We start from the raw sequence: 123,893 nt of genomic DNA on the forward strand, positions 1-123,893 counted from the left end.
TGCACTACACACACTCATCCAACACGAACCGACTGTTCATTTGCACACCTATATGAAGACTGGTCTCGTCAGGATATCTGTGTTTCCCTTTGTCAAGTCTTTTCACATACAAAATACAAAACATGATGAATTTATGTGGTTATGTTTCTAATAGCATTTCTTGGAAGGAGATTTTTTTTAAAAATCCACAGTATAGACTGTTTTACACTTAGATATACTCTGATGTTTGGCATTCCAAATCAGCCTTATTTAGGTGTCTTCCAGAGGAAGACCAGCCTGGTTTGGCTATTTTAGGCCTTTGATGACACATCTTCCAAGGTCAGAAATATTTTTCATTGCCAGAGACCCTCACGCTTGCTGTACATAAGGCCAGTGGTGTGGAAGGAAAAGACAGACAGTGCCCATATTCAGTGAACATACTGTTTCATATATTTGAATGTTTGCTTTGGATCAGCTGCTACACTCCCTCCTTGTTTTCAAACCTACTAGAGCACCATCCTGCTAAAGGTCACCTGGCTACAGTTAGCCTGTGAAAATTACATTCTTTCTTCCAATGTATAAGTAATTCCTCTCCAGATTTTTTCCTATTTTTTTTCCAGAGATAGCCCAAATCTATATATGACTCTAGTTCTGGAGAACACATTCCTCACCGTAAGGATCACTTTATAATTTTGAGAATGTTGAAAATGGAAAATATTGATTACAGTAAAAAAAGCCTGTGAAACTATTGTTTGCAATATTAACCTAACAGCCCAAATTAACAATGAAATTTGGCCACCACGAATATTACAGAGCTACCATAAACCTCTAGTGCTTTAACTGAAGGGCTTCCAGAAGAAGAGATGCACAGTCTGGGGAGAGAAAAAGCACTACAATTCTTTCCACAAAGTTCACAGATCTTCATGCACTGGCTGTTGGCTCTTACTGATTCAATCTGAGTTGCCACAGTTTTTCACTTATTATCAGTGACCTCGGCTTTGTGCTCATACCTTACAGCAACCAGAATTAAAGTTTACTGTGGTAGAAACTTTACAAAAAGAAAGCCTAGAAGGCGGTGAAAGGATGCTGAAATCGAGAAGGTGAACAGAAGGGAGGCTGAGGACAGAGGTGCTGAGAGGGAAAGGGGCATCTACCTCTTACTGCAGAAAATCCTTGGAATGTTTAAAGACTTCTTTGGTAATGCTCACATCTACTTCTACCAGCTGATATTACTCACTGATATGTTTTCACTGTAGATGCCCAATCAGACAAAACCCCAACTAAAAACAAAAAAAGAAAACCACCTACCCCAAAAAACCCCCCAAAAAACAACCCATCCCCCCACCAAAAAAAAACAAAAAAAACCACAAAAAAACCAACAAAACAAAACAAAAAAACCCCAAACCATCAAAAAAACCCCACAAAAATCAACAAAATTTTACCACACTCTGGTAGAAGAGTGTGAATGGGGACAAGAAAGGATTCCCCAAGCCTGAAAACATCTCCCTTGTGTAGTTACTTGTTTGAGGAAGTCTAGAAGTAATTGCATTTTAATTGGACATAATCTTATTGGAACAGGGAATAGTGAATTTACCACATTAAATAAATAAAATCAAACTACTTTCTAATTACCTTCTTACAATCTCAGTAAGGAATTCACAGTTAGATTAGGGTGTTTCAGGCAATTACAGTAAAGACTTCCCAATTCAGAAAAGAATCCAGCTGGCACTTGAAAAGCAATACTGTTCTTGCAGTGCAAAGTGCAGCATTCTCCTGGTTTCCTTTAGCCTTCTTTTTTCTTCTCTTTTTTTTTTTTTTTTAAGAATAATAACCTTTGGAAGGAAGTGTTAGATCCTAGAGCAGTACATTGTAGTGCATGTTTCAACCCACAGAACACGGCGAAAAAGTAACTTAAAGCAGAACCCATTTGTTTCTATACCACTGGCTATCACTGTAGCTGTACATGCTCCATGTCCTGACAAAACCTACAGACAGACTAGGTGTAGTGAAATGCAAGTAATGTTTTCACACATTCGTTTTTCATTCTAAAACTACAGCTTAAAATGGATTGAGTAGAGGGGATGCATGCCTGATAAATGTCAGCTTAAGATACTTAGAACTGGCTAAAGCAGCATCAGAGGAGTGCCTGCCCTATTTGAGAAGTTGTGGAGAATAGAGAAAGGAAGCAAACACAGCGCCTTTCCTTCAAAAAGGGAATCAAGCATTTACAAACTGATCCAATTATTTTACCATAGAAATTCTCCTAAAAATAATTAGCTAAGATCTTAAATGAAGACATACTAACACAAACTTGTTATGAACAAATGCTGTCAAACCAGAATAGCTTTTTCCATCACTGCATGACAGGCAGAAGCCCTTGTTTTGGCAGAAGCCATTGGTGTGCTTGTCAAGTATGGCATAGAATTTCACAGGCAAAACAATGGATTAGGCTTCACTTTTCTAAAACATGATACAACTACTGTAGGCTGGATATAGTATTAGTTAGAAAATCTCATTCAGATAGTAGTTATTTTTTGTTGAACAACAAAATGGAAGGTTGTACTATTCAGTAGGGATGTAGTGGTAGGACAAGGGGTAATGGCTGTAAACAAGGAGAGAGTAGGTTTAGATAATAGGAAGAAATTCTCTACTGTGATGGTGGTGAGGCACTGGCACAGGTTGCCCAGAGAAGCTGTGGATGCCCCATCCCTGAAAGTGTTCAAGGCCAAGTTAAGATGGAGCTTTGAGCAACCTGATTTCATGGAGGGTTTCCCTGCCCATGGCAGGAGGGTTGGAGCTGGATGACCTTTAAGGTCTGTTCCACCCCAAACCATTCTGGGATTCTATGACATGCACTGGATTCAGTACTATTCAATAACCTCCTGTAGCACCTGAAAAACTGAACAGAAAGTATATGCTATTAAATTTGCAGGTAACAAGAGGCTGAGAAAAGACTGCCTTGGAAACAGAACTGCAATACAAAATGAGCTCCTGTGGAGGGTTCTGGGAAAAAAGGACAAAATTCAACAGGAATTAGTAGAAGGTATTTATTTCAGGATATTGAAGTTTACAAGTGTCTAGGGAAACAATTCATTAGAAATATTTTCTTAGAAACTCTAGGAACATCACAAGCTCGAAATCAGTTACGAACATCTTAATTGTTAAAAATGTGTGTGTTTATTAAAATATGGCCTGCAAGACACAAGAAGCAGTCCTTACTCTCTGCACCACACTGGTAAATATTTTGCCCTAATACTGCACTCAGCTTTGGAAACTGCGCTCCAAGGAAAACCACTGAATGCTAGGGATAGTTCAGAGAAGAAATTGATAAATGGTTTATATAAAAGGAATGAAAAAAATTGCTTTTCATGTTCATGCCTATGATTCCAGTAGTAACAGGCTAGAACATTTCTTGCTAGGCTGGAAAGATTTGTGTTAGATAGTAGGAAAACTGCTAATAATATGGCTCTAGATCTCTACACTGCCTGGGAAATTGGGTTGGAATAACTGATTTACGATATGGAGCAGTACCTCTTTACACACTTCCATGAAATATATTGTCAATTTTGAAGAAAATAAAAATATTTAAACTATTTATAATCAGATGGCACTAATACCTGGAGAAATCTGCTTTTTAATGTATTTGCAATTGTAAATAAGTATGTGATAATCTTACCAGTTGCTGCTCTATCATAAAAACCTTTTATGACAGCTCTTTTTAGACTTGTAAAGTACATATTTGGATAACTGTATTTCATAACTACCTAAATTCACTATAACTGACAAATTCAGTTCATTCCCATCTTGGTCATTACTTATAACAAATTGTAACTAAGACTAGTTTACAGACTGAATTACAGGAATTAGCCAAAAGCTGTTCATTTCAGCTGTCTGAAAAGAAGAGCATTGGAAACATACAGATTTGCTATCAAAAACTCAAAGTATAGTGAAGTGACATGACAGATTCATGAGTGGCCCCATTAAATGCAAAAAATCGTGTCATGGTATGGAAGGGTGCTTTAGCTGTAAGAGTAGCAGCAGTGTAGCTTACAATAAATTCTGATGTACCAGAGAGCAATATACAGATTTCACAACAGGAGAATTATTGCCACTATGCCAGACAGTATTGGCAAAAGTCTAATTGGCATTTCGAGAACAAAAGAAAAAGATTTAGATCTGAGCTGCAGTTTTCATAACGAGACAGAACCATAAAGAAAAATATGTTAAAAAAAATTGTAAAAATTATTCTTCCTCCATTAAATTACTTGAATTTAATTTTTCCGTAAGTTCAATCTTCTTACATGAAGATCTGAGTAATTTTCATGACTTAAAATGAAAGCACAGATGTTTTGCTTAGTTTTTGCGTAGTTGTGGACTCATGTCACTGGGTCTTGCTTTTGAAATTAAGAGAATCTTTTTTAAATAAACACAGGCAAGACTGCCAAGAGGCCCAGGTAGCTCAGCTGAAAATGGGACTTCCTGGATTGGAAATATTTATAGTATTTAATACTCAGGGAATCGAGGTCCATGAGATTCTGTTACATCATCTCTACTCCCGGTGCCTTGACTCCTGTGTAGTCACCTGCATCAGCAAGGTGTATGTCTGGGTTCAAAAATATTTTCTGGGTCATGACAGTACTTTTTTTAATTTAGTATTTTTCCCAGACTTTCTCTTTTCCAGGACTTTTATTGATATTGTTTCATATTGTTTCATACTTGCTACATTAAAACAATGCCTAGTAGTTTATCATTTATAATTGAAATTGAATCCATTGTCTGACAAACGAATATTAGCTCTTTAGTAGAAAGATTAGTTTAATTAAGAATGAATGTCATTCTTTCACTGTGCCAAATTCTCTAAGCTGATAATTTGTAACACTTGGATTTTTCCTGAAATATCTACAGGTATTGCTACCCAAGCAATGCAAAACATTTTTACCACACATGAAATTATGTTTTTAATATGTTAAGCTTCACTTGCCTCATTACTTAATCATCCTGATGAAACTGCATTCATCAGCAGAGTGGCATTTAAGTTCTGCTGTGACTTCAGCAAGAGCCCGTTCATGATGCAGGAGAAATCCTTCAGCTGGCATTAATGGGATTTTGTACAATGAGCTGCAGTGTCAGCCCATTCCCTCTGCTGAGGAGGACAGAGCTGTAACATCGGTGAGGGACAGTCGTTCCCTCCATGCCAGCCAGTGTCCACCTGGGCCTCAGGGGAAGCCAGGACAAACCTCTCACTGGGGACACCTCTGCAGGCACCGCTTTCCTCCTCTGCACTGACTCCCTTCTGCCTCACTCCAACAGAGACCAGGTGCTTTGTTAGGGCTTGGGGCAAAGAGAAATGCAGAGGCAGCATGAGGTGAACAGAGGTACGTAACATGTCTTGCATGTTCCTTCACAGACAGGGCTCTGTCCAGCTGGCATGTTTTATGGTATGGCTGCACCAGGAAGCATGAATCTAGATTAATTTTTTAATTTTATTTTTGGGAGAGGGCTATCATTCTTACAAATTTCTTCCCAGCCTGTTTTGCGCCAGTCATCCAGCTTCTGAGATATTAAAGACCCTTGACCAGTTCCATAACACAGTTCTTTATCTAAGGCAAGACTAAAACATGGACTTTCTTCCCAGAATTTTTAAAATGTGCACATGACATTTACATATTCTTTTCAAGATATTAGAGAAAAGTATTAAATGTCTCTGTGCTGTAGCTCTTAAAGAGAATACCAGTATTGGCTGACATACCAAGATCAAATATTTTATTAGGTCATACTGATGACATGATGATTTTTTGCCTTTTCTTTTATACCCTTTTATTCTTTTTTACAACTTCCGTATTCTTAGTGCTTTTTGCCTACATTCTTGGAATTGTTTGTTCAGCTAGGAGACTAAACATATTAGAAGCTTCGTAGGTAGGCATCAAAATGCCCCCAAGATGACACCAAGGTCCTCTCCAGAACACATTCTGTAAACTTAGATAGAGCCATCCAGGGGAAGGTTCCTTGGGGAGGGAGGCTCATTCAAGACTCTCATTGGGGAATTTTTGATAGATATGCTAATTAGTAAGACCTATAATGTGATACCAGGTCTTTGGTGTGGTGTGCATTGCAGTGGGCATTGAGGGGCATTCAACTTGGGCATGGTGCACCTAAGGATCCTTAAAACAAACACCAAGGTAAAATCCCTTTTTGCCTTCTTACCGTGTCTGACTCTTAAGACCAGGAAAAGGCATCAATACTAGGTACCAGAATTTTTCTATGAGGTAGCTAGGGAAACCAGAGCTCACATTTTGCCCCAAGTCCTTTCCCCAACACCGTGATCTAATGCTAGCGGCAGAATTAATTTTCCTCATCATGGATACCTAATACCCTCTGAGGTGCTCTAGTGATATCAAATAAGTTCCACAAAGGACTGGCAAATTGATGCAGCGCCCACTAGAAATCCACACTTCACTGGTACAGCCAAAGGAAGTTCAGCAAAACCAGCCATTGACCTACAATGGCATTAAACATGCACAATTTGGCAAACAGATGCTGCCCAATCTGTGTCTCCTCTGGGTAGTGGAGACATTCCTGTGAAACATGAAACTGGGGAGGGCTAAATACTTACATATCAGCAACCAACTTCAATTTTGAATCTCTGTGGGCTCAGAAGCTTGGACAAACTTCTGCATAAGCAAACATTTACACATTTATAAATTGAGATATTTTATTTGCATCCTGAATCCCATCTTCCATGGCTTGGATTGTTCTAGGGCCGTGGTAGCATTTCTTGAGTTTTGACCTTGGGTTATTGAACTTTTCAGCTTTAGTCTGTACAGGTCTGTATTTTGACTACTGGGCTGTCCTCAGACAGTTTATTGCCTTTCCAGTGGCTCTCCTGTAAATAAAACTGAGAGCTCTACCTTCATCTTACCCACCTTTTTCCTCAGCATTGTTACAGAACAGATTCTTTCCCAGCTGGTATGTACCTGGATAATCACATCCTCTATTGTATAATCACACCCTCTATTGTAAGACCAGTGCTACACAGCCCAGCTTTTAGCTGTTTCACTTCTTTGTTGTACTAATATCATTGTTTCTGGCACAGCTTTTGGCTCTTTACCTTTCTTTATCCAAGCCAAAGTTTGCAAATATTGTGTGTGCTTTTGGGCTGCTATTTTATTTTTTGATGCAGTGTCACCTTTTGTGTCCAGCCCTAATTCTTTTGAATTAGGATCACTGCCTCAATCCTCCAGTCCATGCTGTGCACACTGCTGTCATTTGTAAAGCCCAGACAAATAATATAACTCATTGCTAGTATTACCTTCTCTCCTGTCCAATCTCATCGCCCTACCCAAAAAACACTAAGCTAGTTCTTGAGCTAAATATGGCAAATACATGCTGGCTCTGAGCCATTTTTCACTTTGGATCACTTTTCTTCTATTTCATGTTGCCTCTCTGTCATGGCTGCTGTGTCAGAGCCCTCTCCATTCCTAATCACCTTCAGCCTGAATGGAGACATGGGGGTGTCTTAATTTTCTTGGCAAACCCTAATGACTCTGAAGGGTTAATTCTATTTCCTAGTGTAAGTCTGCACATCTGCCTCTTCTGTTGGCATCCAAAACAAATCTAATTATTTTACCAGTGTAGCTGTCCTGATCACTGAGTGCTGTTAAAAAATAATCATAAAATCCACCACCAGAAGCATAGCTGCCCTCAGACTTCGTGCTTTTGTGCTGCAACCCACCAGTTGCAGAATCAGTGATGTGTGAGTAAATCTCCACATTTCACGAGTGTCAAAGCAAGCAGAGCTTTTATCCTCACCAGTCTCTCTCTCAGGGTGATGTTTTCATCACTGCAAAACTGACTCCATGTTACTTCTTACTGAGCAATTTCAGAGAGGCATTTCACTGCAGGAGCATGATTCATTTCCATCTAAAATAATTTATCCTGTACATATCTCAAGATATTTTGTTGCAAAAAAATTTTGTGCTGTTGATTCCACAAAGTACAGACAGAATTGCTTAGAAATTTTATTGTGGGAGGGTTGCCTACCTTGTGAAGTAAAGCACAAGTATCATCCTGATTACATTTCTTTCAAGCTGATACAATTTTAAGAGATGAACCTCACCTACCAGTGGCTACATATCAGTTAATAGAAGATTTTAACCTATTTATCCATTTAATTCTGTCTTCTGATTAGCTTCTGCAAAGGTGCTTGCCACTCTCCCCTGCCTATACACCAAACTCCTGATTTTGATCCCCTGACAAGGGTATGGTAGAGGAAGTGCCACTCCCTTTTGTCCCCCATTTAGAATGCAAGCTCTGGGGTGCAGCCCTCTCTTTGAAAGAAGCCCCTGCATGGTGAGGCATCATGTTGCCAGTTTGTGCAGGGAGTACAGGAGGTGATAATTCGCCATGAGATGATCCACAGTGAAGTCTCATTAAAATATGTTTCTCATATTTATTACACAATATAGTGACAGGGATTAAAAATCATATTTAGAATGCCTTTGGGTACTTTAATTGGTCTAGGGCAGATGATGCTGGTCTAAGATAACTACATTAGTGTTAGAAAAGCAATTCACCATCATCAAATTCTGTTCTTTTCCTTCTTCCTCTGTTATTTACAGAAAATTTTACATTTTTATAGACATTAATCCAGAGCAAACCAGAAAAATCAGTGAGTATTTTTTAAAAAATATATGTTGTGAAGATCATGTTCTAGGCACAGCTGTGCTGTTTTCTAATAGTTTCTTAGCAATAAATGAGGCTGTGATGAACACCCATTACCCAGCCCTTAGCCCAACATTTTTTCCTTTCTCCTTTACTGCAGGAATTCAGGTTTTTCTTGTCCATACATGAATTTCATTTCCAGCTGACATATATGACATGGTAACAGCTTCCTTGGGGTCGGTATCCATTTGAAAGATTAAAAGACTTTTAGTTCTTCCCTGGGGCTTTTTAGAAGTCAGTTCTTAAGAAAAATTACTGTTTCCTGTGTGAGAGCAGCATCTTAGTGCTTCAGACATCTGCAGGAGGCACTGCTTTGCATCTGTTGCACATGCTTTATGGACCATTCAAAGAATAATTTAGTCAAATATGGGGAAAAAGATTACTACAGTCCTATTCAGCATTCATGTTTGATTTCGGTCCATAACGGGAGCATTTGAAGCATGCCTTTCTGCCCTGAGGTGAGCCATATATACACTTAAATACACACATATACAAACCCACTTCACAACGTTTCCATGTATCTGTGTATAGTTGATGACTTCAGAGCACATGCATGAGCAGTTCTTTGCTCCATTCTTTGAAATATTCAGCACTAAGCACTTTTATTAATTCAAGGACAAGGGCTGTTTTTAATTCCTCTTCTTTTTTCCCCTCAAAACAATCTAAGAAGAAAAAGGTATAGCATCTCTTCAAAACTGAAGTATTTATGGCTAATTTGGAACGGCACATTTTCTGTGACAATTTTTAATTTATTGCTGTATAAATGATGATAGAGATGCTTCACAAATTACATACTGCTCACTGTCAATGAAAATTATGTATGACACACTATGGAGTTGGTCTATAAACAATTTTCAGGGAATACTTTTACTTCAAATCATTTGAAGTAGACTCGAAGAAGACCTCCTGAATCATTTAGGCTACAGAATGTGCTATGTCATATAATCCCCATCATAAATTTATTATTGAATTTCACCTAAAAGTAAGTTCATATTTCATTCCTCACCTCACCGCTCCAGAATGACTCTTGTGGCCATGTTTAAGAAAGGCCTTTGGATTTTTAGCCAAAATTTAGTTATTACCACCTTATTCTTGTCTGGTTTCATATATCTTTTCACCTTACCCCCTCACCTTGCAGCATGTGCCTTGGAGGACACATTTTCCTGGAGGTTTCCTATGTAAGAGAGAATTTTTCCTTTCATACTCACACAACACATCGACAAACATGAAATGATTTTCTACTGATTTCCCCACAAATCTTAGAGCTCCTGTGTAAAAAAATCTCTAAGTATCAAATGTTCCTTTTCTCTACTGACTTTTTCTTTTATAGTTTGTGTGCTTTCTCTTGGTCCATACACCAGCAACAGCCAACACACAACTGGTATTACAAGATCAGCTGTGAGATCAGAATTACTTCATTTGTCCACCTCTTCAGACTTCTTTTCTTCCCTCTAATAAAACCTATTTTTAAGCCAATTTTTAGGCTTTATAAGTGAAGAAAACTAGCTCATTCAGTATGAAAATGTTAGTTTAGTTTTCCTATTTCCCCTTTTGCTGGGAGGCACAAATAAGCATGTTAGCACTGACTCCTTTATATCTAAACTTGTCCCTTTTTGCTTCTAGTCAGGTGCTGACAGAAGCATTGTACAGGGTATAATGAACCGTGGCTTTTGTGATTAAACAGATTTATCTTCAAACATACTCTTCAAGTCAGATTGAACAACAGTCCTCCTGGGAAACTCTCTAGCTTCAAACATACTTATTGGTTGTTCAGCCAGCAGTGATTTTTTTATTAAATATGTTACTGTGTGATAGCCAGGTTTTCCGATTTTTTATTCCAAACTATGTCAAGAAATATTCTGAGACACAAACTAGGGGCATAAATAAAGCTTTAGGAATATTAAGACCACCCTTCATAGCAATATCCAGCATGGATGCCTGTATGGTGTCCCAAAGGAGATTTGGTTGTTAACACTGGAGTCCTTGAAGCACCTCTTCAAAAAGCATGGACAGAGCACCACTGTGCTAGAAATACTAGTCACTGCAATTAAGGCCAATTTCTTTGCAAAGATGTCAAGTAGGAGCTGATTTTTTCATACTGCAGTGGTAGATGATTAATTCTCACCCAATTACTTCTGGTAACAAAAGTTCAGGAAAAAAATCTGATACTGCTTTCAGCACTGTGGTTTCCTAGCCTTTACTGTTACTGGGCGCACAGTAAAGAAAGATGGATAAATTCTCTCATCCATACAAAAGCACCATAATATTGGACCCCTTCAGCTTTTATTTATATGGTTTAATCCCTCCTATGGCTCCTCCATTTCATCCTTGTCTCAGAGTTGTCTGAAAGCACTATCTAGTCTGAAATTGTCTTGGAAAACAGCCTCACAGCCCTGAACAATTTGCACATGGGCATTCTCTCATCTTTTTTCACCACTTCACCAGCAAGTGCATTTTGAATTGCAGCAGCTGGCACAGAGAAGAGTCACCAGAAGCAAAAGATTAACAGCTCATACATTAAATAGTAGCTTAGGCAATAGATGTACTGAGGACGTTACTGTGATTTACTCTCATCAAATACAGCCTCTATCATAGTCCATTTAAACAGATACTTGAAGATCATCCAGTTCAATTCCCCTGCCATGGGCAGGGACGGACACCTTTCACTAGACAAGGCTGCTGGAAGCCCCATCCAACCTTGAACACTTCAAAGATATATTGATTTTGTAAATTTTTGCTTATATGCTCTAGCAGATTTATCTAGGGGAAACTTCTCCTTGTGTGTTTCCACACTGCAACTTACTGTGTTGATGCCTACTTCTAGCTGAGAAGCACAAGAAAGCTGGAGTCCAGCTTGAGAATCTAATTTTCTGACACTACTCCTTCTCCTGAAATGTAATTTATATTCTATGAGAAAACACCGAGGAATTTCAGATGATCTGAAATCTGAAATCAAATCCTATAAGATACAACTGATTCTTTATTTGTTTACCTTTCATGCAAATTAGTTTCAAATTATACATTTTATCATTATGTTTATTTACTGTTCATTATTAGTTATGATAGTTTACTTTTCACTGATTAAAAGCTTCGTTTTTCAAGTGTTTGCTTGGAGTTTAATCAGCAAGTAGCATTTCTAGAAATAGTTTATGATTTTTCTGTCAATGCGAAATAAATTTCACTGCCATTATGGCAGCATTTTCTGTATTCCTTTTTGCCTGGTGCTAAACTTAGCTCTATTACTGAAGAACAGAAATTGCACATTACTTGAGATTTCAGGAATTTCTTTATAGCACCATGAGCAGCTGTTAAAAACTCCTTTAAGAACACACACCTGAGTCACTGACGTTTCCTCTGCAGCTGCATGTGCTGTTATGTGCACAACTGGGCTCATTCAGCCTCTTGTCCCAGGGGCTGGGAATGTCCATCAGCTCTGCTAAATTGGAATCAGGTGAGAAGCAGCACTTTAGCTAAGAACTGATTTTAAACATGTTTATAGAGAAAGAAGATGCTCTAAAATGAGTGTTTATTACATCAAATTGTTGAGCAGAGGCTAACACTCAGTTTCCATCTCCTAAAAATGTAATTTCTTAGCATGTGTCTTTCTATATCCTAATCCAATGGTAAATTTCTTTTTTTTTTTTTTTTTTTTTAATTTTAGCTCCAAAAGAGAGCAGTATTGAGGCCTGCATGGATTACAGAATTCCTCTCCTGTATCCCTCTATCTAGTTTTGTCTTTTGGGGAATCACACTCTGCATGTAAGCATAAAAAATTCAGGCACTTGACATGAAACCTGGCATTTCAAGGATCATCTGTCTAGCAGAGTTACTAACATAACTACAATTTATGTGTAAGCTGCTGTAGCTGCCAGCCAAGTGTCAGGAACTGGACACAGCCTCCTGAATTAGAAGCACCACTTAGAAGTCCTTCACTCTCTTTCACCAAAAAATAAACATGATAGTCATTGGAGTGACATGCCAAAAGCAAAGCTGCATTTTTCAGAGGTAGAGAAGTTTTAGCTAACACATACCCACATGTTTGCAGCTGTTTCACCAATATTGCCCAATGGCTTCAAGACCATTTTAAAGTTTTAAAACTCTCTGGCTGCTGAGGAGTTTCTACCACCCAAGTTCACATGCTTGATTCAGTCAGAAATTTGACTGACCACTCTATTCTTTTTTTCTTTTTTTTTTTCCTTTCTTTGTTTTTCTTTCTGTTCTGTGGGTTTTGGGGTTTGTTTTGTTTTGGGGGGGGGTTTTGTTCTTTTTTTTTTTTAATAAACATGAAAAAATCTTAGAAGGTCTAGATCTATTAATTTATGAAGCTCACAGTTCCAAGAAGTAAATCCATCACTGTTTTTGTATATTACTTATGATCAAAGCCCAGGCTGAAGTAATGATAAGCAGCATCACTGCAGTGCACTCTGAACACTGAGGGGGTGGAATTAGATTTTTGTGGTGGTATTTAAAAACAGCCCTCCTGGAGCCTGACTTTCACAGTGTGTTTGGATCTCAAATTTACAGGACAGTGTCCACTGTAAATTTAATTTATTTTTATAAGATTAGTGGAAAAGAAAAAAAAGAAACAAAAATGACAAACAAGGGCTCGATCCCCTTTGTACAGACTAGTCTCACAAGTGACTCACTGATTCATTGCTTAGTTCATGAGGTTTCTAACTCACAAATTCTCTAATTCATAACTTACAACTTGTACCTTGTGCACCTACGCACAACTTACTGGCCAACAGAGAAGAGAGTTCATTCTCTGTCCTCTGCCACACCACAGTCATGCCCTTTATCACACCAAGCACAAAAGGCTCAGCAGTCCAGCTGCTGTTGGATGTGCTTCCAGAACGTTTTGGGTAAGGTGACATATTCTTGACTTTGAGCTTGGAATTTGGTCTCGCAGGAGACAGCAAGCTGCAGGTGGCAGTGGCTACGTGATGACCTTTAGCCCACTCTGGCCATGGTGTCCTGCCTATGTGTTGTCCTTGCTTTGACCTAATGGCACTGCTCCCAGCACGCATCAAGCTTCAGCATGAGCTGGGTATTAAGCCAAATCTAAGCAGGAATTGAGCAAACAGTCCCACCTAACTAATTTTCCCATTACAAGTACATTACAGCTTTTGGCTGTTAAGTGACTTACTTGGTTAAAAATCCTTCCATTTATATCCCAGATGTGTAGGACATTCTCTTTTCTTTTTCTCAGAGACTCTTGTGTTGCCAAACCGTATACGAAAGTGAGATATTTGATTGCAAGTATGGCCGCCATATCTGTTATTGTCTGAGAAGGGATAGAGATGTTGTTTGCACACAGAAAGTTTTGCAGAATACATTAGAGCTGTTACTCAGTGAGACCTGCAGGATACCAAAAGGACTATTTTCTTTCAGTAAGCTCAGGGGGATTACAGAACTGTCACTCTGGCCTCTACATATTCTATAGTATCTTCTTTTGCTTCAGATATAAATAATGAATTTACAGAATAAATAGGGAAGAGCCCAAATGCTCTCAACAAACTGATATAGCAGAATTGATACTATACAGCTACTAGACCTGATCCTAAAAATCCTCAACAACACATACTAGAAATTCAACTGCATCCACAAGATTAAAAAAATTAAATTTACAGTACTCTATAACCCCTCCCTCAAATGCTTTAAAATTAAGTGGAATTAAGTTCTTTAGCTGCAAATGGAGACAGAGTTTAAAGTCAAGTGCAATGTACTGGTGAGAAAATAAAAAAAGTCAAAACATGCTCTGTCCCAGTTCTGTCTCCCACTGAACAGACACATGCCTTAGGCTTACATGCCTTGCATCTGCTCACATATGCACTTGCTAGAGCTTGGCTTTCATCCTGTACACAAAATAATTCAACATCAGCCTCAGGTTTGTCTTTTGAGCCTGTCCCCATAGCTTTCTGTAAGTGCTCTTAACTTTAACTCCCTTGTTCATGCTACCTTCTGGGCTGCTCCTGTGTCACTCTCCAAATTACTTCTTCCTTGGAATTTCTTTCCTGTACATCTTTTTTATATTTTAGCCCCGTTATTCAAAGTCATATTTTGCCCTGTACATGTTTTGCCTTCTTACTGCCTAAACTTCAGGCAAACAGGAGCTCAATTAGAAGGGATGACAAATGGATGTCTTACTCTTCATATATTATGGAAAAGTAATGGTCTAAGAGACATTATACTGGATTTAAAGATTTACAAATGTGTTGAGCAGCTCTAACATGTATTACCAAAATGTAAACCCTGCCTCCCCGTCCTTTTCTTTCTCCTCCCCCCTTTCCAGTTCAGCTTTCCTGATTTCACATCCCAGCCCATCCCTTGAAACCACTCTGGTTGCCATCAGGGTGAACCAATTCTGCTCACTAAACCAGCAAAGAACAAACCCATCAGAAACAAATGCATCATTTTTGCCAGTTTAAGGAGCTGAATCAGCTCGTCACAGAATCTGTCGAGTGTCAGTGCCAAGCAAGGGAAGTAGGGCCAAGAAAGGGGAAAGTAGTAGGACTGCCTCTTTTGGCAGATCCAGGCTGTAAATTCTCTTCTTGAGCTAAAATTGCTTACTCAAGGTAAGGCTGCATCAGAACAGGTGTAATCTAGGTTTTGTTCGTTCATCATCTCTAGACCAGCTTTACTCTCAACCATAATGTCAGCACCTACTTAAAATGTAAAGACAAGCTCTACTCCAAATACAGTAACTCTCAGTTTTCAACCCTGAAGAAGGTCCTAGTATCAAAACATCATGCAATCATTCCACCAAATTTGGTGCTTAAGAGCTGTTTGGGTTTCCCACTAAAGTCAGTGGGAAGCCTGTTTTTCTTTATATAGCTTGATCATACTGGGACAAGTTACAATATTATGTTATATGGCTTAGCTTTTCTGCTATCTTTGCCAGAAAGTAAATATCTCAACGGAGCATCCACTAACTTTGTATAAGTACAGAAAATCTCTGTCATATGAAGATGAGCAATTACTAGAGCCAGAAAATAATTTTCTGTCACTTAAAGCATTAACATCACTACATAACTAGGAAATTAAGTCAATAGCTGACATTAACTGATTAATTTTTATTTTAAAGATAATTTTATCACCCATTAATCACAGTTACATCCCTTATTAAAAATCCTTCAACGTTAGTAATGGCTGACAAATATTAAGGCAGATTAAACAAATGTCTAAATGAAGGGAAGAATCCAAAATCCACCTTTTATACTTCCAGGGGCCTGGCAATAACTATATGGGAGGCTTGCTGTCCGAGTGCTTTCTCCAGTCCTGATTTAGTAAGGCAAAAAGTTTTACAGTTCTGCAATGATAAGACTGTGATGTAGAAATATAATCCAACCTTAAGAAAACCCTTAAGAAAAGTAAGAGCCATTTTTACTACAAGGCTGGGCAGCATATCCTCACAGGCTAGTGTAAAGTTAGGAATTTTGGCAGTCAGGCTCTCAAGGAGGTTGCATCTGCACCTTTGTGTGACTGTCTACAGCTGTGCTCAGGGTGCAAGTCGCTGAGCCTCCCAGCTCACAGCCTTCTCTGCTGGAAATTGCACAGCTTTATGTTGCTGTTGTTACCAAGCACAGGTGCAAGATGGCACATGGCAGAGGGAATGTAGGAGAAGGGGGAAGCTGGGAAGTGAGAAACAAAACTTCTGATGCCTGTTAGGTTCCAGCCACTCGCTGATTTATTGTGTACCAGCACTCAAAAGACATTTCTTAACAATCAAGGTTCTCCCCAAGTAGTACACTTTTTGTAAAGCCCTTGAGATCATGAAATGTGTATTGCATTCCCATATAATTCTATCAGACATCTTCAAATACCAGTAAGAATCTTCTGAAAGTTCACATGAAATAAAGATTTGGATTTTGGACTCTTCTCAGGAAGTTTTATAAAGTTATGGTGTTCTCTCTCATGAAAGTTATATCGGTATAGCACAGCAGAAAATCGTGAGGAAAAAGTGATTATTTCCTATGGAAAATACGCTAGCTTTTTTTACTGTTGAATAGTTAATAGTTTAATCCAATTGTTTTAGTAGTTGCTAAATGACCTCAGTAACTTACAATATTTAATTGTAGCTGCTTTCTTAGAAAACTACTTTTCAACGAGAAAGTTCTTGACAAACAGGCTTTGGGAGCTATTACAATTTCATACACCAATGCAGGATAACATGGTAACTGTAGGTCTCAGTTATGTCAAATAAGAAGATAACTGATGAGAAGTATCTTTATTCTTTTTAAGAAAAAAATACAAGATTGTGAGGTGGCTTCATGTTTTGAGATTGAGTAAAAGATTATGCAGAGATTGAAAGACGATTTTTCGCAATGAAAAAAAAAACTAGAAAATACAAAATAAACCATAAAATTTATTTCTAGCAGAGTTCTATACCTTAAAAGAAGTTTAGAAGGAAAATTTCAAACATGGCTGAATATTATATCTATATGACATTCATTTTAAGCCAAGACAAAATGCTGCAAGAGCTAGTGTATTACTTCATCTGCTACCTTGCAAAAATTGTAACTCAAAATCTTTTATTTTATTAAGTGTGAGGAAGGTGACAACTGAGCTCAAACAAAAATTAGCTAACTATTAAATGACCAGATTTTAACCCCTAATGATTGCTGTCATCACAGGTGATAGAGCCCTATTTAATCATAAATAGCAGTTTTTCCTAATACCTGTGTCACCCATTCTTTGGATTTTACTGAAAGTTCCATTTGGGCAAAGAAGCTTCCATGGGCAGATCAGTTAGCAGAAAAAAGTTGAGTTTCTAGGTTTTTCCTCAACAGCAGATACCTTGATGGTCTGAGCTCTGCTCAGTTACCTAAACACAAGTTCTGTGCTGTTTGAGACACTACAATTTTCTGAGACAACATTACAGAGCAGGCTGGTATTACACAAGGCCTTTCAGACCACAGACTCCTCACCCATGGTTTCTGCAGGTCAAGTAGAAGGCCATCTCAGATACCTCTGGCCAGGTGTTGCAGTCTACAGTGAGCTATACTTTGCTGAGATTATGCTAGAAAATTTAAGGTTAGGTCAGACATGTCTGCAGAAGGAGCAGTCACAAAGAGAGTGACAGAAACACAGGGAAAGAGGATCAAAATAACCAGAAGAGAAATTGCAGTAGTTTAGGAAACCACTGAATTTCCTGAAATTCCACAATTAGAGGGGCTGAGACTGTGGAGTTCTCACTGATGCAATCCAAAAATGATAAACTGTCTTTCCTGGCACAAAGAATGACCAGAAATAGATCCAGTGATCCATTGTCTCTTTAGTCTTCCTGTAAGTTTGCCCTTTAAAGATGTTATTTATTGACACATATTCACCAGGTTTTGTTCTGAATCAATTTCAATAAGCTTTAATTAAAACTGAGCCGATTCCAAAAGGCTGTGGATATTATTGAAGGTTGAAACACTGATTTAGTGAAGCTTATTGCTTGCCTTTGGTTGCATATTTCATGGATTCAAGGAACTGTGAAGGCAATCCATAAAAATTAATAGGAGTGACCTTGCCTGTAGGCAAGCAATTTGTTATAGAGCCTATAATAGTTTCAGCTCAAAGGTAACTGCTAGGGAGGTTCTCACACCATCCTTGACATGCTCTTTGTTCTCTACCTTTTAAATGGATGACAGTGATTCATCTTCTTATTTAGCCAGTTGTCTGAAAGCCTTGGAGATACATAACAGTGACTGTGGAGAGAGCCACATTTGACATTTCCAATTCTGGCACTAACAGTGCCTAGAGGCTTCAAGAGAGAGTGGATTTTTGTATTTGTTTCCCAAATTGAACACAAGAAAAATATTTAGGGGAGATACTGCAACTCCGGCATCTCTGAGCAGTGCATTATTTCCCTGACAGTGGCCCAGACTTGGCTGTACAACTTGCTGAAGAAAGTAAACCAACTCAAGGCATGCAGCAGGATTTAGCAGAAAAAACCTTTTAATGTTTTTTAAGTAGACCCTATGTGCCCTGATGCAGATGCACTGGGCAGCAGCTTAAAACATAGTTATTTCCTCATTACTTCATCTAAAAACATGCACCAAGACACGCTTTCTACTCACTACCATAAAATTGTCTCCATGTAACAGTAATTAAATCTTCCTATACTTCCCAGAGGACAAATCTTTCAAAGTCTAAACCTCTGCCTTCAAATAATCAAATATCCTTCCGTTCTCATCTCAAAGAGGTGAGCATTGGTCCCTCACTGCTGGAAAAGAAGCAGTGCCAGTGCAGGGAGGATGAACAGGAAGGTGTGTTCAAGTCAAGCTGCCATTCTCAGCAAACACATTAAAGTTTACCCACATGGCCAGGGCTATCAAATATTAATAGACCACAGCCATAGCCTAATTTGCTTAAATGCTTCAATATTTACTCTAAAAAGAGTGGAAAATTACTAATTTTTGAACCAGTTCTGCTGGCAGCAAACTATGTCATGCTATGAGGAGCTTGTGAAATTGCACTTGGGTTTTTAGATATTTCAGTCCTGGGACTTCCTGAAAAATGAGGGCAATGGGCTTGCTAGGGCTGCATGCTATCATGTGCAATAAGAACTTCACTGACACAGTCTATATGTGTGCATTTCATCTGATAGCCAGGAGTTATGGAAACTGGGGAAAGACATGTCCATAAACTGTCAGTACCAACTCCAAAAGTGTGTAAGGACAATAAAAGAAATTATAGCTTGTATTAATCATTACTATTTAATTTTAGTTTATGTTTTACTAAATCACTAAGTTGTTTTAACTGAGCCCATGTTTGACAGAGATGTAATTTGTTACATTTTAAAAATCCATTAGTCCAGAATAGAAATGTAATTATTTCACCAATATCTGGATTTTACTGACCCATCAATTCTGTGCTATTAAGCAAGTGATTCAAGACTTTTGAATCCATTTGGTACCAGTCCTCATTGGGAGCATCAGAGAAACTTTAGAAGGTTCTTACAGTACTTCTATGAACCCTTATGACTCTTTTGAGCTAAATTCTGAAATAAAAATTAAAGTACATCCAGTAGAAAATATAAGAAATATTTTGTGAAAATCGACTTTTGAGTTTTTCTTCAAGTGAAATACTGGATTGAAATTACTTTATTAATTCCAATAAAATTTAATAGTAGTCAATTTAAATTACTAGGAATCAATTTTCAATAACCTTGATTAAGCATACTTAAAGAATTAATTACGCATTAAGATTAAACAAAAGAATCCATAAAGCAATAAAATGAAAGATGTATTTCTATATTTTGTCATCATCTTCCACATTACTGTCAACTTTGTTTGGTTTAGGCTGAGGCTTTGTTTATTGACTGTGACCAACAGAAGGACAAATATAAAAAAAATGAAGATGGAAACTAAACTCTGTCTGCAGATGAAGGTCAAATTCTCAACATCTGATTTCAGGAACACAAATTTCCCATTATGTGTAAAATGAAATACCACAAGCACTTAGGCTGGAATACTTGAAATCTATGAACTTATTTAGGAAATCTTCAAGTAACCTCTTTTGCTTGTGAGAAGAAAATTAATGGCTGTGCAGTGATTAAGAAAGGCCCAGGTCTGGTGCCAGGCCCCACCCTTCCAACCTGGGGAATCCCAGGCTCCCCATCTCCCCCCACCTCACTTAAATGCTCTTTAAACTCTAACAGGTTTTTAGTTTCATTAGCACCCAATGGAAGTGACTGATGAACGGTGTCAGTCACATAAGTTGAAGACAGCATACCACTTTAAAATGAAGATGAGTAACAGCCCAAAAAGAACCTTCACTCCTGATCTTTTCTACAGAATCATATTGATTTCAGAAAGTCATTGCAATTAAGATATCAAGCAAAACAATTCTGTTCCATTCAGCAAAAATCAAAGCAATTGTAACTACCAGATTTGACACAGAGGGAAAACATCCAAATGAAGCATCATACCTGCCTGAGCACCCAAGTGAGAATGTCTGTCTTGTGTCATCATAAGTCAAGGGCATAACTGGGCTATGTGGGATTTGCAGCAGCAGCAGCAGCAGCAATAGTTCAGAAGCAAGACATTCCCAATGGTGGTATTGAGAGAGGCCTGCAGTTTACTATGCCAAAGATTTGTAAAGAAAATTAATCTTAAAAAATAGATTTATAGGAAACTTTGATGTTACATGCTCCTTCATGTCTGGTTATGAGCTGGATTTTTCTAATGATATACATTCTTAGCTTCACAATGTATCATTTATATATATATATTTATATATTTTTATATTTGTATATTCATATATATATTTATATATTTATGTATTTATATATTTATATTACTTGTACTTGGGGGGTGAGAGCTTTTTGTATCTGCAGGGTCTCATTTTTCAGTGACACCCCTATTTGGCCTGGATGTTTTCCCAGTGAAGATTGTGGGGTTTCACAACTGATATTAGCCAGATTTTGTACCTGTGATAGAGCTTCATCAGATTTCAGCATAGGCTAAAATCAAGATACTTTGTAAATCCTATTTATCTACAAACATTAAAGAGAAGGAAACAGTGTGCAATGACCCATGCAGACAGAAGCTAACCCACATATTTTTTTCTGGTGTTCAGATGGAGAATGTAGCATGAAACAGTCCCTGACAACATTTTCAGCTCACTTTAGAGGGAAAGGGTACAAGTCTTGCTGTTCATGCTGGAACATCCTCAGCACTGTCAGATGCTCATGGCTGCAGGGTTTGGGGCTGGGCATGCCTTTAATTCCAGAGGTCTGAAATAATTCCTTCTGTCAACTTGATGAGCATTATTCTTCCAGAGTTCAGTCTTCAAATCCACGAACTTCAGAAGCAAGTACCACACAATTCTTGCACGTAAATTTAGGCAGCAGGTAGGACTTGCTGCTTTTAATTCTCTCTAATCTTTGCTGAGCTGCTTTTCTTTAAATTGCACTACAGGTACTAAATTTCTCTCCCCAGCATTGCAAGTTGTTGGGTTTTGTGTTTGGGGCTTTTTTATTTAATTGTTTCTTCTTGCTTGAATGGTGGAAGATAACAGCTACCCTGTGGCTAGCTGGAACTGCCTCCCCAGAATGGATCAGATCACAGCTTCTGAACAGGTCTCTTTTCTTTAAACTGTTTTGCTGTAGTCTTACAGAGAGCTGAAAGTCTTCCAAGCCAGGATTAATGTGCCATGGCTGTGAAGTGAGCAGAGGGCAGACATTAATAACTCAGCATGAGTGTAGCCAGAGACTGAAGTATTTGGGATTCCTAACTGCAGAGTACTGTCTTAAGCAGGTTTCAGGTACAGGAGAACAAAAAGGAGGCACTGGGGAACAGACAGCAAAGGGCTGTAGCACTCTGGAAAAGCATTTACATGAACTTTGGGATCCAAAGGCCGTAAATGCCTTTGCTTAGTGCCTCACTGATCCTGAAAGCACCAACATATGCTGTGTGCCCCTCACTTAATGTTTAGGATCCTGAATTCTCGTTCTACATCAGCACACTCTCAACTAAGTTTCTGGACTCTGAACTCCTGTCTGCTGTGGATCATTATCCAAACCCTAGGAGAAATAATGCTGCCTCTTCTGGGACTCATAATTGGTTCAGGTCCTCAAAAATCTAGTCATTGCTGCTTTTCTGAAAAAAATGAATTCATAGGATTCATAACCTAATCACAAGTCCTTTCAACGGAGAAAAGGGAACCTTGTGTTTTAGATCCTGTTTGGCCTAAGGATTTCCACAACTTCAGATCTATACTCTTGAAGAGGAGTGCTAGTGTTGGTTACTGGTTGATGCTTTGAGGATTTCTTCCTTTTCTCCATTATTCAAAAATATTTTTTCTTCCCTTTCCGAAAGAAAAGGTCATTCCATCTTGTGCTTTGCTCAGCCAGTGAATTTTTCTGGCTGTTTGGTTTTGGTCTTTCTTCTTCTTTGCTTGTTTGGTTTTGTTCTTATAGAACTGAAGGGAGGATTAAAAAAATGTGGAAGAACAGAAGAATATAACAGAGAATTTGCTACAAAAGGCAGATAATATCAGGCACTACGAGTTACACAGTGACAGTGATTTCTAATTAATGCAAATCTTTACAGTTCAGGAAAGAAATTGGAAAATGTAAGCAAAAGGAAAGTTATCTTGAAGGGGAGATAATCCAATCTTGTTTCTATAAATGCTATCTTAATATTCTTTTTACAGTATTAATTGTAACAGTGACAGAATTGCAAATGGGAGGTGAACTATGAGAAGAAACTGTCTTTAAGCACACCACTACTCATAACATAAACTTTGACTAGCACAGACTTGTGTCCTGCTACAACTCACACAGTTTTGGCACCTCAACTATGGCAAAACCATCATGGCAACACTAAGGCAAGCCTTGGCCAAGAGAAACAGGGAAAAAAAAGTCAGTTCATCTTTAAAGAACTAACGCAAGCATGTTTAAAAATGGAGCCTGAGCTCAATGAAGAATTTCAGATGTCTAAAATGTCATTTCAGTAGAATCAGATTTAGATGTTCAAACCCTTCATACTGGGAGACTGAGTATGCAGGTGTTTTTCACCAGCCTGTTCTAGTGCAGCATCCACCCTGCTTCAAATCTGACACAGAATGGCGAAAGAAATAGAGGATTACGGAAAAAATGCCTTTGGGAACTAAGTCCAGGCTCAGAATATTAGCCTTTCAGGAATGCCTAGAACCAGGCTGGAATCAGACTCCCTGTGTCTGTTCTTCCTTTGGTCCCATGACTTGGACGCCAGACTCAGCTCCATGAGGAGCCGTAGGAAGCATTCCCAGTTCAACATCCCTCAGTGCTGGTGAGGATATTTTCTCAGAGGTGGAAGAGTGAGTGGAAACTCTAGACTGAGAGAAAGTTTAAGGTGGCAGTGAGTGCTTTATCCACTAAATGTTAAGTGCAAAAACATATGTAATACCTCTTCTTCCAGGAGCTGCACAGACCGTAGGTAACTCTCTGCCTAAACCTGGATTATGATTTAAGTATAGCCTCCTCATTCTCCTAAGGAATGTTTTCTCCTCTTTGGAGCATGTTTGAGAGCCAAAGGTGGATTCCTGAAGGTCGTTCAGGCTAGGTAGGTAAGTGCCTACAGGACTAGTCAGTACCCGAAATCTGAAAGTCTAGGTTGTTGTCTAGGTGAAATGCACACAGCTTTGATTTAGGTGTCTATGCCTCAGGTGAGATTTTGGCAGCCTGGCCCCTATCCAGAGGGAATTAAAAATATATTTTTTCCACCTGTTGATGAATTTTATCAATACAAAATTTTCTACAAAGATTAAAGCAAAATTATTTTTTCTATTTATAGCTAAGCCTAAAATGATAAACAAGAATAGACAGGTAAATGATAAGTAAATGCAATGCAGATTCTTAATAATCCTTGGTCTCCTGTGCTCAGGAACAGTTGCAGATATGAGTAAATGAGGAGCCAGGAGACTCACAATTGCATCTCATGACCTGGACTTGTCTCATCATGCCACATAGGTATAATTAACCTTGTAATTTCTTCTGAGAAATCCGTGTCTGTATGTACTTACAGAATTATTCTAGATCTCTCTAACCTAAATTACATTTCTAAGACTTCCCAAAGCACACTACAAATTGTTTCATATTTTAGAATCAAAATTGTACTTCTGGTTAAGTGTAATGTGTTTATCCTTGAATAAAGGTACGGTAGCTCTGAAAACAGCAATTTATAATTAGAGGTAAATACATGCACATAATGAGCAGAGAAGGAAGAAGTAGCTATTAGAACTAAACCTGTCTTTTCTCCAGACATCATCTTTGCAGGAAATAATAAAGCTTTTATTTCCAGTCTTGAAGACTTAGACTCCATCTGACACAAACTTGGAATTTTCATTAATGGTAATCAAACATGCATCAAGTGAAAAATGGTCAGAGAGTAATGAAAGCTGCAGTATAGTAAAAACAGATGGCACCACACAGAGATGACTCTGCAAAGCCAATATTTAAATATTCCCCAAAATTACAATAACCTAATCAATTATAGGAATTCTAGGAACACTAGCTGTAAAGATGCAACTGGACCCAAATAGTTGGACAATTGTTTGGTCTGTCCTTTAACACCTATGTTTCCAGCTGTCACCCTGAAGAAAAAAATCTCCTACTGTGAGTCTACACATTGCCCTGATTTTATAACAAGAAGGCATCTATAAGACCCTATGAAAAAAATTCATTCCTCTGTCTGAGGATTATTTTTTTTACAAATACCCATATATAAATATAAGTTTTCCTGGTCTGTGCCCCTCTGTCTACTTTACAAATATATACAGTGGATTTTTATCTGTCAAACCAAATTTAACATTTTTAGGTATCTGAAAAGCTGAATTGATGAATGCTTAATGCAAGGAAGGTTTTTGGAGCTCGGTGTCTTAAGTACTAAATGAGCCCAGTTTTTGAGGCTGGATAGATTCTTTCTGAGATATTAGCAATTCAAAGGCCTCAAGATTCCTCTGCATACTTCACAGAGAAGCCAATGACAAATTATATGTAAAAGGAACTATTCTGTATTATTGTTACTCTTTGTAGCAGCAAAAGTGTCTACATCTACCAACACAGTATTTTTATTTCTAAGTTAATTTTGCACATTCCCAAATGGGAAGAATGAAACCAAAACCAATCCTCTTTCTGTGAACAAGACATACCTGTTTTCTTTCTGCTTCTTGTTTCAACTTTTCTGAAAAGCTGGGCTGTTCACTAGCATTACCACTTTAGGCTGCAAAGTCATAACACTGAACTGAGTAGCCTGGAAGAAACTGACGTTTTTCAAAGGAAGGTGAATAAGGAACTGTAAAAACTGTGTCTTTATGCCTGAGTCTCACAAGGCTTTAAACTCTAATCCAATTAGCGTTTAAACTGGTAGAATCCTAAATCTGTGTCCTGGGTCTCCTAATCTCATGTTTCAAAACTTACTTCTCCCCAAGGCTTGATAATTATCTGTGTAGTGAAACAAGTGTGGGTAGTTTAATTCAGGTAACTTCATGTTTCCTGATTTCTACGTTAATCTTTCCAGGTTTTTCCAATCCACGCTTAGGCTGTGGATTAAGCCTACAATATGTTTGATAGAGATGATGATAGAAAATAACCCATAACCCTCACCCTCCTGCCTGCTGGTTCCCACCCTGTGCCTGGGAAGGGTTTTCAGGAAAACCTTGAAAAATATTAAGCAAACAAACAAATAAACAAACCACCAAGAACAAATCAACACTAGATTCATGGTCTGAGTGGCAGAGCATGCATACAAATGCTGGTGCTGACACCAGCGGTGACAGCAAGGAGGGAAGGGCAGCAAAAGAGAGTCCAGTAAGGCCAGTTGTGATGAACCATTTGTTCTGTAAACAGGGACATGATTTCCATTTCACAAGTTCTCATCCAGCCTTTCATAAATTGGCAAGCGACTGTGCAAACACTAAACAAAGAAAAAGTATTTGTAGATGTTTAAATGATCTTTTAGTAGGTAACAGGCAGATGGACTCTGCCTACCCATGGCAGTGAGTATGTTGGCAATTGCTGAAAACGGCTGGCTGGAAAGACTTGTACTTCACTCCTTTCCTGCTCTATGCCATCACAGGCTGCTTGATCACCTCTACATTAACTCTGCAATTAGCACAGGAACAGCAGCTGGCTGCCATCAGGTTTTTTTGGAACACAGTTTCATTATTGGAACACAGGTAAATTATTAGCAGCATTCACAATAAACTGGAATTTCTTTTTTTTCTTTTTTTGCATGCAAATGCTGTCTTGGATAATACATGTCTGAATTGCCTATTTTTAGCAAGCTGGTCTAGTGGAAGGTGTTCCTGACCATGGCAGCAGGGCTGGAGCTAGATAATCTTTAAGATCCCTTCCAAGCCAAACCAATCTATGATTCTACGATTTTTCTGCTACCATGATTATTTTTTAACCATATCATTGTTTGAATCAAGAATCTGCTACATAAAAAAATCTGAGGAGCTGGTGTACAGCATAGAAACAAGCATTATGGGAGAGGTATAGATTTTCTCTGATATTTTTCCTATTGAAAAAATATCAGTGCAACTACACCCTAAGGAAAATAAGGGTACACGATTACGGTCTGAATTTTTTATTCAGGGTCCATAGCTCCCATGGAAAAAAATTTATTACTTCACAAACTAGAATACACTGAAAACCCACAAAACTGCTAGAGGACAAGAGAAGACAACTGACTCCAGTGCACTCGTTTTTGAACCATTTTGGTGAAGTCAAGTAGAGAACACACAAAGACAATGTATCTTATGCTTTGCAAGAGGTTTTCATCAGTCAAAACTGAAAAGTGGCATTGAAATAAATCCTAATTTATATTTCCTTTGTGACATGTTTGGGGGGATTTCTATTTCCCTTGTGGGACAAGGGAAAAGAAAGAGTGGTGTATTGCAGGAAGTTAGTATAAGCATTCTCATAACTATGGACCTGCCTCTCCTTTTTGTGAGGCAAAATACTCATATGCATTGGCCAGCAACCTGGGGAACCTCAGGCTCACTCTGAGGAAGAATCATGTAAAATCAATGAGGTAATAGAAATACCATTTCTCCAGCCATAACCAAACCATTTTCTGCCTGAGAAAGGCAGGTTGACAGAGCAAATGGAGAGTATTTTGAGCTATAGTCAGTTCCTCAACTTTTGGGAAGTTTTTGAAACAATTACTACAATCTGCAGTGCAATAGAGTACAGATCATAATGCAATCAGAGATTATTCTTTAATTTACAGTTTTCAGTGCGTATGAGGATGAACAAGTTGAACATCTGGTAATAGAGACATCTACCAATGAATTTAGAGCTATATTTTAACTACTGCAGCTGTCCTAGCCAGTCAGATTAAGCACTTTTGTTACTCTGAATGTCTGCAACATACGTGTCAGAGTCTGTGGGAAAAAATTAAGTCACATCATTTGCAAGCTTTTTTTGTGAAGAAAACTCTTCCTCTCATAAAATATGTATTCATTCAGGCTAAAAATAGAGCTTCGTAAGTCATGTTCACATGACCTATGTACTAAGAATGTGCCTATGACATCAAAATAGTAAATGTACCAGAAGGACTGACAAAACAGTGATACCTGACTCTGGATTGACAAAAGGTTTTCATTCCCTAGTGAGTTTTTTCAGTATTTTTCCCAAGGAATCTAAACATCACATATTTCTTTCTATCCCTTGAAAATTCAATGCATTTCAACTTAATCCAGGCTAAGTGCTTCCTGCTGTCCCACTACAAGTTAATGACCTTGCACAGTCTGTATGTCAGCAAATAACTTGGAGGACAAATATAGTATGATTTATGCACCTTGGACTTTTGCACTGGTTTTGCACAGGAGGACAAGATGATGGAGTAATTATGAGAATGTTTCTTCCCCAGGCAGTGGAGGAATGGGTGACATAGTCCTGCCTACACTGACCTGAGGAAAATGAGTCTTGTCTGCCACCATTATCTGGGACCTCTTGGTAGAATCAAATAGTACAGTATGAGTTTTATCCATTGCCTAAAGCAATGACCTTCTAGGGGTGTGTGGTTGAACATCTGGGAAACCCATTGCTGAGATACTTAAAAACTGCTCTAATTTTGTCTCTTTAAATTTTGAACAAGAGACATGAACAAACCGATATTAGAAGTCTGGCATTCTGAATTTTCTTCACCATACCAATATGGAATTTCTTCTAACTGCAGGATGTTTACTTGAGACTGGCTGTGAGACACTTCATTAAGACACAGACATTTGACTAGACTGTCCTTATTATATTATTTTTATTAGTTATTGAAATGATTTCTGTTTATAAAGTTAGCAGCCTCCAAAAATTGTCTGCTGTGCTGAGCTACCTTATTACCAATATGTTATTTGTGCTGCAGTATGCATCAGTGGCTCCACGTCATTAGTCATAATCATACAGTTGTACGATTTATATAGACCCATAAAGGCAAAAAGGAGTCCTCAAGGCTGTATTCGAGGAAAGATATAAGTAGTAACTTACATAGTGACAGGGACTGTCAGGCAAAAAATGTGTGATTGATAGGATGTTCAAAAATCTTAATAAAGAGTCAGCCAGACACCCTATCAGCACACAAACACTCTACACTTCTCCTGAGACATTCCTTCTTGGTTTGGGCTCTTATGTTACTCAGACACTGCATTGCTTTCCAGGGCAGGATAGGACGACAGTAATCAAGCCTTACACCTGAAATTCAGAGAGACTGGACTTTTACTTGGGACTGGGGTAGTAATTTGTAGGCCTGGTTTAGTAAATGCTTCTTTTGTGTTTATGTCAGTGTAATTTCATATCAAGGAAATGGAAATTTCCTTTTGTAGGCTACCATTGCTGTGTTAAAGATCCTTCAAAATCAGTATGACTTGTGTTCAGTACGTGCTGTTCTGGACTGCCTGAGACTTGTGCTCCTGGGAAGTGGATTTTAATATCAACAAACAGGGAAATTGTCACAAAGGCAAGACTCATGCAGCACGTAGCCTTATTTCTGGAAAATTTGTAACATCTGAGAGTTACTGTATGTAGCTGACTTGCTATTTGGGTACTAAACAGAGGACACTGTGTTTAATTAACAAAGCCAATATTAATTTTCTGTTTCCTATTTATAAAGAGGCAAGCTAAAGCCAAATGCAACTGACAAACACTCATACAATCCTGAAAAAATCATCTGGGAGTCCACCAGGATCATTGGTGCAAACGATGCTGTACATTTTAGCAGTGCCTGTGAAGTGTCAGTCAGACCCATGGGCACTCTGCGGAAGCATTTGGTAACCTGAATTCTCTGTGGGCTCAAGGACGATCATGCCAATATCCAAGGCTACAGCCAGTGCAGGAACCGAGGCAGTTTTCCTTGCGAGGTAGTATCACCTCTTGGAGGGACAGCCAACATTATATTTACAGTGCATCTGAGAGCAGGGTTCTAGGATACCATATTTGAAAACACGCATTACATGACCTTGTACTACGTTTCCTGCCAATTATGCTTCAAGGCACATTAGACACTGCTGTGAAATATGCTCCGAAACAGAAGGAAAGTTAAGTCTTTTGAATCAAGGCTATTTATAACCAGTTACTGTGCTTCCCTTCTTTTTAGGTCTTTCTTGGATTCATGTTATTTGCCTGTTTACCCTGTTTACCATGCATAACTTGATTCCCAGTAATGTTGCACTTTTACAAAGCATCGTCATAAATATTTTTGGATCTTGTTTTCTGTCCTCATTGTAATTCAAATCAGAAATACAGAAGTTCACTTTAATTTGAACCACTTATCTGAAAAGTTTAATTTTTAACTGCTGCTCACTAATAGTGTGTTCATCTTTACAAGGTTCAAAAACATACATAAATTAATATAGAAAATTATGAAAATATAGAGAAAGTTAGATAATTCTGAGGTAACCCAAATAAATTGCTTTATCAAGTTTCTTCTCAAATTATAAAAAAATAACTAATAAAGACAAATCTACAGAATCTGAAAGGTAGAAAAATACTAAGACATGAAATCATGGTAACAAAACTAAAGATTTTTAAACAGTATTTCTGTTCAGTCTGACAGATCCTTTTTCTTGTTTAAAAGTCTCTTGTGTGGTAATAGTATTTGGGACATACTGAACAGGGTAAAAGGTGTGAATGAGGGAGTGAAGATGAAATGAGAGACAGACGTGCGGACAAACTCTTGGATGATGCAGGATCCTTCAAGTGAAATGCAAGACAGAAAGTATTACAAATCAAATAAGAAACTGTGGACAAAGTGGGACTCATAGATGAAACACCTTAAAATGGATGAGAAGATGAGAAGGAAGGATACACCAGTGGCCAGATTTGGGAATGTGAATGACACTGCTTAATAAACGTAACGATGCATAGAAGACTCTTCACGGTCCCATAGTCTCCCCAGGCACAGGGGAACAGAGAATATTTTCAGGAGCATATGATAAAAACTGATGTCTTGAATTAGTCAATTTATTAATTTTAGTTATGATATATAATCAAATATATCAGTGGAAGAGGTTAATGACTGTAAGAGATACCCAGTTAGAAAGGTCTGAAACAGAACACTAACCATTCCTCATGGAGTAAACCAATGGAAACAAACAGTGTAAAACTGCTCCTCCATAAAACCATGTGCATGTGTTCTTGTATGTTAATGTGCATGTGTGGGATGAGGACAAGCAGAGTTTAAGCTTATGTTGGTATCATGCTGGTACAAAGAAGAAAAATGTTTGAAGACTAAAAAAGTGGCTTCAGAACCTTCACCATATGCAAAGTCATACTTCTTTTTGAGTGACATTATTTTAATTCTCTTCATTACTTGACATAATGATCACAATTTTTAAGCATGCTGAATCCTTGAAGTAATACCTGCAGTTATAAACAGTGAATCCCTGGCATAAGTCAAACCTCAGATATTTCAGACATTCCTAGCTAGTTATCTCTTACATTACTTTTGAGTAGAGTATTCATTGGCTTTCAAGCAATGAACACATCACTCAAAGTGTATTGTTAGCTGTTGCCAGCTAAAAATGAGCTATATTTGTTGGATTAGTTATTATGGTTGCCAGTTGTAATTAGGAACATGCTTGGTCCTTTCTTCTATAAAGGAAAGCTAAATACTCAGGCAATTTCTGATGTCTCTGGCTGCCAGGCAGGTCAGGATCACCGTGAGAACAGCTCCTCATATTTCATTTTGACCATTCTCTTTCCTGTTTTTTCTAATAAATAAGAACAGAGGTAAGCAGAACAAGTCACAGAAAAGTACACAAGAGTTTCTTCAAGACTTAAAAAAGTTTCTGTCTCATGTGAAAGTTCATGAGACTTACCAAAACATTTCCACCCTATTAATAGCCTTGGTTTAATATAGGCACAGAGCAAAACCACTGTGAAAGCTTCCTCACATAAATCTGCTAATGCACTTCAAGTTTGAGCTACATAATTGCTTTTTGACTTCTAGAACCTCTTCAGAAGCCAAACTGTACTAAGTAAAATTTAGAGTTTTCTATGTATGGTTCAGGGCAGTGTTGGATCAGATATTTACAAGCAAGCAATGAAAAGGTCTAAGATACCAGCTAGTTCTCCACCAGGTTAGTGCTGTGGAGTTCACCAATTTACATGGGTGCTGTACTAGTGAGTTTTTCCACAACTTTAGGGGAAAGTGTCCAGAGGGAGGTGTTTTTTCAAGCCTGGCCTTACCTTTGGGAGCTGCAGATGGTGCTACTGAGCTATGAACTCATTTGAAAGTCCAGTTCTTAATGGAAGAATCAAATTACTTGAAAAAATTAACAGGCATCACCCATTGTGCAGCTGCTTCAGGACTGATGTCACTCTTGATTTCAGTTTACCAGACACAGTCTCTTAAAGGTCATTTCACTGTCATACTTTGTAGTGAAAGATGCTAGGCTTGGCAGCAGTAATGAAGATGCTTGGTGTCTTTTAGCCCTGCACTATGCCTGTGAGTTATCTTGAGGTTTTGGCATCCTCTTCTGAATGGTGATGGAATGTTTTAAAGTTTGTCAGAGGTTTTAACTCCTGTATTTCCAAATTAGTAATGCTTTACTCTGAAATTTTATGTATTCCAAGGGCTTAATTTTGTAAAAGGGTAAATAACTGCATTAGTTTCCAGATTCTATTAAAATACAGTGAGATTCTCATTTATTTGAACATTGCTTTCCAAAGATAAGTGCAGATTTAGCTGCCCAGGCTTTTGCTTCAGCCCTCCTAGCAATTAAAATAGGATTTCAGTTTGCATTCACAAACGTAGACAGGTGATTTTCCCAGATAGGGACCACAGCATCCATGGGAGAGGGCAACCAGAGCATGAGGAGTTCTCAGGCACAGCCCAAAGCTGTGGGTGAGGAGAGGAGAGACCTGAGGAGCAAAGTTTAGGGATCAGACACAAAATACAAAGGGTGTAGGGTGGAACTATGTAGTGATAATTTTGCTTTGGGCATGAACTGAATCATAGGATGACCTGGTAATGACTTTTCCAGTGATTAACTTTCTGGCTTAACTTCCTGACTACTGTTGGAAATTATAATGGAATACTTTTTTGTGGTGGTTACAAAGAAACAAGTGATTGTGCCAAAAATGAGGGGTGCATAATAAACTTAACATCTGTGAGGCTCTCAGTGACAGATGCTCAAAATGTGTCTCATGGGGAGATATGATTCCAGTGACCTTGACCCACAGTAGTTGTCTCTTAGAGATGTGCCTTAAAAAGTTGTTGTTATTCACAGAAAAGAGGCATGTCTGAAACAGAATGTCATGACATACAAATAAAGCTGTGTTACAAAGAGTCATACGGAGGGGAGGAACCCAGAATTTGTTTTTATTCAGGGTAGGATCACATTTCAATGATCTCAATTGGAAAATAACTGAGTATGCAACTAAGAAGATGAAACAAGCCCCTCATTCCAGCACATGATAGACTATTATTAATCCTGTGATAAGTCCTATGGGATAAATCATTCCCAATTAGTTTTAAATCATATTGTATTTGAATTTTGGTAAGAAAGGCTCTGGTGGGATTTATTTTTCAAGGCTTTAATTTTTTTCTGCAAACAAAAAATACCCTTCTCATTTCATTTTTCCTAATAACAGTATTAATTTTCTATAACAACTTATTTATTATCCCATAAAGAACCTCTTTAGGAAAAACACAGAAAGAAAATTCCCAGTACTAAAAGCTAGCTCCTTCCTACCTTCATACCAATTTTTTTCTGCAGGGTAGGAGGATGCATTTGAAATTACAGCTTCTCAAGGATGGGGCTGTTTATTTTATGGCTGCATTTAAAGCGGTCATATGAGAGGCTTGATGGAGGAAGAACCAAGGAGATGGAACAACCTTCATGTCCACACCTACTTATTGGACTGACAATTCCAAGAGGCAATAATTAGGAAAAGATGAACACATTTCTGAGAAAGTTCTGTGTTTATTTGTGTAGTCCTTCACCCCAGGATTTAAATCCAGATAATAAATGTTATATTCCTCAAATCTAATTTTACTTTCACGGGCCTGTCACACTAAAGCAGGAATAAACACTACTCACAGTGAGTTCTGGGGGGTTTTAATCCTATAATCTTCAAATAGGAAAGTATCTTCAAATGAAAGAGTTTTAATTTCCAAGAAAGAATCTTTTAAAGGAGATGCCTACTGCAAAAACAGATCAAAAATTATTTTATGGAAAACAGAGTACCGAACTGAGCCCTCTGCCTGACTAATCAGTTCTGTCCATATTCTCTGGCTAACATCAACGTGTAGAATGTAATGCCACATGTCTTTGGAACACAGTTCTGTTTGCTCCAAGTTTTTGATTGTTTAATTGTCAAGACCAAGAGAAAATAGATTCATTACAATTAACTATTCTCCAGAAAGGAGAAAACACTAAGTATGTTAAACATAAAAGCATTTAAACTACTGGTTTCTCAATTGCAGCACTCATCCTGCTTTCCAAAGCTATTCAGCCTTTGTAAGAGACTGCAGGGAAGACCTGGACCCTTATAAAGTGGTGCTGCTCAAACTCAGCAAGCATGAAAGAGGCAACCAGAAATGTAAGAGCTATGCAAGCAACTCTGCAAACACAGAGGTTTTGTTCCCACATGAAGCTCATTAGAGCACACACTGAAATCTACTCGCCCTGTACAGATTTTACTACTAAAATGTAACTTGATAAGAGATATGAAATGAATAGGATAGGCAGAAGAGGAAAGAAACACCACAATCTCTATCTCAAAGAATGTTACAGTGCCCAAATTCTGGAATTTCTGTTCTGCATGACTGTTTAGTTCTTCAACCTTTCCTTTTGACAGAAATTGAAATAAAATGTCAAAACTTCCCATGAGGTGAAACTTCTAGAAAAATTCACTTCAGAATTATTGGGTATTATCTGGATTTTCATTTCAATAAATCAAAAAGACTCTTCTCACTAAAGCTTTCCATTATAAATCTTACTATAGAAATCAACACAATAAAAGAAGAATGAAGCACTTCAGCTTTATCACAACACTCCATTAAGAATTTACTTGCAGCAACTATGAGAACTGACAGTCCCTGCAACCACAGGACTTTATCTGATCTCTCCTTTTCAAAGAGGAAAGTGTTCAGAGGCCTTTAGTACAATAATACACTCATATATCAATATTCCCAAACATTCTCAGAAATTTCAAGGACTGATAAGACCTCTAAAAGTATTTTTAGAAGTGTGTATTATTATTCACAGAAGAATAATTTGTCTTCCTCTGTTTGTGGTTAGTTTTCCTTGATGGTCATTTTTTTTTTCTTTTTTTTCCTCAAAAGCATTGCACAAGAGCAGCTGCTTCCCTCCAGTCCCACAGAGCCCCACAGCACAGCACGGCTGGCAGACGCCACAGTCCAGGCAGTGGTTTCTGGCTGTGCTCTGAGATCCTGTCTGTCTTCTGGGAACTTCTCCTGAGCCTGTCAGGGGACTCTTGGGAACCCTTTGAGGAACACCAGGGTGCTGCTGCTGGGAAAGAGGCTGTGACCACCCGGAAACTCGCGCAGCAGGAGGAGGCCAGAAGCCTGCACAGCCTCAGGGTGAAGAGGCACAGGGTGGCTGGGTCCTCTCTGAGACCTGCAGCCCATGACCTTCAGCCCCAACTGCACTGAGGGAGGGATCAGCAGCATCTCTGCTTAGCCAGTCAGGAAAGGGAGACTCACACTGTGAGAGCCTCCAACCAGGGGCCAGCTGGCTGGAAAGCAGCTTTGCACTGCAGGCTTGTGGCTCCTGGCAGGGAACAAGTGGCCCATGAGCCAGCAATGTGCCCTTGAGGCAAAGAAGGCCACCAGCCTCCTGGGCTGTATCAGGCAGGGCATCATCAGCAGGTCAAGGGAGGTGATCCTTCCCCTCCACTCAGCACTGGTGAGGCACACCTGGAGTGCTGTGTCTACAGCTGGGCTCCCTGCTGCAAGAGAGACATGAACATACTGGAGTGAGTGTAGTGAAGGGCCATGAAGGTGACTGAGGGCTCGAAGCATCCATCACACGAGGAGAGACAGAGATGGGTTTGTTCAGCCTGGAGAGCCAAAGGCTCTGGGACATCTTATCAAGGGACATAAATACCTAATGCTGAGAGTAAAGAAAGCAGAGCCAGACTCTTCCCTGTGGTGATCAGTGACAGGACAAGAGGTAATGGACACAACTTGAAATATACGAAATACCATTAAACATAGGAAGAAAGAAATTCACTGTGAGGGTGGTCAGATCCAAAACAGATTGCCTAGAGAGTCTCTGAAGGCTCCCTTCTTGGAGGTGCTCAAAACCCAGTTGCACATGGCCCTGAGCAGCCTTCTCTAGCAGACCCTGTTCTGAGCAAGGTGACTGAACTAGGCAATCGCCTGAGGTTCCTCCCAGCTTCAGCCATTCTCTTTGACTGATAAAACTACTTTCAGGTTACAATCATGGCTTTTTCACAGCAATATTATTGCTTTATAAGCAAGAAACCACATATATAGCGTCAAATCCTTTCTCAGCAAACTTGTTTTACTTAGTGTTCTATCACTCATCTCCATATGAGTGCTGTCTCATTCTCTTTGTTATCTCCACCCTATTCACTGACACACAAAATATGTTTGATTTTTCTGAATTGTTGAATTTTAAATGAGATGAAAATAGGATCCAATTTGAATAAAATAGATCATAGCTTCATAAGAAGATTTAAGGGGGTTTTGTGAATTCAAGATAACTACATATTTCCTTCCTTTCATGAAATTCATCTGATACCAACATGCCTATTTGGCCTGATTTTTATTCAGTTGGTATATTCATGATTTTAAAGGAAGAAGAAATTACTAATATTCACGTAATTTCTGTAGGGTTTTTTACCTGCTTTTTATTTTCTTGTATGTTATATACATTATGGTTAATTATGTTAAAAATTTCTACATTTTAAGCATGGTATTAACATCTGTATTTTTATTTAAGAGACTATTGGACATCCTATTCTATGATGGATATGAGGAAGTAACACCAAGCAGTGATGCAGCTGCCATGGCAGAATGAAAGCCTAAAACAAGGTAAGAAATGACAGAAGACAAAAAGGATCGTCACTGTCAGGAAGAGGGATGAAGTAGAGGGCTTGTGTGACTTTATTCCTCCCCAGCAGTGTACTGTGACTGCAAATTGCAGCTCATACTTTGATTTTTCAGTTTAGACCTCTGCTGCCACTTTTGCAAATACATACCATAAAAGTCACTTCAGGCACAAAAGATGACCTTACTCCAGAACACAGGAATGGCTGTACTGAGTCTAACAAAAAGCCCATCTAGGCAAGGATCCTCATTCTGCTTGCTAGTTATCTTTCACTGTGAGAAAAAGAACAGGATGCTTTGCTCTAATACCCTCCTGATTCAGTTCTAACCTGAATTTAGAGACATACAGCAAAGATGTCAACATCTGAGAAAATCACTTTAGGAACCCCATCATATGGAACATGCTTTTGGTGAAATTTGCCTGACCTACTTTGAGCATCATTTTCAGAACAAGATGAATCATGCTCTTACAGTAGTTACTTCTTTAACTGTCGAGGGAATCAAGCAAGTTTAGCTCAGACATAAGTGGATTTGTAAACAGAGACAGGGATTAGTTTCATACAAAAATACCTCTAGAACTTTGATTCGGGGTTTTTAAATCACGAGGTTTTGGGTAGGACTCAGACCTGTGCTGTAACCCACAGCTGATGCAGCTGTACCTCAAGAGAGAAGAAATTTTGCAGTGCTGAGATGTGTCCAGATAAGTGGGAATAGCAGCAGCAAAATAGTGACAAGAAGCAAAAGCAGAAACAGTGCTCAGAAGCAGTAAAAGGAACAGCAATGGATAGTAGGCAAAACAAGTAGTTTTTAGGATCAGATAGTGAGCTGAGCAGGAGCCAGGCACTGAGCACTGAGTGCAGCATCAGCAGGAAGGAAGGGTTGTGATTTTAGTCACATCAGTACATCTCAGCTGGAGGAGTACCCCTTTGAGGACTGTTGCCACCATTTCTTCCAGAATGCCAGTCTGTCCCTTGTAACTCTATCAGCTGTTTTTCCAAGATGATATCATAACTCTGCTTTCCTTCCCTCAGATAAAAGAGGACCTTTATCCTCCTTAAGGGAAGATGCGAACATTATCTGTATGTGAGTACTGCTTTTCCTGAAGCACCCAGAACGGCAGTTTAGCATCTAGAATGGAGCATGAGCTGCAGTTGCTTTAACTGTTTAAAGTGAAAATCCTTAGAAATTGAACATAACCTTTTTTTGCTATTTAAACACATGTGACAGAAGAGCTGGGTCAGTCTGAGACTGACTGATTCTTCCAGCAAGGATATCATACAAAAGAGGAGCTTCATTCTGTACAGTATCTTTCATACAAAGCAAAACAGTAATACCTTCAAAAGCAAGAGAAAAGGATAGAATTGTTTCTCTTAGTGAATCTCAACAAAACAATAATAAAAAGGAAAACTAAGCAAGGACAAAAAGCTAAGAAAATAATTCTAGGATTCTAATTAAGAACAAGAAGAAACAAGACAACTTTGTTGATTAATTCAAAACAAGCAAAAAGCAAAAAATCCATCCAGACAATCAGAGCACAAATGTTTCAGTTTAATTTACTTAGCAAAATGGGACCACAGCCTCCAGAATATTTTTCACAGTTGATATTTGAAATTCAAGTGGCCTTATGGCAAAATAGGTTGGGTAAGAGAAAACTCCTAAGGATAAAACACAAGTTAGTTATCTCAAGAAAATGTAGTGTTGTCAATCTCCTGTGACACATAAAGCATGTTCTTATTTAAGCTTGTTGAGCATAAACTACATGAGAACATGTAGAAAAATATGTGACTTTAAAGCCATTCTGTCAAGTAAGGTCCTGTCTTTTCAGTGTTCTGTATCTGAGTCTGGAAATATTAGTAGCCACAAGTTACAAAGAGGCTGTAAATCAAATTTTCATCTGTTTTCTGAGGCTTTTCCAGTCATTCTTCCCACTGTTCAGCTTTCCAGGCCTAGACCTTTCCTCCTTCTGGGCTTAGAGAAAAACCACTTTTGCATGTTAAATGCTTTGTTATTTGCCAAAACAATAACTTTATTTTTCCTTCCAGCAGTTCTCATCCCACAATCATGCCTTCTGCTATCAAAATACTTTACTCTTCAATGACTCTTGAGGTTATTTTTCACTCAAGAAGGAAAAAAATCCATGACATTTTTTTCCCGAATTTCATCCTTCTGCAACCCATTACTACCCTCTCTCTACTGATTGTCTGGGCACTGGTGCAAAAGCGGTCCTGCCACCAAAGGACCACCTGGTGTTTCGCTATGATATTGCTTCCACTAAGCCCAGCTGTAATGTTTTTGGGGTTTAATGATGCAGAATCAGGCTCCTGATCTTGTTAGCCTTTCAGAATGAAATTCACCGTGCAAAGTCACACTGAAAGAACTAGCAAAGTGCAGCCTACTGCAGTACTTCTGGAGCAATGAATCTCAGGTGGAAAAAAAAAATAGGGTTTTGTACATATTTTTTGTGCCATAAGTGTACGAGAGTCTTAATTTTGGAAAATAAAATATTGGACATAACCTCTATTACCATTTTTAGAATCAAAACAACTTCAAAGACAATCAAGTTCATCTGCAATGATAATATTTATTGTGGGTTTTCAAGAGAGGCCATGAACAAGTGCTCTGAACTTTAAAAGCAACCATGACAAATTATTTAAAGCAGAGATGTCAAGTGCTTTGACATCCAGGCCACATGGCATTTACAAATAAAGACTGTGAGCCAGAGTGGAATTGCTCCCTTGGGTTGTATGGTCTTTGTTTCCACGACCTACTGTGATCTGCTTATTCAAGTGTACTGTACATTTCCTTTCTGTGTGAAACACTACTATTTCCAGTTCATAGAATGATTTAAAAGGTCACTATCAAAGCATGTTCTAAAATTCACAGGCTTGGTCGGTTTCTCTTGGAATTTTCTGTGGCCTATGGCATAAGGATAATGATCCTGAAATTGAGGCATTTCAACAAATATCTTCCAAAGCATATGCTCTCCACCTGCTCCTACAGAAGGCCAGTTTAAGTTGAACAAGTTCTCCTGACTTTTTTGCCTTTACATGGAGTTTGAAAAATGGCCCCAGTCAACAGTACTCTGTATTTTTCATGGAATAAAATGTAGGAAAACTGTTAACCAGAATCCAACATTTTCTTTACAGAGGCCACATTTTTATTTGGAAGAATTGTACCAAACATGCCTGATACTTGTCTAGTTTCAAACCCAGAATTCCCTCCAGGGGAGTACTTGTGCATTCTGCAGTCTCTTCACTTCCCATCGATATTTTAATTCATGCACTTAAGAGGCCGCTTCACTAAAGAGCACTCTGCCCTAAAGCCATCTACATATCATTTTAGTATGTTAAATACAGGTCAGTACTCAAATAAAGAAAATCCCCTACCCCAGAGCTGCACACAGATTTTTACCCTTTTACCCTAAATGTGGAGGAAGGGCAAGAAGCACTGGCAAAATGCCTCATCTTGAAAGACCCTCACCACCAGCTACCTCTTATCTAAAACCTGGGGCACAGGCAAGATTTCACCAGTTTCATAGACTGCTGCTCATCCATTGAGCCACAGTCATGAATCATGTTTGTATTCTCAGGTTTTGGAAAAAAAAATGGTACATATTGATGGAGGAGGTTGCAGCTATTCCACCTCATCTCACATTTGCAAGGAGGTAAAGAGCATGCATGCATGCAGACAGACATTGCTACTGCATGATGCACAGCGATGTGTAAAATCACAAAACCCATGCAGCACGGCTAAGGCAAACTGCTCCAAGCTACTCTCCCTATTCTCTACAGCCACCTGGGAAATTTCAATGCTGCCACACTACATACAGATTATTCCCAATGACCCCAGTGGCTCCACAACTCAAGTGCTTTGGCAAGTATCTGAACTCTCTACTATTAAAACCACAAAGCTGATTAATAAAGATTTCTGGTTTGCCTTTTGTCTACTTTCAGATAACTTATGAATATTTAACTCTCAAAAAATTACCTGAGTTTTCTGAAAGGGGAAATCTCTAATTATCCACATTATAGGAATCAGTGGACCAATTCTCCCACAAAATTTGTTTTTTTCTGTGTGACTCTTCATTTCTGTTTTTACTCGGGTTATTTTGTGTATGAAACACTAAATGGTCATTCTGTGATCAAATGAAACTTGATCTTTGATCTGAATTTAGCTCTTCAGCTAAAATGTAACAAAGCAGCAGAACCGAGTTTAATTTCAGGGATGTGATCAGGCCTGACAATAGTGCCTAATTATCAAAACCTAAATCCCAGTCACACTGAAAAACCTCCCAAAAAAATTTAGGAATTCCATGAGGCTAAGATTATACCTTTTGAGTTGTCTCTCTCTGTTTCCTATTTATGGAGCATCCAAGATGAATAACCAAGAGAGTACACTGCCTAATTGGAAATAACCACTTAATAAATTAAATAAAAATCATTAAAACAAAAATGTTGACACTAAAGAATATCCAGAAAAATATCCGGTCTGTACTTCACTGGCTCTTGTTTCAGTTTGTAAAGACAAGGCTTGCACTGAACAGAAGCCCTTCTCTGGCCTTTTCCCAAAGTAGTGATGTTTTCACGGAGAGGCACTAGCAGTTATTTTCTTTTACATGGGAATCCATGATATCATACCACAAACTATTATTCTTCCCAGCTGAATCTGGAATGAAATCAGAGGACCACAAATATCATCCACTTAAATGGGACTTGACAGAGTAAAATCCTGAGTTTGATAAAAATAAACATGTATGGAGTGGTAGGAACATCACATCTCTCTTCAGCTTCACATTTAGCTGCAGACTGTGAGCAGAGAAAGATCTGCTGATTCAGCCAGAACTGACATGCAAAATGAGTCAGAGAGAAATGGGTCAGAGAAAGTGCTTATATACAAGAAGTTCTTACAGCCCTTACATCAATACCAAGAACACATTTCATGTTGCCAGGCGACTTGCCCCCAAACACCAAGGATATTTTGTTTAGAGGTATAGACATAGTATGAATTTTTGCTGGGCTACTTCCTTGTCACAGGATTACTGTCAACTACAGGGCTGTGAGTAGATAACCTGAAAATATCAATATGGTTGACTTCAATCTCTATACTCTTTTGCTCACAAATTTTTCATACGTTGAAAACACTGTGGTCTCTATATAACACACAGATTTTAAGACCTACAAGACTTCTGTAGGCTTTTTTCTTTTTTCCCTGAGGAACAGTTAAATGTTTCCACATGCACAAAAAGTATTTTTAATACCAGTGCACAAGTCTTACTCAACAGCTGTGTGGAGTGATTGCTCCACAACTCATGCTGGGTGATTCTGAAGTGACACCAGGACTCAAGGTGGGTAAAATTGCACTAAATGAAAAACTCAAAGACTGACTGGAAAACCGTCTCAAAATATCAAATATTAGAACTTGCACCAAGCCTGTCTGAGTTCAAGAAGTGTTTGGACGATACTCTTAGGCACATGGTGTGATCCTTTGTCCTGTGAAGGGCCAGGAGTTGAGTTGGACTTTGATGATTCTTGTGGGTGCTTTTCAGCTCAGGATATTTTATGACTCCATGTTTTTTTTAAAAACACATACAGTATCCTTGTCCATTGCTTCTGATTGCCTTTAATAGAAGACGAGTCCTTTTTCTCCCCCAACAGCATTGACATTGATATGGTAATTCATAGAGGTCAAACAAGTCTTCAGACAACACGAGTCCTACATGTTCATACTTCAGAAGGGTAGAATCAACAAAATAAAAACACAGAATGTGAAACTTGATTTTGGAAAATAACTGAATTTGTACTTCAAACTGCCTCACCAGATAAACAGTATCCTAAAAGTGGAATGTACGTCCCAGAACTAATCACAAAATTTTCAAAGGCTGCTTTTTGACAAAAAAATACCACTTCATTTTAGCCATGAATTAAAAAAAAAATTTAAAAAAAGAAAATAGAATTATGCTTTGCTTCTGTCACCTAGTAATTTAGTAAGTTTTACAGTGACCAGTTTTCCATATCATAAATTCTGCTTTTAACTCACATAATTTCCATTACAAAATCTAATATACTCTAAGCTAAAAAAGTTAATGATTCAGAAGTGGTGTTATATGCAAAGCAAAAGTGTCTACTGTCCAAAACAGACTACGTTTTTAAACCTCAGTCATGAAAACATTGAGAATTCTAAGGATAGTTTCAGACAGATTACAATTTTTTTCAAAATTTGCTATAAGGCAGAAAAGTGGTTTCTGCCCCATTTTCAGTATGTAATCTGAATTACATTATTCATGCTGCATTTCTGCAATTACTCTACTAACAGCAGGACCTTGATTTTCCTTTCATCCTATTTTGTGTAACAGATGATTTGCAAGTGTGCACCTAATGGATCTGGTTTGTTTTCACTTCCATTTCTGTAAACGTGACCATCAGTTTCTGGGGAGATATTTAATTCACTACTACAAGCAAGGTCAAAATCAGACTTTCGTCCAAGTCATGTTGTAACAAGTTACATCAAACAGTTTTATCAAAACTTTTCTAAATCACAGTAAATAGTTTAAAGGTGCTTTAACAATATTATGGCATTTGAGATTAGAGCAGATGGCTGTAGTCAACACCAGCTTAGGGAAAAACCCAGTATTTTAGGTCTGTTAAGGCTCTTATTAACAAGCACCTTAATTTATTTTACATTATCTGAAGTTTCACATTTGAATTTAATTTCAAGCTAACTTAAGGCTTTACCAGTGTTAGACTGACCAGTAGGGAATGAGTTGAAACTAGTTTAAAAAAAATTCAACCAAAACTTTTTAATTAGTCTCTTTAAACTTTGTATAAATTGCATTGGAATAAATCAGACTTTTTGGTTTGGACAACCTTTACTTCTGCTTCTACACGTGACCTCTAAAAGGCATTGGATTCAGTTTTCATGTCATTGTTTTGTTTTGGTTTTTTTCATATAATGAAATTTCTTATTAAATTTATATGAGAAACTCAGATCTGGCTTTTGTATTTTGTTATAAAACCTATTTGGGGAGGGAGTTTTGCTATTTTTCGGACAAAAAGAGGAGAGAATTATGTTCTACCCACTTTCCAGCTAGAGAAATATAAGATATTTGTAAATGTGTCGTCTTTAATTGTCTGATTTACAAGTTCAGTGTCTGAGAAGAAAACTGGACCATGAGGAGGTCATAGCACACAGGCTTGTTGTTGTTTTAAGATTTTACAGCTTGCACAATGGTTTCTTCTTGCCTTGAAACTTTAAACAGCCCATCCAGTCAAATCCTTCAGAAATTTCAAAAAACCCTGTAAATTGGTTACTGTAGAAAAACCTGCTCTCAGAAAAAATTTATATTTTCATAATGATTGCTCTTCTATTCAAACTTACCAAAATGAACGTGTCCCTAAGTACACATTCAAGCAAGGACATTGCAATGTTAAAGTCCTAAGTTAGTAGTTAGAGTATGGAATGATTTTGTGTAATAATTGAACATGTGGCATTACTAATTTTAATATGTTTAATATTGTGTGATATTTCTACTGCACAATTCAGCAGAGACAAACAAAACATGTGATACAGGCACACCAGAAAGAAAGTGGTCTCTCCATGCAGTTTGAACAGAAGTACACGCAAGACATGTCACTTTGAATTGCAAAACAGAAAACTTCCAATTCCCACCTGAATGACCTTCTGAAAGACAGGCATATTTTCTAAACTTCTAGCTGCTGAAGAAAAAGAGCATCAGCAAAGGTCCATCACCCATTTTTTGTTTTGCTTTCTTTTATGAAGACTGACCCTTTCTCTAGTTTTTTTAAGAAAAATATGTGGGCACTTATTTCCAGAGGAAGTCTTGTCCTGCTGTTCTCAGGCAGTCAGAGGCTCTTGGGCTGAGCAGAGCTGAATACTGCTCCTGCCCTCTCTGTTGCTCCTGCTTTGAGTCCGCTCCCTGGAGGGCATGGGGACTGGGGTCACTGCAGGCACTGGATCCTAAAAAGCAGCACAATGGAAGTGCATTGGATCCAAGGACTCAATGTGCACAATAGATGCAGAGTGGGAGGTTTAACTTTAGACTAGAGCTAGTCTGTCCCTGGGAACTTAACACCCCTTAGAAGGCAGAGGGCATTGGAGGGGATCTTGAAGCATATCTGCCAGATTAAATTTCTCCGGAAAGAATTGAGTCTGTGTGCTGTGAGACAGTATGACCCAACACACAGTCAAGTGTGGTAAGACTGGGATTCACTTCTGAAGTGTACTCCTAACCTACACGAAGGTGCTAGCTTGGGTGGCTTCATAGGTGCCTCACTCCTCTGCACTGGAGAGAGCCCTGGTACTGAGTGTAACATCATTACTAATCTAAAGACAAAGTCCAGCAGCACAGAATTAGCTGCATGTGGGGATCAGAAGGCTGATAACAATCAGCTCACAGAAGCTTACCAAAAACAAGTTGCTTTTGTCTTTTAGATTTGCACTTGTCAAAGTGACCCAGTGTATTTTATCAGTTTGCCACACCAGTAAGCCACGGCAATTACTTGACCTCATATGCCGAGAAACAGGGATGAAGTCTTTATAGGCCAGGCACAGTCCATTTGGCAGAAGAATGATTATATCAACAAAAAAATTCAGCTCAGTGGTTCTCAAAATCTTTTCGTGTTCAACAACACCATGCAGATAATGAGCACTTGAAACAATATGCTGTGTCCTACTTTTTCTCCTTCCTGTGTTACCTTTACTTTGAAAGCCAGTTTCTAAGCAGTGATCACCAGTAAAGTACATCACCTGTTATTAGTATTAAGGAATTAAATCCTTCTCTGATGACTCAGTTGGCTGGAAAAGCAGCTTTTACTTTCCTACTGCACCATCTTAGGAACTAAATTAACTTCCAGAAAGCATACAGGACTCACTCTTCTGCATTTTTCAGCTGCTGGCTGTCAGCTGGGACTTGCAAGTGCTCAGTTCATCAGACAATTTTGGCTTCTCAGGAACCTTAAAATAAAAATCTTTTAAAAAATTATGCAGTGCCTCCTCTCTAAACAGAGATAGAGAGCAGAATACCCCAGCTACAACATCAGAACATAGAGGGTGAAGAAGAAGGACAGAAGCACTGCCAGGAGGACTGAGCAGTCAAGACCCAGCTATAGGTTTGCTGGGCTCAGGGAGCACTTACTAGATAGCAAGATAAAGTGAAGTTCACTTTTGCAACAGACCCTTCTCAATGAACACATGACACTGAGCAATAATGACAGAAGTAGTTTGGTTGATGTTTTACAGAGTACATGACAGCTCTCAGACTTGTCTAACCTTATATGGTTTAAGACTTTATGGAATTTTTAGCACTTCCAACAAAAATTACAGAGATAACAATTTTTTTCCAAAATGCGTCATCATTATTTGCCTACTGATTATACTGAATATATGTATATATCTACAAATTAGAGATTGCTGGGATGGGAGACTGATAAATCAAACTTCAAAACAAAATGCACATTGAAATTCCAGCCACACAGCCCGTGCTGGTGGCTATAGCCTGTAATGGTCTTTGTTACCCAGTGTGGGCAATCAGTGAGAGCTCTTTGACACAGGAAGCTGGACCTGACACAGGCCTTTTCTTTCTCCTCTGCCATCACTCACAAATCTGAGATCTCCTTTCATATGTGTTTTCAGTCACTGGATGGCTCTGAACTCTTTACCTGTGCTCCTGAACTTCAGCTGGGTGATGCTTAAGTGAGATTATTTTCCAGGCTGTAGCAGCTATCTTATTACATCACTTGGCTGTTTTCCTTTCTTGCCTGGCTGCATCTTGTCTCAGACAAGAGTAGCTCTTAGCCAATAGGTGACCATCAGCAAGCTGGTCATAGTCCTGGGATCTCAATTTTCAACGTGCACCCCTACATTCAAGGTTTTCACTGTTATCTCATGCTTCAGCTTCGCATCCTAACAGGGGATAACTGGTACCAAGCCCCAGTTCACACAGCAAGCTCACACAGGAAGTTGGTACAAGCCCTGATGGGGGCTTGTTTAGCTTGCATGAGGCACTTTTAGCAAAAGGTCCATCATGAGGGCTCATGTCCTGCTACTGGCAACAAGAATATTATTTGTACTGGAACACTGTGTACAAAAATGCTTATAGATTTGTTCCAGTTATGCTATATTAGTGTGTTTACATCTGAGTTCAAAGTAAGTTAATATTAATTAAATCCTTCTTACCCTGTTGCTACCTTACAGGTACCAAAGGTCTGTGCTTGGGCTTCTTCACTGTCAAGGCTGAAACATGGATAACCTGCAGGTCCTATCCTGCAGCTTTCTGTGGTCTCCACAGGAGCAGTGGGTGTTTCTGCAGAGAAACAGCTCATTATAAGTTCAAAATTAAACACTTGTGCAGATTAGCTGGAGAAGAAAGGGAGGTGTTTGTGAGGTACAAGCTCTCAGCAGCCTTGCTGACAGTATCCAAAGTAATAAGAAAATGGGCTTTAGGGCAGCAGATGACTCCAGCTGGCCCATGGTCCAGGGAGGAGGGGTCATGTTAGATACCATGTGAAACAGCCATTGTTTATGCTGATGCAATTTTCTTTTTTGCACAAATCCAAATTGTTTTTAAACATACTTGCCTCTTGTTATTATCAAATAAAAACAATTTGCTTTGAAGCATTAGGATTTCCTTCAGAAGAAACAATTAAAACATTTATAGTCTTGCAAAGGTCTTTAAATCCCTGATTAATGATGACAGTGGATGCTACTGTGCTTGCTCATTTGTTTGCTAGCTTAAGGACTATGTGACCATGAGTTTAAAATTTTTCCACTAGGGCTTAACCCCTGTTCCAGGGAAATGGCACTGGTTCACATCTCACTGACTGAAGATGGAGTGATAAATTCTTCTCACCCTTTCTCACCCCAGTGGGACAGGCAAGTTACAAGAGCCATTCTGGTGCGTTTTCTTGCTGTAATGTACTGGGGAGAGCAGGCAGGGATGCAGGATGAAGCTTTTCCATATGCTCCACATGTAGGAAAATGCACACTAAATTAAAGACGGCTTTTGCTCTCTTGGACTGCCTCTGTGGATCTGAAAGGGTATTTAAGGCTGTCTGTGTAATGCAGAAAATGTACAGAATTAATTAAACGAACAAAAAGCAAAACTAAATTAAGTTACTGAATCACTACTTAGGCAAGCAATTCCATCAGTGATGTGAAGTGTGTAAAGCAGCACTTATGTGGTTAAGAGTTACTCTTTTAAAATAAAGATACTGGACTAATGAGGTACAAGGTACCTTTAGTAATTCCACATAGCATTTTAACCTCTTTTCTGTTCACTTCCACATCTTTGATAATTCTTTCCCTCAAACGATGTTCTCAAGTCTGGATACACTTGATGTAAGAGTAGTAAGATGGCAGATACCTAATCTACAAGCCAAACGGGCAAAGTCTAACTTGAATTTGTATCTTAGGTAAGGGGAGAAAAAAATAAGAATCAAAAAGATAGTAAGTAGAAATGGAAACTGTACTTTTTTTTTAATGGCTGTTTTTGAAAGAAACTTATGATTGAAGAATCCAGGGAGAACAGTGGTAAAGAAAGAGAGAAAAGGGAAAAAGGGTTTCCTGAAGAATAACAACAAATAATCTCAGCTTGTTCCCACAATAACTGCTTTACCTGAATGTAGAGTTACAAAGTTGAGCTTGGAGACAAAGCCAGGTTACTCAGGGGCAATGAGAAAAAAATCAAAATTACTGCACCTGAGGCTGAAACAAATTTCAACATTTGCTTGATGGATTTTTAACTGTATAAACAGGGCCATCTTTATCCCAGCATGCTGAAGAGGCATGAAACTACAAGTCTGACAGCAAAGACTGAGCAGAGGTAGTAACAAATTTACTTCTTATCCTCAAGAAAAGTGGCAGGAGGATGTCCAAGCAATGGAGCAACAACAGGCCTCATCAGAGATGTGCAACCTGCACCACTGTGCTGAGTGCTGTGGGAAAGGGCTGCAGAGGAGCAGCACTGGTGTCCCGGTTTGAGACAAATTTGGAGGAACACCCAAAATGAACGTCCTCTGATAGAAGGCAGGTTTCAGCTGCCCCTCCCCCACCAGGTTCGGGAAAAGATTCCGCCAAGGAAAGTGAAAGAAAAAAAAATACTTATTTGACAGACACAGTGCACAATGGGAAAAGAATAATGCTAAATAATAAAACCTCTCGCTGTGGTGAGAACCTGGTAAATTTCTAGAGTCCATTGTGGGTGTGGCTTTCTCCTCTTCGAAGCTGGGGTGCGGCTTGGGCCCCTCCGGCCAAGGGGTAAGGTCTCCTGGCGCGTTCTGGTATTGCTGAACAGTCCAGAAGAGAAGAAGAAGAAGAAACTGAAGTCCCAGCAAAACAAAGGAGTTTAACTCTCCGTCTCCCTCTTCTGAGAAAAGGAGCCAAGAGCTGGGAAAAGCAGGAAGGTGCTTGCGTCTGCTCTGCAGCAGCAGCAGCAGCTATCTCTGTGTCTTTGGAGCATAAACGGCTTTGAAAAGTTCATCTGGCTTTTTTTTTTTCTTTCTCTTGCACCCAGTTTTAAAGACACAGAAAGGCACAGGACTCAGTCTGGGCATAGAGCAGTGATAGGGGATACATATCATAAAGTCACCCCAAGACACCTGGCCACAAAACATGACCTAACACCCATCAGCAACTTTGTACTGGGACTTGGTGTAGTTTGGCTCATCCCAACAGGGTGTATGAAGTTCTGGAATTTTGATCTTGAATGAGATACTGAAGTCTTTCTCCCTACCTCTTCACCAGCTGTGTCAGCAGCAGAGTGGCTCTCTGCTCTTTGCGAATCCTGTTAGCAAGGGCAATATCCTCAGGCTGAGCTGGAACCCAGCAACCACTCCACCACAGGTAAAGCAGCCTTTCTGTACCAAAAGGAAGAGTGATGCAGAACAGAATCTACCCAAGGAAGAGAGATAAAAAACAAAATCTGTTGGGCTCTAATCACTTGCTCAGAGGGTCTGCTCATCATGACTCATGAAGATATTTGTCTCCCAGCTCTTCCCTCCCCCAGCCATAGCATGCAGCCGCATTAGCTGAGCTGAGATCGCTGTTTGGCAGAGCAGTTCTGCAAAAGGGATCATTGAAACAAGCTGACTCACATTGCTACTGAGAGCCACGCAAAAATTCTGAGGACTGAAAACAGCCACATACTAGGGACCCAAACTCAGAACAATATGGGGGTGAAAACTCCCTAGAAGCCATCCCTTCTCTTAAATCTGTTGAGACATTTTCCTTGGAGAGTCAGCAGTAAGAGAAAACATGAAAACCAGGATCCCACCTCTCTCTGGGGAATTCCCATCTGCCAGACCTGGGAGTTAAGCTTCCTCTTCTTCGTTATATCAGACTCTGATCCCTTGAATCTTTGCTTTCTCTCTGAACAGTGGTCCAGCCATTTCAGACCCAGGCATTTTGTCAAAGGAATGAAGGGTAAGCAGCAGCAAGGCCAGATGTTCCTTGGGGTGACCCAGGACTTCATCAGAATATTGTTCTACACATTGACCTTATGAGTAATGTGAATAAATCATAGCAGGAGATAGCACACATCCTCATGATCTTCAGTGTGATCTTTGTTATCTTAACAAATGCGACATTTGTATCATTGGTGCACATGTACACTGAGAGTTTATTTCTAGTTCTATCTGTCTGCAGTGGGCTTCTATATTATGTCAGTATTGTTCAAACATTTACACAAGAGATTTTTCCCACAACATCCAACATTTCCTGTTTGAATTCCAGTGGCCTTAAATGCTGAGAAACTCCTTAAATAGCTTGTAGTGGGTGACACAAGCTCATAGTTTAATTCAATGAGAGAAGATGCATATCTAGTGAAGACCATCTACTCATCTGGTATGAAACACTGGGGCAAAAAAGTTCCAATTTAGCATTAATACAAAATAAAGAGAGTCATGTTGAGAAATTAAATGTCTTTTTCATTGTGATGTAAAATGTGGAGTTTCATATTGTTATTCCAACGTGTCAAAATCTAAGATCAGATTTCTACATCCACTGTCTGTTAGCTATAAGAGTTCAAGATCTGTGGGTAGCATACAGCAAGGTTTTCTTTCTTTTTCTTTTTGATTCCAGTTGATAAGTCATTTATATTTTTTAAGCTTTCTTTCCTTTATGCATAAAATTAATAATTGTTTCTGTGTTAGTGTCTGCCTATAGCATTACCAAACAAATGGAAAGCAGGATCCCAACTTGCTAGTCAACCATACCAACCTTACATCAATGTCTCTTCTTTGAAATCAGTGATGCGACACCACTGTAAAATCAGGATCAGCTTCTCTCAGTTCATATGCTGAAAGTTAATGACAGAAATAGAAAATCACAGAAATGATCAACCACACTCCTATCTCTAGGTCAGTGCTATGGAGGCAAATGGTGCCAACAGCACCTGCCAAAATTGATTAACTCCTACGAACTTGTCTTCTCAGTAGTGAATTCAGCACTGTGATCCCTGGCCTGATTCGCCACTGCTCAGACTATGTTGAAATCACAACAGCAGAGGTTGTTCGAATAAAGATAGTAGTGACCAGGCAAACCAGCCCCCCAATCCACCCCTTGGTATCAGACACTGGGCAAAAGTTTCAGTAGAGCTGAAGAGTGATGGGAAAATGTGACAGGCATGTGTTCAACAATGCTGCAGTTTGCCTGAAGAGGGCCACTGCCCCTGCAAGAGCAAAAGGGAGGAGAAAGTCCTTTAGTCAAACATGAAATGATTGTCCTAAGCTCAGCTGCAGTTAAAGTACACAGGTGTGCCAACAAGGGATAGATGCTGTCACCAGAAAAAAGGACAAATGTACTGTGAGTAGTGAAAACATAGCAAAATTTCTCACAATCCTCAGCAGGTGCCCTGTCCCTCTCTTCTCTTCCTTCCAGGGCCTTTTCCCTACCTTCATATTTGACATATCATCCTCTTAAGGAAAAAATCCTGTCTGTTTGTTTCAGCCTCATAAGTGGTGTCATTTACATGTGGCTCACTCAGCTTTTGTTTTACGCCCTTTTTTCTTCTTCTGGGTAGAGCTGTCCACCCAGGCAGATGTTTGCACTGCTCCAAGGCTACACTGGGAGGGTCTCCTTGCTGGTCTTTACAGCTTTTTTGGCAGGTCAATAGAAAATATTTTTCAAATGATGCAATTCACTCATTCTTCATTCTTTGTTTTACCCAATTTTTCTGTCTTCTGACCAAAGCCTATTAAATGGCAACAGTACATCAGGCACAAAGAGGCTGTGACAGCAGTGAGTATGACTGTCTGTGGTATCTTACATAGGACAGTCCTACTAATGCCACAGACAGTGGCATCATAACAAGGTCTGAGGCTTTACAGTGTTGTCATGCTGTTAACTCATATGTAGACAGCTTTTCTAAACAACACATCCTGTTCCACAGTGTTTGTGTCTCTCTCATCTTTGAACACGCATAATATTTATCTAGCTAGAGCTCTGCCAAGTCTTCTTCCTCTTTCTTCTCTCTCTGTTCTCTGAAAAATTTTAAACCCATTGGTCAACTTCAGTCAAGTTCAACTGCAGTAAGAATCTCCCAGGTATAGCAAATTTAAGGAGACAGAGAAATAAATTCTATTAAAACTCTCATTTCTATAAGAATAAGTTCTAATCTGAACTAATTCTAGTATATTAGGGCTTCATAGAGCTTACTATAACTCCCATTTCCCTCTGTTGAGAGAACGGCTACAAGCTCAGTTCCTCTTAGAAACCTGAGGATTAACACAGGAGCTCAATCCCCAAGCACAATTTAGCATCAGTTCCAGGATTCAGGGAAGGACCTTTTTGTTTAAATCTAAGTGTATAAGTCAAAATCTGAAAGTAAGATGAATAAGGAACCTGGATCCAATGAAATTGTGTGAATCTCCTCTTCTTTGAAGCAAAATTATGTATAAGGATCCTGTGATAAAGTCATGACAGAATATCTGGAAAACAAAACTCCTGTGTTCTTATTGCTACCAAAATAACACCTTATGAGATGGTAGGTATGGACTATAGTCAAACTCTTTATATTCCCCTTGACCAACTTTCTAGTTGTTTGACTCTAGGTGGCTTGATGACCTTCATGGACATTCAGTAGATGATATTCAGATCAGAGATCTTTAAGATTTAAGAAATTTAAGCCTTCTAAATCCATGTGTTTCTGTTTTGTTGTGGTTCAACTTCACAGTTGGTAAACTGTAGACAAAAACACTCCTCTGTTTTACAGGTAAGGAAGGACTTACAAAAACCTGCAAGGCATTCAGATGTTACCTTAGTGAGGAGGGACATACGAATACCTAGAAGACACAGTTCATATTCCCAGTGTCAACACTAACTTAGTTTGATTCACTGTTTAGTTCTTCTGCATTAAAATCTCCCACCCTTCCCCAAAAAAAGAAAAAATCCCAATTCTTAAAAAATAATATTAGAAACCAAGTGCTAATGTGTTTGTTGTCGTAACATCAGTATTTTTCTGGTTTTGATTGAAACCTTGCTATCAACTTCTAGAATCATAGAATCACTAATGTTGGAAAAGACCTCCAAGATCATCAAGACCAACCTTCAACTGAATACCACAGTGCCCACTAAACCATTTTGTGAAGTTCCATGTCTACCTTTTTTTGAAAATTTCTAGGGATGGTGACTCCACTGCTTCCTTTGGCAGCCATTAACAATGCCTAATCACTCTTTCAGTGAGGAAATTTTTCCTAATATCCAGCCTGAACCTCCCCCAGTAAAACTTCAAGCCATTTCCCCTTGTTATACTATATCTGTGTAATATAGCCTGTCTGTATTTGCATATATAAATACATATGTATATATAATATTTCTGTTTTCAAGAGCTGAAAAATATTGCAGAATAGTTCACTCAGTTTAAACTCACTGGTAATACAGCCTTAGGGAATAACAGGATGTGGATATAAATAAAATAAAGACTTCCTTCTGGATCAATTTTTTCCTAAAAATGGAACTACTATCCAACATTTATTCAGGAGGAATCAAAGACATATATTAAGAACTATTTTTGTGTTGTTTCCAGACTTATGTATGCTAGTGTTCTGACTGGAAACAGGAGAAAGCATAAATAAACCATAAAGTAATTAATTGCAAATAAAAGTAGGGATTATTATACAGAGTCAGAAATTACCCAGTTTACTGAGAATCAGTCTTCATAAAATTGCACTACTGCTGCTGTTGTAAGGAAGAAAAAGCAAAGAATAATGCTCTGTAATACTAATTCAGTATATTCAGGAACTACTTAGCAAGAAATAGGGCCTCATTAAGGCACCAACCAAATTTGTAAGTGCAGCTTTTTTCGTAATTATGATGAAATAGGGTAGTGGTCAATCCAATATTGTTGATTGGTTAAACAAAATTTATAGAAGTGTGAGAACACCAGAATTACTCAAGAGAAGTATTTAGAACATGAATCTGATGAAGATGAGTTTGTAAAATCTAAAAGCAAGAAAACAGTTGAGCAAACAAAATGGATATTGATGGAGAGAAAATTAAATTTTATTAGAGCACAAAAAAGTTCTGAAGACATTACTAGTAATCAAATCCTACAGTTTCAGGAGGTCCCGTAAATCTTCTGTAAACCTTTGGCAACTTAGCCAGTAGTATTAAAAGAACACCAGGACTTGATCCTTCCTCTCCATTTTCTTAAGATTTAAAGCCACCTCTTTTTTAACCTCCTTTCAGAGTAAGTAAGCAAAGGATAGGATCCCATAAATATTATTTCTTTTATTATTCACAGGATAGGAAAGCTGTGACAGTAAAACTAAGAACTATGGACTTAAATGTCTGCAAACCCAACAAAGTTCAGTATCATGCCCTGTGTATTTCCATGCTGCATATTACCAAACCATTACAGTAGAAGATCTATCCAGTGTAGTATATCCTCAGATGTCACCTCCACATGGTTCACAGTACAATTTTAAGCAGGGAAAAAGCTGGATATGTAACATTTTTTTACTTAAAGCTGTCTCATTGAACATCTTATTGGTCTAAACATGCTACTGATACATTTACTGGGGCTCAGTACTCTGTCTTTACAAACACTGGCTTAGATTCTTACATAAGGAGTTGGCATTTCATTTTCAGTTGGGCCAATTCAGCTGACCAAATTCAGGTCTAGATGTATGTCTATCACTGGTCTTCCTATAAGAAAGTTGCCAGGCTGAGTTAAATCAATTCCAAGAGATGCAACCAGGAGTTAAATATTGTCTGTCCACACTGAATATCACCTAGTTTGCCCTATTCTGCTGCAATAGAAAAGTAATCAAATTACATAGCAACTTGTTAACAAAACTATTTGATTATCGAGGTCCCCACAGAGTTAATCATTATGGATCTGATGACTATCTGTGCTCCTGTTGCAGCTAGTAATGATGTGAGGCCCTAAGTAACTTGCAGCAATAAGAACCTGGACAGCTACTGTCTCTGGATGTGTCCCACGGTGCTCCAAGTAGTGTCATAAATGTTTAGTGATGCTTACTAGTGACTACAGTAACTTGAGTTGATCTGATGATAAAGTGCCTGACCCGACACTGAGATTGGAAGGGGTAAACATTGGCATTCCTGCATCAATTTAGAGCTAGGAGCAGGATTAAGGACCTGCACAGGTGGATCCTTTTGCACATTCCAGATACAATGAGCTGGACTTTCTTCAACATTATTAAAGCAAGCAGTTAGAAGCATCATTCCTTGACTGAATGAATGTGCATTTGCAGCCCATTTGTGTTACACACTGTTATCATGGGGCTGGAGCAGATTACATAAACTGTTTGTTTAGATTAAGTTAAAGAGCCACCTTCTGCATTCCTTATCAACATCCCTGTTGACAGCTGTATGTTTTGCTGAGATTCTGTCTCTTCTTACAAAGAAGAGCTTATATTGGTGAAATTTTAAATAAAGCCTCTTTCTTCTACAACTACCATGTCCTAGCTTATGTTATGACTGTACTCATTACTGGTACTTGCTTGGAAACTGCAAGGCTGCCATAGCCTCATTTCAAAACTCATCTTAGAGGACTTTGCGTTCCTCTCATCTTCTGCAGAAAACCCCTTGACATTCAACATTTTTATGGCAAGTATTATCTTCAATGAAGCAGGGTCCAGCATGAATAAATAAATAATCTGTCAGAAAATTGTTTGGGATATTTACTATAGTCTTTCCTATTCTTCCTCATTTTACTTTGTTCATTTCTTCCAGATCTTTGAACTTTGTTCATTTCACCCTACTAATCTCTTCCTACTTGTCTAGTCTAGTCTCTATTGTCTGATGCACCATACTTCTGGATATTGTGTGTGGGCATAGCGATCACCTACTTTTCCAGGCACAGAAATCCACAGCAGCCTCATGTGGAGAATCACAATCATTACCACTATACCTGCTATACACAGCACATACTCGAAACAGCGCAATCTCTTGGGTGACCAAGTTCAAGCTAAAACAGAAGCTTTAATGAAATATGAAATGTTGCCTTTGGGTACATCATCAAATTTAATCATGCACTTAGTGAAAATTGTGCACTTGGTCTGTCTCAGGCTGGAGACAGCAGCCTTTATGGAGCTCTCCAATTACTTGTTTCATTCCCTAAAAAGCAGTTCCATTCAGAACACAAAGTATGAGCTAGTCATTTACAGTCCAAAGCACAATTAAAGTACCCAAACCAGGGGTGGGTTTCCAAGCTATGACTATCAGTCACACACAAGAGAATGTGAAATACTCAAGTCCTTACCCTTTTCCCCTGGAGGTTCAACAACCCTTCCTCCTGGCTGGTCTAGATATACTCTAGAGAGGGGACTCCCCTCTAAAGGCACAGGAGGGAGCAGGCACCAAGATTGGGCCAGGAATGCACAGAAGGAGCCCCTCCTTTTTCTAAGAGCTTTACTCAGGCACTATGAGTGCTGAATGAGGAAAAGTAAAGCTGGCGTCACAGATCAGCTCAATGATTGCCCTTGATTTATTCCTGCACTTGCCTCTGAATGACAATCTGATTATGCATAACTAACTTGAAGATTTTCAATAGTTGTAACTAAACTGCATGTTTCTTATTTTCAGGATATCTGACCAGCTGCCCCAGGCTCTTTTTTTCTGAAGCACCAACCATCTCCATCTGTGATATATAATAAAAACTATTTTGAAAAGGCTTAGTCTTTAGTAGACATCTCTGTGTGTCTCAGTCCCCAAGAGGTGCAATGAGGATAAAAACAGTGCTTCTAACAGTATTTGTGTGAAACTAAGTTAGTATGTTAGAAAGCCTTACATTTCATATGATGATTGTGATGGAAACAGCACAAGAGAATTATTAGTTTTATTTTCAGAGTAGTAATAAACTACAAGGCCATAGCTTGATCAATTAATATAAGACAAAACAGTGATCAGTGTAACACAGTCAGCACATCTGGTCCACTGTATGAGATAGTGTACGTCTGCAAAGAGAATATGCTGTCATGAAATATTTAGTCATGCACATGTATTTTCAAGTGACTTGCTCTGCATCTTTCCCACTCTGATCATTTAATGAAAATATCTATGTAGACAGTCATGCAGAACCACACAGAGAATTGTGTACCTATGTATATACACAGTCATCTGTACATATATATAGGAACACTTCACAAAATCTTTGCATTTTTACTTTTAGCATTAAAAGTAACCACCACTTTTCCTGTCCTGTAACACTGGCATTAGTATATCAAAGGCTTCATCTGCTGGAGCTCCTGTACATGCAGTCGCATTTCTTTTTTTTTTCATCAGATCTGCTTCTTTTCAGGGGATTTCTGCAAGTATTTATTTTCTTTTTTTTTTTCCTGTAACATTTTAATACTCAAATTATTGTGAAGTGAAAAATAAACCTCACAATTTTCTTGTTTAATGACACACAACATATTGAGATGATATTTTATTAAATGTGCTATTATAAAAAAAGATATCAGCAGACCTGATTCTAGAATAATCGTGACTATTATAAACTATAGAAGAACCTAGTTTACTGCCATTTAGAATGGGTTTTGAAAGTTTTCTCTCAAAAAAACACCTATTTCTTAATCTATGATTACATGCTTCAGTGCATTGCAAGGCTCTCTACCATGAAGCAGGCCTAAAGCAGATTCATATATCCTTCCTTCATATCCTTGACTTAGAAAATTCCATGCAGGAAGAGTTCGTATTCCAAAGAGTCTTTTCCCTTACCTATAATCAGGAATGGCACATATTCGGCTTAAGGTAGTGATGCATACATGTAAGCTTTCCTTGCTCCTGGGTTCTTCTAAGGACTTCTAAAAGTGTTGAATCTGGAACTTGAGCACTTCTTATGTCATTTGAGAAAACAAGTTTGTAAATAATTGGACTATATCTGCTGTTGATAACATTAACTTCATCTATTCATGAAGCCATACATACAATTACTGTCTTCAGTAACTCTGTAAGTAGTGACATAGAAAAAGACTGACTTTTTCAATGAACAGCATCAACTATTCAATAAAATTATGTTTGATTGATCCAAACCAACTGTGGAATTTTCCTGTCCTTTTAAATCTTGTTTCATTACAGCCCAGAAAATAAATTAAGCCAAGGCTTTCTCCAAGTAACCCTTCATAAAGCTATTGACAAGCCCACCAAATAAAAGCTTATCACATACATTTTTCAAAGTCAACAAAAACATACAGCCTTTTAGGTTAAAATTATTTTACAGCTACTTCTGTGAAGCAGCTTAATCATAGTCAATTCAATTCAATAGAGATTTCACTTTATAACATAGCCAGAGCACACTCTATAAATGCAAGTCAAAGGAACACCTTGCTCCAATATGTCCGATACTAAATTTAAATACATATTTCACCTAAAAATCTCTTACCTTGATAGATTAATCGTGGGTCCCAAACTGAGACTTCATCTTCCAGAAAAATACCTCCTTTGGGTATCCACCTGCTCCAGTGTGGGGTCTCCCACAGACTACAGGTCTCATGGATCTTCAAGCACTGCAGTGCCACAGCTGCCTCACCATGGTGTACACCACAGATTTCAGGGAAATTTCTGCTCTGGTGCCTGAAGTGCTTCCTCTCTCTCCTTCTGCACTGACCTTGGTGTCTGCAGGGCTGTTCCTCTCACACCTTCTCACTCTTCTCTCTGGCTGCAGGTTGTCTGACAGAATTCGATGACAGTTTGTCTGATGTTAAACCCAAGCAAAAAAAATTTGCAAGTTCTACAAGGGGTTTGATTAATACAGAAGAAGCATAGCAGGGGGTTTTTTCCCATCTCAAATACAGTAGCCCAGAGGTGCTACCACTGTCATTGATGGGCTTGGCTGTGGGCGGCAGTGGGTCCATCTTGGAGCCAGCTGCCATTGGCTCTGTTGGATATGGGGGAAGCTTCCAGGACCTTCTCACAGAAGCCACCCCTGCAGACCCCATGCAGACCCCCTGTTACCAAAACCTTGACACACAAACTGAATGCAGTGTTTTAGAATGATAAGCACCAATCAGTCATTCATTTCCATTAGAATGCAGGAGTTACTGCTGCTTATGTCTTGTAATTATTAATTTTAAAGGACTGAAAGAAAGTGGAGACAAATAGATGGAGCATCTAAAAACTTATTAGGAAAAGAATATAAAGCAAAATCTGAAAAGTTACATAGCTGAATTCCTTCAAATATTTCACTAGAAAATAGAGTGTGCTTTTTCTTCTGATTGCAATTTCTGGATAAGAAAGAAGTTATTAAAATTGCAATAGATAAAAGGCTTTGTACAAAATATTCTTTTATATTGCTAGGACCTTCTCAACTTTTTTACTCTGGCCTGCTGAATTCTGTTTATTTCTTGGCGTTTTAGAGGACTGACAACATGATTGGATCAGAATTAAATCAGAATGCTAGAAAAGTTTGAAAAGTATTTAACCTTGCAACAATACAGGACCTTATTGAATATTATGAGGCAGAAATAGCTGCAAATACAAAAATGAATCTGTTGTCATAGGTAGGAGACATACAATATAAAGCCTTATTTTTTAAATACTCAGTTTTGTACTTGTGTGCCTATGTTGAGTTCTGTTTCATAACTCATGTGTTCAGTTTTGCAACGCAAAAAACACAGAAGAAAAAATAATTTTTATTTTACATCTGTTCATTGTAGAAAATTAATTGGATTTTGACATTTTTTGTCTGCAGCTACATACCACAATATAGCTGAGATTGGAAGAATTTACTCAATTTTCCTGTATATCTCATAGTTTCCCCAGCCCTATTTCAGCGGAGGGACACAAACCTATGTTTTTGTACCTGGACCAGGAAAACAGGCACAAGGAGGGAGACATCTTTTCCCTCTCCACTTAGTGCGGGCACATGGTAAACTCAGAAGTCCTGATATGATGAGTGTTCTGACCAGCATTCCTGGTCAAAATGTCCTCTAACGCCCACCTAGGAAATGCCATGCATTACTTCATGAAAAGTCAGGTGCATCAGAGGAATGAGGCTCTGGCAGGCACCCAATCACAAGAGGAGTTAAGCACAGTGACATTAAACCACAGACAAAGCTTATCCATCCCACCTAACTACGAAGTGCTTCCTACATCCAGCTCTATAAATGCAACTTCTGAGCACTTACAGAAGATTACCCACCCCACATATTCCCATTACACAGTCTTCATCCAGAGGTCCGTCTAAGCAAGCCTCACACCTGGTGGGTGCCTAGAGCAGATGCCAGTGGAAGCTATCAAGGTAAACAAGACTTAGTCTCCAGAAACCTCTGCTGTAGGGGCTCCCTGATCTAGTGACAATGTCTGTTACCATAATAGCACTAGGGGGGGTTTAAATTGGATACTGGGAAAAATTTCTTCACTGAAAGAGTAGTCAAGCATTGGAACAGACGGTGGAATCACCATCCCTGAAGGAGTTAAAAACATGTGTAGATGTGGTGCTTAGGGACATGGTTTAGTGGTAGACATGACAGTGTTAGGTTAAGTGGTGGGACTCAATGACCTTAAAGGTTCATATTCCATGAATCCATTCAAGTCCTTTTTGAATGCATGCAAACTTTTGCTACCTTTAGCAAACTTTTCTGTGTAAAGATTCATTGCCATGAGCCCCTCTTCCCTAGAGGTAAATATAAAATCCACCCTAAAGCATTGCATGGGACTGCACACAGTAAATAAAACCAGAGTGCATGGAAACCCTGACGGACAGTGCTCTAAGGGTTTTCTCATGGAAAGCAGACACCAGTGATGGCAGATCTGGGCTGCAAAGAGAACACGGAACAGGCTGTGCCTCCTGCCACCCTGTGCATCCTGGGCTGGTGCAATTCAGGGAAGTAATGTGACATCACTGCTGGAGGGGACTGTAGGCAAAATACACTCGAAAAAAGAGGAGAAAGAGAAAAACAGAAAGAGGGAAGGGGAAAAAGGGGAGGGGAGGAAAGGGAAAGGGAAAGGGAAAGGGAAAGGGAAAGGGAAAGGGAAAGGAAAGGAAAGGAAGCCGCAGGGGGCTCTTTGGCGCCCCCTAGCGAGGACACGCGTTGACGGGCTCGCCCTGCCGAGTTTGGAACCTCGTGGGATTCAGGCTCTTGGCAGCGGACGAAAGAGGGGTACTTGGGAAAACCCTCTCAGTTTTGAATGGTTTTTATAACAAAGCTCTACTGGACTCAAAGCTGAGCCTGTTCTTTGCTTCTGAAGGCTTGTTTTTGTTAGACAGCCTCGCCTGTGAGCCCCCTGCCAAGAACAACCTGCCACAAGCACAAAATCCAGAACTGTCAGACCAGATGAGGCTGGGGAAAAGCTGAGCCAATGGAGGATAACACATGGAAAATATATGGTTGCGAGCCCCTTTGATACTGGTATCAGCAGCCTTCTGTCTCCCTGAGAATTTCACTGGAAATACATACCTGGGTTTGTCTGCTCATGTGTGATTTCTACACATGCACAAATATAAAATTTGAAATGATGGAGCAAAAAACCTTTCTGTAATGAAAGAACCATTCCCTTCTATACTTGTATTATATCTTTGTACATTCCTGAATAGTAAAGTGTCATTTGCACCATTCCATATAAGAAATATTCATTAGAACAGGTTGTAAAGTAACAACTTAACTTCTGGTCAATGAATATAGAACATGTCAGCAAAACCAGTGTCCACTGAAAGCCATGGATGCCTTTCCTCAATTTTAAATCATTTTACAATGAGCTGCTAAATGAAGTGCATCCTGTCTTTATAGATCAGAACACTTGGCAGATCAACAGCCTGGAAATGGTGTGCAGGTTTCCAATACCCTTTCTGTAAATAACTTACCTTCTTTATACAGCCATACCAACAGAAATCCCACGAAGCACTTCTCCCATGCCGATGGATTTTCTCTGCTGGCTTCCGGTTTGGCAATGGGACAATACAGAGCATGCTCCAGAGGGAGACATTAAACAAAATTAAAGTCACCAGAAAGGTTTCTTGTGACCGGAATCGTCAAATAATTAAATAATTTGAGTTCACCGAACTAAAATTTACAAATTAAAGACATACTATTGGAAAAAGAAAACAAAAAAAAGAAATGTAGTTTCATAATGTCAGGGATTACATGTCCTTTAATGACAACGTCTCATAATTTGAAGTATCATTCCTGGAGTAGATACTAACAGTAGTTAAACCAAGATATTCTTTACTTGAAACACTCAATCAGTTTCTCTTGATATGCTATACCCTACATGTTTCCTTATATTATAGTTGAAACAAGACTCTTTGGGAAATAACCAACTGATTACTAGTCCTAAATATACGGCCACACAAATCTTATGTTATCTTATGGCAGTTGGGAACCAGCTGCAAACGTGAAACATAGGCCCCTGGCAACAGTTTAATGTCCTTGAAAATTCTCAGTGTTTAACTAAAAATTTATTTGTTTTCACAGGTTTGGTTTTTTTTGTTGTTACTAGGGAGGAAATGAATGAACCTTTGAAGACAATAGCCATGGAAAATGTTCTCCTGTCATTGCTGTATTCCAGACATGTACCAGGAAGCTGCCAACTAATCTCTAGCACTCTGATTTTCTAGGCATACACTACATTTTGAAACAATGTCTATTTGCAAGAATGATTCTTTAAGCTCTAATTATCTTTTCAGGTCCATCTCCTTTAAGATTTGTTAGTGCCAGCTAATCTAGCCAATGCTGACAATGGGGAGACTAAATGTCATAATTAAATGTGGCCAGCATAATTAAATCTACCAGCACAGGTCTGCAATCTTCATTTGACACTTTCATTTTTAAGCAGGAATTCTAATTAAGCCAAAAGCAGCCTCAGGGTGTCAGTAGAATATCGCTATATACATCCAAAGTACCTACTTAGACTTCTGCTCACAGTCTCAGACCTGGTTGTCAGAACAGAGGCCACACCATCAAAGTTTGAGGCTTTCATTAACTCTATTTAAAGTTTCCATGAAATTTAGCCACTGCATTCTCCAGTAGGATTGTTGTGCCACAGGCTGAGGACTCTTTCTGACATAAGAGCCCTAATACAGTGACAATATCCAGGCTTGCAGCCAGAATTAATCCTCTTTCTAAGCTCCAGTGCTTGTTAATCTTAGTGCAGAAGCTCTTTCATTTTAGTATCTACCTTTATAGGTCTGCTTGGGTCCAGGCTGCCATTCAAAGCCGTTGCATTCTTAATAAGGCTGGTGTGAGGGCGGGCTGAAGAAGGGATACATAAAATCTCTTCGCTGCTAATTTCAGAGACCCCAGTGTCTGGCAAAAAACCCCCACTGTGCTCAGAGAATTCCGTCTCCCCCAAGAGCGGGACCTATCCCATTTCTCTCAATCCTTCTACAAGGCCTGTGATATTTTTCCTCAGGCTACTTGCTACCATGCTTCTCCTGTAAGCCCTCCCATGAGGATAGTCCCCAGTCTCCCTCTAGCAGAGAGGAAACCTTCTGCTTTTAGCAACTTTTTACCTCCAACTGTTAAAGGCTAGTCAAGCATACATGAAAAGAGGAATGTTTTCTCTCCCTTAACCTTGAAACATATCCTATGAAAAGCTTAATTTCCTCCTATAACTACATAAATCTTTGGGAAGAAGTCCTAAACTGCGGTGATTCTGAATTGATGATGGTTTCTGCTCACTGTATTAATGCTTGGTTAAAATAAAAAACAGCAAAGAAGAAATTTGTAGAGTTTTTAACTGTTTTCATTCCACATGCTACTACAGAGCTGGTCTGCTGAAACTGAAGCAAAGATGAGAAATACCATGCCTAGCTGCTACAGATTAGCTGCCAGGTTCCAGAAACACTACTGTACTAACATTCACATTTTTATTGATATCATTTTATTTTTACTGACAGAAATTCAAAGATTTTACAATCCTTAGTTTAAAATTTGTTTATACAACTTAAGTTGGTTTTATACATTACCACATGATCCTTCACAAAGTGAATGCCCCTAAGAATGAAAAACATAAGATCAGGCCTATATATCCAAAAATTAAAATTGCAATTATAAGAAAAGGTGTAAGTTTTCTTTGAAAAAAGTTTTCATTTGTAGTGAATTGTGAAATAGACAATGGTAGAGTCAAAACTGGATTATGGAACACTTTGACTGTGAAAATTAAATATAAAATTGGTTGTAGTTCTTCAATGTCACTATCAACCTTACTTGTATAAAAAAACAGGTCCTGATGGTATACAAAACATTATTTATACATTGAAACAATTGTTATCTTGCCTGATAAGGAATATAGAAAGAAGAGCTGATTCTGGAAAATTAACTTAGGGTGAAGAACAAGTATTTTTCCAAACTATTATGATGAAAATGGCAGGCATATGGTTTTTTCAAATAAAATTTGCTGAAATTTCTTGCCAATTTAGATATGAGGAGAGCATAGAAAAAGCACATTCAAAAGTCAGCATTAGACTTCTTTTTATAATTTTTTCTGCTGGTTCTGAGATTGTCGAAGAGATAGTTGAATAAAAGCTGAAAAATACTCAGCTTAATCCTTTTTCTGAAAACCCAGTTCTTCTTAGGACCTTCTTTCTCAAGCGGGAACACTATAAATACTGACATTTCATAATAAAAATGAGTAACTGTATTATAGAAATATCTAATAAAGTTTTAAGACTGAATGCTCAAGTGAAGATGAAAGGTATTTACGACTGTAATGATACATCATTCCACATAATTGCAAGAAGAAGTATATTTCTATTTTCATATGTTAATGGAAATATGGAAAATTGGTTCTCCGAATTTTCATTGAAACTGATTTAATTTTGACTGGTTTTTTGTTCATTGTCCATGTATCCCAGTGAATCCCAGTTGCAAGAAATCTACCTGTGTAGCGATGAACACCATTAAGATTTGCAAGGCCACATTTGTTGAACCACCATCCAGTGTTATCACTGAAGTTACTGCAGCTCTTTACAGGCTGTCCTTTAATAGTGCACACTGGCCTGCATCCATCATTATCAACATCAGAAGTACTGAAAGGCATGGAATTTTGGTTATCTTCTTTTCTATATCCTCTAAATGCATCACCTAAGTAAAACAGATAGAACAATAAAAAATTATTTACAGGGAAACTTTCTTACTTGATGCACACCTCACAAATTTTTACTCTGAATTTATTAGAAAAGTAGAAGTCTTCAAAAGCAGTTCAAAAGGACCAGATAATGAGCTGCAAAAGTGCTGAAGATGCAGGGGGAAAAAAAAGGAATAAAATACTGAGAAAAATGGAAGAAGTTGAAAATCAATGAAAATCTTTATATTTTTGTTGCTTTTAGCAATGCATGCTGGCTATGAAGGTAAAGGCTTCTGTTCTCAAAGACAGAGGAAGAAAAGACAAAAGTAAACAAAAAGGATTGTAACTTCAGATTTTCCAGTAACATTCCCAAAGCCCTAGAGTGAGTCATGAAACAAGATGGAATTGTTAAAACATAAAGGTCAATTATAACTGGCTCTGCTGTCTTACTAAAGAACTCACTGAAGAAATAGTGTTTTTCAAAAATACCTTTAGAGAGTAACTATTTTGTTGATAATAAGAATTCTTGCATAACACGGAAAAAAGCAGTAAGACATGATGCAATACTTATTGCAAATCCTTGCATGCTTAGTATATTTATGCTATTAAGGCAGGTCTGGAATTAATTTCTGTCTATGTATCACCCAGCAACTGTTCCACACTGTAGGCAAACTTTATTTCACTCAGTTTCTTTCTCTATCCTTTGTACATGACTATCTGGGCACTTCTGAGTTCTCCAAAGCATCATCAGGAAGACTGACACTAACATCAGCACATCTATGATAAGATAATGGGCATCTAAATAATTGTACCATTAGGTAAATAAACATTAACACCCAAAAAGTCCCTTATTTATTTTAAATATTTCCATTCCTTTTTATATTATTATTATTACAGGAGTGTTTATTCAATTATTCCATTAAAGACATTGAAATGATAAAGCAATTTCCTGCTATGTAAAGATTAATGTTGGCATAACTGATCACCATACTATTGAAAATTTATCTGCGTAAGTGTTCATTATATACCAGAGAAAAACACACTAGAAATAAAATTTTGAAGTTAATTTTTGTTCTTTTGAATGCATTTTTTCATATTAAAAAGGGAACAACAACCTTTAAATACATCAAAGATGGAAGTTCTTACCAGCATTTCCTGAATAATGCCCCAAATGGAGTTTAAAAGCACATGTTTCATCCTCTATCCAAAATCCATCATATGATGCATAGGCATGCTTGTCATTTTCTGATTCCAAATCCACATAAAGACTGAAATGAGTGGCTTTTTGATTTACTATGTCAAAAATCTTCCTCAGTCCAAGCCAAAATTCTCCTTAAAGGGAAATATAATATATAGTCTAGAAATGGAAACTGTAACAGAAAAAGTGATTTTCTTGGTTTTTTCCTTTCCTTCCTGAACCAAATGTAATAAAAGTTGCATGATAGGCTTACATTCCTTTGAAAGACTAATGAAGGAACAGAGTAATCCTTCCTACTTCCTTAGGAAATCCATGTAAAGAATTCCCATGTATGCATCATCTTTTTTTTCTCTGTGAAATTTTTTAGAAAATTGTCCAGATGATCGATTTCAAATATTCATCTGCAATGTATCTTAGAAGACCACAAAACCTGGCTGTGCTAAAGATCCACTTGCATGAACAGAATTCAGTAGCACTCTTAAGGGCGATACTGAGAAATGATAAATGGTAGCATTTTATGAAATGCAAAAAAAATGCAAACCCTATTCTTGGAATTTAAGCCCTGTTCTCAAGATTTGCTGCCTCCATAAATCACACTTGTAGCCTCATTTGAGCTGCACTTTTTGTACAGAAAAGCTGTGTGCTTCCATTGCAATACCAGATAAACTCCTGAAAAAGCAAATGGATTTAGACTTGAGGGATTAAAGGTGGCAATAAAGAATTAATATCACAGTTGTGTTGGTATTAGCTACTGAAATATTTCTGTTGTTTATAATTTTGCATGCCCTATGGTGAAATACTATTGATTTTTCTCTGCTCCAACGAAATATTTTGCAAATGTAATTCAAACCAACAAAGGCACTTTTTTTAAAAACTGAAAGGAGAGGAAATATAATCTATAAATTATTTCAGGCAGAAAAGATAGTATTTTAAACACTCTTGTGAGACTGCAATAGCTGAAGACTCTAGTGGGGTAATAGTCATTATTGGGAAGATCACACAACAGACTAGATGAAAAAAAATCCATAAGCAAAAATAAAACTTTTAAGAAACAAGAACTTTATACTACTAAAACTACCGCACAATTTAGTGGAATGTAGCTCACATAAAAGCAGGAGTAATGTTTGTTCCAAAGCACTTTAGAGTATTTAAAATTGATACCATTAAGGTCACCAAATCCATCCAGATATTCAGACCATGTTCTCTGAAACTGAACGATTCCATCAGTTCTTTTCTGAACAACAGTCCATCCACCTCCTCGAAAATCCATGTCACACAAAACCTAAAATAGACATAGATATGATTAAGCATTCTTGAAACAGCTTTTATGAAGAAAACAATTAAATAAAGGTGGACTATTCAGAATTTTGCTAAGTAACATACTTTTCAAGTATTTTTAAAAAGAGCTCTAAGAAAATAAAAAAATGAAGCTGCATTATTTTCTTACATATTCCTGTTGAACTGTTTGATTTGGATATTTCTTCAACCAGTAGAAATGGCTGTGTATTTCTGTTCATAACACATAATAAATAAGCTTTGATAAATGTCACTGTAACATTTATAGCATGAAAGGGAAGCAATTTGCAATGTCATGTATTAATCAGGCAAAATATCATCAATACAGGCAGCAACACTGAATAAACTTTTATTTCAGCAAAGCAAAATAGACACAACTTCTTATATGTTCTCCCTCACCATCATGCCTTCTTCCAGAGAATACTGTGTTTGTGGTGCCTGGGAAATTTAGAGCCTTTAATAAGGGTGAGGAAATGGAAAACAGTGATAGCAATAACCCAGCAATAACAATAATTTGCAGCAGCAAAAACCTCTACATAAGAAGTGGCCCCAGTCCAGGGAAGTCCCAATGTGAATGTATAACTGCCTGCAACTGAGCAGTACCACTGAATACTCTCAGATCAGCTCTCAGATTTATGAGTCTTTATGAGTCTTTGCTAAAATTTGTGCCCAACAGTATGTCAAATGGCAGTGGTCCAGCTGCCATCTGCTCTGCTTTGGAATATCACATTATGTGGCATGTTTTCTCCTCAGCCCACCAAACTTAAGACATGTAATTGACTTTCCTAAGTATGTCCCCAGTGCCAAATCTTGACCAGTTCTAACTGGGATTATAAAGTCTGGGAATCTAATGTAGAAATATTATATTGCACATTTAGACACTGTACTACCTAATCTATTCAAAGTAGTTCTAAGGGATGGCATGCATAATTAGTGTTTAAAAACAGAGGCTCATTTTTGCCTCCAAATGTGTCTAATTTGAGGAGAATTAACCTAGAAAATGCTTACAGCTTCTTGTGGAAACAAAAGTAAGTTCAGAATATAATTTTAGCTGCCATAACATTAAGCGGATGCACAAGTGATGGAGTAAAGTAAGACATTTTTTTTGACGTTACAGGAAATGTACAAAATGAAACATGTTTCAGAAAAGAGATTTGCAGTCTTAGCCAGCTAATAAAAGTGGAAACTAGGTGTAAGTCAGTTTAACCCTCAAAAAATTTTGTTGCAGGCTGAGCATTATATGTTGCATCCCCATTGCCTGTAGTAGCCAGATATTTTTCAGGAAACCAGACTTGCTCCTTGGCAGGAAAACATCAATGTTGTAGTCAGAGCCTCTGTGACTTAACAAAGTCTTCTCGATGAACGACAAGAAAGCAACAGGACAGAGCTGTAATTTGATCTCATACAAGCTGAGGAATCTTGGATCTTCAAGATACTTTGGGCAATCCTTGCAAACAAATACTAAATGAATCATAATAAGGTTCACGTGCATGAAAAACAATTGTGACCCTTATTCCCTGGAGAATCACATGCTTATTTCAGTCACAACAAGGAGGATAGAACTGGAATAAGAAGAAATATAGAAGATTGCAAAATGAGTATTTAGATGAAAATACCTAAACCTCATTCAAAATAATCCCGTTGCCTCATCCACTGTCTTGAGAAGATGACTGCATGCTTGGCTACTCCTCTGACTATGAGTCAGAAATACTACGAAGAGCCCATTTGGTCACAACATCAATCTTCAGTCCAATATAAATCAGTGTGAGTGTTGATAATTCACAGATTGGGTTCTACATGAGAGGTCATCAGCCAGTTAGATACAGCACCAATACATACACCAACTAAATAAAAATATTAAATAGATACAGAAAAATACAGTTATAGCTGTGTAGTTTTCTTAATTCCTTATGGAAATGTTGCAATTGTAAAGACTTATAATCGTTAATCTGCTTTACAGTTTGCTCTATGTCTCATATCATGAAAGGTGTGAAGGGCATGATTGTGCCAAGTACAATTTAAATTAAATGAGAAGGAGGATGGTTCTGCTGAATATTTCTTCCCTTTCCACCTGCAGTGTGTATAAGAGTATATATTCTAAACAACTGTTTAGTTTATCTGATCCAACTTAGAAATATCATTGATCTACATTTACTAATTGAAAAAATGTATCAGAAATTGGTCATGATTTAGTTTTCCAAAAGTGAAATTGGTTTTAATCACCTCATGATTAAATGCTCAAAAGCCTACTTTGGAGTAACTTTCTGAAGTGACAGAAACCTGCCACTACAACTAAAGCTTGATATTCTTATTGCTCCTGGAATTGGGAGTTCAATTACCTCCAGTTAAGCATCAAAATCTATACTCATTTGCAGAAACATGAGGTATCAAACATGAGAAATAAGAATAGGATCACGTTGTCTAAATAGTTTTCATTTAACTGATACCTTTATGCAAATTATTCTAAACACATTTTGATTTAGGTTCTATTGCATAAAAAGACATCTTATTGCTGAAAAGATCTTCATTGAAATAAATTACTTTGTGCTGGCTTTGTTTCCTGTTTTTTAGTTTCTTATTATGGTTTTCTGCCTCTGTATTTTTTCTTATTTTGCTGGTCTGCAGAATATTTAGAACTCTTGGCTATTAGCCTCTAGAAGATGCTTTATAATTTCTTCTTTATATTTTAGTATCTTGATATTTTTGTCCATCTATCATTTCTCTTGTACTCTTTTTATACTTCCACAGATGGAAGAATTCACATTAAATAGTATTCCTTAAAATAACATTCTTTATGGAACACATATTTTAGATATTTTTCTCTGAGACTTTTTTGGCTCTGTCTTTTAAGTTCTGTGCAACATCTACCAGACAAGAAATGACTGCATACATTCTTCTCATTATTTATTGTTACCTTGTTCTTTTAATCAAACTACTATGATTTTTCTTTTGTGTTTCTAGAATCCCCCTCAATCCAGAAGAAATTCTGAAACAGATGCATTTTTTGCTATGGTAGCCTTTTGTTCATACTATAAATATGGTTGTTCTGTGAACACTGTGACATGTCTTTTTCTTTCTTTTACATGGAAGGAACTTGCCGAGGAGTTACAGATCTTTTTCTTGAGCTCACTGAATTGTATAGAGACAATGACAGGTTTTTCTATTGGGGGTTGCAGAATCAAGTTCATTTTTTCTTTTGTGATCCCAGCATAATTCTGAAACCTTTTCTTAACCAGTTGGAGCTCCTTTTTTGTAGCATTTTGAAGGGCTCCACTTGGCTAGAGATAAAGGGATTCATCCTTCCTTTGTTATAAAGGAACACTATAAAGTTAGATATTAAACTTTGCTAGTTATTAGTTGGCCTAAATTCCTTGTTTTTCTTAAAAAAAATAATGACCTCAACAAGTATTGCCAAGTTGAAAGTTTGAAAGTGCCATATCTGCCTTTCCACTATGCATAAGGCCACCTCTAAATAGAACAATCTGAAATGGAAATAAACACAAAAAACAAAATATTCCTTATGTTTGCATGGATCTGAATATTTGAGTCTGAGAAAATTAACCCAAAATTCTCCTCTTCTAGATGAGCACTATTACTCTGAGCAATTACATAAAGTTCAGGCAGTGATAGGAAACATGATTGTTGCAGGTTTTTTTAGGAATATATATCCTCGTTTTAGGAATATAAATATTGCAAACTGGATAGGAAAACTAAAATTTTAGATGCCTCTGTGCCTCAAGACTGGGTTATAATGATACTCAGACAAGAGCTAAGCACCTGCTCCTCAAACCAAGACACATCTGCACCTCCACTTGGATGACACTGCATCAGCAGAGTCCCATCACAAGAGAAGGCAACATTATACAGCAGAATAATTCAAAATCTGAAAGTCCCATATTAAAAGCCAAATGGATCAGTCAATTGCTCTTCTGTTTTCCATCCCTGTAACAGAAAACAGCACTTCTCCATATCCAAAAGAGAAACACCTTGGGTTTTCCTCCTTGGTATTTTTCACTGCATATGAAAACCGACAGTAAGGGCTCTTATGACAGATATTAAATTTCCTTGTAGAAAACAGGAAACTTTTCAAAATTACAGTAATAGTAGACACATGCACATGATTTAATACATTTTTTTATTCATCTGTTGAGAAATTGTCATGGAAAACACTTTAAATCTATTAAAAATATTCTAAATGCATATTCTCAAGCAAGTTGTGACTATAACAATAAATACCTCAATAATAATATATATAATAATAAATTACCTCAAAAGGATAATTTGATCCTTCTGGGTGGATAATGTACAGACCACTTGGAGTTTTTGAAACTGAACCAACAGTATCTTTAATATGAGTGCAGTCCAAACCTAGAGACAAAAGGTATTCAAGGAAGTTCTTTAGCAAAATATGTTTTAAAAAATACAGATTAAGCACAGGAATATTACTTTTCTTGGTGACATATGAATTATGTAAAATATCATTTTCTTCTCATGCAAACTTTAAAATCATGCTTTGTCATGAATTTATCTCGTAAAATAAAATTCTCTAAACACCATTAAGCTCCTAAGTATAAATGACACTGTACAGACAAAGTTATTCCTAATCTTAATAGATATGATACATATCTATAGGAAATTAAAGATTATGTATCTGGTCACTTTACAGATTTTTTTTTTATTATTTTATTTATAACACCAGTATTGTGAAAAAGAAATATTATCTGGGAAATGAAGTCTTTTTCCTACAAATATTTGTATTTATACTTGTAAAAGCCTTGCCATCATAATGTATACATGAAAAACCATTTACCTCTAAGTGTTAAGCCAGGTACATGTTCAACATACTCAGAGAAGCAGTTTCCACAGCCAGCATGACTGCTTAGAGGTCATATTTCCTTTTGTTTGGATGGACACTTAAAAGACTACTAACTGTCCAGTGTGTAAGTGACTTCCAGCCCATTTGAATAAGGATGCTGCCGATGCAGAGCACACTTTATTTCATTGTGAAAGAACGTGCCATTTAGCAGCCTCAGATCACTTACTGATAATCACAGCTGGCATTTTACATAAAAATCAGCGTGCTAAATAGAATGCCTGGAGCTGTCAGTTGCAAATGATTTAAAGCAGTATTTATGAGAACATTTTTAAACAGTTCGTTAAGTTTCCACAGTTTACATGTTACTAACACAGGATAAATGTCAATGTTACAATTGCTTACCTTTGCCTTAATTAGCTCCTTTTCAAGATACAAAGATAAAAAGGGAAGGTGCCAAGACTGTATCTGAAAAGTACTTACCATGAGATTGAACTGCTTTATAAGGAAGTGGATCCAGATGTTTTCTCAAAATTACTGTGTTCAAAAGAACAAGTTTGTTCATGAGTTCATTTACCTGCCAATTCAAATAAAAGATTTTTAATTAGATTGCAGTGAGGAATTTTGCATTCTAAAGATTTTTTTTTGACTCCTAGTAAACATAATCTGAAGTTCATTTTTGTGATGTGTAGTAATTTGTACCAATGTGAAAGAATAGTCCTCCACTGTCCCTACTGCCATGTATGACACTAAGTTGTGAAACAGGGGGTGCTTATATCTCCTCATAGAAATGGGACTCACACCCTACCAGAGGTACAAGGACTGGTGATAGACACTCTAATCCTACTGGTTTAATCACTACTTAATGGTTTAATGAGCCCTATTTCTCCTCAGAAAGACAACACCTGCAGTGAGAAATAACAAGTACAAGTCTTTATAATAAAGAAAAAAAGTACCTGATTAGAAAGGTAATCCAAAGAAGACTGTTGATCATCCATCATGTCTCTTACCAGTTTTTTTGTACTTCTGGCATATTCAGCAAGAGAATTCTGCAAATTTCCTTCAAAAGAAATATGTTCATCTACTTGTTTTTAATAACTCTAGAAATATTCTTGACTGAATGACAACATACTGATTTATGATATCTAAGTGAATACCGAAGATGTTTTACCTTACAGCACCTAAAAGTGAAATGAAAATAATACAGAGACCACAGATTAAAGCCAAAGGTGCTAAAAACTTCAGACTTTCTGATTGCAGTAAAGACATCTTAAGAAGTGATGGCTCTTCTCACGTTTTGAAGAAGATAATCTTATCCTTGGGCGAAGTGGACAACCACTTAAGGGATATCACAGTGATATAAATTCATATGATAAAAGACAGATATATATGGTTTCTTGTCACCTTACATTTGCTCATTCACTGTACTACTCCTGGTTTTTGCCCTGATGCTCAAAAATCATGAACATCGTCATCATCATAATGACATATAATTAAAAATATATATTTTAAAATCATATGTGAAAACCAAGAATTTACACAATTATTTTCTGAGGCTGATTGCATAATTTGCTGTGTAGTTTATCAAGGTAGTGAATAGAGAATGTCCTGTGTAAGCCTTTATAAAAGGTAAGCTGAAGTACACATTTACTCCCATGTAACTGACTAACTAACTAACTAATTAACTACCTCCCACTTTACACCCCCACACCCAGCTATGATGTTTAAATGAGGAACAGACATCCTTCTCTTCCTCTGTAATGGAGAGAGATACTGACATTCAGAGGATAACAGATCTGGGTGGGTTGTGCTGCTGCTTGGGTTTGCCTGTCTTCACCAATGATTATACGTTGTCACACCAGCTGCACCCCAAAAACAGGGTAACCCAAATTTTCTGACCAATACACAGTTTGGGCAGCAGGGTCACAAGGTTGTCACGTGTGCTCAAGAAGATTAAAAAGTAAATTTGCACAGCATAGCGTAGCACAGGAAAGGATTGCATAGCATGGCACTGCATAGCTCATCACTAAAAGTATTCTTGATGAATACATACTGCACATGTAATGTTTGTCCCCTCGTAAAATTTTAGCTTGAGCATCACATGGAACAAGGCATTGTTCTTTTTGTTTTGAAATATCTGCAGATTTATTTTTCTCTTCTGCCTGAAGTGGTTCTTCCACAGCTCCAACATTCCTTGTGTCCTGTTGTACCAACACAATGGAGGGGGAAATAAATTGAACATTAAGCATATATAAAATAGCTTGGTCTGTCAAAATGAGGTAGATTGCTCTACAGGCCTTCCTTCAAAACCTGTTTTTTTTTAAACTTTTTCAAGAAATAATTGACAGAGCTGAGACCAAAACCAATTAGGTGTTCTCTGCTTAGTCATACCTCACAAGAAAAAGGTAGTGTCAGAGGTAGAGAATAACCTCTATAAATTAAAAGAAGTACCAGCACCATTTCTGGTGAGGTATTCTACTTGTGAGCACTGTAAACTGGAGGCAAGAACTTGCAAATCCTGTATTTTAGGAATCACCACACCCAAGAGACATCTCAAATGCTAAGGAACTTATTTTCACTGGAAAGGAGCAGGCTTTTGGATTTACCAGATATTAGCAAAATACTTTTACTCTTGAAAACCCCTAAATTAATTATTTAGACCCTGATCAGGGAAATACTTGCATAAGTTTTTAACTTATGCATACGAGCAGTCGTGAGAAGATTTGCAGACCAATTAAGTATTAAAAAAATTAATATTTTAAGTGTACTTATAGGGGAAAGAATAAAGGTACAGTATTTATGGGCACACAATTATCTGAAATAGTAACAGTAATAGCATTAGTAGAAGTAGTTACACCTATTAATGTTATTTTTAAATTACATTTTCATATTTAATAGTTTTTCTTCCATGGTGCCATAGGACATAAAATAAGGGAATGCCTCTGAATCACCACTTAAAGAAATTACTAAAAGTAATTCTCAAAATATGTGTCATTGTCAAAAGACTAAGCAACATATTTTCATATGAGTCTTCGATGATTTCATAATCTCAGCAAATCACTTGTAGTATGTTCATGCATTGTGTTTTCAAATGTAAATAGGATCCTTAGAAATGTCAAGATTTTAACAAAAACCAAAACTTATTTAGACTTGAATATGTCTCCAACACAGTTGTTCTTTCTTGTTCCAGTTTTCTCTTTCTGGTATTGGCACTACACCAGCAAGCACTGAACAGGGTTTTTTTCCGGATTTTTGCTCTTAAAAAGTGAAAGTAAAAATTTCAAAAAGCTGTTAACAAGGGGATTTTATAAAACAAAGGGTTTCTGAATTACTAGTATAATTGCATTTTGTGCCTGGAGAATGGTAAAGAAGTAAAAGAATATGTTTTTTACATTTTGAAATAAGCACAAAATAAAGGAAGAAAAATTATATAGGATTTATAAACAGATCACTTGAAACTTATAAATAGAATACTTGAAAGTATGGTTTGTTTCAGGGCTATCACAGCTACTCACCAGATGTTCAATTAAATACTGTCAAGCAAATATTTTAATCAATATTTATCTTTAACAAAAGCTGACATGAAACAAGCAATTAAGTCTGATCTCAGCAATTCAAGCAAAAACTGTCTCTGCCAAAACCAACAGTTACACTGCATTTACAGGCATGCAGATGAGATTAAAAATATGACCTAAAAACTGAGCTGTGATAAAGGACATTAACACAAAAATGTTCTAATGTACTGAATTCCTACAATTTCAGTGTAGTTTCTTTTCTCTGTCTGAAAATACCTGATTCTTCTGTATTTTCATATCTATCTTGAATAAGGCAATCCACATTTTTAAAACATCTGTCACTTTTCTGAGAAATCAGTCAGTTACATTCATTATCTTATCTAAACAAAGTAATTGAAAGTCTTACCTTAGGTGAACAAGGTTTGCCATTATTTATGACAGTCTCTCCTAAACTGAACAAAAAAATATTAAGACAAATCAATGAAGTTACCCTAAAGTGGCGATTCATCTTTTACTTGAAGAAATGCAAATGTTTTAATAGGTTTCAAATTTCTGTGGAAAGAATTGTACACGATGAAGGCCTGATCTAACTATTTGGGAATGTCTACAGCACAAAGGGCAGCCAACACATCACTCCTTTACTGCCTGGATTTAATAAACCACATTTCAACTGCCCAATAGATTTTGTATACTACTCTTTGCATCCTGAGGGAAATTACTGCTTATCGCCTTTATATGACACATCAAACATATATATATTTTCATTGTGGTAAACTCTGACAGATTCTCTTATATGCTATTTTTGAGCATTTATCTATATTTGGTATGAGGGGTCTGGGCTACTTGAAAGAAAACTAGTATTACTTGATGTTTTCAAATTTTTACAAAGATTTTTATCCTTAAAATTAAGGTGTCTGTATTGTTGCCAAGGTAGTGCACTACAACAGGCTGTGGAGGCAATTTTGGAATATATCATCAAAGTAAGTTCAAAATAGAAAACTGAAAAAAAATTATTTTAAATTAGTACTTTGTATTACATAGAAAATCTTTTACCAGGAGGATAATAGCAGTATTTTGGTCTCACTGGTAGCCCACCTGTTGTAACACAGGTACTGAGACAATCATTCAGTGCAATGATTTTTATCCCTGAATAAAGTCAAAGTACAAGAGAATGGCATGAAAAAGAAGAAAATGAAATTTAGTCCACAGAAGCTTAATTAAAACTATGAGGCACTTACAGTTTTCACACACTCAAGTCCACTATTTTTGTATCTCAAAAACTGGATCTGATAGTCTAACAAGAAAAAAAAAGTTCACAAAGTTCCAACAGGTTTAGACAATTAGACATATTAGAGCATTTAAATTGCTTGTGATCTGGATGAATAAATGAAACCTCAGCTTCCAATGTACCACTGGGAAATACACTGTCTAAAGGATCTTCAGAATACACTGTTCAACTGCACCTTACACTGGTACAACGAGACAATGTTCCAAATTCGTCTTGATAATGTGGTTCATCTACACCTCTATCTAAAGCTGGAATACATTGGAAACAGCTTTTGCTACTAAGATTTGTTGGGAGCTGTTGGGGTCCCTCCCTGCCGTGCAGCCCTGGCAGAGGGGCCCTGAGGGCACAGACACGGGGTTTCCCTGCCCCTGCTCAGCCTCGTTCCCATTGGTTGGTTTGTGTTCCCTGCGTGGGCAGAAGGACCCTTGGTCCCGTGACTGGAACAGTTCCTCGGCAGAGCCTCGGCCATGCGGCTGGGGAAATAAACATCTCTGAAACATCTACCAAGAATCTGCCTGTCCATATATATTTCCTTTCCACGGGACTCCTGGTTTGATATATGCGTGTTGCAGGATCCCCACTGCAACAAATGGTGGAGAATTGTGAGTAGAACGATCCCCGATCCCTAAGCGACTGATTTGTGTGAGTAAACCCTGGAAACTTTGGATTCCTCTTCTTGGTTTTGCTTTGCTATTCCATATCTAAACTATGGAGGAACCGTGGGAAGACTCTTGGCTCTCAGAGCCGCATATGGACATTTATCTTAAACTTAAAATGATTCTTGAACAACGATTTGTAAATTTTAGCTTGATTCAAGCTCAGAAAGAACTGAAACACTTCCTGGCATGGTTGTTTAAGAACTTTTTCTATGTTTCTTGGGATTTAATTCTTACCAAGGGTTTTTGGAAAACCGTTTGGACACAGTTAATACTGGAGTCAAAATATATGCCGATGGAAGAATATTTTCGTGAATATTACTTAGTTACCGAGACTGTTGAGCAATGTCAGCTGTGTCTTGGCGAAGGGAAGCCTGGCGCAGGGACCATGCGGCCCAGGCCACGTGCACCGAGCGCTCTGCGAGCAGCAGCGAGGCAGTTCCCGCGCGCGGGCGGAGCCACGCGAGCCGCAGTGTCGGTGGTGGAGCGGGGAGCGGCAGGAGCGGCGGGACCCGGCGGTGCCCGCATGGCCGCGTGCAGCGCGTGGTGGAGCGAGCCCCGTGAACGCCCGACCGAGAGGGGCGGCGCGCGGGCGGCGGCGGGCGGCGGTGGAGCAGAGCCGCGCCCAACCGAAACACGCGCTGGAGCAGGGCGCGGGGGAGTCGTCGCTCGGGGGCCCGGCCGAGACGTGGATGCAGCGCCCGGCAGCGGCAGCGAAGCTGCGACCAGAGGAGGCGACGCACGGAGAACTGAGCGGTGCGGCCCGGCCCGGCCCGCGCAGCCCCGAACGCGACCCCGGGAAGAGCGCGCAGGCACCAGCAGCCCCGACAATTCCAACACGGGAGCGACCGAAGGAGAGAGCAAAGACGCAGCGAGACAAAAAACAGCAGCCACTCGGAAAAAGATCATAGTAACTAAGACCTTAGGGATAGTAAAATGGTATAATGTTAAGCAAAATTATGGTTTTATAACAAGGTATGACAACCAGCAAGACATATTCGTGCATAGAACTGCTATTAAAAAGAATAACCCTGAAAAATGCATCCCAAGCTTGGGAGATGGAGAGGTGGTGGAATTTAATATTGTACTAGGGAGAAAAGGGTTACAAGCATCGCAGGTCACTGGGCCTGATGGTGTTTCTGTGAAAGGCAGTATATATGCAAAAAATCGTAGTCATGTTAGACAATATCTCCATTGTAAGCCCCCCCTACAGTTTCCCTTTCCTAATCCCACCTTTCCCTTTTACCCTATGTCCTATTACCCCCAGTGTATTCCCAATCCGTTTTTTCATCCATGGTTTCCCTCACAAAACCATGCTTTTGCCAATTGTTTCCCCAAAAATCCCTTTCCAATGCCGAGTGGGGGATGAAAAGAGGGAGGGAAGAAGTTAAACCCTCTCCTGCCTCAGTTTCCCCACAAAGCATGCTCAGAGAATTCTGTCTCCCTTCTGTCAGCCCTAAGATGTTCCACAGAATCTGTTTGGACATTTAAAGACTCAGGAGGGTGGCTTGTTTTGTCTTGAAACTGTTCTTGTAATGTTTACCCAGTTGTTTTCATTCTCCTTTTATTAAAATAAAACGGATGAGGTGTTGGGGTCCCTCCCCTGCCATGGAGCCCTGGGAGAGGGGCCCTGAGGGCACAGACACGGGGTTTCCCTATCCCTGCTCAGCCTCGTTCCCATTGGTTGGTTTGTGTTCCCTGCGCGGGCAGAAGGACCCTTGGTCCCGTGATTGAACAGTTCCTCGGCAGAGCTCCGGCCATGCGGCTGGAGAAATAAACATCTCTGAAACATCTAGCAAGAATCTGTCTGTCCATATATATTTCCTTTCCACGGGACTCCTGGTTTGATATATGCGTGTTGCAGGATCCCCACTGCAACAGGGAGCAACCAACATTTGTCAGGAGTGGGGATTAATACACTTTTGAGACAATGTTTTCTTTAAAAATTAATAGCTAAATGGTACTAAGCACCTGCACCTGAGAGGAGCATAATCAACTGGCTGCGAAACTCTGAGCAACTTGGGCTCTTCTGTATCTCTCAAAATTAAAATTTTCAATTAGTTCCAAAGTACCACATGGCACATCATAGCTTTCCAATATGAGACTTACTAGGGTTTAATAAGTGCATAAGCTGATGCTCTCTCAAGAAGATGCAAGTTGTGATCCATAGTTCAGTCTCAAGGAGAAGATGAAAAGATTTTCATGGCTATCTACATATCACATTAAGGGCAAACAAACAGTTTTTCTTCCTCTTTCTATGTACACAAATAGGCAGAGGTGACAAATTTCAGGAAGGAATGGTTAAAATAGTCAGAACATTAACTGAACTTCTTCTCCCATGCAGTTGCCTACACAGCTTGGAGGAAAACTACACAAGATTAGCAGGTTAATCCTCCACTGGAACAAGAAGGAAAGAAAAATGTGTATCTGCAGCAGCACAGCTATGCTCCAGCCTTCAAATAAAACTTGTAATAAATTCAGAATCCATCCCACAAAGTTTTAAGAGCTGATCTTTATCCTTCACTGGAATATCAGTGCCTAGCCCACAGTAACATTTATACAGCTTCTTTCAAACCAGCTGGCAGAGCAGGACCTTCCATTCTGTAACTACTTAAGACTACTTTTCTTGCTGTCCCAGAATAATCATACACTTCTGAATTACATGGCCCTCAGCTTGTCACCTTCTTGTCCCACAGTCTGAAAGATGTGAGGTTACTCATGAGGAGGGATTATCCAATAACCGTAAAGGAGGACTATGAAGACTCAATAAAAAGTAAACAAGGGAAAGACAGAAGATATATAAACTCTATTCTTAGTTCTAAATCTCAGAAGGTATCTTAACGTGAAGCTGCAAGTTGTGCTTTATTAGATCAAAATTTTCAGTAAATCTAAGGAAGCTCAAATTCTGCATGAGTTGACCACGAACTTCAGTCTTCCGAGATTTGACATGGGCCCAAATTCTGCAGTTTCCCAGCTCTGCTTCAGTTCTGCTTGGGTGACTCAGCTCTGCATCCTGCTAAAGCCTTCTACTGCATCCTAAATGAAACAGCGCATTTTATCAGGCAAACTGTGATTTTAAATGCGTGTGTGAGTTGAAAATCACACAGCGGTAAAGTGACAACCACTTTTCTACATTTTGCAACACAACAGAGCAGATGAGGCAAAAAAGTGGTGAATTTGGGGTTGGTATTCTGAACTAGAGCTGAAAGACCTCCATTTTAGGGTCATCTTGTCAACTGCAGTAACTGGGATACTACAAATATTACGCACATTTGGCAATATATATAAAATATATATTGCCAAATATATATATTATATATATATATAATATTATATATATGTATATATATATAATATAATAACAACACCCACTTCACAAACTGTGCTACAAATATGGGGAGGGGTCTATGGAGAAAAGTATTTCACAAACGCAGAGTACTATTTTTACCTTCCTAGTCAAAGACATAGAACAGCTGCACACTGAAGAAAAAAAAAAAAAGAATTGGTTTAAGCTCAAATACACCAGCCAAGAAATGTCTTGCCAGGAAAGCACCAAGGCATTTAGCCTGTTGCTGACAGCTCATGCAAGGCAGGGCAATATCCCAAGACAACACACTCTGCTTTGCCTAAAAAAGGGAAAAAAAAAAAAAAAAAAACAGTTTCGCAGTTTTATGAACAAAGTGGGAGTTTTTTGGTTGTTTTGTTTTTTGGTATTTTTTATTACTTTGTGTAACTATATTTATGGACTTTTAAAATATTTTTCTATAATATTTTATACAATTTAATTTTTTTGTTTGTTGTTGTTGTGATTTCTGCACCCTGCGGTTAAAAAAAAAGTTTATGGTGTTAACTTCAAGTCTTCAACAGGCCTAAGAGGCACCCGCAGAGCTCTGCAAACCCGCACGCAGGGTCGGGGCGGTGTTTGCCCACGAGAACGCGTTCGCTCGGATACCGGGTGTGTCTGCGGCTTTTAAAGGTCATCCCGCGGTTTACAGCGCTGCAGAGGATGGAAAGCCCAGTGAGAGCCAAGCACCGTCCCTGGCACTGTGTCCGGCACCGCTGCCCCTGACGAGAAGGGACGGTGCGGAGAGCGCGCAGCGATTCCCACGAGCGGCTCCCACCCTGGCACGGCACCGGCAAGGACCTGCCTGCTGGGGCGGGTCCCGGCCCGCCCTGTCCCCTGCGCCCGCCTCGGAGCCATCGAATGCTGAGCCAGCCAAACCCTCTCCCCCCAGCGCCGCTGCCCCAGCGCCGCGGCCCCGCCCCGTTGCGACGGAAGCGGCGTCGCCGGTTGCTACGAGGCCGTGCAGGACGCGCCGGGCATCGCGGCGGGACCCGGCGCTGGCGGCGGTGCGGGCCTGGCGCTGAACCGGGCGCTGGATGGAGCCCGGCGGGAAGGCCGGCGGGGCGGCTCGGGGCCAGCAGCTCCCCGGGGCCCCGCAGCACCGCGCGGGAGGGCGGCGGAGCGTCCCTGTGTATCCTTCCTGAGGCGGTCTCTTACCGCCGGGGCCCGGCGTTTCTCGGGGCTGCGGGGGACCCGTGTGGGGCGGCGGCGGGCCGGGGCAGCCGTGTCCCAGCCCCCGCCCTGCCCCGCGGTCAGGGACCGCCTCAGGGGTGTCTTCAGATTAAAACTTGAACATTGTGGGTTTTAAAGTGCCGTGGGAAAGTTGTCTTCTCAAGCAACTTCGGAGTTTTCTTGTTTTCCTTCTTCTAGGAGATTATGCCATTAGGAATAGTGTTTTCCATCTTAACTTGGGGGTTCTTTTTTTTTTTTGGATTTTAGTAGTAAGAGCTACTGACGCAAACAAGATCTGCCTGCACGCTGCTACTTAAATAATTACTGGCGTGAATCAGGACTGATCCGGCTGTATGGAGAGCTTTTATTTAGTGATGTTAATCAATTTCAGTGTGAATAACTAATCCTTTGGGGTGGGGTGGAGGGGGGGGTTTCCATTTAACATTTTCCCTGTCATACCTGCATCCTTATGTCAGAGGTTTAGATAACTACACAAAATGTCTCTTCAAATGGACATTAATAAAGATGGGATTTTTCAGCTGGCGGTATCATGGAAGATGAGTGCAAAGCCTCTTCTAAAATCCCTTTAAAAAGTAAAATGCATTTACATTTTTTTTCTGGATGATCATAAAGTTTGTTATGACTGTAACATACAATTATGGAACCTACTCTATATAAGATCAATCAATATTGATCTTCTAAAATCCCTTTAAAAAGTAAAATGCATTTACATTTTTTTTCTGGATGATCATAAAGTTTGTTATGACTGTAACATACAATTATGGAACCTACTCTATATAAGATCAATCAATATAACAGGCTATTATATCTTTTAATGAGCAGTTCGATCCAGTTTCTGTTGTCCTTAACACAATCTTAGGGGTAGAGATTTAATGTTTCATTTTGAACAGGATTTGGAAGAAGAACGTCGGGCATTGAAAGAGGATCAAAAATTACGTCGGAGCAAGGCGATGAAATATTTGGTGGAGACAAACAGAAGAAGAAGGCAAGTAACTAGGGTTCCTTTAAGTGGAGGATTGTAAAAAAAAAAGAAAAGAAAACCGACGCAAAAAGAGTCAAAACCTTGAAACAGCTCAATATATCTCTAGTATTTTCATGTTCACTTTGATAAATAGCTCACTGCTTTGGCCTAGAGGAATCAAAGCTAAACAGTTTCACCGTTTTAGTTTCTTGCTATAGGACAAATAAAATATAATAAGAGCAATATTCTGATTTACTCGCTAGTTTTTGGAAACTCACTGTAGTCACATGTCAACTAAAAGGTAAGTAGCACTTTCATGTTAAGGCTCTGATCTGCATTTCTAGTGTTCTGGGTTTTATTAGCTTCAATGGATGTATGAAAAATGCACTCATCTGCACAGCGTGGGCCAGCAGGCAGGCAGTTGCCTTCTGAAGTGTGTGCTTTTCTGTCTGCTTGGCATAACAGCTGCACAGCCTCCCCTTCGTGCCGAGGCTTTGTGCTCCCACTTCCCAATAAACACAAAGCAACATCTTTCTTGTACAGGATTATATTTATAATAAAGTTATTTTGTACTGACATTTTAAACAGAGCTTTGCATAGTCTGTCTTTCTGCACACATGAGAATATAAAGCCATGAAGTATTCTGTGACAAATGGATTAAGTAAATTATACACTGAAATGTCTCAGTGAAGTGCTGTAAGTAGTTTAATGGGCATAGAGGTCTTTTCCCTTGCGCTGAGATGGTGCTCACACAGACAGGGGGCTCAGCTGTGTGTACTGTAGAGGCAGATGGGTTCCTCCTTGCAAGCCCCCAGCCTCAGAACAGCTTCCTCTGCCTCTTGTTACCTCATTAATGCTCATGCCCCACAGTTTCCCTTTTAGATGACTTCTGTTGTACAATGTTTATTTATTAACATACGTTTGTAACTCATAAGAGAGGTGGTATATATTGTTTATATTGCCATTTTAGCCTGACAGCATGTGCTGTCAACTTACGTTTTGAAATATAAAGAAAAATGGAAGAGGAGATATAATCACCTGTGAGTGATTAAAGACAGAGTGCAACCCACAACCTTTGCAGATAATAAACTGAGCCTCAGTTGAAAAATTAAATACCTAATTTCATTTTCTGGAACAGAACCACTGTAATGCTACGCATCTCAGATGAACACTGTTTATTGTATTACTGGTCTTGAAATATTATACTCTAATGTAAAAGCAAATACCAGACAGCCTGCATATTTTTGACAGACTGGTGTAGTTAAAGTAGTACTCATGGATGCATAAATACATTTCCATATGTATTTCATTGCAGTCTTAAGAAACACAGTATAAATCCAAGTTACTCAGGTGAGCCACTTAAAAATTTAGGTATGGTGTTCATAAAATGAAGTTGTTTCAATTGTTGATAATTGAGAATGGCATAATTATTAGCACAAGAAGCAGTTAAAATGGAAATCTGTGGTAACTGAAAAGGAGTAAGTTGTCTCGTGTTAGAAAGGTAGTGAGTGCATACAATGTTTTAAGCTGTGACATATAATTAAAAATTAAGGGTCACTGCATGTGTGCAGGAAAGTAATTTGAAAATAAAGTTCCTTGAATCTGAATATTTTTTTCCTGACAGTTATGCAGGTAGGAATTGATTGATCAACCATCAGATCGTGTCTCAAATCTGTATATGAGCCAAGTTCCATTAGCTTTCGTACGCATGGAAAGGTGTTAGATATGATGAGGGTTTCTCAAAGGTAGTATGACTTTCTTAAGCTCCACATTCTCACCTGGCAGCACCCAAAGTTATCCCTGCCAGGGATTACAGGCATGTGTTAGGAGTTATTCTTGGCACTGCTGGTGTATGATTTCAAAAAAGAAATTGTATCTTTTGTAATTTTTATATGGAGAGTAGGAATGAGTGCACTGTGAAGTGTGACTGTCCATTTTCTACCTCTAACTTTCACACAGAATGGTTGAGGTTGAAGGGACCTTTAAAGTCATCTGGTCAAACACCTCTACTCAGGAAGGGCCACTTAGAGCTGGTTGCCCAGGACTAGCTTTTGAGCTTCTCCAAGAATGGACACTCCACAACCTCTCAAGGCAATCTGTGTTAGTGCTCGGTCATCCTTACCAATAAAAAAGTGTTTCCTGATATTCCAAAGGAAGCTTCTGTGTTTCAGTTTGGTGGCCCTTCATTGGACTCTCTCCATTCTGTCCATGTCTCTCTTGTACTGAGCAGCCCAGAGTTGGACGCAGTCCTTCAGCTGTGGCCTTCCTGGTGCTGAGCAGAGGGGCGGGATCACTTTCCTCTACCTGCTGGCTAAGCTTTGCCTGGTGCAGTTCAGGATGCCATTGACCTTCTTTGCAGCAAGGTTGGTCCCTTCTACCAAGGAACAAGTGCTATAGGATGAGAGGAAATGGCCTCAAACTGCACCAGGGGAGGTTTAGATTGGATACTAGGAAAATTTTCTTCATGAAGAGGGTTGTCGAGCATGGGAAAAGGCTGCCTATTGGAGCGGTTGCATGTGGTGCTTCAAGATGTGGTTTAGTGGTAGACTTGGCAGTGCTGGGTTTGTTGTTGGACTTGCTGATCCTAGGGGTCTTTGCTAACCCAAATGATTCTATGTTTCTATGTTTAATGAAAATGTTAAAGAGGACTGGGCCCAGTACTGAGTTCTAGGGTTCACCAATATGTACTGGCCTCCATTAAGACTTTGTGTCACTAATTGCCACCTTCTGGGCCTGACCATTCAGATTGTTTACATTCCACCTCTGTGTCTGCTAGTTTAGCCTGTACAAAAGCATCTCATTTATGAGGATCATAGGGCAGACAGTATCAGCAGCCTTATTAAAGTCCAAAGAGACAATATCTACTGCTCTCCCCTCATCTACAGGGCTGTCATTTCTTTGTAGAATTTTATCAAGGTGATCAAGCATTACTAAATTTAGTGTCAACCTTAAGTTTATAAATTTTCTCCTAAAAAACTAAAAGCAGTGAATTCCCTTTAGGAAGAAGCATGAGTGAAGATACAGGAAAGTTTCTGCTGTCTTCTTAATCTTGTGTCATTTAGGTTTATTCTCTTCATATTGCTTTGCGGAGGAAAATTTTTCTGTGGGTTTTTCTTTGTGGCTTTTTTTCAGGAACCACCAGCAGACCTTCTTTAAACAAGGTTATACCAAAGCACTTTTTAAGCTCATGAGAACTGCATATGCATATGCGAGGTTCTTGCAGATTGAGGTCTTCTGTTTTCAACCTTTTCTATGTGTACTTGTTATTAAATTTTCCCTGACAGTCTAGTCTTGTTGTCAATACTTCTAAAATGCAGCACCTTCACCACTAAAAATACTCAACTTCTACAAGCTGTGCTCAGTTAATTAGTAGTAGTAGTTTAGTAGTAAAAGACAAAAACATCACTTACTCAGAAAAGAGCAAGGATAGCTTTGGAAAGAAAAGTCTCAATAACTTAAATCACAGATTTTTTTCAAGCCCCTGATGTCATCTGTTTCTTTGCATCCCTTGTACTGACCTTAGTTTTGTGTTAACAACAGTACTTCTACACAGCAAAAAACCCTAGCCTACAGTTTATACAAGTTGCCTATCAATAAAGTAATTTCTTTATTGTCTCACTGATACCTGAAGTTGCAATTTCAAGATCAGATTAAGAATCAAATATTCTCTGGGGCAGTAGCTGGCAGATATTTTGTTTAAATAACAGTATTCTGGAAATAAGAACTACTGACTAAGCACATACTTGATGCAAATGAATAGGATATCATATTTTATGTTTCTATAACACACTGATTTTTAAATACCAGCTGTCAGTTTTTCTGGGGACTACAGACCGTGCTGTTACTGCTCAGTGCAAAATGTGCATCCCATTTTACTGTGATGTGAGTGTCTGCAGGTAGCTGGTTCATTCTGGAAATGCAATTGTCTATGTGCATTTTAAAATAAACCTTACAGTCAGTTATCTTGGTTCAGTATTTTGAATTACCTTGAAATAGCTAACCCATCTCTTGAAACTGGGGAAGGAAATCTATATCGGTTTCCAATGTATTCCCAATCTATTGTTCTTTCAGTAATACTTTATTTTCAACATAGCACAAGCTTTGTGCTCCACCTACTGGCCGATTAACATTGATTATTTAATAAAATAATAATTATTCATTAGTTTTGTTGATAGAGAATGAAAAGCAGCTTACGGCCAGAAATATGAGAATAGTGTCAGCACTTGGTAAACAGAGAGGGCAGAGTGTTAAGAATTTTGCATTTCTTTCTACATCAAAATGGAACTGTGTAAAGTAGGTGATCACTGTAACCATGTGGACCTGAAATGCAGTATTGCCATTTCTGATAATGGGCCACAGGATTGTGCTGAGTTTGCAAGGCCTTGGAACAGATGCTTGCCAAGCTTGCTCTCTTTGAACTTTTCTTGACCTGACAGCAGCTTTGTTTTGCTTGGTTCAGCTGTAACAGCAATTTCTCTAGTAGACCAGGTGTCTGTGGCTAATTTATTTTGCCTTTGTTTATCTTTTCATTGTATGACCATGGTTTTATATAGATAGCAGTAAGAAGCAGCTATTTTCTGCAGAGAATGAGATATTTGTGACTCTAAAATAATGAAGTAGTGTAGAGAAATTTAGGAGAGGCCTTGAAAACTGGAGGTGCAGGATGTGGCATGGAGGAGTACAGGCAGGGGATGGTAAGAGATGGCACACAGGCTTGGCACTGGAGACCCCCTGGCTATACTCACCAATAGTCAGCTAAAGAAATGCAGAACTAGATCTGACAAACCTGGCTTTAGAGGTAACAAAGAACAAAAGAATAATATGTAATATACATAGAAGGCACCATGTATGGAATATTTGGAGGTACTGTGGAGCTACAGATTGACAATGATAGAACAGAGGTGTAAAAATGTATTAGCAAATACAAAAATTACTCCAAGTGGATCCTAAAGTGAGGGAGAAGAAAGCATTAACATGAATATCCTGCTGAAGGGACTCCAGATGCTGCCAGTTCACCCTAACACCCCAGCACAACCAGAATGAAACTACAAGCCTTGGGATGCAAAAGGGCAATGCAGGAATGAGCATCAGGTAAAGGGATAGAAACTCAATGTGTGAATAACAGTTCAAAGTGTTTTATCACCACTATTGAGGCCTTTTCTATATAGAAATATTCTAACAGTATTATTATTTTTCAGTAACAATTCTGGATTAATAGTAATTGTACTCTTAAGATTTGAATTATAATAACAGAAAAAAAGCTTGACTATACAAGGTGTGCTTGGGTTTTGCCTATGAACAAGACTTGGAATGTGACAACTGGTACACAGTGCAGGCAGCCCTCTTGTGAACCTTTGGGGTGTATTGCAGGACAGCCCTCAGTGAGCCCCTACAGTACTGTAAGGGTTGGCCCTTCTGAAGCTCTCGCAGCAATTTCAGGCTGTCTTCTTGTATTCAGCATACAATAATCAAAGAAGATGAAAGAATAGATTTAATATGTGTCCCTGGTCTTGGTAAGTGTCTCAGATAAAAAAGTTGATTTTTGGGCAATGTCACAGATCTTTTTAAGGACGTAAGATTGCTTCCTGTTTGCCCATGGAAGGGAATTTGAGTGTGACACTGCATTCTAGCCTTTTCTTGATCCTACTGTAGTCATTGACTATACAAATACCTCCCTACCTCAATTTTAAAGTTACTGTGCACTGGTTTGCAACATGATATGGCAATGGAAGAATAATATCAACTCAGTATCAAAAGGTTCATTTTATAGCATTCCATACACACTGTATATATTCCTTTTTTAATTATCATTTTCATCCAAGGCAGTAGTAAGCATTTAGTCCACCTGGGAATGTAGCATCCATTACTTCACTGTGAAGACAATTTCATAAAATTAACCAGGAAATAGTTCCACCATCTAGTCATACTGTTTTTAACATAAAAATGTCTTCCACATAATATCTGTATATGTGAGACAGCTAAGTATTTTAAGTTTCGTATTCCAAATTCTCCATAAACATTTTGGCAGCCGTTTCAAATATTGCTGCACCACCGAGTTGTTTATAGTAGACAGAGAAATTGGGTTAAAAAAACACCAGTCAGGAAATTCTTCTGCTAACTATCCATCTTAAAGCCATACTCTTTTGCCAATGTTACATCTGTGATATGAACCTAAGCTGGTGGCTTAAGGAGACTGCATGAAAAAACATTTGCTTTAACTGTTTTTCTCTAAGATATAAATGTGAATTTTTAAAATTATTTATTTTATATAATGCACCTGGGTGCTACAATTTACATTCTGCGAGGTCAAGAAGTTAATAAGGCTTCACCAAATAACTGTAATGCATTTCCTTACATTAAAATAAAATATTTTTTTCTCCTTCTTGTCTTTATCCAAAACAAATAGTGATCATGATGAGCTGTGGTGAAAAAAGACCTCTTGCATCAGCATTTGGACTTGCTCATTCCCAGCTATATGGAACAGTCCTTTTTTTAATGCTCATTATTAGGAAAGTGGAAGAGTGCAGCTAAGTCATATTCAAAATCATTAAAAAAAAAAAAATAAACCAACTCTGTCAGAATTGACTTTTTTCTTTTTTGGAGTTATACGCTGGAATTACTCCAGGTGTAAAGTTGTAGAATTTCCCACATGTCTGAATTTAACAACTACAGCTCAGCTAAAGGCCTTTTTTATCAGCTTCTAGAAATATTAAAGGGCATCCAGAAGAATATTTAAAGTACTTACTAGGATAAGCAAGTCTGTTTCCTCTCTTGTGATTTTCATTTAGTCAAGATAAAATTGCAGATTTCTGTATTAGATTTTAAGGTGAGGGAAATTCAGGAATACTGAAAGTGGACAATGAACTCTAATTCTACTTTTTAGTTCTAACATGTTTTGATAGCCATGTATATATGAGTTTTCAAAATAGTTGAAGTTCTTTGTCTCTCTCTCTGCTATACTTTGGCTTCCAAGTGGATTAAAGTGGATATTCCTGTATAAGTATGTACTTGGGAATTAGTTGGCAGTTTTCCTACTTTTTACTATTGTGCAATTACAGCCTTTAAAATAAAAAGTACCTATTTCAAATTATTTTTGTGTTTGTTTTCACAGGAGATCAGTCATCACTTTGAAGGGATACTAGAGAGGGTCAAGTTGAATATTTCAGTTTGAACTTTTTCCCTGAAAAGCAAAGGGAGGAATAATTAAAATAGCTTGAGTTAAGGCGTAGCTTTGTAAAGTAGCAGCTTTGCTCCATTAAGCAAGAACTATGAAGTTCTGCTAGTGATTAGAGTTATGGGAAGGTATCTTATTGTGATGAGAGGAACAAGGAACATATGGCTAAACATTTCTTTCCACTAATGCTGGCTAGAGGGGGACCTTACTTAGTGTACTAGTGACCTGTTAAGTCACATTTCTAATACACAGATGGGAAGCTCCCAGCTGTAGTGATCTTTGCATGGCAGGCTTTGGAAGTTTCACTTGAAGACCATTACTTTTACAGTATTACTGCTTTTAGAACAGAATGTTTCCAGGGGAGGGGCATCCACAACCTTTCTGAGTGACCTGCTCCAGTGTTTCACCACCCTCACTGTAAAAAATGTCTTCCTTATATCTAGTCTGAATCTGCCCTCTTTTCAACCATTAAATATGACTTGCCTACATAGGCACTGTACCAATAAATATACTGGGTATATTTCACTCAAGGAGATCGTTTGTCAGTAAAAGCTGACGATTCTGTCCACAGGAGAAAAGATTCCACATAGCTTCATGAAGCTTATGCCTACTGAAGGAAACCTTTGCGATGATGGTTGGTTTTGACTAGAGCCTTCTTCGCTTTCCAACCAGTGGGAGGGCACATTTAACATATTTATTAGTAATAACTGATTCTGTTAAATATAGTTTCACATTACTATTTTATCCTATTTTTTGCTAGTTGTACTAGATAGTACTTGTTTTGTACAAGTTGATACTAACTCTTGCATATTTATAGATAAAAGCTGTAGTTCCTTGTGTTATTTCTAAATAACAACTTTTAAACTGTTGTTATTTCCCCAGCGGGTTGTGAAAAGCACACCGAGCATTTGCAGTTAACCTTCCTCCCGATCTCTTCACTGTGATACACTTATGTCGTACTGTAAAGGCTGTTGTAGAAGTCACACTGGTGACAAGAACTGTTTGATTCTGCATGTTAATTCACATATAAAAAAGAATCAAATCCCTGGTTGAGGCTAAAAAAATAAAAATATGTTGTGACTCTTCTTCACCACCCACTGTCCCATTTACACTCAGACAAACTATAAAAGTCCAGCTGTGCTGAAGTTAATAGCATTTAATTTATGGATAAGCAAGCTTTTGCACTAAAATGGCAAGTTGGTAAGCAAGTAAGTTACTAATATTTTGGTAAATTTAATTCATAAACATAGGAATGATCTACTTTTGCTTCTTAAACACAGAGCCTTTGAAGAAAGACAGAAGGAAGAAGAAGAAAAAGAACAAAGATTTAGAGAACAAGTTCTGCAGCAGAGGAAAATTAAATTTCAGGAGGCAACTGCAAAGTTCCAACGTGCTCATCAGTCCTTTTCTCAGCACAAACAAACAGGTTTCTTAATTAAAAATTAACTATTATTCACAATACAAGTGTTTTTATATTCACAGAATCAGAGAATAGTTAAGGTTGGAAGGGACCTCTGGAGGCTGTTAGTCCAACCCCCCATATTTTTCTATTTAGTAGAATATAATTGAAGCAGACAGAACAATTAACTTTACTCAAAGTAATTGAATTCACAAAAGCAAAACAACTGACAAGAAGCTGAGATCTCATACATATGACAATTGAGTAGAGGAAGTAAAAAGAAAACCAGATTTTTTTTTCCTAAAAATTGTATTGTGAGATATTTCACTAAATTGCAGTCACAATAAGTACGTGACCTCCTTGAGGTATTGTGGCTTCCTGGGTTTTCCCCACTTTTTTGACTGCAGTGTGCTTATTGGTTGCAGTACTGTGCTTTCTCAGCTGGGTGAGAAGTGTTACAAGGCCACTGACAGTTACTAGGATAGTGTAATGATCCCCTCTTTGAACCTTTGAATATGAAATACTCAAAAATGTGCATTTTATTTATAGTTAAGTAAATACAGTCCTAGCATATATTAATATGGTACATAATTTTTTTTCTGAATTAGTCCACTTTCTAAGCTGTTCTCTTGCTGGGAAGCAATGATCACTTCAGCTCAGTTCCTGCTTTCTTGGAATCAGTGCAGATTGGCAGGAATTTGTAACAGCATTGGCCAAGTCTGATTTCCCGTCAACTTTCCAGTGTTCCAATGCTTAAGATATGGTCTATTACTTAGGTATTCTTTAACAGATTTACTTTAATTGTGCCAGCTGTGAGGTAATGTCTCTGACTTCAAGATCAAATGTCAGATTAAAATAACAAAATAGAACAGTACTGGTTTAGGGCTTCTTCATAGCTCTACTGACAGCCCAGACTGTGTAGCAATAGAATGAATCACGATTTTTTCTCTTGGTTTTCCTTTATCGAAAGTCTGCCTCTGCTACTCTCTACCCTACTTTACTTCTACTCACTTGAAAGTGGCCATATATTGTGCCTGTCTGGACTCCTTCTTTCCCCATTGGTTCTATTATTAAGTTACAGTTTGGCCTCTGTAAAATATCTGCAAGCCATAACTTTGGCTTAGTGCATGAGTGGAATAATCATAATGTAAAAACAAAGTTAGATTTTTTAGCCTCCTATTTTTTCAGCAGTGCAGTTTAAAAGCAAATAGCATAACTGTTGAATACATGTGTGACTGTAAACACTTAAATAGACTGGGATTTTGTTTCAGAGGAACTCGAGATGCTCTTGTATGTCTAATAATGCTAAACTACTCTGTTTATTTTGACTATCTGGATTTAAGCTTCCAAACTTCAGAAACTTAACCAAACCATTTATGGTAAAATATTCCAATTTTTAAAAGTTTTTTCTCATTGTGTGTTTTTAGCTCTGATCCCTCCAGTCCAGACAAAAACAGCTTTCCAGTTAGAAGAAGCTCTTGAACAAATTAAAGGATCAGTTTTAACACCAGGACTGTGCTTGCCAAGCACAAACAAAATCAACTTCAGGTAACCATTCCTGTTTACTCTGATGGTCAAAGGAAGTAAATTTCTTACTGTATTCAATAAACAGCAGACAATTCCCTTTAAGAAGTTGTAGGGCATTTCTCATGGCAAAGAAAGCATTTCTGTGGACTTTTCCAATGAAACATTATACAACTTCCTTGAGTTGTTTGTGTCCATTTGGTAAGACAGCAGAAGAGATGATACAAACCTTTTCCCATCAGTGGAATTCTGGGAATAGTCAAGACTAACCCAGTCTCCAGTCAGTTATAGCCCAACTCAGACTGCCATGGTTATCAAGCCATGTTCTCAGAATTACAAAGTATTCTGTCTAGGTGATTTCTTATCCAGATTTTTTTTCCTTTTGACATTCAAGGATGCTTTATTTTATATGTTCACTCAAGGATCTTCTTTCCAGCTGTAATTCCTTTATATTTCTCATTCTCTACCTGTATCAAGAGGATCCTGGTAACAGTTTGACCTGTAATTTCATTTTATATCACATAAAATTTTATTTACATACCTTTTACTCTACCCAAACACTGTTTCTAAGGTACCTTGACTTATTATAGAATGTTTCTTCATACATAGTTTATTTATCTGCTGTATTTCCTACTAGTTCCTGATTATCCCTTTCCTAGCCTCTCATTTCTTGAACATTTCAGCTCTGGGGGTTATTTTTGTTGTTCTTTTGTTATTCCTTTCTGCATTTCACTTATTTTCTGTGTGATATAAATTGTGCAGATGTTCAGAACAGACATAAATTCTGTCTGAAAGGGTTGGCCCTACTTTTGGGCTTCAGTGTGTTCTTCATTGTGACATTAATATTCAACTTGTTTACATATCTCTGCTGATTAATACATTTTCAGGTGATAAATTGGTCAGTTGAGAAAATATTTTATAACTCTTAGAGCTTAACACTCATGCTATTTGTCAGTCAACATTCATAGGATGATTGCAGCAACAAAACCAAAGAAAAAACCAAGAAATCCAGCTGTTAAATCTAAGTTTAATTTATGGCAAAAAAGGTAGATGTTTCTGAACCCTGTCTCAGGTTTCCTGATCATTTGTCTCATTTCAGTCATAGGCTTGATTAAGGACAGCATCTCAGTGCTTCTTCCCCCTGCTTTTATAATTTCTTTCTTTATTTTTTATCTTTTTTCAAACTGCTCCTTGTGCATCACATTGGTATCTCAGGACTTTTCAAACCACTTACCATTTCTTACTGTGCTGTCACTCCATTTTTATTTGTATAATTTTAAAAATTCACTATCCTTTAGTAATGATAGGGTGTTCTTTTCACAGTTTTCACTTTCTTAACCTTGATTTCCTAAGGAAATTAAATTTATATGTTCAATTCTTTTACAGTTTGTGTTTCCCTAGTAACTAAATCTGAGAGAGACCTAAGAATCTCAAAGTTATTATATATCCGTAAGTTTGAAATTAGAAATTGCTCAAGGAAAAAAAAATGAAAATAAGTGACCCCAGCATCAGAAAGGTTTAAAAGTTGAGTCCACTATGACCTATTGGCAGGTCACAAGACAACTAGTACAGATAAAACAGAAGAGCATTTTGAGAAGGTTCTCAACAGTGAAAGTTCTTCAAAGCTCACCAGTCCTGAGCTGTAAAGCTTCAAACATTTCTTATAATCCCTTTAACTGGAAATTTTGGGACTGGTAATAACTAATTCATATGAAGTAGTCAATACCTGTCTGTATTTCTATTGCTTCTTACAATTCCATAAACACTCAAGCCAAAAATCTTGTGTCATCTTTAGAATTTACCCTCCCTCAGAAACAGAATGTATAGAATTCATTGACAGTCCCCTTTTAAAGTAAGAAATGATTATTTTATTAAGTATGCAAAATAAATATAGCTTCAGACCCAACTGAATATCTGTGAATTTTAAAAGATTCTAGATTTTATAATGTCTGTGTTTTAAAAGGTGTAAAAAAATAAATTAAGCAACGGAGACATATTAACTCCTCTTGGAGAAAGGCAAAAGTCCTGAAACAACTAATAAGTGTATTCTGTGCTTGCAGTAGAGCTATTTTGCTTCTAGTATGGTTTAATTATTGAATGCTAAAGCAAAGATTTTGGAGAACTCATTAGCCAACAGACACTGAGATGTTTGTACATTAGGTGTGTAAATGGCATGCTGCTCTTTTTACAAGATATATTTCCCTGTTGGTGTATAAAAATAGTTGTGTTTGATTAAGTTCAGTCTTGGGATATAAACTTAAATATGACAAATCAAAAATGGTCTATGGAAAAGTTGGAATGTTGAAACTTTTATAATTATAAATGGCCTAAACATGTAGAATTTTTTATAAATATAAATGTTATAAGCACTCAAATAAATATAAAGAAAGCTCTGTGTGTCCAAAAACCAAGAAACCAGATTTTGGGAGGGCCAGGTGTCAATCAGTCTGGTCCACAAAAACAAAAAAATTTTGGGATAGGGAGGATATCTGCCATTCAAAAGAAAACAGCGTGCAGTTTTCTGAGTTCAGTAAATAAATACGTGAAATTGTTCTCCTTTGTTGCTGTCAGCCATCTCAACAGAAATAATAAATTCCGTTCTAGACTCTCCTTAGGTCGACTGCAATTAAACCAACCCTTTTTGGAGTCTTGTATAAAATCTCCTGAAAAATATCAATAGTCTTGATGATTTGACAGTTTCCATTTTCCATTGCCCTAAAATTATAACTGTTGTGATAAATACAAAACAAAAAAGGTCTTTCTAGATCATGTACCCACTTGAAACACATCCACTAAAAAGAAAAGGGATAATTTTAGATGCAGTAAGAGAAAGCTCAGAAGAAAGACGGTAAGCTGAAGAAATGGATAGAAATGAAGGAAAGAGGTTATTGAATTTCTGTACATATATGAAACATTTGTCTTCAGCTAGGAGCTGGCCACAGGGCCCAGGTACACTAGCTACTCTAAAGATTTTTTTTTTTCAGGAGGCAAATAGCAATTCTTTAACCTACCATAATACTGACATTACACATCATCAGTAATTTGGGCTCTCTGGTTGCTACAAAGTCTTCTTGCTCTTTGAAGTAAGGGAACACCTGACAGCGTCAATATAGTTACTGTCTACATAAGCCAAATTTATGGAAAAATAAAGCCCATTTTCTTGTTAGTTTTTTTCTTTTTTTTTTTTTTTTTTTTAAAGCAACCCTCCATGTTCCATTTCTGTAAATTATCAAACTGTTGGCTGACATTTTCCATATTAATGTAGCCTGAGGCAGTCACCCAACAACTCAATCAGAAAAGTCTATTTATAAATAACAGAAGAGAAGTTTTAAAATGGAAAGTGTTGGACACTTTCAGATAGTACTAACAGCATTTGTCGGGCTTTTCATCATTTATTGATGGTGTATACTTTTTGTAAGAAACTTATTTAAAAGTGCATAGTTGATGCATAGAAATAAGACAAAGTAATAATTTGCTTGTTTGTATCAAGGACCACAGATGATGCTTCATCCACATCAGCATCTAGAAGTGATTCTTTCCATCAGAAGCAGAATTCAGCAGTGTTTGGCTGTGATGAAACAGTACAAGAGAGCAGTAGAACAGACATGGATAGTCACCAACTTCTCTTCCAGAAAAATCTGAAAGAAATGCGACAGCTCCTTGAAAAACAGCATCTCAACAACTTGGAGGTATGATATTTTCATGTGATTCATTACAAGGTGCTTTTAAGTGTGACAGAAATGTTCTTGAATGTGATAAAAATTAAAGTTCTGTTAAGCAGTCTTTATCAATTAGACAACACAGGAGGGCATACTGTACTATGCCTTATCCATAGACTATTTTTGGTAAAATTATACATATTTTCCAGTAAGAAGTCTGAGATGTTTAAAAATATTTATAAGGACTTTTTCACAAATTCATCCAAGATACCTGTTATGTTATCCTTTTTTCCGGTTAATGTAAGATTTTTATGTCAGACTTCTTGTCTCTGACACTGGTAGCCATTAGTTGATCACAGGAGTCTTGTGCTACCTCTGAACTTAAATTGATGGTTTTCAGTGCACACCCAAGTTTCTGCTGTGCTGACTGTGACAGCTCAGCACAAAATGCCATAGCAATATAATGATAGTATGTCAAATGTTGGGGGATTTTTTTGTTTGGTTGTTTTTTTCCCACTATGTGGTGGTATGTTAGAGGTTGAATTCAAGTCTCTTGAGATCCTTTTTTTGTCATCTTTTGCATGTAATTGCTGCAGGTGTTCCAGCAATGAGCTTTTCTGCCTAAACTAATTTTTAGACTGAAAATCAGTTTAAAAAATCATCTTAGAAACAGTGAAAATCAAGAACTGAGCTCTAAAGTGATTTCTTAGTGCACCTTTAAGTGCGATTTTATATCTCAGTGTCGTGTTTGATTTTGGAAATACTGTCTTCAACATTACGTTTTCTGGAAAAAAGAGGGCATAATTTGGGGCTCGTTCTTTTATTTCTATAATATCTACTGGTACCCAGAGTCATGGTATCTGAAATGACCTGGGCTCCATGAAGCCCATCCGTCTGTTTTGGTCATGGCTGGAGGCATGGAATCATTGGTGGCCATAGAGCAGGGGCTTTTCCTTTTAATACAAGCATATGGATAACTTGTGAAAGACTTTGGAGAGTTTAGATATGGTTTGATCTTGATGTTTCTAGGAGCATTCATCTCTGCCTTTGTATCTACTTTGGTCTGATGGTTATTAATGAAACTCTTGAGCAGCTGATGGCTAACACAGAAAATCTCACTCAGCTGGAGTGAGGTTCAAAAAAGTTGAGTGGAGAGCAAGTACAGTTCTTACTGGCAGTGATTAGTGTTCTTTCTTATTTCTAAGCATAAAAGAAGGAAGAGAAAATGACAATTTATAGAAAAGAGCTGATAAACTGACTTCTCGATAACCGCTTTACAAAAATACAAAAAGGTCTAAGCCTTTTTTTTTCAGTAATATCACATTTGCATTTCACTGGTATAGGGTTTGCAAATCCATCCCTAAATGATGATGCTGAATTTGGCAGTAGCTGCATTAGAATATCTTAGAATTAGAAAACAAAATACATTCTCTTTGAGAAAAATATATAAAAGTATTCTTAATGTATTTTCAGACTTCTATATTGGTGTGTTTTATCAAACAGAATTATCACTTCCTAACTGAATTCTAAGAAAAAACTGCTATGAGTCATGCATAATTTTTTGCTTATGGTTTTTTTTAAATATTAACTTTGGACACTGTATGTAGTACAGGAATTTGTGTTTACAAATCAATGTATTTTTGAAAATACCTGTAAAAAAATTTTTTGTTTTTTTCCAGAAGATATTTTTCTTCTACCACTAGGGGTTGCTCAGCTTCTTTCCTCTGATAAATAGTTTCAAAATGTAAATATTTATACTTCAGATATTTGGACTTTCTTTCTTGAAATTGCATGTGTTGGACTCTGATTAGAAAAATAGTCAAGAAAGCTCTTGACCTTGTTCTAAGGCTTGAGTTTTGGAAGTTTAATACTTGGATTGTGCTGGTGGCTGGTGTTCATGTGCATTGTGATTCCTGTTTTGTGAATAGTATTTATAATACTCTTACTAATAAAATTTATGATTTATAATTATTTAGAATACTCTTACTGAAATCGATACACTTCAGTAGTCTTGCTACTACCTGTTGTCCAAAGTAATTTTCTGAAATTAAAGTGTTTCACTGTGCACATGCTTTGCAACCTAGCCATCCATTGAGATCCTTTGACCTCTCTTTGTTTCTGTTTTTACAGGCCCAACAGGATTATAAAGATTCCTAAAATTGTTTACTTTCCTACAGGGCAATAAAGTTCTATGTGAACCTTTACCAGTAGATTTGCCGTGTTCCCTGCTTTACATCTCTAAATATTTGTACAGATTCATCAGTAAGCCAAGGGTTTAGTGACCCTTCTACCATTTTCCAAAATCATTTTGCATGAAGTATTGAGAGCAGTAGATTTTATTTTGTGCAATAATTGCATCTGAGCCACTACATCATGTTACTGTTTTATGTTCATGAGTATGTTCTGTTTTGAAGAATTTAATATTGCTAATTTCATTCACAAAAAAGGATTTTTCGCACAGTCCTTTCCCGGATTTATAGCATGCATAAATAAAATCTTGAAGGTGGAGCTGCTAGAGCATGGTCTTTAGGTAAAGCTGCATGCAGCTTTTCACCAAGTGACATTAGTCCCAAGGTACTTAACTTTTTATGAACTGTTAACTGATTATGTTGAAATTTTCCATTTCTGGTACCTGCCTTGAACAGAATAATTTAGAAAATGTCCACTAAAATGGCTCAAATGTGACAAGGAATAGTGTTGTTTAAGTATCTTTTGTCCTTTTCTTTTTGTCACCTCTTTAATTTCATGGCCATGCAACATTATTTTGGTCAGTACAATATTTCTCTGCTCTACAAGAAAAATACATTATGCCTGAATCAAACTGATAGTATAACATTTTATCTCTATAGTTTCATTTTTTAAACAAAATACTTGGAAGTAAGAGCTAATTCACAAACAAAATAGGTATAGATGATCACATGGGGATTGTATTTTCCTCTTCCCTCCTTTATATGGCCATAATTAGGTTACTCAAGTGGTATGAAATCCGAATTTAAATCCCTTTCTGAATGATTTAAGAAGGATTTTTTTCCTTGGCTCTCCTTTCTTTCTGAGTATATTGTGCAGTCATCGAAGTACTCAGTACCAGTCTTTCTATGGATACCATTCCCCTTGGAAAAAAACACTTCAGTATTTATTGAAATAGGAATGCAACACCAGTATCATTCCTCAGAAATTGCAGCCCAAACCATAAGCTCATCAGGGTGTTCTTATGTTGCCTCCAATACAAGGAAAAGTTGTATCTCACTGTACTGTGTGTGTTATACATGTAAAATCACATAAGTCTCTGAGGAACAATTAAGAATATTTTCTAAGTGATGTTCCACTGAATGGTATGGACATCACCTGCCTTGCAGGGGTTCACTTGTAAGACTGTTAGCTGTTTGTGTTACTGTGCCTTTGAGTTTCACAGTGTCTGTGAAATGGAGATGTTTCAGGTAGCCGATGGGAAAACTGTAGTATGACTGGAATGAGTTAACCAAGGGGTGTTGTGTCAAGTTCTTCTGCCAGGGGTATTGTGTCAGTCTAATTCGTCAGAGCCAGAGGCAAGACCAGCATGGAAAAAAGGAGTGCTGTGTACAGAGTCTCTCCCAAGCATCAAGAACTTGTAGAATGCTCAGGGCTAGTTAGTGAGAAAACAGATTCTTATGGGGAGGCTTAGGATAAAATGGCATTGAAGCAGAAGTCAGACTTGATTTTGTAGAGACCATTCAACAACTTGAAATAGGTTTCTATGGTCACCTTAAATCTAGAAATTTTGGCCATTGTTTTACTTGTAAATGTGAGTGTTAATGTTTTTATGTTGATCATTTAAATTATATGACAGACCTGAGTGATTTCCTCACTTATTTTCCTCTTGGCAAGAGCAGAGGTATTCAGTTTTCCTTGGCTTTCAAACAATATTGTGACAAATGGCTATCTTCCACATTATTTCAGTAATCCAAAATTCACATGTGCTATAAAGACAAATTGAAATGTATCTCCAGACTAAATTATTTTATCCAAATACTCCAACTTGTTTTGATTGTGTATTCCTGAAGAGTAGGTTTTGAGGTTTTGGGGGCGGTTTTTCATAAAATAACTTATTCCAAGCTTGTGCTGTATAAAATCTTCATGACAATCTTCATATCTGACAGTCTGGAGTTCATTCAACAGTGTCTTTCCTCAGTTCAAAGCCCCTCTTGAACAGGTAATAATGTAGGATTGAAGCTGAAACAGCTTTTCAGTACAAAAGAGGTTGTTTCAGAGTTAGACTAATACATGAATAAGGTTTTGATTGTGGATAAGTTATGATTGTTTTACATACAGCATAGCTCACAAACTAAAGGAATAAGGAAATTGAGACTGTCCTCCGATATATACCTGTTCCTCCTTTACAAGCATATCGTTTTTTCATAAGCATTGCCATACATATTAGCGTGACTCCATTTTTGGGTTTACATTCATATACATGTATCCATTATATACATATATGAAATCTTTATCTATAGCTAGGCACTGAAGTATTTTTACCATACTTCCTGACTGGTTTTTGAGTGATTTGTTTTACTGCAACAGTGTAAGATGTTCGTAAATGTAGCTGAAAGAAAAGAACAGAGTAAAAAATAGCAGTATCAAATCTTTAGTGTATTGCAGTTACAGTAAGATGTTTGCTTGCAGGAAGGGGCTGGAAGTTATAAAGTTTGTGCATATGCATCTGCCAGGATGCTGCATTATGCTAACTTGGTATTATCAGTGATAGTATATACTGGTGTCTCAAGGGGATGTTGGAAAATCTATTGATTTCTCATGAAGATTAAAGTATCGATCTCTGAAGGATTTTTGCCCCTTTGAAGATGGCAGAGCTGTGTTTTAGGGGTTTTTTTAGAAGATAAGGCTTTTGTGAATTCTAAAGCAAAACAGAATTTAGCTACTTTTTTCTTCCAGTATTCTGCTTCTATCGTAGTAGTCTAATGGTGGCCTGGGTACCCAGAAGCCTAATAAATTATTTCATTATTTTTAATATTAATTATTATAAACCTGAAGCAGCACTTTGGTGGTGTTTAGGAGCTTGAACATTGCTGGGCAGTTTATGCCCAACACTTGCATATCTCCATAAGGAAGTATGGCTCACCATAAACAAAGTAGAAAATAAAACATCAAACCAAGCACCCAAAATTCAGAGGACAAGAATAAGCAGAGAGTAACTGGGACCTCTTTCAGAAGACTGAAAGTTCTTGTAACAAACAAAGAATTGCACTATTTCAAACAGTGGCAAGATGAAAAAATAATAACCTTTAAATTCAGTAGGCTATTTAGGGGAAGATAGATGCTGAAAGCTTGTACAAGTTCTTACAAATCAAAGCTGTAAAGTTCTTAGGAAGAATGTATGTCTTGAAACATCTGATTGAAAAAAGCTGAATTTGTAAAACAGGTAACATATAAGTCACTAAATTTTTTTTCAAGGTAAGTGATTATATTAATGAAGCATGCAGTGAATGTTGGCAATTACATGAAGCTGCCTTATTAGATAACTTTATTTCTAGAAAGGTATAAATATAAATATTAGAAAATGCTCTTAGATACATTGTTTAGCCTTCAGGTTGCCCGGTATGGAGTCAGGCTTTGTATTCAGTGATCCTTTCAACTTGGTATGTTCTGTGATTCTACAAGTATTTCTGTATCTGACCTTTAGGATTTCCTTATATAAATCCACCTTCTGCCTGGGCTGCTGCTGTGCAGTGCATAAGAGTGGGATCATGTTAAAAACTCTTCCATCTTTACAATGTATATTGCTAAAAGAAAAAGTAATCCTTTTTCATTGACTACAAAGATGTTACAAAGATGTATACTATTTTTTTAGAAAATAAAGAGCTCTGGTAGGGTAGTTCCTCAGCTGAACCAGAGATTATTTTAAAAATTATATTCACACACTGATTCATTCAGGAACTGTGTTACTGGTCAAATAGTATTAATCTATTCTTTTTTTACTGATGCTATGGCTCCAGTTCACTCATATCTGTTAACTGTAATCATTAAAATGGTTATTAGTTAAACACTAAAGAACTTCTAGAATTCATATTTCATATCCATGCCCAGTTTTTCTCTACGACTATTTGCCTTATCATGGCTTTTAATTCTGCAGTCCCATGCTATTGTTACATGACAAATTTGTGGAGTAGATGGTGTCTGCTCAAACTGAATTTATTAATGGTTTAGAAACAAAAAAAGGGACTAATGCATTATGGTGCATAGTGCCTCAACATTTAATCATTTAACAATTTTTATCAGTATTTAAACCTAGCATTATAAGTTGCACTTCTGAAGCTGAATGACCAGATTCGTGTGTGAAAGTTAGACACCTGGGACAGGGCACCTGAGAAACAGCACTCTGAGTACTGAGGTGCTAAAGCAACAGAGAGACAAGTTCAGCTGAAAATATGTTTCCTACACAGTTATGTACATTTACCTCAGGGCTTATTAAGATTGGAAATCAGAATGAAACATTGGTAATCAGTGTTCAGATCATTTTTCTTTTAAAATCCTCTGAAAGTATGGCTTACTGAAATTGTCCACAAGCCTATGAAATTAGAAATGAATTCTTTTTATCCTTAGAAGTCTGAACCTGCATTTCTAGCATCCTGTGATGATTTTCCAAACAGACAAATCAGGTCCTTTCAAAACCTCATAGATTCATAGATAGGTAGTTTCTGTATCCTTAGCCTGGGAGGAGATCAGGCACCTAGGCATTAGACTGGGAAAGACAGCAGTGTTGATAGTAAGCTTTTCTCTGGTCATCCTATACCTTCGTAACTTCTTTGGTGGGTTTGGCACAATAGAATGGATCTCTTGTGTAAGGTAAGCACCAAAATCCTTTCTCAGTGTAACTTGCTCCTCAAGTCTGCCCGGATCTTCTGAGAAATCAGTATTGTATAGTGCTATGTACCTGATGTTTTTCAAACTCATATAGAAATGGGATTACTAATTTTGTAATGGAATTTCCCATTGGTAAATTTGAAACGAGTTTAGGTACCTCACTGGCTTTGAAACTTAGTTTTTCATCTGTAAGTCTAGTGGTGTCTTTTACACCACAGTCAATGTGAAGTGTAATATGATACATCTACACATATAAAAAGCAAAGAATTTCTGTAAAGAAACCAGTTGAAATTATCAAAAATAGCAAGTAGTGTGAGAGGTGTGAGGGACCTCAGTTTTCCGAGTAGGTAGCATTTCTTTCTGCATTTTATCTTCAGAAGCGTGTTCCCATTCACCTCTTGGAATTGTGAACAGTCAGCAGTTCTTTTGCAGAAAATGTCAAATACACATGTACCAGCTCTTTAGTGTAATAGCATTCTGACAAAGTCCTTTGGCAGAAAAGTCACTTGTCAGGTTCACTTAAAATTTTACTTGTTGCAGTGTTGTTCTTTCACTAGCCTTATGAAAGATTTCTTAGGCTCATGTTTTCTCTTTGTTTTAGTGCTTTACTAAAATGAAATTGCTTGACACAGCTGTTCTAAGTCCTAAGACATACAAGGGACCCCTTTAACTCCTCAGAAGTATTCCTTTCCTAGGGATGTGGATATGTGTGAACAGAGGGGTGTTAGATTTCATGCATTATAACATAAGATAATGCTGGCTACCAGCAGTAAAATAAATTGTACTTATATAACAGGAAAAATGCAAATCCAGTAAATAACAATATAGTACTCTATGAACATTTTGTTTTCTTATCATCCTTTAATATTCTCACAGATTAAGTAAAATTAAGTCATTGGGATTTCCAGGTTTATTTCCCTGCACTTATTGACCAGTAAAAAAAGGATAATTGTTGAATGCTTTTTTATTTCTGCAGAAGTAGTTCTAATTACACATTTTTACAAGGAAATGGGACATTCATTTGCATTACATAGTAGGCTAAACTGGGAAATATGTAATTTTTTTTAATGAGAATGTTAAGTATCTTTAATGTGTGAAAGGATGAAATTGTATGATGCAACAAAATAAATGTAAATGAACTAAATTTGCATGAACTAAGTAAAAGTGAGTGTGTGTTTAAATGAGAACTCCTTCTTTGTTCTTTAGTTCCTAACATTTCTGGATATTACCTCAACTGAGATTTTGTTTTCCACAGGGTTTTGTTTTATCAGGAGAGTATTTATTTATATAATGTAGGATCAAGTCTATTTTCAAACTCTGAAGTACAACTGGGTAGAATTTTTTTTATCTTAATTTGTAAAAGTTGCAAATTTTCTTGCACCCTCCAGATTTATCAGTTTAAGCTAACCTGCTATCAAGAGAAGGCTTTTTAAAATCGATCTTTACAAAATTTTTCTCCTTACTTTGTCATTTCAGAAACACATGTTTTGCTATACGGGTGCAGTTTCCAAATTAGACAAGAAGTAAGCCTGACACCTGTAATTTCTTTTCACTGTTTTTTTTCCTTCTGAAAATGTCAAAGTTAGTTCTTCAATTTGGCCTGATACAGAAAACTCTGAGTATATGCCTTTTCCTTGTTTGGGGAAGTTCAAGCAGAGGTTAACAATATAATTTAGCCAAAAATAAAGGTTAATAAATAACTAACAAAGTGTTATTTATTCTTTTCTATTAGAAAGGCACCGGTTTGTATAGGTTTAGTTTGAAAATGCTCCCTAAAGGGATCTTTCTCTCCACTTGCTCCTTTGATCTTCTATTTAGTTTCTTTATCTCAGATCATAACTGTAATGGAAGACTGCACCAACCTCTAAACATTTAATGCTAGATAAGATTTAATTCAATCATAAAAAGTCTTTCAGGACTTATGAAGCTTTTTCTTCTGCAATTTCATATATTTAAAATGTACAATATTAAGATAGAACAATTTTATTGGAATAAAAAATGTTTACTACAAAAATGTATTATTATTTGCTAAAGAATATTAGCAAATTTTTGGTGAGTTTGGTGAGTTTTCAAAATGTTAATTCTATGTCATTTCTAGGGGATATATAATCACTTAATCTAGGTTAACAGATTCTGCTAGTTGTAACATTTTCCATTTGAAGTCACTAATGAAAAAAAATCTTCATTGCATAAGATTTTTTTCTAATTCAACTTCTCTTAGTTTTTCACACCAATTTAGTCCAACATAAGGTTTAAAATGACTTTGCTGCTGAGCTGTGTGAAAGTGAACTTCTAGGAAAAAGTGTATGAGATTCTGAAAATCGTTGACATGCTGTTCTCCTTTACATTCATGTGTATTTTGAAGTCTTGCGCTTAACAAAGTATGTATTTTCAACCATCTCAGTGCTTGGATAGAGTAATAGTGAAGAAAACATTTGTATAGTACATACACAAAGTTGTTCCACTGGTGTTTCAGATGGTGCCAGTTGCTGTTATTCATCACCCATTAAAATTTAATGAAAAGTTTGGGGAAGTGGATGAGAATCCCTGTATGCCCTGGGACTTGATCTGTCCTCATAGAACAGGAATATTTTCTTCTTTCTGAAAGACTTGAAGAAGGAGTTTCACTGGTGGTAGTTGTTAATCACTGTGGTTATGATAACCAAGAGACCTTTCTGTGTTTGCCATGGCAAGGCTTAACTCCTCATCGCTTGTGGAGCTTTGTATGAAAAGAAACATATTCAGTCTAGTATTATGGAAAAGTTGCAGTTTGGGGCAGATCCCTTATCAAACCTGCATTTTCATGGATTCTCGTTCAATTTATAACTCAAGCACCCTTGCAGAGAATGAAAACCACCCTGTGTCGTAGGGAAATTCAGAAACAGTACTGTTGTTCAGATAAATCTAGTTCCTTTTTTGATACTTCAGAATTTATACATAATTTAAGATTAAATTTGTTGAACTATGCTGCTGTCTCAAACTGTTCCCAAGCTATGTAATTTTCTTTTGCAATTTAACACAAGTAAATTTTGTCTTGATGGAAACACTCATGGGGATATGACCCCAAGTCATGAAAACACCAGGCTCAATATTGATTTAGTCTAAGCTCTCATTAATGAAAAAATGTTATCAGCAAAGCTACATTTCTGATAAATCTGAGAGTTTGGTTTTTATGCCTGTATTTCAGAATTTTCATCAAGAAGTCAAAGAAATAGATGATTCAGAAAGCCTGACGAGCCTTGACAGCCTTGAGGCTGGAGAACAAAATGGAAATTGCACAATACCAAATGAATCATCTTTTACTACACAGTGTGACTGTGTCCTGTATGATCCAGAAAAATGCCAGACTAGGAATAATGGTTTACTTCACACAGATCAAAGTACCTCTAAAAACGCACATCTAAATAATTGTCTGAGAAATGTAGATTTGCAACACTACCACAACATACCTATTCATGATTTTTTAGCTAAACATAATGTCCTAACTCCTGGTGAACATGTAAACACTTCAGAAGAGGAATCATCTGCTTCTCACACATTGGGTAAAAAGCCTGCAGAATTCTCTACCTCTGGTACACAAAAGAGCTCTGTAAGTAATGCATTTAGTTTTCTCCAAAATATAAAAGACAGAAGCCAGCCATCTTCTGGAACAGCTAGCACATCAGCCACTGGTCAGCCTGTTTTCAATCCTAGCAGAGCCTGGGAGAGCCCTGATTCTATTCCAGGAGAAAGAGTTCAGGATCTGATGCAAGATCAGAGTTTTAAAATGACCCCACAGGAGAGAACTAAATCTATGCAAGCATCCAGTCAACCTATTGCAACATCTGTAATCTTATTTCCTAATCAGGGATGTTCCACTGGCATTCCTGGCACAGCTGATACATTACCAAAGGACAAAAACATCCGTACAGGCTTTTTAAAAAATACCTCAGGAAAAATTACTGAAACAAAAGAAATAAATATTAAATGTATGAATGATATTATTTCAGAAGCATCTTTATTTCAGGACATACCAAATGCCTCAGTTCTGTTGGAAGCTAAGCAAGAGAATAAAAACGAAGAAGGAAAGGGAAATGTAATTGAAACTATGTCTCTGTTGTCTGATACAGAGTTCAAGTCTGACACTCCTGCACTGGACAAAATCCTGAAAAATAATATTCTTGAAAGAAAAAGAGCAAAGTTATTCAGAAGTATCTTAAAGAAGGATTCTAAATATGAACCCAGTCATTTCAAAGCTGTGGTTACAGATCATGTGATCAGTTTTGGAACTCAACTCATGTCATCTATCAGAGACAGTTTAGAACTTGCAAAAACAAAAAAGAAAAGTGCAGAAAACGAAAAATACAATAGGAAGCTAAGATGGTGTGATCAAATTGACCAGATAATAATAGAAAATAATGAAAAATGCTATGAAAAAAGCATCAGTGAAATATCTTCTTCACCACTGCAATGTGTTCAAACTGCAAATAATGCTCCTAAGAATAATTTAAATATTGTTGCTCAGCCTTCAAGCCCCATGTTCATAAAAAATCATCAGAAAAATCCTCATATATCAAAACCAAATGTTAATACTGAAAAATCAAATAAAGAATACCCGTCTCAGAATATATTTACGTCTACTGGGTCCTTTTCTGCTAAAAAACCTTGGATGGTATCAAAAGATGAAGCAAATAAACCCCTGATATGTAGCAATAATTCTAAAATTAAAGAAGGTAGTCAACTCAAAAATAAGGCAAAAATAATTAGAAGAGCAACATCTGTAAGAGTGCAGTCATGTTTTATGCCCAAGAAGAGAAGAGGGACTGTGATCCAACTGCAGTCAGCCGCTGAAGCCAACAAAACTCAAAAAGCTCCAGGGAAATTGCTCGCACCTCACCCACCTTCCACACCTCTGCCAGGAAACAGAAGTGTTGAAAACACAGCCAGCCCTGGGTGTCAGTCACTGCCGCCTCCAAGCCTGCAAGCTACCACTGCTAGCAGCAGTGATTTCAATGACAGGCGTGTTGTGCTAGCAAATCAGCTTTTAAATAGGAACAGTGCAGAAAACAGTGAGAATACTGCTGGCTGTGCTGGCTTGGCCACTGCCATCTCTACACCCGACTGCAGCACAGCCAAATACAAACCTTGGGCAAAAAATACTTATTCTGTAAATAATGTTCAGGCAAGTGCCTGGCAAGATCATTCAGTAACCTGCACTGAGAGAAGACTTGTTAACACAGAAAATGGATTACATCTCCATCATATCCCAGCAGCTGGAAAAACAAGCACCTTCTGTCACAGAGCACATTCTGCCCGAGCTCTGAAAGACTCTACTACTGGTAAGAGTCATGTTTCTGGGTCTGGGGTGGGGGGATGTTCAGACAAAAGTCTTCTTCAAATACATTACAAATTTGTTTTCTGTTAAAGCATCCAACCTTTCATCCATTCACACAACACAGCCAGTTTTAACAAGCTTTCACCATTTGTCATTGTCATTTCTATTCTAGTGGTGCCCAGAGGCCTCCCAAACGTTGATCCTCATTTCTAATAGCTCTCTGCAATATTAAATGAAAAGGAAGTATTTTCCCTGAGATTATATTCATGACTAATGAGCAGATGTGACAGGTGGTCTAAATAATGATATAGGAGGAAGTGACTAAGTTTATACAAGCAAGTTTTACAAGGTAACTGAGAGTCATAGCTTGTTGTTCAACAGTCACTGCCACATGAGAGTGAAAGAAGTGTAGTTCTACTGTGTTTTTAAAATGCTGACACTATAAATGCCTACAATTATTGAGACTTAGTCCCAATAATACTATTAAAATATGAGCAAAAATTAGAGGTAAGTTAAAATTAAAGATCTTCTGCCAGGCAAACTTTGCTCTGCTGCAAAGTATGTCTGATTTATAAAGAATTTTAAGAAATTTGAGGAACAATCCTTCATTTTATTGAAAATTAACCTTAGGAACAATATGAGGCACAGATGGGTTGAAGATATAGGAAAGATGGATATGAAATTTTTGAGAGAATAATCTCCTGGGTTTTATATTTCAATTTACATTTCATGCTTTTTGATTTGCCTTGTTTGTCCTGTGCAGCCTAGCTATATTCTGTGCCTTGGGCACTGATGACATCGTTGTACTTGTAATTTCTATGTGGTATGCTGGTTTGCTTTCTACTGAGGGGTGCAGCTGGAGCTCCTGAAGCTGTAGTCCCTGCTTCAGGTACAAGCAGTACTCCAAACTGCTTCACATACTGGGACCACTCCAAGGATTGATCATGCAACTCAGAGATAATTTCTAGCAAAATAATGAATGCCCGTAACTTTAAACCCCCCACATTTCTAGTTTTATCTACAGTAATACATAGTTTTAACTATGGAGTGATTGGAACAACTGTTGTGTAAGAGTGGATGCAGGCAGGTGAATATTCTTGGCCTAAAGCAGGGGTGGGAAAAGAAAAATATTATCTGCTTGTCTGTTCCAGTTCAAAGTCAAACAGATGAGTTTAAGATCTGTGTGACTTAACCTATTTAATTTTACATTGGAAATGAATGAAGACTTGCATTACCACGCCTTGCCTCCAGCAGAAATTCTTGCCTCTTGATGTCCTTATCTGCACATCAGATCAATGAATCAGAAAATGTCCTGGGTCCAAGTTGTGCACTACTAACAGTGTCTTCACCGCAGCTTTAAATGCTACATCCCCAGCGTCACACACCTGCAGCCCTTTTAGAGAGGAGCTGAGTAACTGCCTTTTGAAATTTATGTGGGTTGCCCTCTCTCAGTATCTGCTTAGATTTTGTATTTTGAAAGGCTGCTTTATTTTAAATCCTCTAGATAACTCTTACTGACTTGCTGTTATTTGTTCAGTTGCCTGCAATTGCACGTAGACACCGTATTCTTTGAAGTGCTTGCTGTGAGACTGAATACTGCATTGCTCTCTAGTAAAATACCTGCAGAATTCCATGAGGTCTGTGAAGACACTGTAGAAAATGTGACCTGTTGCAATGCTTGGCCAAATGTACAGAAAGTGAGAACCAGATGAAGAAATACAATTGTTGTCCATGAGGATCTTAATTTAGTTTGGCTTCGAGGCTTCAAGTTGTATGTCTTCTGCCTGACACATATTATACTGTAGCTGGATATTAGAATTTTTAACACCTTTTTTGTTCAGTCAATAAAGGCTTTAAAAATGTGCTTAACCTTTAGCCTGTGACAAATATGGGGCTAATTAACATGCTTATAGTTAAACAACAGTAGACTGCTCAGTATCTCATTCCCTTAAAGATACTATTGGTTATTAATATTTTGTCTTTTATGTCTCAAAGGAATCTTTTCCTTGGCATTGATATAGTATGTCTTGCAAACTAATTAAATTAAGTATTGATGCATACAAATAGAGCAACTTTGGATTCTATTTTTTCAGAAAAGTATTATGTTATTACTAATGTAACAAGGGGGTCCTTCTTTTCTCTTTTTCTTTCTTTTTTGTAATTTTCTCTCATATTCAATACAACATGATCACATTTCCTCTCCTTTTCAGGTGCTATTCAGCACCATGTATCATGTTACAATAATTTGCATATAACTAAATGGCAACCTTTCAAAGCTAATGTGTCCCGTGATACTATTGATGGCAGCAGCCAGATGACTAGTTTCAAATAAGTTTCTAGGATCACTTGTTTTCTTTTTCTATGAATGGTAAGAATTCTGCTAAAATGTCACTGTAATAATCACAAAAGAAATAAAATTCTCTTAGAATCAGTAAAGCATCTCTTGGTGAAATTATGACGTGTACATTAAATTGCACATATAAATATTTATTATGTAAATAAATAGGTAATTTGTCTTCCCAAGTTTAAATCAAATAACTCCATTTACAAATCTAGTAACTGTGTTTACAAATAAGAATATAGTATCTTCTTGGTATGTAGATTCTTGAGTTGCACATGAAAATGCTAATTTGCATCTCCAGTTTTCATGCATGAAATTTTAATCAAGAACAGAATTTTAATTTTGCAACTTGACACTTCAGTTTTGAAAATGTGTTGCTACACCAGACAGAACTGAGATAAATTTGAGGTACAATGTCTAGATTAGACCTCTCTGGCTGAGGGAAAATGCTACACAGCAGTACTGCCTTTTAAAAGTAACACAAAAATATATGAATTAGTAAGATTAACTACAAAATCCAAAGCTATAGAAAAAAGGTTTAAACTCATGACTTTTAAATCTCACAACATCTGTGAGGCCACATCTGGAATACTGTGTTCGGTTCTGGGCTCCTCAGTACAAGATAGACATGGACATACTGGAGAGACTCTAGTGAAGAGTCACAAAGATGGTAAAGGGACTGGAGCATCTCTCCTATGAAGAAAGGCTGAGAGAGCTTGGAGAAGAGCCTGGAGAAAAGGCCATGGGGAAACTTACTGATGTCTATAAATACCTAGAAGAGAGCTGCAAAGAGGACAGAACCAGGTTCTCTTCAGTGGTGCCCACCGAAAGTACCTGAGCAATGGGTACAAACTGAAACACAGGAGTTTCCCTCTGAACATCAGAAAACTTTTTTTTTATTGTGAGAGTGACTGAGCACTGGCATAAATTGCCCAGAGACTTTCTTGAGTCTCCCCTCCTTGGAGTCACTCAAAAGCCATCAGAGCATGGGCAATGAGCTCTGTGTGGCCCTGCTTGAGTGGGGGCACTGGACCAGACAACTTCAGAAGGTCCCTTTCCACCTCTACCATTCTGTGATTCTGTGAATCAAAAAAACTTTGTGAACTACTACATGTTTTCTGCACACTACTATGTAATCTTAATGAAAGTTGAATCCATTAACATACAGATACAGCAATTTATGAAGGGTGATGTACTGCATTGGACAGTTAGATTTTAAGGTTATTCTCTAAGTGCAATTTATTTTCTAAAACATTACTTACTTGATATTTTTTATATCACAGCTCACCTTTCATTCTCCTTTTTACTTGGTAAGACCAACCTTGTATCTTTGTACAGACCATCTTTATTATCTGGGTCTCAACATGTGGCTTCACTTAACCTGCTTATGTCCACATCCAGTACAATTTAAGGAGATCAGATGTAAACATCTAAATGTGGACAGAGACATTTACTCACCATTATTAGTTTTGCTACTACTATATTTATCATGTTTACACATTTTTGGTTTACTTTTGTCTGCATGTCATTTAAGGTGTTGTTCCTGTTACAAGACAAAATCAGGTTTTTGACAACTGTGAAAATGAACACCAGGCTTTTTCAGAATACAGAAGACAAAGTGTCGTCTCTAAAAGATGGAAGCCTGCTCATCATGCACAGGTTAATACAAAATACTACAGAAATAAAAAGCTTATTTATCTTAAAAATGGAAAGAGTTTCAGGAATATCAAAGATTTGGTGTTGTCACATGATTTTGAATCAATGTGCTTAGTCAGCTTGCTGTCGCTGCTAATGAAAAGAATAAAACCAACTAGAATACCTCACTGTATTAGTGTACAGTAATATTTTTTCACTTGAAACCATTTGGTAATATGAAATAATAAACAAAACATGTTCAGAAAGTAGTATAGTTACCTTAAATTATACTTAAAATACTCCTACAATATTTTTTATAGAATTCATTAGGTGCTATCCAGCTGAGTCCCATTCAATCTGCATTTGATCCAGTGCAAAAGATGAAAAGCATCTATAAATCTGAGGAAGGTATAGTAGCACAACTCACTTCAGTTCTTTATTATACATAAAGTGGGATGACAGAATATATCCACTGTGTAACATGATTTGTGTCTTTTGGCATCAGTGATTCTAAGAAAGAAAGTGTAATTCTCTAGAGCAATTTTTTTCCTGTAAATATAAGATATAGCATCATGTAGCATGATATTAATGGGTTTATAAATATATTACAACATATATTCAATTTTCATTCCATTCCCGTTTGATTTTAACCGTGCAGTAGCTGTATGTGTCACATATAACTGTATGATATGGACAGGTATTGCTTGCTATGATTACATATTTCCAAACTCATTAGGACTTGCTCTGGTGCCAATTGTAAGATGTATTAGTGTTCTTAATTATTTCATTTTCTAACGTATCATGTTTCTTGATTTTGCCACCTTTTTCTTCTTTTAATGTCAGTTTTATGTGTTTCACATACCTATGGTCATGAAAACAAGCAGCTTATTTAAATGTAATGAGCCCTTCTCATTTGAAGTTCCCCCTGTAATCTCTTCAGTTTCAGAAAGCATTGCTCAGTTTCTAGTGGCAGAAAAACTAGCAAGTACACCAATTTCAGAGGGCGATATCCTGGCAGCCATGGACCATATGGAGCCAGCCAGCCAGCCCTCACTGCTCAACAGGGCTCCATGTCCAGGCAAGAGTGCTCTCTCAGTAGAAGAACAGAAGATTTTCCAGTCTCTGGATTGTCTGAATCAAAAGCTACAAAGTAAGTTGGATAATAAATAGGATGCTACATCAATTGGTTAAATAACTTTATATGTTAAAAAACAGGAATCCTGTAATAGAAACGTTTTCTGTTGTTGTTGTTGTTGTTATTGTTGCTGTTGTTATTTACTAAATGTAGCAAACAGTGTACCAAAATCATGAAACCCTTCTTTAAGTCAATGAAATTAATTTAAAATAATGGTGACTTTGTCTTGGTAAAAAATAACTCTAAATATGATGGGAGGACACCTTCAGAAACTGGCTCAGCCCAACTGTAGATGTTGTTTGTAAGAGATGTTTGTCAAAATTGTTCTTTCAAGGTGCATGAGGTGCATCAGTCTCACTTGGAAATCTGTTCCAAAGTTTATCCATCTTAATTTGTTTTTGCAATTCTTTTTGCAAATTATTGCCTTCTATATTATATGTCATATAGTTTTGCAAATGTAGCCCTTTATAATGAATGGCTTTTCATCTTCTTACTTCTAATAGTTTAGAATGTTCCTCCTCTCCATGAATTCTGAAAGGTCAGAAATAATGAGTTCTGACATTGCTGCAAATAAATCTAATGTTTAAGTGAATATTACTTGTGCAACCATTTTAAAAATGTCAAACTTAGGTAAGTGTTCTCTAACTTGTTCTTCCTCTGTGCCAGGTGGATTTCTTACCTGCTTTATACTGGTTTTCTTTATATGAACTCTCCAATCACAGCTCCCATTTTGCTGAAGAATGCGGGGAAAAAGTCTCTACTTGTTCTTGATAATTTTTTCCTCAGTGATTAATTAGCTAACACTTTCATTAGTCATCCTATGATAACTAATACACTTCCAGAACAAATTTACTTCCCTTGCTACTTTATGTTTTACTTTGACCTATGTGATCATTCCATAAAAAATTCACATTAGTTTGGCATAGTTTCAGTATTTTGTGTGCTCCATCCTGTACTTGAAATCAGTGGGAACCTTATGACTTAGTCTCTTCACTGGTCTGCTTGGCTTTTTATATGATTGGAATAACTGCTTGCCATTTGTGCTGTACATGGAATTGCCAGCTCTCCTGAATTTTACATTTTCTTTGGACTTTTTTCCATATAAAATTTTAGATGCCAATTACTTGAGTTTATTAGAGTCTGCTTTCTTGAAGTCCATTGATTTCATTTTACTATTCCACTACTATTCCTTCTGGACTGCACCATTTCATGGTCAGGTTACCCAAGTTTACCCCCTTATTGACTAGAATCAAACTAAACCAGGGCTTATTAAACTTCTGGACACTATCTGTACCTTTCTACATTACATGGTGAATAGTCTGATTTTGAGGAAAAAGGCTTCAGTTTCCTATAAACTGCAACAGCAGAATAAAAGATCTTTGTAATTGTTTAGAAACTTTCTGCAGCTGTAGCTTACAATTCTTGCTCTGTCAAACGGTGTTTCAGAATTTCATTTTATCATAACCTGTGGTTATTGCTTCCACATAAATGGAAATAAAAAATTCCATTTTTTGCCAGAGAGGTGTTTTAGGTTTAGATGTGCTCAGGTTGAAAAGTAGATATGAAAAGAGAAATATGAGCATATAAAACTAAATTTCTGTATAAGTAACAGAGAAATGACAAAGAAATAGAGGGAAAGATAAATTCAGCAAAAGAACTGGAAGCAAGAACGCTGAAGTTTTCAAAGTGTGAAAAAGAAAACTGTAAGAAAAGTACATAGGAATATGAAAGAAACAATGAAAGAATCATAGGAGTTAACAGATTGCAGATGAAGTAACTGTGAAAGTTAGTGTAATACATACATATACATATGTATCTCAGAAATTTAATTAGCTTGCCTAATTATTTGGGGATTAAAATTGGTAATAGGAAACTGGGAAATTTTACAAGTAGACACATGTAAGTACTTGTAAGTAAGTAGGTGTTGTAGGTACTGACATGTCATACAAGTACATTGCCTTTCTAAAGCGTGACCTTTTTGCACCCCTTCTTTTGGCTTTGTTTCCACATGTTATCAAATTAAGTGACTAAAACTGTGTCATTTTATATTGGTCTTTTTAATGAACAGCAGTCAGTCACTAGCCAATCTACATTTGGAATACTTGTTGCCGGCTTAGAGTAGCTGGCATTCTTTTCTCTAGCTATAGATTTCTTTATTGATACCAAATTTTTTGTTCCTATACTATCTAGATGCAAATTTTAAAAATAGAGATACGGCCTATACTTCAGCAGCTGTTCATAAGGGAAGTAAAACCAGTGCTTAAATTACATATTCACAATCTTCAGAAAGTTTTGAGTTGAATATTTGACTGTGAATAATATTTTTTCAAGTGTTTTGTTTATATAATATTCATTATATACTTTCATGCTTTTTTCAGATGTACAAGAAGCCATTACCAGAAATCCATTTGCTTCACATGTTTTGCAGATAAGCAGCCCTTAGTAAGTAATTTAAATGTGTTCAGCTTTAATTTCTACAAACTAACCTTATGGCTTATTTTATTTTAAAAATATAATTGAAAATACTGATATCAATCTGTTCATCTGGCTTGCCATATTTTCTGTTTATGTAAAAAAAGCCCTAACAAACATGAACTTTATAGTGTTGTAAACAGATTTAACAGATTATATCAGACTGCTTCATCCTCTGGCTTCATTTTCATTTTGGTATCTGAAGACACTTGCTGAGTCCAGGAAGTTCTAAGAACTTTTAAAGAACAGTAATTTAGGAGGGTCCATTTGAAGTATATATAAGTCATAAATATTTTGTATTTCTTAATAACGTAGAGAGAAAAGGGGTAATTATGCATGGCAGTGCATAAAATAATTGTTAATGCAATGAATTCTTACTTTGACCTGAAGATAGATCATTTTCTATAAGTGATAGGTATTAGCTTTCTTCAATAGGTATTTGTATTTTGTTTCGTATATTCTAGACTTTGTCAGTTTGAAACAAAATATGATACCTGGCATGTAAAGAAATGAATAGGCAGATGAGTGTCTGAAGTACAAAATTTGCATTACAAATGTTCAGTGTATGATGCAGGAGTTAGTATTTATAATTCTGTATCATCAGTCTTCTCCTGTACTATAAATTTACAATGAAGAAAAATTATAGACATGACCATTTACTCAGAAACATAGAATCATACAATTATTTTGGTTGAAAAAGGTCTCTCAGATCATCAAGTCTGACCATTAACCCGGGACTGCCCAGTCCATCCCTAACCCACATCTTTTAAGCGCCAAATCTACACATCTTTTGAATACCTCCAGAGATGAGGACTCTACCACTACCCCGTGGAGCATGTTTCAATGATTGACAACCTTTTCCATGAAGAAAATCATCCTAATATCCAATCTCCAAACCTCCCCTGACACAATTTGAGGCTTTTTCCTCTTGTCTTGTCACTTGTTATTTGAGAGAAGAGACCAACTCCCACCTGGCTATACCCTCCTTCAGGCAGCTGTAGAGAGGGATAAGGTCCCCCCTGAGCCTCCTTTTCTCCAGGCTAAACACCCCCAGCTCCCTCAGCTGCTCCTCACAGGACTTGTGCTCCAGACCCTTCCCCAGCTCCGGTGCCCTTCTCTGGACACGCTCCAGCCCCTCAATGTCTTTCTGGCAGTGAGGGGCCCAGAACTGACCACAGGATTGGAGGTGTGGCCTCAGCAGTGCCGAGTACAGGGGGACGGTCACTGCCCTGGTCCTGCTGGCCACACCACTGCTGATCCAGGCCAGGATGCCATTGGCCTTCTTGGCCACCTTCTTGGCACATTGTGGATCATATTCAGCCACTGTTGACCAGCACCCACAGGTCCTTTTCCACCAGGCAGTTTTCCAGCCCCTCCCCCCAGCCTGTAGCACTGCCTGGGGTTGTTGTGACCCCAAGGGCAGGACCTGACCTCAGCCTTGTTGAACCTCTTACAATTGGCCTTGACCCATCGATCCAGCCTGTCCGGATTGCCCTGCAGAGCCACCAGCAGATCAGCACTCCCACCCAGCTTGGTGTCAGCTGCAAAGTGACTGAGGGTATATTCATCCCCTCATCCAGATCATTGATAAAGAACTGGCCCTAGCACTGAGCCCTTGGGAAACCCACTTGTGGCCAGGTGCCAGCTGGATATAACTCCAGTCACCACCAATCTCTGGGCTCCGCCAGCTAGACAGTTTACCCAGTGAGGAGTGCATCCATTCACACCATAAGCAGCCAGTTTTCTGGGAGACTGCTGTGGGAAACTGTGCCAAAGACTTTCTAAAGTCCAGGCAAACAGTAAGTACAGCCTTTCCGGTGTCCACTAAGTGCATCACCTGGTCATAGAAGGAGATCAGGTCGATCAAAGAGGACCTGCCTTTCCTAAACCCACTCTGGCTGGGCCTGACACCCTGGTGGTCCTGTACATGCTGTGTGATCACACCCAAGATGATCTGCTTCACATACTGCATATACTTTACTGGATAAGCTGTTACCAAAAATGTTAGAGGAAGTATTCTTTATTCATAAGGCTTTTTCAGCTTTCTGAATTTGAGACCAAAACACCCCAGGAAGCATCCCAGCTCCTAAATTCAAAATGATTGCCTGGTTTCACAGTGGGACTGTGAAAAGACCACGGTGCATCACTGCCTTTCTTCCTGTGAATCTGAGTAATAGGTATGACTCGGAACCTCAGCTTCCTTTCTTCCGCCTCCCATCTTATAAATTTAGTGTTTTGTGGCTAAACAGCTTGTAAATTTTTTATTTTTCTGCACAGTTACCTTTATTGGATCTAACTGTGTTTTAATAATGCATTTTTGAACTTGTTCTCTGGTCCTTCATGGTCTGTCCTACATTAAAAAAAAAAGAAACAAAGCTGTTCTCCTCACGAATGCATTTTCCTGGCTTTCAGTAGTCAGAATTCTTTCTTGGCTGACTGGTCTGTGACAAAGCTTTCTCCCACTAATTCATCTACAAGATTTTTGTTTCATGAATAAGATACAAACACTAGACATTTAAGACCCTTCTTTCACTACAAGTATATACTTACACATTAAAACAGGTGTCCAGCTATAGATATACATTTAAATCTCAGCCACTGTTTTGGAATTCTTCTTGATGATAAGAATGAACTGTCATACGAGTACCCAGCTGCGGAAAAAGTACAGATGAATGAGATTTCATCAAATCTGCTAGGAGAAACAATGGGGTTTAAAATTTTTAATTTACCAAGAGAACAACCTGTTTCAACTCTCCTTGTTTCAGAGCACCCAAATAAAGTATGGATATTTACTCAGTAATTTCTGTGAAGGATATTGTACTCTGTAATACCAACCTCTAAATCCAGATGAAGGTATGCAGTTACTTGTACAGTGGACAACAGATCACATGGTACCATCAAATGATGTTTCTTGAATGTTACACATAATCACATTTCTGTTTATATACATGTACATCTCATTGTTTGCTATTTTATTATAGAGTATTCATCAGTGCATATCCTCCCCTTGGGTGAGCCCTGCAATAGCCTCACAGCAGTACCAGAGTACCTCCAGCTGGCAACCCGCTGCAGTTGTGCAGGAGACACTGGCATTATCTGCTACAGGATCTTGTGGCTTTATGTACTTTATATGCAGTGTGTATACTGTTTGACACTACAAAATTAGCAAGAAAATTTAAAAGAAAGCAGAAATTCAAATAATGAATGTCAATTGACTGGTAAGCATTTTTAGGATAACTAAGTCTATTTTATTCTGCAATTTATTGTAAAATTAATTTTAAAAGACCTGTCTGAATTGTTATGCCAGTTCTGGATTAAAGCCCTTTTGTTAACCAGCATGATACCTAAATCTGTGAAGTTAGTTAATTGCTAAGAAATGGTGACTTTTTAACTTCTCCTTTTTCACTTCCTCTGCTGTTTCGGTACAAAGTAGATAAGCATTCATAGAATCATAAAATCACAGAATCATTTTGGTTGGAAGATCATTGAGTCCAATGTGACACTACTGTGTTTATCACTAAACCAAGTCCCCAAGTGCCATATCCGCATCTCTTTTTTTTTAAAACAAGCAGAATCAGTCAACAAATCTAGGCTGGTAATCAGCTGCAAGAAGCAATAAAAACAATTTACGAAATCTCTCCATTTATAACTCCCTATTAGATGCCTGATTTTCTGTTCATATCTACACAGTAACAATTGTAGGATTTGTCTGGGAGGTTAAGCACTCCCATACTTCCAACAGAGCTGTGCCTGAACCCCACACAGCATGACTGCTAGTCTTTGAAACAAAGTGTATGGAAGCTTAGGAGAGCTTTATTTTGGGAGTGGACTCAGTGCCATACCAGTGCAACCACGGGAACATGTCCCCCCCTTTAGAGACTGGTATTCTGTAAATCGAGTGCATCATTCCAAAAGAAGCTCTTAAGTGATTATTTTGCAAAAGTATTTTAAAAACTTTGTTGTTCCCCATCATACCAAGATCATCATATCGTCTTTAAAAAGTGCTGCCATTGCTTAGGAAGGAACCAGTCTGTAAGAAAAAGAGAAAAGGAAAGCATGTGCCCATCATAAAACTTGAGAGTTTATCAGGGTTTAGAAGTACCTGCTGGTGCATTGTGTCAGCTGAGACTAAGGTGATCTATATATAGCAAATAGCAGCTGAAATTTTACAAAGGAGGTTTAGGGAAAGATTGATTTTTTTCAAGAAAATATGTTGAAGAATGGAATAATAAATAATAAATAACCTTTCTCCTCTAGCTAGGCATTGCAACATCTTTGGAGGAAAAATCTGACAGGCTTAAAAGGGGCTGACTTCAGTCTGGAGCCTGTTAAGATAAACTGTATTTAAACATCAAAACTGCAGAAACTTGGTGTCTTATGACCACTGTTGCCATCTGTTCTGACTGTTCTGCCGGAAAAGGGAGACTCTAGCTGAAGTCCACGTCGCTAATGGATTTTGATGTGTGTCAGTACTTACTGGGTCTTTGGTGCTCAAATAAATGTAGAATTCCCTGCAAAAGGCATGAAACAAATGAACAAGGAGCATTTTGAGTTGGAAGTCAAAATTGGTTTGCACAGAAATACTGAGTCCTTACATCTCTGTTTGTAAGCAGTCCCCTGCGACATTCCAGTATGGTGAGGATTTCATATTTAAATAGTGGGGGAAGGCTTCCCCACAGAGATTAAGAGAGGGGAAAGCAAATAATCCAAATACCAGAGGCCATGGTAGTGGCTAGTCAGCAAGCCAGAGCACCAGCTTAACCAGGTTTCTACTGCAGTTAATCGGTTTAGGTGGTAAAAGTAAAGCTCATAAGTCAACTTCCTCAGTTACATGAAGACATTCTTTCAAAAACAGCTGCTTGCATTTACTTTTTTCTAGGAAAATAGTTTCAAATTAGGTTTTTGATTTAGAATTACAGGCTTCAACTCAAAGGTAATAACCTTGTTTCTGAGGCCACTTTGGCTCTTGTGACAATAGTGAAGTATAGTTTTTGTTTAGGTGTCTAAACAGGGTCACCCTTGGGCATCAGGAATGTGCACTATGGGAGTGGGCCCAGGGGCAGCAGCTGGATTCTGAGCACTTGTGAAAAGCCAGAGCAGAGCCTCATGAAGGTGTCATTGACAAGCAGCCTCCCCGAGCGCAGACGTGGCCAGGAGAGGGCCAGGGTTAGAAGAAACGGGCTGATGTTAACACAACCTTTGTGCCCCATCAGGGGTTTACAGGGCATGAAAGCACCCCTACCAAGGTCCGCCTTTTCCTCCATCACCTGTATAGCAGCCTCCAATGCTGCCAGGAAGAAAATCTGGGAGGGCACCACAGCCAATAGCCACCATCCACTCCAGCACCTGCAGCTAGGCTTTAGGATGGCAGGAGCCAGTGTACCTGAGGCCTGCCGTTGGCAGTGGAGGCAGAATGACAGGCATGACAATGCTGTGGATATGAGGGATAGGTGCAGCTGCAGACACATGAGGACTATACCAAGTCCTCAGTGCTGACAGGGACAGGCAGCAAGACAGGGACTAGCTGGGCTGCAGCTGGAGCTACCACAGCAGCCTGGGGGTTCTGGACAAGACTCTGGTTCTCCTTTCTCTTCTGGAACTTTCTTCCAGCTAGGGTCATTAGACAGCAGGGTCCTTGCTATGCCCTTTGATAAGCAGAGGCAAGAGCTGCAGCAGTAATGGGAGGGAGGAGGGGGACTGGGAGAAGTCAGAGACCTTTCTCCTCCAGCCACTGCCAGGTCCTGGTCGATTTGCTCTCATGGGGAAAATAGTATTTTCTGGAGCTACCAGATTCACAGGCTAACAGAACTGCAGCCCTGTGAAGGGGGAAGGCCTTTGCAGAACCACTACTGACACCTGTAAATGATGTTTCAAGCATTTTGAACACTATGTTTTGCAGCCAAAACAGGCACAAGAAAACTCTTATGACAGTGTTTGGAGGCAGCCAACGTGTGTGTAAAACTGCAGCAGTGAACACTACTGTGCCATACAACCACAGGCTGTTAGGAGGGTGCATCAAAGCATTTGAGACTACAGGGCTACCTCAAAATACACATTTGCTTGTATTAGGCCAGTATATAGTATGCAAGTCTTGAGCTGTGTGGCAGCATCTTTGGTAAAGCCCCCGCTGGGAGAAGAACCTGATTGATACTGTCAAATTCTGCAGACAAAACAGATATGACAATGCACAGTACAAAAGAAACCAGAAAAATATGGGCAGAGTGCCATCTAAAACATGGCTGGTGGTGTGTGGGAATGACCAGACTTACTTCTCACCAAATACACTGAAAGACATCTGCTCCATCAAGTAGACCATCAAGGAGATGCCATATCCTTTTTTCATCCTCATCATAATATTCATAATCATCTGGCTCATAATGGTTCCTTCTCTAATACCATTGCTTTTATAAGAGGGAATTCACCCAAAGTTAATTTGGCCCCTTATAACTAGAGATGACTCCACAATGTTTTTGAAATTGTATTTCAAATCATAGCCACACGATTCCTTCAATATTGAATATAAATCCCAAGCCAGCAGCAATGGTGGCAGTGATCCAGAGTGACAGAAGTGTCTGTGGGTGACACAAATCTACACATAAAGTCTCTATTATTGTATACATTAATTTTGTTCTTGTTTTGAGAAGGAAGCAATTGCTTAACATTTTTATTTAATCTGTATCCAATAGTTTGTGCTCTTTCAGAGAAATGAGAACAAAAAAGAAAAAAGGAAAAAAAATTGAATGAAGAAAAATGAAAAAGGGAAAGGGAAGGAAAGAGAAGGAAAGGGAAGGAAACGGAAGGAAAGGGAAGGAAAGGGAAGGAAAGAGAAGGAAATGGAAGGGAAGGAAAGGGAAGGAAAGGGAAGGAAAGGGAAGGAAAGGGAAGGGAAGGAAAGAGAAGGAAATGGAAGGGAAGGAAAGGGAAGG

The 123,893-nt window shown here is 37.9% G+C and overlaps 2 protein-coding genes across 7 annotated transcripts; one reads left to right on the plus strand and one right to left on the minus strand.

The window, feature by feature from the left end:
• Window positions 1-63,982: 63,982 nt before the first annotated feature.
• ANGPTL5 (angiopoietin like 5) lies at window positions 63,983-77,576 on the minus strand. 2 transcript variants are annotated; one of them, XM_042023760.1, is made up of 8 exons: window positions 76,424-77,576; window positions 74,556-74,703; window positions 73,459-73,583; window positions 72,986-73,079; window positions 71,957-72,057; window positions 67,555-67,675; window positions 66,342-66,527; window positions 63,983-65,212 (listed from the first exon to the last, which is right to left on the minus strand). In XM_042023760.1, exons 1-8 carry the CDS (start codon window positions 76,523-76,525, stop codon window positions 64,893-64,895), a joined length of 1,197 nt encoding a protein of 398 aa, XP_041879694.1. In that variant the 5' UTR covers window positions 76,526-77,576; the 3' UTR covers window positions 63,983-64,892. The 2 variants fall into 2 exon arrangements, with proteins under 2 accessions (XP_041879694.1, XP_041879695.1); XM_042023761.1 differs by having other exon boundaries at window positions 73,459-73,562; window positions 76,424-77,574.
• Window positions 77,577-82,262: 4,686 nt separating this feature from the next.
• CEP126 (centrosomal protein 126) lies at window positions 82,263-120,613 on the plus strand. Of its 5 annotated transcripts, none has more exons than XM_042023763.1 (11): window positions 82,263-82,436; window positions 83,358-83,483; window positions 91,914-92,059; window positions 93,460-93,580; window positions 97,047-97,245; window positions 107,258-109,388; window positions 113,260-113,384; window positions 113,681-113,768; window positions 114,301-114,510; window positions 116,874-116,937; window positions 119,949-120,613. In XM_042023763.1, coding segments are annotated over exons 1-11 (3,306 nt in total). In that variant the 5' UTR covers window positions 82,263-82,341; the 3' UTR covers window positions 119,950-120,613. The 5 variants fall into 5 exon arrangements, with proteins under 5 accessions (XP_041879697.1, XP_041879699.1, XP_041879698.1 ...); XM_042023765.1 differs by having other exon boundaries at window positions 83,364-83,483; XM_042023764.1 differs by lacking the exon at window positions 119,949-120,613 and having other exon boundaries at window positions 116,874-116,938.
• The last annotated feature ends 3,280 nt before the right edge of the window (window positions 120,614-123,893 follow it).

The sequence above is a fragment of the Corvus kubaryi genome, unplaced genomic scaffold (genome assembly GCF_017639235.1).
Source record: "Corvus kubaryi isolate FWS band 111438036 unplaced genomic scaffold, C.kubaryi_AGA036_p1.0 37256, whole genome shotgun sequence".
Classification (NCBI taxonomy): Eukaryota; Metazoa; Chordata; class Aves; order Passeriformes; family Corvidae; genus Corvus; species Corvus kubaryi.

Excerpts from the sequence above, each read along its gene's own strand:
- ANGPTL5 (XM_042023760.1), bottom strand. The coding sequence starts at position 76,525 with ATGAATCGCCACTTTAGGGTAACTTCATTGATTTGTCTTAATATTTTT. Across the intron at positions 73,584-74,555 it reads GGACAAACATTACATGTGCA|ATGAACATATTTCTTTTGAA; the intron begins GTATGTATTCAT and ends AAAAACAAGTAG. Across the intron at positions 67,676-71,956 it reads GATCAAATTATCCTTTTGAG|GTTTTGTGTGACATGGATTT; the intron begins GTAATTTATTAT and ends TGTCTATTTTAG.
- CEP126 (XM_042023763.1), top strand. The coding sequence starts at position 82,342 with ATGGAGCCCGGCGGGAAGGCCGGCGGGGCGGCTCGGGGCCAGCAGCTC. Across the intron at positions 97,246-107,257 it reads AGCATCTCAACAACTTGGAG|AATTTTCATCAAGAAGTCAA; the intron begins GTATGATATTTT and ends CCTGTATTTCAG. Across the intron at positions 109,389-113,259 it reads TCTGAAAGACTCTACTACTG|GTGTTGTTCCTGTTACAAGA; the intron begins GTAAGAGTCATG and ends ATGTCATTTAAG.